The 144,179-nt window shown below is 37.5% G+C and overlaps 1 protein-coding gene across 2 annotated transcripts; it reads left to right on the forward strand.

Moving 5' to 3' along the window:
* The first annotated feature begins 45,558 nt into the window (after positions 1-45,558).
* LOC117329883 (protocadherin-9-like) lies at positions 45,559-82,953 on the forward strand. Of its 2 annotated transcripts, XM_033888095.1 has the most exons (6): positions 45,559-45,821; positions 56,523-59,558; positions 73,226-73,352; positions 79,610-80,538; positions 80,943-81,015; positions 81,326-82,953. In XM_033888095.1, exons 2-4 carry the CDS (start codon positions 57,240-57,242, stop codon positions 79,906-79,908), a joined length of 2,745 nt encoding a protein of 914 aa, XP_033743986.1. In that variant the 5' UTR covers positions 45,559-45,821; positions 56,523-57,239; the 3' UTR covers positions 79,909-80,538; positions 80,943-81,015; positions 81,326-82,953. The 2 variants fall into 2 exon arrangements, with proteins under 2 accessions (XP_033743986.1, XP_033743984.1); XM_033888093.1 differs by lacking the exon at positions 45,559-45,821 and having other exon boundaries at positions 56,208-59,558.
* Positions 82,954-144,179: the final 61,226 nt, after the last annotated feature.

Here is a 144,179-nt window from a genome sequence, read left to right on the forward strand (position 1 = left end):
CAACAAATATCAACTGACAGTATGCACACTCTGCATGCAGAATTACAGGCATTTAAACCATTGTTATGAAAAAAAGAGAAAATTACTTTGAAAATGTTGAAAAACTGTAATTTAGGTGGAAAATATAACTCAAATGGCAGAAATAAAGTTTTTAACAGATTCTGAAATAATCATAATGAAAAATTAATGATTAAAATGGAAATCAATTGAAATATTCTTGTAAATTGTAATTGATGAAATCATACAAAAATATGTAACAGACAGACAAATTTCAAATTAGTTTCGAATTTAGAAATTCTATTTAATTCAAGAAGAAATTTGAAGAATTCCATCGCAGAAATTCTGAGTATTCTTCAGCTTCAATAAAATAACTACAATAATTTGTATCTAATAATTGGTTCTCTGCAGGCATTTCAATGACAGGGCTCCGGCTAAGAAATGTCTAACATTAAAGAATGCCGTACTTCATACATACACAGGCTTTATTGATTGGCAACATGAATGATGAAATATTATATATGATGATATTAAAAAAAAAGATATTTAAAGAATATGGTAACTTAATTATGGGGAAATAATAACGATTTTTAAGATGCCAAGATTTTCCTCCAGTCATTTAGCAGGTGTGAGAATCAGTTACTTGCCACAGTTGCTTGCTAATTGATACAAATATTTGTTTAAAAGTGTTGGTGTTTTTAAGACAGTTTTAAAGGACATTTGAACGTGTTTTTTATGCTCCTTTACTGGTGATGGAAAGTACTGCTAAAGTACAGTTTTGATGGGGCATCGCCCTGTCACGACTCCTGCTGTGTTATATTGTGATTAGGGGACGGAATATGGGGGAGGGCCATGGGGAGATCAAGTCCTTTGCAGACAATCTTCAACACCATACCAGTCATTTTACCCTGATTAGATACCAGTAGGGCCAGGAAAAGGGGCCATTTGCACCTTAGTGGGCATAGCTGTTAAACAGGTAAATCTTGTTTGGGAAGACACAATGGGGAAGTGTGGCGGTGTGTAGGAATCGTAATTAATACTTAATACCTGTTTACCAATAAGGCTTTAGCAAACAATCACAGTGTAAGCTGTTAACAGGTCGTTTTAACACAGAAACAATAAAGACAACACCGGTGACATGAGTATTGTTGTTTGCCTCTGTTTAACGGTTAGTTCGCCTCTATTAACCATTGTACTGACTTAAAGCTGCTGTTAGATTTTAGCCTGATTACATAAATAGGAAGCGGTGGTGTCCAGTGGGGGTGCTTAGATTCTGTTTCCTCATATTTACAGTGCTCAGGCCAGAGTGACAGTCGCATCTCACAGCAGTTCGAGGTAGTGCCACAGTGATAGTCAATAGTGTAGCAGAGGAGCGTTTCGATCAGCAGCCGAATCCAGGGATCTTCTAACTCAGTCACATAAGGTAGGATTCAGCTCTCAAAATCAAACATCATGTGGAGATATCACAGATGTTGAAATACTTCAGCTTGGTATGTCTTTTTCTATAATGGAAATTATAGAAATGTGTATGATTTATGATCAGGGGGTTAGTTAGAAAATCTATATACAGTTTATATATTTTTTGTCAGAATTATTATAAGGATATATATTTAAGACACTGATATCTATTAAATCATATGAGGAATTGTCATTCACCAGCAGTCTTCAAGGCTTAAAAGTGTTATTTATGATCGTGGAATCTGTTTGCATGAAAAACATTTTTAGATTTCATCCTTTTGAAACTGTCTGTTAAAATGCTGTCCTTCTAATATGTATTTTTTTCAATCTTTAAAACAAAGTCAACAATTTGTTCAGAATGATTTAATGATAAACTTATTCTCACGGTCTCAGTTAATGCTACCATTGTTATATATGTGTACATGTATGAGATGATGTAAATCAAAGGGAACGGGGAGTGTGACATTTGGTGACAACAGGACCATACTTCCTACCAGACAAATGGACGAATTACAGTGAATCTACCTCTGATGTTTTGGTGGGGTTTTATGATAACGATAAATCTCTACGAAAGTTGGTTACTAATAACATCCATGTTTAATGGTGACGTTAAAACATTTGTAACGGTTGTACAAGTTACATGGATGGGCCGTGATCTATCTTAAAGCAGTAGACTGTAGGCAGACTTCATTGTGCCCGCCTGCAGATCAATCAATTTAAATACACACATTACATTGGTTTATCAAATTAACAAACTTGTGACAGTTGTGGACTGTAATGAGTTTCTTTGCAGCCCTCCAATCTCTCTTATTGATACAAAATTAAATTTCTTAGGAGTTTGAGTTAATAACAATTCATTGTAAAATTGAATAATTTCACAGGGACCCTGTGTTGAATATCAGACACATTTTCACTTTTTTTTCCCCATAACCTGACATCTTTCTTTACATCAGACCTGCCTGGTTAGAATTTATTTTGATAGAGTGTATACCCCTTCTATTAGAGACAATTCTTTATATAACTTTTACCTATGTATAGTGACCACTTTATATAAACCTGTGTATAATGACCACTTTATATCACTGCTACCTGTGTATAATGACCACTTTATATAACTGATACCTGTGTACATTGACCACTTTATATAAACCTGCATATAATGACCACTTTTATATCACTGCTACCTGTGTATAATGACCACTTTATATCATTGCTACCTGTGTATAGTGACCACCTTATATAACTGTTACCTGTGTATAATGACCACTTTATATAAACCTGTGTGTAATGACCAGTTTATATAACTTACCTGTGTATAATGACCACTTTATGTAACTGCTACATGTGTATAATGACCACTTTATATCACTTACCTGTGTATAATGACCACTTTATATAACTGCTACCTGTGTATAATGATCACTTTATATAATTGTTACCTGTGTATAATGACCACTTTATATAAACCTGTGTATAATGACCACTTTATATAAACCTGTGTATAATGACCACTTTATATAATTGTTACCTGTGTATAATGACCACTTTATATAAACCTGTGTATAATGACCACTTTATATAACTGCTACCTGTGTATAATGACCACTTTATATAACTGTTACCTGTATATAAGGACACAGATGGATACAGTAACTACCTTCCAAGGAATGACAGACAGAACACATTATAAAGATCCTCCAATGTTAAAGCTCACTACTTACACAAGCCTGTGTGACTGTATGATAGGGTTACAAAAAACATGTGAACTGCCATAACCAAGATGTTTCTCAGGGTAGGTGGTCTTTTATTACAGGTAGATTTTGTAATACAGGTGGTCTTATTTTACAGGTAGATTTTGTAATAAAGGTGATCTTATATTACAGGTAGATTTTGTAATAAAGGTGGTCTGATATTACAGGTAGATTTGTAATACAGGTGGTCTTATATTAAAGGTAGTTTTGTAGGAGAGCTGGTCTGATATTACAGGTTGTTTGTGTAGGAGAGCTGGTCTGATATTAAAGGTAGTTTTGTAGGAGAGCTGGTCTGATATTACAGGTTGTTTGTGTAGGAGAGCTGGTCTGATATTACAGGTAGTTTGTGTAGGAGAGCTGGTCTGATATTAAAGGTAGTTTTGTAGGAGAGCTGGTCTGATATTAAAGGTAGTTTGTGTAGGAGAGCTGGTCTGATATTAAAGGTAGTTTTGTAGGAGAGCTGGTCTGATATTACAGGTAGTTTGTGTAGGAGAGCTGGTCTGATATTACAGGTAGTTTTGTAGGAGAGCTGGTCTGATATTAAAGGTAGTTTTGTAGGAGAGCTGGTCTGATATTAAAGGTAGTTTGTGTAGGAGAGCTGGTCTGATATTAAAGGTAGTTTGTGTAGGAGAGCTGGTCTGATATTAAAGGTAGTTTTGTAGGAGAGCTGGTCTGATATTACAGGTAGTTTTGTAGGAGAGCTGGTCTGATATTACAGGTAGTTTGTGTAGGAGAGCTGGTCTGATATTACAGGTAGATTTGTAGGAGAGCTGGTCTGATATTAAAGGTAGTTTTGTAGGAGAGCTGGTCTGATATTAAAGGTAGTTTTGTAGGAGAGCTGGTCTGATATTACAGGTAGTTTGTGTAGGAGAGCTGGTCTGATATTAAAGGTAGTTTTGTAGGAGAGCTGGTCTGATATTACAGGTAGTTTTGTAGGAGAGCTCGTCTGATATTAAAGGTAGATTTGTAGGAGAGCTCGGTCTGATATTAAAGGTAGTTTTGTAGGAGAGCTCGTCTGATATTAAAGGTAGTTTTGTAGGAGAGCTGGTCTGATATTAAAGGTAGATTTGTAGGAGAGCTGGTCTGATATTAAAGGTAGTTTTGTAGGAGAGCTCGTCTGATATTAAAGGTAGTTTTGTAGGAGAGCTCGTCTGATATTAAAGGTAGTTTTGTAGGAGAGCTGGTCTGATATTAAAGGTAGATTTGTAGGAGAGCTCGTCTGATATTAAAGGTAGTTTTGTAGGAGAGCTCGTCTGATATTAAAGGTAGTTTTGTAGGAGAGCTGGTCTGATATTACAGGTAGTTTTGTAGGAGAGCTGGTCTGATATTAAAGGTAGTTTGTGTAGGAGAGCTGGTCTGATATTAAATGTAGTTTTGTAGGAGAGCTGGTCTGATATTACAGGTTGTTTGTGTAGGAGAGCTGGTCTGATATTACAGGTAGTTTTGTAGGAGAGCTGGTCTGATATTAAAGGTAGTTTTGTAGGAGAGCTGGTCTGATATTAAAGGTAGTTTTGTAGGAGAGCTGGTCTGATATGGCGGAGGTCTCTAAATATAAGTGATATCCCAACACAGGTGGTCTAGGAGCCTGATTGATGTAAGAGAATCCAATTTAGTAGCAATGGTTTGTATAAAATGGATGAAATGTAAAAAATGAAGATTAGAATTACAAGTTATCTAGACTTGATAAAACTGCCGAGATCGCCCTGTTTATGTCCCAAGGTCGGTGTTCGGAGCCTACAGTCATTATAAAGATCTACAGATAAAAACAGATTTTCTATCCTATAATCATAGTTTTAAAATATTGATTTTATTTTGTTCGGCCAAAAATTGTATGCTTTCCAATCTCTACAATAGGTTTATAAAAAAAATTGAGAAGTTCTAGAAACCGTAAAATTATGCCTGTATTGAATTTGAAAGAATATTACAGTATAAATACACATCAAGTTTGGGATTGCTGTATGTAATAGTGTGGCTAGTCTGTACACTGGGGCCTTTTGGCGAGTCTCTTTGACATAAAACCCAATCTAATGTGTGGATCGAATGAAGATAAAATAAAGGTAAATGAAGTTATAAAGTTTATTTTGATATAGGTACAACTATAGGTCAATTGAATCCATTTTGTGGCTATCCAATGACGCATACATTGAATTTTAACCATTTGAGCCCGTATTGGTTTTTGTTTTACATTGATACCGGACTTCATGAGGTAAATGCGCTGTAAATGCGAAGGAAAGAATTGTTTTATTTCAATAAAGATGGGTTAGAAAAAACTTGTTTGCATTCCTCCTCTTTCAAAAATATCTAAATTTTCAAAACATTCTTTATATGATGGAAAAAAGCTATTAAGACCATTGCAAAATTAACAAAATAATTGAATATATAAAAGCATATGTATTATGGGCTGGGGGGCAGCAAGTAGTCTTACTGTACCAAAGTACAATATGGATATATATGTCTGGTAGTTGTGGTTTAAAAACATTTATGTTATTTAGTTTTTGTTTTTATAAATGCTATCAAAGTGTCTGTTGGGCATTCATTCATTACAGCAATCGTTTTACTGTTACAGGAGCACATTGGTAATGATATACTGGTACTTTCTATGTTTTGTATAAGGAGTTACCTCCCTTGTTACATTTACATTATCTAAAAATGATTTATTTTTAAAAGTACTTTTAGATGTTTCATAAATTATTTTATTTAAATAGATATGTGTCATGAAAAATAAATACTTTCACTGTGGAAATCCTTTGGAAAGAAGATGCCTGCAGCTTTAAGTCAGAGAAATGTAGCATACAGCCTTAAGTCACTGAGTTGCAGTACAGCCTAAAGTTATATGTTCAAATACTGGTAAACAGGTATTGTTCTGTTAATTTGGGACTTTCAGAGAAACCCCTGAACTCCATACAGAGTGAATCACCATGCCATTTGTTGCTCAATTGGCACCTAAAGATGTCATTTTTAGACAGAATAGCACTCAAAATCCATCAAAATTTCTAGTTTTACTGTACATGTATGTTTATAAATAACTCTCATGCTTGCATTATAAGGGTAATCAGTTTTTCAGTTTGTCAGGTATAGATGTTTGAAGCAGGCCAAGGTTACATTTCCAGTAGTAAGATGGTAGTTTATATATCTCTGAGGCTAATAGACAAGCACTTGAATGGGAAGAGAAACATGATGTGTCTTTATAGGGGATTAAGTTAGAAGATATGATGTATGTAGAATGTGTAACAGAATCAAGGTTTAGTACCAGTACTTCTTGAGGTTTGTATTTCGTCCCTTTGTCAGTTCACCATCAAGGTTTAGTACTTCTGGAGGTTTGTATTTCGTCCCTTTGTCAGTTCACCATCAAGGTTTAGTACTTCTGGAGGTTTGTATTTCGTCCCTTTGTCAGTTCACCATCAAGGTTTAGTACTTCTGGAGGTTTGTATTTCGTCCCTTTGTCAGTTCACCATCAAGGTTTAGTACTTCTGGAGGTTTGTATTTCGTCCCTTTGTCAGTTCACCATCAAGGTTTAGTACTTCTAGAGGTTTGTATTTCGTCCCTTTGTCAATTCACCATCAAGGTTTAGTACTTCTGGAGGTTTATATTTCGTCCCTTTGTCAGTTCACCATCAAGGTTTAGTACTTCTGGAGGTTTGTATTTCGTCCCTTTGTCAGTTCACCATCAAGGTTTAGTACCTGAGTACTTCTGGAGGTTTGTATTTCATCCCTCTTTCAGTTCACCCATCACTCTATATATATAGCTATCTTACGTAATCTTACTGGTACAGCTACTAGATCTTAGGTGTGATGAAATGTTGGATATAGAAATTAGGTTTTACAGAGTTATTGCCCTTTGTTCACATATTACTTCAGCCATGGCATACTATAATACTTACTGAGGGAAGGAGTGTTATTTATAAGTCCCCAAATAGTTTTCCAACTTGTATGTACTGTAGATAGGTAATACCACAGTTTGTTCGTCCTCAATGGCTTCATTCCTTTAGGGATTTTGATTAAACTAAACACAATTATAAAGAACCATAATATCTCAGACAAGTTTGAGTTTCAGGGTAGTAGTTGGGTCAAGGTCATGCAAGGTTATCATTACTATTTTTAGAAAGTCCTTTATAGCACTGAGTAGCTTTATTCGTTGGGGGATTTGGATCAGTTTCAGGGCTGTTGGGTTAAGGTCAAGGTCACTGTTACTATTTTTAGAAAATCATTGTCAACTCTCTAGAGGATTTATTCCAGGAGGGAGTTGGATCAAACGTTGTACCAGTACATTTTCAAAGGACAATTATATCTGGCAGGGTGCAGTAGGGATATATATGTATTGCTTCAGCAATACTCGGCATGCTTGTTGATTTGTAATAATATATTTTGAATTGGAGCTTCTTTGGATGGCAGAATATCTTGTACAAAAGTAGATCTGCCCCACTACCAAGAGTTATGGCCCATTGTTAGACTTCACATGCAGAACTGATGAATTAATTGCTTGCCAAATATTCTGTTTTGTTTAACTCAAAGATTTGCTGTTATTAGGAAATGAAGTCTGAAGAAAAGAAACATGAAATCGCCTTTCATTGTGATAATAGTAAATTACTGGTAGGGGATTAATGAGAGACCACAGTATGAATTACCATCTTGGGATACTTACCCATCATTATGTGTTATTATATGTTGTTAACAATTATCATTATATGGTAATGAAATACTGGTTTGCATCCGGATGTATTTCATATAGAATTATTTGTTATACTGTAGGTTAGGTATATAAGTGGGTAATTTAGGCAAATAGTGAGGGGGAGGGAGTTAGTATGATGTGATGAGGGGGCAATAGTTGAATGGAGGGGGGGTGGTTGTGTGTTTGAGGTTTTCTTCCGTTTTTTTTACACAAGACATTAAAACCGCTAATATCACTACAGGGCAAATATAGCATGTAGAATAGTATTCTATATATATATATATATGTTTTGAATGAATGGCTGCCTCACAGTACCTACAGGAATGAGCCATCTTCAGTCCCCTGTCTTGTCCAGAGATGTTTACTGAAGCCTTCTAATTAAATCAAGATTAGAGGAGATATTCTCACTTATCTTCAGTCTGTGCTCCTCAAGGAGGATCCAACTTCTTATGTACCCCAAGCCAAACTTCATCCAGGCTCCGAAGCTTGTTAAAGTCTCAAATTTCAAAGTGGATTTGATTTCAACTTGGTAAAAATAAATTGCTCGATACATAAATAAATTTGTAAGCAATAGTTAGATATAGATATATAGGCCAGGGTTAGATGCACTTCTGATTACTTCTGGGGTGCGCCACAAATTCGATTTCATCAAAATTTACATTTTTAAAATTATCCAGTTCAAGGGATAACAAAGTGATCACATAGTTTTGAGTGAAATTCTGTGTATATAATATTGAACCTCATTCATATCCAGACATTTTGGTGTCCAAAGAAATTTCTCGAACTGCAATGGCTCTTCAGTCGATTCATTTAATAGCATTTTAACATTATATTTGCATGTTTAGAAAAACCACAAAGACTTCTATAATGTGAAATTTCATATTGGTTAATAGTAAAAATATGTAGCGTAAACATATGGGAGAGAGAAGAAATGATCTGCCGGCCATATTTATTTTATTATTTTATACAATGTACTTAAAAATGAATTATATGCATCATTTTCCATGTCAAGAACAAGTGAAACTGACAATAGAGATTTGATTATACGGTATACAGGAAGGGTGAAGCAGAATTTGGAGACGAGATTCTACATCGGAAAACTAAGCTATATGTAACCAATGTTATTTTTTTAACCAATTTAAGGGGATATATAGCTGTTATCAGTATATTTGAATATTCATGTGTCCTGCATTCAGAGTGGGCACTCGATCAAAAGTGCTGGCGGTATAAAACATGTATATGTAGCCTGATATTTAGAGCAGATAGAATAAAAATCAATTATGAGTGTTTATCAAAATAAACTTGATACATATACTCGTAACAAGTCTATGTAACAGTCCGTGAATTATTGTCTGCTGAAATAAAAAACCTGTGTGAGGAATATTAGACATCATTTTTTGAAGTGTTATTCTATCGGTATGACAAGTTTTATTTCCTGTACAAGTGTTGTTTCTGTCACTCAGAGATGCGTTCCAGAGACAATGGCTGTATTCGGTCCTTAGAGCTGTCCCCTTTGTAATAGTTACTGGTTAAAGTTGTCTCACTCTGCCTACGGAAGTGTTAACTTTTAGAAGAGGCATCGAGTGAGAAATGGTCCGTCGCTAATCACATCGGTGTTTTTGTTCTAAATGGCTTGTTCGCTTGTTTAGCGCCATTTGGTCATTTTACTGTACAAAAATTTTAACTGCAATAATTAGCCCAGAAGGTAGAGTTACATTATTATCAATTATCGAACACAACTCCTTAGGATAAAGGTGTTGTTTTGCCATTATCTCACCTGTACAGGTGTGACAGTGTCGTTATCTCACCTGTGACCAAGCAGTGATATAATTCACAGTCAATACTCATATGGAACCTTTTAGCACTAATTATCCTTGATCTTTTGATGTCGGCATATTTTCATTTCTCAATACTTTTTATTTTGATTAAGAAACACCTAAAGCCCTTTAATGTATTCGGTCCTGATTTGATTTTGGGGACTAAGACAAGACTAATTGATTGGATAAATGCCTTCCGGCTAATATCCCACATCCAGAGACGTATTACTGGATTCTAGACCGGAGACCTCCATAAGGGTAAACGGGGCTGAAATCTTATTACAACCGTTAAAATTTCCGTTTACATGATTAATTCGATACCGCTTAGAGATTACCGGTATGATCATCGGGTCATGTGACCTGCTGTATGATCTCATAATAATTCGTTATCTTGAAATGATTCTTTTATCTCTTAATTATTCACTTATTGGCAGTATATAGTGTTATAAGGTACATTGTATCATCTATGATCGACTATTTGTGTGAATTTTTAACAAAAATATAATTTTTCGTTAGAATTAGATGCGGGCATGGCATCCTTGTCTTTAAAAGTACATTGTACACGTACAAAATGTAGTTATATTTTATCTTAATGATATCTCCATATTAATGTGGTATTTACATCACTATCTTCTAATCAGTTGATGCAATGTATGCTGCAGTTTCATATCCCGCAGGATTAACCCTCAGGATCAGATTCAATTTGTTTTGTTATTGTGAAATTAATTCTCACTTTGTTTGACACTTCCAATACAGTTGGAGTTTCTGATCCTGAATTGCGTCGGCTGTTTTCTGTTAATTGTTATAATTGATCATTTCCCGAGATCAGACAGCAAGATTGATCTAGTTTGATGTGTCTCTATAAAAGCTGTATAGGTCTCCCTTATATAGCCTAATTGTTATCAGGCAGAATCATTATTGTTCTTTTGTGGAATTAATTATTTTTGACATTGATCTTTTATCATTCAGCGTAACATGTTATGGGAGAAACTGTTTTGTCAGATCAGCATAGGATCTTAATGTATCATTTATTGAAATTGTCGTACTTTGTGCATGATGTCATAAACCAGGTCTATGAATTTAAACCGTTGTGGATAAAAGAAAGGATGCATGTCTGTTCAGACATTAGATCTTCTGATATGACTTCACAGGAAAATGTTTACATGTACTGTACTCACCTTACAGGTTATCAAGACACTGGCTGTACTAAAAAGTACATACGGTAAGGAAAGTTTGTCAGGACAGGTTCTACAGCTCATTATGTAAGGGTGGTCAGTGAAGACAGGTTCTACTGCTCATTATGTAAGGGTGGTCTGTAAAGACAGGTTCTACTGCTCATTATGTAAGGGTGGTCTGTGAAGACAGGTTCTACTTCTCATTATGTAAGGGTGGTCTGTGAAGACAGGTTCTGCGGCTCATTATGTAAGGGTGGTCTGTGAAGACAGGTTCTACTGCTCATTATGTAAGGGTGGTCTGTGAAGACAGGTTCTACAGCTCATTATATAAGGGTGGTCAGTGAAGACAGGTTCTACTGCTCATTATGTAAGGGTGGTCTGTGAAGACAGGTTCTACTGCTCATTATATAAGGGTGGTCAGTGAAGACAGGTTCTACTGCTCATTATGTAAGGGTGGTCTGTGAAGACAGGTTCTACTGCTCATTATGTAAGGGTGGTCTGTGAAGACAGGTTCTGTGGCTCATTATGTAAGGGTGGTCTGTGAAGACAGCTTCTACTGCTCATTATGTAAGGGTGGTCTGTGAAGACAGGTTCTACGGCTCATTATGTAAGGGTGGTCTGTGAAGACAGGTTCTACGGCTCATTATGTAAGGGTGGTCTGTGAAGACAGGTTCTACTGCTCATTATGGAAGGGTGAGCTGTGAAGACAGGGTCAAATTTAAAGTTAGGAAGGGTGGTCTCTGGAGACAGGTTTTACTGTACAGTAATGAAGGATGGTCTCTGGAGACAGGTTCTACTGTACAGCATTACGAAGGTGGTCACTGGAGACAGGTTCTACTGTACAGTAATGAAGGGTGGTCTCTGGAGACAGGTTCTACTGTACAGCATTACGAAGGTGGTCTCTGGAGACAGGTTCTACTGTACAGCATTACGAAGGTGGTCACTGAAGACTGTACAGTAAGGAATGTAGGTCTGTGAAGACATTCAGCTCTTCTGTACAGAAAGGAAGCTTAAGGGTGGTATGTGGTGACATGATCTACTGTACAGTAAAAAATGGGGTCCCATGTACTAGTATAAGGGATCTTTGCAAGACAGGTTTTAATGTACAGTAAAATAGTGTGGACTCTCAAGACAGGTTCTGATGGACTGTAAGGTAGGATGGTCTCTCAAGACAGGTTCTGATGGACTGTAAGGTAGGGTGGTCTCTCAAGACAGGTTCTGATGATGATTGTAAGGAAATATGGTCTCTCAAGACAGGTTCTGATGGACTGTAAGGTAGGATGGTCTCTCAAGACAGGTTCTGATGGACTGTAAGGTAGGATGGTCTCTCAAGACAGGTTCTAATGGACTATAAGGTAGGATGGTCTCTCAAGACAGGTTCTGATGGATTGTAAGGAAATATGGTCTCTCAAGACAGGTTCTGATGATGATTTATTGTAAGGACATATGGTCTCTCAAGACAGGTTCTGATGGACTGTAAGGTAGGATGGTCTCTCAAGACAGGTTCTGATGGATTGTAAGGAAATATGGTCTCTCAAGACAGGTTCTGATGGACTGTAAGGTAGGATGTTCTCTCAGGACAGATTCTGATGGACTGTAAGGTAGGGTGGTCTCTCAAGACAGGTTCTGATGGAATGTAAGGTAGGATGGTCTCTCAAGACAGGTTCTAATGGACTGTTAGGAATATGGTCTCTCAAGACAGGTTCTGATGATGATTGTAAGGAAATATGGTCTCTCAAGACAGGTTCTGATGGACTGTAAGGTAGGGTGGTCTCTCAAGACAGGTTCTGATGGAATGTAAGGTAGGGTGGTCTCTCAAGACAGGTTCTGATGGAATGTAAAGTAGGATGGTCTCTGGAGACAGGTTCTAATGGACTGTTAGGAATATGGTCTCTCAAGACAGGTTCTGATGATGATTGTAAGGAAATATGGTCTCTCAAGACAGGTTCTGATGGACTGTAAGGTAGGATGGTCTCTCAAGACAGGTTCTAATGGACTATTAGGAATATGGTCTCTCAAGACAGGTTCTGATGGACTACAATGAAGAATGGTCTCTCAAGACAGGTTCTAATGATTGTAAGGTAGGATGGTCTCTCAAGACAGGTTCTGATAATGATTGTAAGGAAATATGGTCTCTCAAGACAGGTTCTGATGGACTGTAAGGTAGGATGGTCTCTCAAGACAGGTTCTAATGGACTGTTAGTAAGGATGGTCTCTCAAGACAGGTTCTGATGGACTGTTAGTAAGGATGGTCTCTCAAGACAGGTTCTGATGATTGTAAGGTAGGATGGTCTCTCAAGACAGGTTCTAATGGACTGTTAGTAAGGATGGTCTCTCAAGACAGGTTCTGATGGACTGTTAGTAAGGATGGTCTCTCAAGACAGGTTCTGATGATTGTAAGGTAGGATGGTCTCTCAAGACAGGTTCTAATGGACTGTTAGTAAGGATGGTCTCTCAAGACAGGTTCTGATGATTGTAAGGTAGGGTGGTCTCTCAAGACAGGTTCTGATGATTGTAAGGTAGGATGGTCTCTCAAGACAGGTTCTAATGGACTGTTAGTAAGGATGGTCTCTCAAGACAGGTTCTGATGATTGTAAGGTAGGATGGTCTCTCAAGACAGGTTTTGATGTTTGGAAGGAAATATGGTCTCTCAAGACAGGTTCTGATGTACTGTAAGGAAGGAAGGTCTCTCAAGACAGGTTCTGATGGACTATAAGGTAGGATGACCTTTCCAGACAGGTTCTGATGGACTGTAAGGAAAAATGGTCTCTCAAGACAGGTTCTGATGATGATTGTAAGGAAATATGGTCTCTCAAGACAGGTTCTGATGGACTGTAAGGTAGGGTGGTCTCTCAAGACAGGTTCTGATGATAATTGTAAGGAAATATGGTCTCTCAAGACAGGTTCTGATGATGATTGTAAGGAAATATGGTCTCTCAAGACAGGTTCAGTGGTATGAAAAAATCACTATTACAGAGGAAGGGTACACCTGTATGGTTGAGACTCTCTGATTCTGCTTAAAGCTTCTCCCTCAATAAATATTAATTAACATCATGATTCTAGGTGTCATACTTATAATTGTATGTTAAAAAAAACCTTCTCCTGAAACACTGCCCTATTTAACCCACTAATTAACCCAGCCTATCCTCCCTGATCTACCGCCAGGGAGATCATTAGTAAGTATAGCCCCACCCTTCTCACCTCCACTGGCAGCTGGATCAACTATGACGGAGACCCTCTCTCATTAGGATTCTGTAATTCTCCGATTTCTGAAGCCGACAGTATCGATGATCATTGTAACGTTAATATCTCATACCAATTCTGACTCAAGATAAGAGGTTTGAATGCCAAAATTCTGTCAAAAAAAACCACCAGCCTTGTATCAAGTTGTGTGAACCCGTAGGCACTCTAGCATTACTTTCAAGAACCTGCGAGAAAAAGTCTCGTGTAAAAGTCAAAAATATTTTTGTCAAAATACTCAAGTTATTGTTAGCAATGTTATGACAGATCTCCATCTGGCAGTGTCTGTGAATACTGTACTGTAGGGAGAAGTACAGAGACCCTAATTACCACAAAACTAGCGCCAAAAATGGCAGAGGTGGTCCTACATCATGTCTAAAGGTCCCAGGAAGGAATATATCTCACAAAATATAATAGGAAATGGACGTTATCTGAACACATGTCCGATCTGATTTATGGATGCATGTTCAATTTGCCATTTTCAATATTTACTCCGTGTTAAATGTGTCTGAGATGATGGGATATGTTGGTTTACCCCGGTTCCATACCCAACTCTCTATAACAGAAGTACATCAGACTTAATGACAACTAGAAATGGACATTTGATGGCGTCTAGTGTAGATTACAGCCGTTTTAAAATGGACATATTGGAGGAAGGTCAGTACGAACATCAGTACATACATCCAATTTGTTTTTATTGCTGTAGATTTCACAGAATAGGCACGATTGGCTAGTCTTAAGTTGTTTTAAAGGTGTTTTCCAAGATAATACTTTGGACACAAAAGACACCGTTATTTGATAGTTAGACAATGTCTTTTTAGCAGGTCTGAAAGTACACTTATCACTTAGATGTGTTGCTGGCGATTACATCACAATGTGTTTTCTCATTGTCTCCACCAAACTAAATGGATCTGGCTCCATTTAACAATCACATGATGTGTCTTGCCGATTTTATTGTCTCTCTGCTACCTTATAGCATCTTTATCACAATTAAAATGTTTGTATAACAGTGTTTATTCTGGAGTTACAGCTAGTGTTTACTGAGTGTGTATGTCCTGGTTACTGTGTACGTCCTGGTTACTGTGTATATGTCCTGGTTACCCTGTGTGTCCTGGTTTCTGTGTGTATCCTGGTTACTGTGTGTGTCCTGGTTACCGTGTGTATGTCCTGGTTACTGTGTGTGTCCTGGTTACTGTATGTGTGTCCTGGTTACTGTGTGTGTCCTGGTTACTGTGTGTGTATCCTGGTTACTGTGTGTGTCCTGGTTACTGTGTGTATGTCCTGGTTACTGTGAGTGTGTCCTGGTTACTGTGTGTATCCTGGTTACAATGTGTGTGTCCTGGTTACCGTGTGTATGTCCTGGTTACTGTGTGTGTTCTGGTTACTGTGTGTGTGTCCTGGTTACTGTGTGTGTCCTGGTTACTGTGTGTGTATCCTGGTTACTGTGTGTGTCCTGGTTACTGTGTGTATATCCTGGTTACTGTGTGTGTGTCCTGGTTACTGTGTATATATCATGGTTACTGTGTGTATATCCTAGTTACTGTGTGTATATCCTGGTTACTGTGTGTGTGTGTGTCCTGGTTACTGTGTGTATGTCCTGGTTACTGTGTGTGTGTCCTGGTTACTGTGTGCGTGTCCTGGTTACTGTGTGTGTCCTGGTTACTGTGTGTGTGTCCTGGTTACTGTGCATGTGTCCTGGTTACTGTGTGTGTGTCCTGGTTACTGTGTATGTCTCCTGGTTACTGTGTATATATCCTGGTTACTGTGTGTATATCCTAGTTACTGTGTGTATATCCTGGTTACTGTGTGTGTGTGTGTCCTGGTTACTGTGCGTGTGTCCTGGTTACTGTGTGTGTCCTGGTTACTGTGTGTGTGTCCTGGTTACTGTGTATATACTGGTTACTGTATGTGTGTCCTGGTTACTGTGTGTGTGTCCTGGTTACTGTATATATCCTGTTACTGTGTGTGTGTGTCCTGGTTACTGTGTGTGTGTCCTGGTTACTGTGTGTGTGTGTCCTGGTTACTGTGTAGATATCCTGGTTACTGTGTGTGTGTCCTGGTTACTGTGTGTGTGTCCTGGTTACTGTGTGTGTCCTGGTTACTGTGTGTGTGTCCTGGTTACTGTGCGTGTGTCCTGGTTACTGTGTGTGTGTCCTGGTTACTGTGTATGTCTCCTGGTTACTGTGTATATATCCTGGTTACTGTGTGTATATCCTAGTTACTGTGTGTATATCCTGGTTACTGTGTGTGTGTGTCCTGGTTACTGTGCGTGTGTCCTGGTTACTGTGTGTGTCCTGGTTACTGTGTATATACTGGTTACTGTGTGTGTGTGTCCTGGTTACTCTGTGTATCCTGGTTACTGTGTGTATATCCTAGTTACTGTGTGTGTCACCTGGTTACTGTGTGTGTGTGTCCTGGTTACTGTGTATATATCCTGGTTACTGTGTGTGTGTCCTGGTTACTGTGTATATATCCTGGTTACTGTGTATATCCTGGTTACTGTGTGTGTGTCCTGGTTACTGTGTATATATCCTGGTTACTGTGTGTATCCTGGTTACTGTGTATATATCCTGGTTACTATGTATATATCCTGGTTACTGTGTATATATCCTGGTTACTATGTATATATCCTGGTTACTGTGTGTGTGTCCTGGTTACTGTGTATATATCCTGGTTACTGTGTATATCCTGGTTACTGTGTGTGTGTCCTGGTTACTTTGTGTGTATCCTGGTTATCGTGTATATATCATGGTTACTGTGTGTGTGTCCTGGTTACTGTGTATATACTGGTTACTGTGTGTGTGTGTCCTGGTTACTGTGTATATATCCTGGTTACTGTGTGTGTGTATCCTGGTTACTGTGTGTAAATCCTGGCTACTGTGTGTATCCTGGTTACTGTGTATATATCCTGGTTACTGTGTATATATCCTGGTTACTGTGTGTGTGTCCTGGTTACTGTGTATATCCTGGTAACTGTATGTGTCCTGGTTACTGTGTGTGTGTCCTGGTTATTGTGTATATATCCTGGTTACTGTGTATATATCCTGGTAACTGTGTGTGTCCTGGTTACTGTGTATATATCCTGGTTACTGTGTGTGTCCTGGTTACTGTGTATATATCCTGGTAACTGTGTGTGTCCTGGTTACTGTGTGTGTGTCCTGGTTATTGTGTATATATCCTGGTTACTGTGTATATATCCTGGTAACTGTGTGTGTCCTGGTTACTGTGTATATATCCTGGTTACTGTGTGTGTCCTGGTTACTGTGTGTAAATCCTGGTTACTGTGTGTAAATCCTGGTTACTGTGTGTATCCTGGTTACTGTGTATATATCCTGGTTACTGTGTGTAAATCCTGGTTACTGTGTGTATCCTGGTTACTGTGTCCTGGTTACTGTGTGTATCCTGGTTACTGTGTGTATCCTGGTTACTGTGTGTAAATCCTGGTTACTGTGTGTAAATCCTGGTTACTGTGTATAAATCCTGGTTACTGTGTGTAAATCCTGGTTACTGTGTGTGTCCTGGTTACTGTGTGTATCCTGGTTACTGTGTGTATCCTGGTTACTGTGTATATATCCTGGTAGTTGTCTTTGATGTGATTGTTTATTATCACAGCCATTGACGGGTGTGGTACATGGAAACACAGATTTCTATTACTTTTCTCTCTAGTTTGTCTGACTCCAATCTTCAACATGAATATGTCACGCAGCCTTCAGCTGGGCTTGCCTTGCAAATCGGCATTAGTCTCCATCAAACTTCTGTTAAGTGTAGGAACTGGTGTTGTAAAATCCAAACGTCAATTTGAATCTGTTGGCATGAATTCTCAAAGATAGGTATCGTGTTGTTTGATAAATCATGAGTGTTTGTTTGTATTGAAGTGAGGTCCACTAGCCTTTCACACGCACAGCTAGAAAGTTGTATTTGGGGGGACTAGTGTAAACCTATTGATTATACTGTCTTATTAATACAACACAACAATTTCAAATTTTTAATACTGGCTTGATGTCATTATGACCAAAATATATTCAAATCAAATTCCGGATATTTGTAGGTTCTCGGTGGAAAATTGTCTCCATGTCTCAAACCCTGAACCTGGTTGTTAGAAGTTTGATTAGATTTAAAATATGGAATTGACAATTTCTCTCCATTTCTATTTCATTATGAAGATGAAATACACAGACTGTTCTCTGGAGGCAGTTTTTTTTTTCCTGCCAAACCTTTGTAAATGTTCCATAATTTGGATAATATTCATTTTACAGTAGACTTTTCAAGAGACAGAAAATTGTAATGTCTACTAAACTGTGAGGTTTAGGAATAATTTCACTATATTAAGGTTATGATAGAATGATACAGAAATTGTACTTGATGTGCATGCATGCTTTCAAAACTGAGAAAGAATTTATTTAGAAATTCCTATTGTCGCATTATCTTGTCTTATTTTCTTAGTGTTCACAGAATATGAACAGGAAAGGTTGAGCAATGGCTTAGTGGTTAGTGCATCCCTCATTCAATCCCATTTTAGTAAGCGGGGATATACAAAATATGTATCTTGTAAATGTCACTTCATATTCGGATAAATCACTTACATTTAAAATATTCATACAGAGGTATATATTTCGATGAAATACTCATAATTATTGGACAGGTATTTTATCAGAGTTTATTTAGAAGTCAGAATGGACAGGTTTCACTAGACATATTGTATTTGTTCTGACTGAGAAAACTAGCAATGAGTTGATGATAAAGGTATCATGGTTCTCTACCAATGATCGATGATTATAGAAAAATAACCCCTAAAACCACAGAATTCTAAATATAGGTTACGTTCCCTGGTCAGGTCTGTGGTTAGAGGCAGATATGACCTAGAATCCTATATAGGTGTAGAGTCTGCTGACGAAGTACAGAGACTGACCCCTAGTGACCAACAACCTAAGGTGTCACAGCATGGTGCTACAAAAACATCTTTTAAGGCTAGGAATATATGGAAGCATATTAGAATTGTCATATACTGTCAGTAAACATCAGTCTATATCCGTCTTCACAGTGTTCAACCTATACTTAGTCTGCAAAGGGTTCTTCCACTTCCTACTGTATTTTACCGGGTACATGTATAATTAAGCCCATGCTGGGGGATAAGCCCACCCCTTATTTTTCACATTTTCTCTGCAAAGGCTCATATTTCGGAAATAAGCCAACCCCTGTTTTTGAACAATTAATCCTCAATAGAAAAAAAAATATAAAGAAAAGGAAAAACATGTTGTGAAACGGTTATTTTCTGTATAAAATGATTTCTTTTTCATATTTTGATCAATCATTTTTTATTGCCCATGGATTATATTGGGTCAGTATATTACATATTGACAGTCAATTTCAAATCGAGACTACAATGATAAAAGTACACACGGGTTGACAAAGTAATTCCTTTTAATTTTAAAAGTATGTTACTCTAATATGCAAACAGGCCGAAGCCAATTTATACAAGATTTAATTCAGAAATTATTTGGTGGCAAAAAATTTCAAGCAGCGGGAGCCATTGATAACTTATACAATATGTGGACTTTATCAGTATTATCCATGAAGCCAGTTTAAGTCTACCTTAGTTTTGGTTTGGTTTGTTTTTGCTAAACGTCCTATTAACAGCCAGGGTCATTTAAGGACGTGTCAGGTTTTGGAGGTGGAGGAAAACCAGAGTACCCGGAGAAAAACCACCGGCCTACAGTCAGTACCTGGCAACTGCCCCAGGTAGGTTTCGAACTCGCAACCCAGAGGTGGAGGGCTAGTGTTAAAGTGTCGGGACACCTTAACCACTCGGCCACCGCGACCCCTCGTAGTCCCAGTCGCACTGGTATATACAGGTGTACATATACTGCAAAATATTTCTTAATTCTTAGCGCCTATATCTGTATGGAGTGGAAAAATGCACGGCCAGACCGGGGTTCAAACCGGGACCTCTGAACAAAAGCCGGATGCTCTACCAATTGAGCTACCTGGTCGCCGATGATCGACTCCGCTACGCTCTTCCCTCCCTTTTAAAGTCTTCAACCCCGAAGACTTCACAACTCAGGTTTGGGTATCCCTTTGTCAAATATCCACAACACTTGAAACAAGGTTTGGTCACAGAAACCAAATGTAATAGGAGTTGAAAAATGCATGGCCAGACCGGGGTTCGAACCCGGGACCTCCAAACACTATAGCCGGATGCTCTACCAATTGTTCGACCAAGTCCAATTTCGCAACATATCTACTTGTGTGAAAATGCAATGATAAGAAAATGGTTCATATATTTTCATTTGTCTTCACAAATTATGCGGTAAGTGAACTCAACACATTTTCCGAACCTTGTAACTTACAATTTTACCTGTCATCTGCAATTTGTTGACAAGATCCAAATGGAATAGATAATGTATTGCATGATTTTTAAAAATATTTCAGTCATAGATCATTGATGCAGCTCCCTCTACCATGCTATAATCCAAGATGGTGGCAAGTTTTTTTTCCCTCTTGTATGGGTCTTAACGGGGATATCACCCTCCCCCCAGGGCCAGTAAAATAATGTATACTTAGATATGTTTGAGGTGATGTAGATATCATCAATCTAAATCAGATACAAGTCCTGTTCAGTACTGTGCTGTCATCAAGGATGATATTTCTGTAATTGTGTGTGTAGGCAGATCCCTGTACTTTAAACACTAATCATGTTGAGGTTATAATGAAAATATAAATTCAGCATGTACTGTGTAGATCAAATTGACAACAGCTTTTGGAATTAAACAGATATATCTTCATGATTTCCTAAGGCATGTTTATTACTGTAGAGATCTTGTTTCAAGGGATAAAGGGCGTCTCATCGATTTTAATTGATTTTCAATTGTAGCTGACAATTAAGTGCCAAACAGTTTCTATGCAGGAGGTTTCAGACTTAAAGTATGCATGATGCTGCACAAAGCTAATTACACTTTATCTAATGATGATGTCATTAATATTCATAATTAAAATTCTAATAAGCTTGGTACATGTACATTTATATAAAATTTCAATAATGATTTTTTTTTCTTATTTTCTGTGCTGAACAGGAAAAGTTTAATTCAAAATGATGTTCATCAGAAAACATTAAGATATAACAGGCTCAGAGGGCCTGTATCACTCAACTGGATTTTTCAGTGATTATGTCAAAATGTTTATATGGCTATACAAATATAGCATTTAAATTTTGGTTTTAAAGATGTATCAAAGTAAATTTAGCCTAAAAATCATCACCATTCCTCAGGATCAGTTGAAATAAAACTGAATCTTTTTAATTAATTAAGATTAAAAACAATAGAATTTTAAAAAGATTAAGTAAATGTGTTATAACAATTGTATATTATCTCGGATATATATCTCGGAGGAAACACTAGAAAACTGGATCAGTATTTTGTGGTTATTTTGATAAAAATGTATCAATATTTAACACTTTGCAGGATGTTAGTGGTTTTAGCCAATTTCTCAGTTTATAGAACATCAGGACCTTTTATGGATTATAAATCGTATTTATCACCTCGACAACACACTAAAACCAGACTCTTGGCATCATCTCCGGGATCCACTTACCAAACATTTCTGAGATTATATCTTAAATTGAGACAACAACATTTAAACAAAATGATGAAAGTCATTGTGTATACTTCTGAATCAGTGTTAAAATTCTTATCCTAGTATGTATCGATAAACGAAAGCAACTTTTAATGTTTAATATGTGTTATTATTAGTTATATCAATGTTTATGGCCAAACCACAGTGACCTATATATCATTTGTACGTACATAATTGTATCCTCCACATCAGGTCATCTGTACTCTGGCCAGTGGCCAACATCTATAGAATATAATCAAACTTGGTTACAGTTTACCCTTTAGACTCGGCACCAAAACCAAATCCTGATATATTTGATAGATTTTTATTTCAATAGTGCACAGAACCTTATTAGATTTGGTGCCAAAAATCTTTTATGTTTAAAATTTTGACACTAATGTTTTGACAGTTTATACAAGAGAAAATGATTAAGGATGAGACTCTGTTAATTTGTTTAATTATTTTCTAGAAGCATAATTATGTTCCAGAGCTATAGTGTCATAATTCCTTAGGAATTTATTGGAAATGTTTATAATTTCTTCTCAACCCATTAAACAAGAATAAAACTCAAAATTTGATCTGCCAGGCATGGTGTATCGCAAGGAACAGCAGTGATAGAAATCTAGTATACATAGTTGTATAAATGGAGAATTTTTTTTTTCATTTTTAGCCCGCCATCATCAAGAGTACACTTTATACATATATATTTACATTTACACTGCAGCCCCACTATATAACTTTACCAAGCTCACTTGAAGGTTACGAGTCCATAACTTCCAAGTCTTTATTATGACGTCATTATTATAGTGACGTCATAATTGTCACATCGGCGATAACGAAAGATGGCTGTTTAAAAGGCTGTTCCATCTTGGACGATAATAATTTGTTCATTCATGGTAGGAGCAAAACTCCTGGATATAGTCTTTAAAAATCGTTGTCAAATGTAAATATAAGCATTGAACTGCTTTCAGTTGGAAGTTATGGGCTGATGAATGCCAACTGGACAAAGGCAAATTCAACATGAAGCTCTAGCACACTTCATTAAATTTGCCTTTGTCCAGTTGGCATTCATCAGCCCATAACTTCAAAATGAAAGCAGTTCAATGCTTAAATATACCACCTTAAATCTTTGCATTAGATACAACTAAGTCGATAAATCTGTAAAAAACAAAAATGGTCACCAATGTATTGTGTCATCTATCTGGCATATAGAAGTATCACAAACACTCCACTCCCTACCAGGGCAGAAGGAAACAAAAATCATAAAAAATAACAATTTTTCAAGATGAAGTACATTGTGGAGCAATTATACTCAAGTGACGGTAATTACATCGACAATTGGTTCGTAAGCATCAGAGACAAGAAGGTGGAATTTCTGTAAGGCTGGTGCTAAGTGTACTAATAAAGCACTTACAGTGTTCGTAAATCTTCTCTCTTACATGTACACAGTCAAGTTGCGAATTCTTTTCTGACAGAAAAATCAAATAAATGGAGAGAGGAATAATGTTATCTAATATGGTTGATGATTCTTGTTGTTTGGATCTTAATTCAGAGTAACCTCTTAAACTGTTAAAGCTAGATTCACCTCCTACAGTTCCAACATTGGATCTTAATTCAGAGTAACCTCTTAAACTGTTGTAGCGGGACTGGACTGGGTCGATCACCAGTGACCAGGTAGCTCAATTGGTAGAGCATCCGGCTAGTGTTCGGAGGTCCCGGGTTCGAACCCCGGTCTGGCCGCTACATTTTCTCCTCTCCTGTTACAAAATTGGCGCCCAACTAAAATACCCACGGTGGTGGTATAAGGGTCTCGTGTGTCTTCGAGGGTGAAGACTTGAAAAAAAGGAGGGAGGTGTGTAGCGGGACTGGACTGGGTCGATCATCGGTGACCAGGTAGCTCAATTGGTAGAGCATCCGGCTAGTGTTCGGAGGTCCCGGGTTCGAACCCCGGTCTGGCCGCTACATTTTCTCCTCTCCTGTTACAAAATTGGCGCCCAACTAAAATACCCACGGTGGTGGTATAAGGGTATCGTGTGTCTTCGAGGGTGAAGACTTGAAAAAAAGGAGGGAGGTGTGTAGCGGGACTGGACTGGGTCGATCATCGGTGACCAGGTAGCTCAATTGGTAGAGCATCCGGCTAGTGTTCGGAGGTCCCGGGTTCGAACCCCGGTCTGGCCGCTACATTTTCTCCTCTCCTGTTACACTGTTAAAGCTAGATTCACCTCCTACAATTCCAACATTGGATCTTAATTCAGAGTAACCTCTTAAACTGTTAAATCTAGATTACCTCCTACAATTCCAACATATGTACAATATAGAAGACAACACAAGGGAGTTGTTGATATTCTTTATGACTTACTGTTGATCACATGACCCTGTGGTCAGGTCTGCAGGGTTTGTACAGAGATATTGTGGTCGGGTGGTTTGTACAGATATGGTGTGTTCGGGTGGTTTGTACAGATATGGTGTGGTCGGGTGGGGCAGGGTTTGTACAGAGATATTGTGGTCGGGTGGTTTGTATACTACAGAGATATTGTAGTTGGGTGGGGCAGGGTTTGTACAGATATTGTGGTCGGGTGGGGCAGGGTTTGTACAGAGATATTGTGGTCGGTTGGACCAGGGTTGGTACAGAGATATTGTGGTCGGGTGGTTTGTACAGAGATATTGTGGTCGGTTGGACCAGGGTTTGTACAGAGATATTGTGGTCGGGTGGTTTGTACAGAGATATTGTGGTCGGTTGGACCAGGGTTTGTACAGAGATGGTGTGGTCGGGTGGTTTGTACAGAGATATTGTGGTCGGGTGGGGCAGGGTTTGTACAGAGATATTGTGGTTGGGTGGGGCAGGGTTTGTACAGAGATATTGTGGTCGGGTGGTTTGTACAGAGATATTGTGGTCGGGTGGGGCAGGGTTTGTACAGATATTGTGGTTGGGTGGGGCAGGGTTTGTACAGATATTGTGGTCGGGTGGGGCAGGGTTTGTACAGATATTGTGGTCGGGTGGGGCAGGGTTTGTACAGATATTGTGGTCGGGTGGGGCAGGGTTTGTACAGATATTGTGGTCGGGTGGGGCAGGGTTTGTACAGAGATATTGTGGTGGGGTGGGGCAGGGTTTGTACAGAGATATTGTGGTGGGGTGGGGCAGGGTTTGTACAGAGATATTGTAAGAATTAAATTATCCCTGACCAGTAGCGAGAATAACTTTTTTTTTTTCAAACGTAGATCATAGATCCTCCTACCCAGGGGAAAAGTCATTGAGTACTTGAAGCTCGCACCTAACGCAAAAAATAATCGTCTGCAAGGGGGATAATTTCACAGTGGCTACACAGAAAACACCTTTCTCTTGGACAACACCTCTCTCCGTGGAAAAAGATATCAAGGAACGGGAAACTTGAGAGACGAATTGTCCTTGAATAACGCCCAGGACAATCAGCCAATCCTTCCATATATTTTGACAGTTGTACTCTTCGCAATATCACATCTGTATACATATTTGATAACCATTCCTCATTAATGGTTTCTCAGCAGACATTCCGTAATGGACCAGACAAGGTGCCAAGGTCGAGCTGTATCCATCAAGGTTTTATAGAGACGTGAAATTAATCATTCTCATCTAACATGTCTGTAAACTGTACTACGAATTATTAACCTGGACAGTCTCAGCCACAGTTATATAGATTGTATGTTTTTTTCCTTTGCCTGAATTTCTTTTAAAGAGCATTTACAAGCTAAATTTTACATACATTGTGACTCTCCTAGTGAATTGAGTCAGAAAATTCCAATATAGAGCATTAAGTCCTGGTTAGTTAATTAAAATCAAAGGGAGGTAATTCTTATAACATGTAAGGTAGCATACCTCCTTAACTTTAAAACAAAACACCTGTCTGATATAATGTTAAAGGTAGCATATGTCCTTAACTCTAACGCAATTCACTTGACCTCCACCGCAGGACTATATATATTCTCAAACTACTTTTCAATCCAGAAAAATCATTCCATTTTAGAAATAACTAATAGGAAATTCAAGGCCTTTTGCCTTATGGTTTTGAATTTAAAATATTTTAAGGCGGAACATATCCTCTCTTAACTCTTGATTATTTTAAAACCTCCAGAACAGTCATCGATCAATGAAGTCTATAAATATATTTTATACCAGGAAGGACAAAGTCATGATGTTTTGAATCATCAATACCCCTCACCTCCAGCCCCTGTGCCTCCGTGACCAACACACCTGTAGTTTATTAGGCCAAATCTGTTGCATACACAGAAAATTAAAATAACACATGTAAAACATGTTCAAATTATAATCCGCCCCCTCATAATGCCATGGCCTGCGTCAGTAACAGGGCCACATGCTCCCTCCTTTTGGAGACTCCACGTGTATTTTTAACATTTAAATACATCTGAGTTCCATAGAAAATAGCCTCTTCCTGCTGCAGCTTCTTTTAAGTTACGTAGTTCAAAGACGAGACCTTTATCCTTGCAGTATGTGCATGGCCATTTATATCAATTCCGGTTTCACCACATGGTTGTTTAAAAGCCTGCAATTTATGCTTGTATTTTTGTCCCTCCGAAAATCATCATTTGATAATAATTATATAATAATTGGAAAAAAACTGCACATGTTCAACAAAAGAATGATTAAAAAGACAAGCATAAAGATACTAAGTGAGAAATTACCAATAAGTTTTCCGACCATTTTATATCGGTTAAAATACGGATATATTAAGTGGAAGGCTTTCAGAGACTGGGGAGTGTTTGAATCATCAAGTGTATTTGGTTGATAATGCACAGAGGCCTCAAGTTTGTGATAGGCAGACTTGGTGTCATCACATCGACCTACAGAATTTATAGTGTAACATCATATGTCTGCCATAACTGCCTCCCCTGTTGGTATGACATAAAAAAATCCAATTGATATACAATCCTACTACAATTAAGTAGTTTTTTGTAGACATCTTACTATCCCTGTGTGAATACATTCAAAATAGTCAGCCGCTGTAAAGACTGATTTGGTGAAGTTTGGAATATGTTGATCCTTCTTTGGAAATCAACTTGACTACAGCTGTTTACTGTGGCAGGATTTCTCTGTCTTTGTCACACCAAGTTTACCATGTACAGAGTAAAACCATGTATGGCATGAAATATCATCATCAACTATACACATAAGTACCTCTCAATTTAACTGAGGAGTTTCTCCGATGTGAATTTAAATCTAGATCTCAAGAGGTGGGAAGAATTTTGAGCAGGGTTTTAAAATAAATTTGCTATACAAAAGACAGTTGTTAATCTGAAATTCAAATAAAACTAGTGAAAAAGTTACGTTTGAAAGATTGTAGTTACTTGCAACAAGTTACAGAAACCATTTAACTTAATGACTAATTCTAAATTTTCTTGACACAAAATTACTTTTCATTTCATAGTTAAAGAGAATAGTGGAATTGAGTTGAGTCTCATGCAGTTTTACTAATTAGTGACGTGTTCCATTAAGAGGCTCTGGCGTGATTATATTAGCCTCTTACCGAGTCGCACCAACATTGTTTACCTTCGCAGACCAGGCTGTTCCAGCCTCTGATTGGTTAATAATGGATATATAATCAAATATACATGTAATGTCCTAGTGTTTGAAGAATTCATTTGGGAATGGAAAGATTCAAATTTTAATTATTGTCTCAATTTTCTGTGGTGGCTTTTGCCAATTTCACACATTGTCCATATAAACTGTTTTTGGACAGAAATAAGTAAAAAAAAAAAATGTATCCTTGAGATTTGAGGTGATCCGTCACCCCACGGAGGCTGTGCCTTGTGTAACTTAATACAAAATGCTAAAACAGAGAACAGCCGGACTACCTTTACCAAAGTTAATGGCTACCTACAGTCTGAATGGCATGTTGATCTTCTAATTTGGACAACTATCTCAGTATAACCTTTTCCTGTCAAGAATTTAGACTTTGACAAATACACCTGTATATATATCCAGAAGTTTCAAGGTTAAAATGTTCGAACACTGCTTCACATATGGCTGTGAATCTGCCTACCACACAGAGTACACCAAACACCTATATATCATTATCTGAAATAAGTGAATCAGAATTGTAGAAATTCTAATAAATCTGTTAAAGAAATGTACTAGTATTTCTTTTATCAAAATCGTAACACATCTCTTAAAAGGTGAACCGTGCTGTGGGTAAAAGATTAATGTGAAAATGTTATAGATTGGTTATTTCATTTTCTTTTTTGAGAATATACTAAGAAGACCGACCAACTAATATTTATTAGTACAGATTCACAATGGTAACAGAGAAATCTACTGCTAATAGAAATTAACACCCGACCATTAGTAAACAAATTTGCACTGTCTAGAAGCATATAGATGAACTAATGATTACTAAAAAATAATTTGTCTCTCTTAGACAACACTTTGCTGTGAGGAATCAGTACAGTAGCTCTCCTAAGCTCCTCAACATTATCTATACGTCTGCCACCAAGCGTAGAATTCAGTCACTGAGAAGGATGACTCCGGTCTATCACAATAGTACTTTCCAGCATAAGGATTTATAGCTTGGTGGACTTGAACGTTTTGAGAATAAATGTAGATGTTTAATATGATCAGCAACCATTGATGCTAAAAATTTTGAGAAAAAGAATTACTGCAGAATCTTCACGAAAACTATTTTTAAGAATCAAGAAGACATATTTTTTCAACATGTTTCTTAACTTTACCAAGTTTTGATGAATTAAAGGGATGGAATTATTTGACCAGATAAAGGGTAGGAGGCACTAAGGTCTCATGAGTAGGAAGATTTTTAGCTTAAATTTGTATACATCATTGTGAGCTGATAGAATGCAGTTAGAGCAGAATGTGTACCAAGTATGAGATGAACCCCAAAATACTGTTTGGAAAAGACTTCTCAGCATATATTCATAGAAATTCAAATTCAATGTGAGGTTTTAACATAATCTGGTCTTATATAAACGTATTTTATCAAAAACTTGTGTGGGTGATAATGTTGTATACAAATAGATAATAGACAGGTTTTCTAACCAAGTTAGATAATAGACAGGTCTTCCAACCAAGTTAATTAATAGACAGGTCTTCTAACCAAGTTAATTAATAGACAGGTCTTCTAACCAAGTTAATTAATAGACAGGTCTTCTAACCAAGTTATATAATAGACAGGTCTTCTAACCAAGTTAATTAATAGACAGGTCTTCTAACCAAGTTAATTAATGGACAGGTCTTCTAACCAAGTTAGATAATAGACAGGTCTTCTAACCAAGTTAGATAATAGACAGGTCTTCTAACCAAGTTAGATAATAGACAGGTCTTCTAACCAAGTTAGATAATAGACAGGTCTTCTAACCAAGTTAATTAATGGACAGGTCTTCTAACCAAGTTAGATAATAGACAGGTCTTCTAACCAAGTTAGATAATAGACAGGTCTTCTAACCAAGTTAATTAATAGACAGGTCTTCTAACCAAGTTAGATAATAGACAGGTCTTAATTCTTACCAAGTTAAATAATAGACAGGTCTTCTAACCAAGTTAGATAATAGACAGGTCTTCTAACCAAGTTAATTAATAGACAGGTCTTCTAACCAAGTTAGATAATAGACAGGTCTTCTAACCAAGTTAAAAATTAGACAGGTCTTCTAACCAAGTTAGATAATAGACAGGTCTTCTTACCAAGTTAGATAATAGACAGGTCTTCTAACCAAGTTAGATAATAGACAGGTCTTCTAACCAAGTTAATTAATGGACAGGTCTTCTAACCAAGTTAGATAATAGACCGGTCTTCTAACCAAGTTAGATAATAGACCGGTCTTCTAACCAAGTTAGATAACAGACAGGTCTTCTAACCAAGTTAGATAATAGACAGGTCTTCTAACCAAGTGCAGGTCTTCTAACCAAGTTAAAAATTAGACAGGTCTTCTAACCAAGTTAGATAATAGACAGGTCTTCTAACCAAGTTAATTAATGGACAGGTCTTCTTACCAAGTTAGATAATAGACAGGTCTTCTAACCAAGTTAATTAATAGACAGGTCTTCTAAACAAGTTAGATAATAGACAGGTCTTCTAACCAAGTTAATTAATGGACAGGTCTTCTTACCAAGTTAGATAATAGACAGGTCTTCTAACCAAGTTAATTAATAGACAGGTCTTCTAACCAAGTTAATTAATAGACAGGTCTTCTAACCAAGTTAGATAATAGACAGGTCTTCTAACCAAGTTAGATAATAGACAGGTCCTCTAACCAAGTTAGATAATAGACAGGTCTTCTAACCAAGTTAATTAATAGACAGGTCTTCTAACCAAGTTAGATAATAGACAGGTCTTCTAACCAAGTTAGATAATAGACAGGTCCTCTAACCAAGTTAATTAATGGACAGGTCTTCTAACCAAGTTAGATAAAAGACAGGTCTTCTAACCAAGTTAATTAATAGACAGGTCTTCTAACCAAGTTAGATAATAGACAGGTCTTCTAACCAAGTTAATTAATAGACAGGTCTTCTAACCAAGTTAGATAATAGACAGGTCTTCTAACCAAGTTAGATAATAGACAGGTCTTCTAACCAAGTCAATCTGTAGGCTGTAACAGATGCTGTAACCTTGAGTGTGTATTTTATATAAATATCCCCCACTTACAGTGGGTAGCCCTGGTGACCATCCATTACATTTGTTCAGATCGCCATTCCCACCCTTGGGGACACTCCCAATAATAGGTCTGTCGCGACCCTTCTCATGGGACCGTCATAATAATAGTTCTCATTATGATACTCAACTCTGTCGATTGGCTATTGTTTTTATCAAATTACTTGAAGACTCTAAATAATGTTTTCTTTCCGATGGAATCCGAGACGACTGCCCTGGAGCTATAAGGCTAGGACTGGCCCCAGGAATGTTTATCACTTTTACTTTAATCTATTGTGCTACTCAAGGTTTCTCCGAGGTTCTTTGTCTTGTGCATAACAATTGATTCTGATTACGATTTATCGTGTCATTCCATTGCTCTATAGATTTTTGTATGAATGCAACTTTAACTGATTGTGATCATTTTGATGTTTTGCTTGATTAAACAAATGGTTTTAATTGTCAACCCTTCTTTTCACCATTCCTTACAAAAAACATGAATACATAGAACCATATAGACATTGTCCATCATTTGTGGTTTTGTGGCTTAAAATATCATAACGAAATACTGATGTTTTTGATATTTACAAATTACTACATATAACTTTGCTTTCATTAAAAAATCAATATTCAAGGTCAGAGGGGTCAATTAGGGGACAATTAAAATCATCCTCTTCTTTAGAATGCCAACCATGATAATATATTCCATTAAGCTTGCTGGGATCAATGTTTAGATATGAGGACTCCTGAAGTATTGGTTATTCAAGGGAAAACGACAAGAAAGGTCACAGTTTTAAAATGTGTGAGGAACATCAACTTTGTAATGGTATTTTGTTTTCAACATCATATGCTGTGCAGACTGTTTGAATTTATGACCTTGTCTCACCTTCAAGGTCACAGGTGATTTTGAAATCTTGTCTCCTAATTAAAGCACAGTTAAAAAGAGAAGAAATTTTATTTATAGATTGCAGCTTGCCAAGGTTAAGATCCAAATCAATTATCTTTACACATATTGAAGGCCATGACCGGTAATTTACACTACTTCTTCAGAACCACTAAGCTTAGAATCATGCAATTTGGCTGGATGAAAAGCTGATAAATTACTCAAACCTGAATTGATATTCCCAGAGTGGATGAAATGTGTAGAAAATTGTTACAAATGTCCCTGTCATTGTCCTGACCAATCTTATTGATGTAGGTGTTTCGGTCAATAGCTCGGAATGCTGGTCTTCATCTGCTGGAGAGGACCAGACTTATAATCCATATGTCTGTCTGTCTCAGTTTTTACATGGAACATATTATACTTTTGCATAAATGTCTCTGAGATGACAGAAATGACCACACACTGAAAACCTATTGCCTTTTATCTCAATTTATAGAGTTATGGCCCTTTGTTTACTGTACCGCTCAATATATGGAGTTTTGGCCCTTTGTTTACTTTACCCAACAATATACAGAGTTATGGGCCTTTGTTTACTGAAACCAACAATGAACAGTTACTTCCCTTTGTTAACTGTTCAAAACAAGATATAGAGTTATGGCCCTTTGTTTACTGAAACCAACAATTAACAGTTACATCCCTTTGTTAACTGTTCAAAACATTATATAGAGTTATGGCCCTTGTTTACTGAAACCAACAATAAACAGTTACTTCCCTTTGTTAACTGTTCAAAACAATATATAGAGTTATGGCCCTTTGTTCATAGTGCAAGACATGAGTCCATTGATCTCTCTTCCAGTTCCTTTTATGTTTGCATGTGCATTGACATGAAATTTTTATGAGAAATAATTCTGGATATTCACAGTATATTCTGTTTTCCTTCAGTCTATTTTTTACACAGTCTACATTTGAACTATCATTACAACATCTGTGTTTTTGTCCTATGATCTTGTGTTTTTCTCTGCCTTTTTTGCCTGTCTTCATTGAAATACATATATCACCACAACACACCAGCCGATTAAGACTTAAATGTTTGACGACTTGATCTATAAATATGTTTAATCAGTCACTCTAGTTGGACATGTCCGATGTTTAATACAACGGTCTGCTGAACCCTAATCACTGTCAACTCTAACTGTTCAGACTCTCTTTTACCCTCCACTGCTCAGCTATTGCTTAAGACTGAAAGTTCCAACACATTTCTACAGTAACATAAGCCATAAAGAAGGGTATAACTGTTAAATTTACCTGTATGTTATTTCAGCTGCCTGTTAAATTAACCTGTATGTTGTTTAAGCTTCCTGTTAAATTTACCTGTATGTTGTTTTAGCTTCCTGTTAAATTTACCTGTATGTTGTTTTAGCTTCCTGTTAAATTTACCTGTATGTTATTTCAGCATCCTGTAAAATTTACCTTGCATTATTTCTTCTTCCTGTTAAATTTACCTGTATGTTGTTTTAGCTTCCTGTTAAATTTACCTGTATGTTGTTTTAGCTTCCTGTTAAATATACCTGTATGTTGTTTTAGCTTCCTGTTAAATTGACCTGTATGTGGTTTTAGCTTCCTGTTAAATTTACCTGTATGTTGTTTTAGCTTCCTGTTAAATTTACCTGTATGTTGTTTTAGCTTCCTGTTAAATTTACCTGTATGTTGTTTTAGCTTCCTGTTAAATTTACCTGTATGTTGTTTTAGTTTCCTTTTAAATTTACCTGTATGTTATTTCAGCTTCCTGTTAAATTTACCTGTATGTTGTTTTAGCTTCCTGTTAAATTTACCTGTATGTTGTTTTAGCTACCTGTATGTTGTTTTAGCTTCCTGTTAAATTTACCTGTATGTTGTTTTAGCTACCTGTTGAATTTACCTGTATGTTGTTTTAGCTACCTGTATGTTGTTTTAGCTTCCCGTTAAATTTACCTGTATGGCACTTCATCACATTTAACCTGTATGGCATATTTTTACAATTTACCTGTATTATCAATCATATTCCTGACAATTTACCTGTATTATCAATCATATTCCTGACAATTTACCTGTATGAACTTCATCACAATTTACCTGTATGGTAAATCATGTTCCTGTCCATCGACCTGTGTTGCATTTCAGGTCCATGTAAAATTTACTTCTCAGAATACTTTTAAATTTACCTGTATGGAAATTCATTTACCTGTATGGTATTATTTGATGTTCATACAAATTCAGTTAGAGCTAGAGGCTGCTAGGCTATTCAGTAAGGTTCCACATTTTAAATTGTCCCCAGTGATGTTACTGAAGTGCCATGTCCGTTACATAGTATATAAACTCCTTCTGATTGGAGGATGGGGAGCCCCAAAGGTTGAATTCCCACAGTGGAAATGTTTTTTTGTGAAAAAGGTAAATTGTAACAAATATATTTTTTCTTTTATCAACTTTTCACTATAGTACAATGTATATGGGCATGTTAGCGACCCCCAAGTCATAAAAAAAGTACTGAAAAGCTCACTCTTACATTCTTGTCACAGAAGTACATATCGAACTCAACTTGAATTGATTTGTTCTGATGTTTCGTATCCTAGATTGTTCCTAAAGGAACAGTATTGTCACAATGATAGCTTTATCTACCTCTGACCTTAAGGTAAATAGTTACCAATGAAAAGTGCCTCATCAGACATAGGTCAGTTTTTACTTTTCTCAGTTGACTTTTCTTCTTTGCATTTAACAACCAACAATAAGTTAATTTTTTACTGATCTGGAGTAACCTCCCCTGTGTAAAATGCCTTGATAACAAGCATAGATCAATTAAGTGTTATGGACTCCAGCAATGTAAACAACTGGACTAGGATTCATTCTCTTCCTTTTGTATTAAATTCATTTTTAAATGGTGATTTAGAACTCTAATTCTCTAAAATGTATTGTGAGGACTGGGGCCATGATAGCTGTCGGTTAAAATGCCGGCCACATAACCTCAGGTGAAGGGTCATGATAGCTGTCGGTTAGAGTGCTGGCCACATAACCTCAGGTGAAGGGCCATGATAGCTGTTGGTTAGAGTGCTGGCCACATAACCTCAGGTGAAGGGTCGTGATAGCTGTCGGTTAGAGTGCTGGCCACATAACCTCAGGTGAAGGGCCATGATAGCTGTCGGTTAGAGTGCTGGCCACATAACCTCAGGTGAAGGGCCATGATAGCTGTCAGTTAGAGTGCTGGCCACATAACCTCAGGTGAAGGGTCGTGATAGCTGTCGGTTAGAATGCTGGCCACATAACCTCAGGTGAAGGGCCATGATAGCTGTCGGTTAGAGTGCTGGCCACATAACCTCAGGTAGAGTGCTGGCCACATAACCTCAGATGAAGGGTCATGATAGCTGTCAGTTAGAGTGCTGGCCACATAACCTCAGGTGAAGGGTCGTGATAGCTGTCGGTTAGAGTGCTGGCCACATACCCTCAGGTGAAGGGTCGTGATAGCTGTCAGTTAGAGTGCTGGCCACATAACCTCAGGTGAAGGGCCATGATAGCTGTCAGTTAGAGTGCTGGCCACATAACCTCAGGTGAAGGGTCGTGATAGCTGTCGGTTAGAGTGCTGGCCACATAACCTCAGGTGAAGGGTCGTGATAGCTGTCGGTTAGAGTGCTGGCCACATAACCTCAGGTGAAGGGTCGTGATAGCTGTCGGTTAGAGTGCTGGCCACATAACCTCAGGTGAAGGGCCATGATAGCTGTCAGTTAGAGTGCTGGCCACATAACCTCAGATGAAGGGCCATGATAGCTGTCAGTTAGAGTGCTGGCCACATAACCTCAGATGAAGGGCCATGATAGCTGTCAGTTAGAGTGCTGGCCACATAACCTCAGATGAAGGGCCATGATAGCTGTCAGTTAGAGTGCTGGCCACATAACCTCAGATGAAGGGCCATGATAGCTGTCAGTTAGAGTGCTGGCCACATAACCTCAGATGAAGGGTCATGATAGCTGTCGGTTAGAGTGCTGGCCACATAACCTCAGGTGAAGGGCCATGATAGCTGTCAGTTAGAGTGCTGGCCACATAACCTCAGGTGAAGGGTCGTGATAGCTGTCGGTTAGAATGCTGGCCACATAACCTCAGATGAAGGGCCATGATAGCTGTCGGTTAGAGTGCTGGCCACATAACCTCAGGTGAAGGGCCATGATAGCTGTCGGTTAGAGTGCTGGCCACATAACCTCAGATGAAGGGCCATGATAGCTGTCGGTTAGAGTGCTGGCCACATAACCTCAGGTGAAGGGCCATGATAGCTGTCAGTTAGAGTGCTGGCCACATAACCTCAGGTGAAGGGTCGTGATAGCTGTCGGTTAGAGTGCTGGCCACATAACCTCAGGTGAAGGGTCGTGATAGCTGTCGGTTAGAATGCTGGCCACATAACCTCAGGTGAAGGGCCATGATAGCTGTCGGTTAGAATGCTGGCCACATAACCTCAGGTGAAGGGTCGTGATAGCTGTCGGTTAGAGTGCTGGCCACATAACCTCAGGTGAAGGGCCATGATAGCTGTCGGTTAGAGTGCTGGCCACATAACCTCAGATGAAGGGTCGTGATAGCTGTCGGTTAGAGTGCTGGCCACATAACCTCAGGTGAAGGGTCGTGATAGCTGTCAGTTAGAGTGCTGGCCACATAACCTCAGATGAAGGGTCGTGATAGCTGTCAGTTAGAGTGCTGGCCACATAACCTCAGGTGAAGGGTCGTGATAGCTGTCGGTTAGAGTGCTGGCCACATAACCTCAGATGAAGGGCCATGATAGCTGTCAGTTAGAGTGCTGGCCACATAACCTCAGGTGAAGGGTCGTGATAGCTGTCAGTTAGAGTGCTGGCCACATAACCTCAGGTGAATATCACAGGTAAATATCACAGGTGAATATCACAGGTAAATATCACAGGTAAATATCACAGGTAAATATCACAGGTAAATATCACAGGTAAATATCACAGGTAAATATCACAGGTACATAGTTTTATGCTCCCTACCCATAATGGCTTATGTTTCTTAGGAAGCTGAGAACCGGCCATTTCGTCTCTGCAGTTGTGGTTGTGTCTTTGGGCAAGACATTTACCCTAATTGTTCTGTATGACATGTGATGGGTCTCTCATAATGTTGTTCAGTTAGGTACTCACCAACTACTACATGGTGACCCAGCCTGAGCGATGGTTTCTGATCATATACTGACTATCATCATGATACCATTGTGGCATTTTTTTTTATCCCCACCTTAGACCAAATGTTTTATGCATATGTTTGACAATTTATATTTGTAATTCAATTCACATTTTGATTGTCATTTAATAAATAAACAGCCGATTTTAATTCAATCATTTGTAATACGTTATTTTTCTTCTCAGCCCAACAAGCTTATAGTGTTCAAGGCCAAATGATTAGGGATGTGATGGAAATAGTGTAAAAACCTCAGAAATGTTCATGTAATGTATAGTAATAAACCCTTCAATTTGGCTTAGACAGTTTGATAAATAATCACATTTGTTAGATAATATGAAATTTAGAAAATTGAAAAAGTAAGAAATATGACAAAATTTACAAAGGAGTTGATGATGAACAGATATAGACAGGATATATATAGGGAGATTAAGGAAATGTCCGTATGAATGTTCCATTACTGATCTGAAGTTCTCCAACACTCTGCAGCAATTATTCCACTCCAATACAAACAAACATTAGCCCAGGAGAACCTTGGTCTGTTTAGATTACATACCTCTGATCCCCCCCCCCCCCCCCTGGCCCCATCTCTTGGGAGTGTTAGCTATATTTTTAATTCTGTCAAATTTATTCCTGAGAATTCTATGAGAAAATCCCTCATTACAAATTCTAGATTCAAATTCTGTTTACTTGCTAATTTCTTCAGAAGATATGAGAGCGTATTCCAGATTCCGAGGTAAAGCTAGCTCTGTTTGAAGTAGGTATTGAAGATCCCCAAGGAATCTCAAACTATTTTACATTATGAGATGTGCTTAGAAGACCATAGGAAATAAATTAATTCCATAATTTTGTTCATCATTTATTCAAACGTAAAACATGTTTCCGAATTATCTCTGTTCCGGCAGCGACTGATCGGCTTTGTTAAATGTTCAGGAGTTTCACTTTTATGATGGAATGTTCTTAAGAGTAGTGATTTTTTACCGTCACATCGACATCGGAGAAATTACCAGGCTAACCATTCAAAGTAACATAAAATAGTCTGTAGAAAGTTAAAATAGTCCTTTTGCAGTTTTTAAGGCGGTTTAATTACCAAACGAGTTCTAGAATCCACTTTAATTACCTTACAGATTTAAGCTGTGGAAGTAATTGTGTGAAAAGCTCATGTAGTTCTCTAAATGTATTCTGTACTGTATTGTCTCAATTCTTTTTTAAGGCAAGACAAAGAACGTTCATTGTGAGTTTGAGTAGAGTGACAATTTTGCTTAGTGGGTGTTTTTTGTATGACTGCATGGTGCTGATGTTTGTATGAGTTATAATGACGCAGATGTGTTTTAAGGTTTTCAAGTGTTGATGGAATGACTGCTCAGGTATTAACAGAGAATGGTTTGTATATTTACTGTGTAACTCTATGTTAGATTAGTGTTAAGATGTTAATTTCTTCTTATAGTCCCTTGTACCCACACTTCAGATATCAGAATTGTTCATTTCGTCAAACTAAATACACCAAAATTGACATTGTTTTAAATATATGTTACAACTAGGGAACAATTAAGACTCTCTTTGTAGGATTTTATGGGCAAAATGAAACAACTGCACCTAATACAACAGAACTGTAGTAAAGTTTAAATCATTTATTTTGATTTATTCTTTTGTAAAAATATTCGTTTGTATGATTCAATGTATTGAGGTTCAATTTATTTGAATAGGTGCAAACATGAGAGAATTTCTGAACGAGTTAACTTCAATGGATCAGTATTATATAAGTAACAACACATGGATCACCTTTGACTATAGTGACAGTATTATATAGGTAACATGGATCACCTTTGACTATGGTGACAGTATTATATAAGTAACATGGATCACCTTTGACTATGGTGACAGTATTATATAAGTAACATGGATCACCTTTGACTATGGTGACAGTATTATATAAGTAACATGGATCACCTTTGACTATAGTGACAGTATAATATAGGTAACATGGATCACCTTTGACTATAGTGACAGTATTATATAGGTAACATGGATCACCTTTGACTATGGTGACAGTATTATATAAGTAACATGGATCACCTTTGACTATGGTGACAGTATTATATAGGTAACATGGATCACCTTTGACTATGGTGACAGTATTATATAGGTAACATGGATCACCTTTGACTATGGTGACAGTATTATATAGGTAACATGGATCACCTTTGACTATGGTGACAGTATTATATAAGTAACATGGATCACCTTTGACTATGGTGACAGTATTATATAAGTAACATGGATCACCTTTGACTATGGTGACAGTATTATATAGGTAACATGGATCACCTTTGACTATGGTGACAGTATTATATAAGTAACATGGATCACCTTTGACTATGGTGACAGTATTATATAAGTAACATGGATCACCTTTGACTATAGTGACAGTATTATATAAGTAACATGGACCACCTTTGACTATGGTGACAGTATTATATTAGTAACATGGATCACCTTTGACTATGGTGACAATATTATATAAGTAACATGGATCACCTTTGACTATAGTGACAGTATTATATAAGTAACACGGATCACCTTTGACTATGGTGACAGTATTATATAAGTAACATGGATCACCTTTGACTATGGTGACCGTATTATATAAGTAACAACACATGGATCACCTTTGACTATGGTGACAGTATTATATAGGTAACATGGATCACCTTTGACTATGGTGACAGTATTATATAATTAACATGGATCACCTTTGACTATAGCGACAGTATTATATAAGTAACATGGATCACCTTTGACTATAGTGACAGTATTATATAGGTAACATGGATCACCTTTGACTATAGTGACAGTATTATATAAGTAACATGGATCACCTTTGACTATGGTGACAGTATTATATAAGTAACATGGATCACCTTTGACTATGGTGACAGTATTATATAATTAACAATACACAAATCAGTTGATTTCCAGGTCTTAGGTAGCAACCTGATTATACTCTCTCCTGTCGGGAGATATGACAGATAGCTGGTATAATATACAGATCCCCCCCTGGTGTGGGTAGGTTATCTGTAAAGACAAAGGGTGAAGGAGTAGGTAGCAGTGTTAATAAGTAGGGGTCATAACAGGGGAAAGGTGTCACGGGGAGGGTAGGGGTAGTGGTAGGGTTATGGGGATGGGATGCCCCCCCCCCCCCCCCCAGTCCCAGTCAATAAGAGGGAAGAGCTAGGTTTATCAGGGTGGGGGTGTCGGCCAGGATCGGAGGGGTCAGGGCAGACAAGAACATGATATTATTGACTTCAAGTGCTTTATCTTATAATGAATGGCATGTTTACCTTGTGAATCTTATCATTAATCTTAATAATTAAAATCATTACAATTTGCCTTATCATGTACAGAAGCCATTTACAAAGCCAGCCTTGTTTTCCTTCTCAGTCAAATCCAGCTCCTAAAATTTACTTCTCTGTTTGAACAGTTAAAAATTACCTCTTAAATTACATTCTATTCAGCTATTATCAGATGTATTGGAGGGACGGACAAGTATAGAGAGATATATACAACATTCTAACTGCCAGAAGAGAGATATCTGTTGTAGCTAGGGACATCACAAGGACTAAGCTGATAATGCCTAATTCTGGCTGAAGGAGTCAATCTCTGGCCTTTTGAGCCAGAGAGGTAGCTATGATGTAAATACGGGATAATCTTGGAGTACATAACCAGCTCTCTGGATCATTGAGGCATATATATGATAACCGAATAATTAGCCGACTCTAATCGCTCCTGCTGGGAGTCTATCAACCTGACTTAGAGAATGCCACTCTCTTGTTATTTACTGGTGAAGCAATTTGAATTAGAATGCTGAAGCACAGGTTTACGAAGGAAGATCAAATATAAGATATTGGGTTCCTAAAGTATAAATATAGCACTCCACATGGTCTAGAGGATTTCTACTGACAATTTGGTTATGGAAGTTTTGAGTGGAATCTCAGTAGATGAATCTTTAATTTGACGTCAACTTCTCAAGTATTTGGAATTTATGAAAATGTGCAGGAAATGACATCATGGATAAGATCAAATTGATGGGAATACAGGTAATTATACAAGCTTGTGAGTTAATTGACAATAACAGCGATACAAACTTACTGAATCCTCGACGGTATGCTTCTAAAATGTACAGTATTCATGTTAGGTCATGATGTATTATTGCCATCAGGGTTTGTTTGTGGCCGTGTGTACCATTCATGAATTTCATACAAATATGGTGTATTTTCATTCCCATGTCCTTTTTTTCAAACTTTGACAAAGTATTTTATTTAGAGCTTATAGTTTATAGTCATTTTGCTGTAGTGACCTTCAAACTTTAATTGTATTTGACAAGGAAATGTGTAAAATTGTACTGAATATCTTGTTCCTTTTATCCCTGTACATATGTAAGCCTACACATATTTATTACGTACATTTCATGTTAACTAATGGTACTTCATTGTCTTACAATAAGGCCATATCCCCGATTTTAAGTCGTATATAGTTATGGAGGCCTGGTGGTCTAGTGGTAGGACGCAGGGCTATGTCCTGGTGCTGTGTTGTATCCTTAAACAAGATACTTTACTCTGTTGATCGTGTTCTAGTTGACTCAACTGTAAATGAGTACATACTAGGGCAGTGAAAGCAATGTCACGTGTATGTCAGTATATTGCTGAAATGGCAGCTCCGACTGCATGCTCCACAGGGAGTTAAAACAGATATATTAGCTGGTTGGTTAAGGCCCCGTAACCACAGATATTAATTTGTGAGCCACATTGAGACGACTGTGTTGTTATGATATAATGGTATATAAAACTCCAATCCACCTTCAGACAGCTATATATGTTATGATATAACAGTTTTTCTACCACAATACCCTTTGTTATTCAACTCTCAGACCATCAGTTAATCATTACAACTGTTGATTAACAATCTGTTTATACCACACGTGGTATAAACTCTGTACGCATTTTGATTGGCTAACACGGTGAACTTTGACCCAAGCTGCAATTGTTATTGACGTCATCAATAATCTAATGACGTCACATCACCGGGTCCCGGACGTCACCGGTACACTTTATTTGCATACGCGAAATTATACTTGGCCACGTTTCCCTTTGATTCAAGCCGATATTATTGTGGTAGAAACAGGTCACACGACTCGAAATTGTTGGATATGGGATTTATTTCACACTCGTAAGTTATTTTTTTAAAGTTGCAAAAAACACTCGCTAAAGCTCGTGTCCTTTGTAACTTTTAAAAAATAACTTACTCGTGTGAAATAAATTCCATATCCAACAACCACTCGTTGTGTAACCTCTATATAAAACTTCAAATTATTATTGAATTACAATTTGCCGCTGGGCATTAACTTTTACAGCTAGTGTAAATATTGTATGTTGGATTGAACAGGATGTCAGAATATTCAGGTGTCGTCCTACAAAGGTTTCATTATAAACATCCCTCACAGTAAAATACCCTGGTCTACATCCAAACTGGAGATAACCTGACAACAGATAGATGTATGACCATATATGTCCTCAAATTGTGATTGGGGCTGTATCATTTGAAAACCATTTTAATTCTGGACGGATGCTTCCACAATATTTCCATTACCCTCTCATCTTGGAGCTCTTCTCCCTCTTGCTGTTGTTCCCCTATATCAAAACGTTGCTATCACCCAGATCAGGCAAAGCTTTTCACACAATGTGCTTGCATTATCAGTGTTTAAAACAGCTCAAGTTAATAGACGAAAATCCATTATTCCGAAGTAACGTGTTATATTACTCAAGTTAAACAGATTAAACGCTCAACATAAATTTATCAGCATTTCCACATCTCCCGATTTTTCAAATATCAGATAATTTGGTAAACCTCCAGTTTTATGTTTTAAAAGTCTCCCTTGGTCTGTACAAGTTTTATAGGTGATAAGGGGATAATCTTGGGATCTGGCAGTCGGTTCCCTCGTTACATTGGGAGACAAATTTGTCCCTGTCCACTGATGGTTCGATTATCAAAATGTGTCATGTGACGGGTTAGTGACTTCCTTTATTGTACACATCTCTTTAACAACCCGAGTGATGATAGATTGCCGATACCCTCCTAAAACAATGGAAGCACCTCTTCGCGGATAAGTGTGAACATTTTTGTACAGTGACAGGGTTCCATTTCAGTTAGTCATCTTCAAATCAGAATTTGTTTCAGTTGTGAAAAAAAACAAACTTGTAAGCTTTAACGGTTTTAAAGTTTATGGGTGTTTTGTGATGAGAAAATTGTTGTTTGTCATGATGTTCTCCGATTTCTTTTGTTTTGGCTGACGTTTGTAAGACAACACGCTAGATCATTATAGATCGTTTCTGATATTGATTGTAACAGTTTTATCCAGTTCATCGCCACACACAAACTAACGGGGTTTGCGGTACGCTTCCTGCTTTTATCTGATCTCACCGGAGCTATATACCCGGGGTGTCAATGGAGGTGATAGCTTGTGTAACCTACACGAGTACACGGACTATAGGCAGACGGCCGGGTGTGACGAATATTCCGAGGCGATAGCACTGCCTTTGTTGGGGAATTTTCAGAAAACTTGATGGTCTGTTGTGCCTTGGGCTAAATTTTATATTGCTTATTATTTTTGGGAAGTGGAGATGTAGGGACAATTTCCATTGAGGAAAGGTGGATATATAACCCTTTGTAGCACCTATAATGTAGGTAAGAAACTAATATTTTATTCTTTGTTTAAGAAACATTCTAACAAACACTTCTGATAACTTTGGTGACGTAACTTTGTGTACATGTTAAAGTTATATCTGACTGACACCTTTTTCAACAATATTAATACAGAACTTGGTATCAGGCATAAATATAGTGTCCAGTAGGACTATGTACCTTCAGTAATAAACCTCGGAGGTTTTTAAGATCGGTTTTTCAACTTTTGGAAAACATGACTGTATTTGATAGGCTTCTTTATTGTTTTTTGTGAGATTTTAATTTGAATCTTTAAAGACAATTCATTGTATCTGGGAAAATAAAGTAAAAAAGCTATAGTCTTTGGTGTTAATTCACCGTATGTATGTGAGAGATTTAATGAGATAGTTCAAGTCATATATATAGAAATATGATTATGTTTCATGAAACCTTGAACTTATATATAAGTAAGGAAAAGGAAAATATTTTATTGAAGGTTAATTGTTGATGGAATATCTGAAAAGAATTTTTTTTATTTGTTGTAAAAAAAAAATAATATGAAAAAACATTATTGGTCAGTTTTTATGCAGCATGATGATATTTTTCATTTTAAAGTAGAAAAGTAAAAAGCAAAGATATTGTAGACTTTTATATTGATAATGGTGTTAGTCCCTTGTTTACCTGTATGTGTACGTAAAAACGAATGTATCAGGTATATAGTTGTAAGAGTAGAGATCCTCCATTGATAGGCAACTGATGATGGAGGCCCCTAGTGTGTATCTGTTGTGTTGTTTGTTACGGCTAAACAATGGTCAGTAGTGAGAAACATTGGTCAGTGGGGAGTACGTCTAATGGACTGACTGTATAAACAAACAGGTATTAGTGGAATGTCTGTATCTCCAAAGTCGACTGTAACATCATCATTACCAGACATTATCTCAACTGCAGTCCACATTCTGTACAGAAATTATCTCACTGTAGTCCTGTACAGAAATTATCTCACTGTAGTCCTGTACAGAAATTATCTCACTGTAGTCCTGTACAGAAATTATCTCACTGTACCCAATACAGAAATTATCTCATGTCAGTCCTGTACAGAAATTATCTCCCTTCAGTCCAATACAGAAATTATCTCACTGTAGTCCTGTACAGAAATTATCTCCCTTCAGTCCAATACAGAAATTATCTCCCTTCAGTCCAATACAGAAATTATCTCACTGTAGTCCTGTACAGAAATTATCTCACTGTACCCAATACAGAAATTATCTCATGTCAGTCCTGTACAGAAATTATCTCCCTTCAGTCCAATACAGAAATTATCTCACTGTAGTCCTGTACAGAAATTATCTCCCTTCAGTCCAATACAGAAATTATCTCCCTTCAGTCCAATACAGAAATTATCTCCCTTTAGTCCAATACAGAAATTATCTCACTGTAGTCCTGTACAGAAATTATCTCCCTTCAGTCCAATACAGAAATTATCTCACTTCAGTCCTGTACAGAAATTATCTCACTTCAGTCCTGTACAGAAATTATCTCATGTCAGTCCTGTACAGAAATTATCTCCCTTCAGTCCGACATACAATATCAGTGGGGTAATCTACTGGATGAAGACATTTAATGCTACAATAGTTTCCAATTCTTTTTAAAATGTATTCATCTCAACTATTGGAGATTACACAAGGGCTAATTGATCAGTTGTGAGCCTCATATCGAAGGATTTTAATTTTGCCGGACATATTGTATCATTTTTTAACATAATCCCCTTCAGTATCTATACACTTTTGCCAGAGGTGTTTAAGGGCCTCAATGCCACTTTTATAGAACTTCTTTTATTGGCTGTTCAGAAAGTCATCCACTGCATGTTAGTGTTAGGGTTAGGGTGCTTGAAATAGTTTTTTTCAGTTTTGGAAATAGATGAAAGTCTGATGGAGCGAGATCAGGTGAATAAGGTGGATGCTCAATCAATTTAAAGCCACAATCGTGAATGGCAGCCATGGCAATGACTTAAAACTCTTTCAACCTAACCCTAACCGATTTTGTCCATTTTGCAAAAGCTGCTTGTCTTGTTTACTTTAGAGTGCTACCTCGTCGATATAAACTAACCAAATGAGACCAGTCCTTGGGTACACGGCCCTATATAGTCAGAGAATAGTAGGACTTAAAAAGAACATCCTTGAGTACCTCCTTCAATACGAGGCTCACAACTTATCAATCAGCCTTGGTAGGTGAGGGGAACGACTGAAATCATAAAACTAGGTGACTCAGAACTCAGGATTCAGAGACAAATTCCTGGAGGTCCATTGAGTCCTGAGTTAGAAGGAAACACAATTTGGACTTGACCATGTGTGTAGGGGATGATATAACAGGCTATGATTGTAACATGTTACAGGGCCAGCTGTATTATTGATGGAGGAACACCTACAGGGGTAGAGACCACTGGCCACAGACAGATCTGTACTGACAACGTAACTGGACAATCCCATCAGGTCATTGCCACTGGTTTTGAGAAAAACATATTGGAATCTACAGTGTTACAATAAACCAATTCTCATCCGATCTGCCTCAAAAGTTGAAATCTTCGATGTAATAGTTCAGTATACAATCACAAAATAGGAAAACTTCTAGAGGAGACGATCATAAGGACTAAATACTGCTGCCAAGTTCCTTTTATCGTAAGTTGATTTCTCTTTATACAATTCATCCTGTCGATATATATTAGACTTTTTATAAGATTATATAAGTGGTTTGTGATATGCGCTACTGAAAGAGTCTAGAAACTGCTTCATTACAAAAGCATTTGTATACCTAATACAGATTTTATCTTTATTTGTTCAGAAACTTTATTGTCATTTGAGGTAGATTTAAACTTGGATAATTTCCTTTTAATCATTACAGAAGTGTTTTAATAATACATTTTGAAGTTCAGACAGTCGAGGTCTATGTTTTTGTGGTTTTGAGAATATATCTTTTTGCTTCAGAAAAAAATTGAGTCAATTGTTTCTTAAAGATGTGTATGTGTGTTAGTTGAAACAGCATGTAGTCTAGACAAATATGTGTATGTATAAAATGTAGATAGTAATAAAATATTTTAGCTCATGAACCACTGAATTTCTACTGTAGTTTTACATCGTCAATTCTCTATGGAGCTTCTTATCGGAGTTTGGGAAAGTTAAAGTTTTCTTTCATTGGAAGAAGTCATAAAAATTCTTTTTTAGAGAGGAAAAACACAACATGTTTGAGCTGTGTAATTGGTATTGACTTGACTTCTGAGATTTGAGAATTGATGACTGTTATCTAATATTGTACCAGAAAGAATATGTATTTTAGCCCCGAAAGTACAAATTGTGTATCTGTAACCCAATAACCACTCGTTGTGTGTGACATATATTATAACTGGGACATGCAGAGTTATTGTCCTTGGTTTATTATCTATCACTTTATTATGTCATTTGTAATATGTGACCTAAACTTGACAAAATGGTGGGTTTAATTATCTCTTTGGGATAGAAGTGTGTAAGTCATTCCCTTGGTAACTTTTATCTTGGTAACTCATTCCTTTGGTGACTTGTTCCCTTGGTAACTCATTCCCTTGGTAACTCATTTCCTTGGTAACTTTTATCTTGGTAACTCATTCCTTTGGTGACTTGTTCCCTTGGTAACTCATCCTCTTGGTAAGTCATTCCCTTGGTAAGTCATTCCCTTGGTAACTTTTATCTTGGTAACTCATTCCTTTGGTGACTTGTTCCCTTGGTAACTCATCCTCTTGGTAAGTCATTCCCTTGGTAACTCATCCTCTTGGTAAGTCATTCCCTTGGTAACTTTTCTCTTGATAACATTTCTTTGTTGACTTGTTCCCTTGGTAACTGGTCATCTTGGTAACTCATTCCTTTGGTGGTAACTCATTCCTTTGGTGATTTGTTCCCTTGGTAAGTCATTCCCTTGGTAACTCATCCTCTTGGTAACTCATTCCTTTGATGTTTTGTTCCCTTTTGAACTGGTCCTCATGGTAACTCATTCCTTTGATGACTTGTTCCCTTGGTAACTCATTCCCTTGGTAAGTCATTCCTTTGATGACTTGTTCCCTTGGTAAGTCATTCCTTTGATGACTTGTTCCCTTGGTAAGTCATTCCTTTGATGACTTGTTCCCTTGGTAACTCATTCCCTTGGTAACTCATTCCCTTGGTAAGTCATTCCTTTGGTGATTTGTTCCCTTGGTAACTCATTCCTTTGGTAACTTGTCCTCTTGGTAAGTCATTCCTTTGGTGATTTGTTCCCTTGGTAACTCATTCCTTTGGTAACTTGTCCTCTTGGTAAGTCATTCCTTTGGTGATTTGTTCCCTTGGTAAGTCATTCCTTTGGTAACTTGTCCTCTTGGTAAGTCATTCCTTTGGTGATTTGTTCCCTTGGTAACTCATTCCTTTGGTAACTTGTCCTCTTGGTAACTCATTCCTTTTGTGATTTGTTCCCTTGGTAAGTCATTCCCTTGGTAACACATTCTCTTAGGAGTGTCATATGATCAGCTTCTAGTAAAACAATGAAATCTGGGCGAGGTTGTCAGAGTATTTTTTCACCACAGATGTTCTACATTTCTGTTTAACCCTATTTTACCATAGGACTTAAAAAAGTCAACTTCTTATGATAAACAATTAATACACAATGTACCAGTGTCTGTTATCTCTAAACCTGTCATATTTTTTCAGTCTTCACATGACTTGATTGGTTTGCCATTCTTTACTGTGATATGTATCACCTTCCAAATAGTGTTTGTTTGTTAGATGGCCATTTATTGTTAGAATCTGGTGATTTGGTGACATAATGAAATGACACTGAAGTTCTATTAAGGAAATATCGTGTTAAATATACCCATGTCAGAAGAGAAAATAGGGACTCAAAAATGAAAGTTTCATTTTTTTCTTATATTTTTTTTTCTTTTTGTTTTCCCCCAAAGAAAGTTTTGTCCTTTTTGATGATATATGAATTTAATTGAGTTTTTCAAAAATCAGAAGGGAGATAACTCTAATTGGAATCCCTTGTTTCATATGGATACAAATATATTGATTTCTTTTTGATGGTGTCATATCCTTCAGTGCTTACAACTCTTTTTCTAAAGTCTCATTCAATTATTTAGATAATTTTTCCTTCAGCAGCGATTTACAAAAATGAACAAAAGCTGGAAAACACATTACAATTCAGTACAGAGAATTTGGAAAGTTAATTAAAACTCATTACATTTAATTACCGATGATTAGATATTTATTGTACCAAACTTTAGCAGCTTGTCAATATAGCTTACAAGGTATATTTGTAACTGTCAGAGATCTTATAGTCACAAGAAGATATTTCATTTGCTGGAATTCAAACGAACATATTCACATATAACTACAAAAGATATCTAACAATTTTTTTTTTTTTTTTCAAAGTTGAAATTTAACATACACTGTATATTGTACCACATAATTGACAAAACTTTATAGCTTCATCATGAATTTCACTTTAGATATTTCAATTTTTCAATTAATGTAAAGATAAATTTCAGATGCACAATTTTATTGTTATTAAAGATAATGACAGAACATAGGGTGATTTCAATGACGTCTTAATACCAAGAGAAAACTAAACTTTCACCATTATTCTGATGAGCATTACGTTTCAAGTTTAAAGTCAAATATTGATGGCAAATTAGATTCGGAAACACTAAAATGCTTGAGCTATGTCTTCCCTGGGACCTTCAAGGTCACAGTGACATTTCCGATTATTCTGAAAATCATTTCAATTCTTTTATTGGTTTTTGAGTAAATGTTTATATTCCTCAGATGAGGTTTTCAGGAATTTTTATTTGCAAGTTCAGATCACAAAGAGCAAAAACAGAACTCATATTGAGAGCCAACTGAGAAAAATAACTTTTTTTATTTCCTGTTGTTGTTTGGATTTTGTTGTTATTTAGAGAATATGGACTTTTCTCTGTGGGAAAATCTGTAACGCTTTTGATGTCACAGTTGTGGTTTCAATTCACTTTGAGTAAAAATATACTAATTATTTCAAGTGTTTTCATTAAATTGACACTGTATATATCTGTATAATTGAGGAATGCAATGTTTTGCTGTGAAAAGCTCAACATATTCTTGCTATGCCTATTTCAGCAAGAAAATGTCAGTATTATTACTTCTTTTGCAAAATTCTGAAAGACTTCAAATGAACTAATGGAATGATGTTTTTGATAAAGAGTTCCTGCCAAAGCAATCCTGAGGTGGCTGTTACGTTGGAAATTGAATCTCACCAGAAACATTCATCATGTATTGTCAGATGGACACACACCAATAGGGACAATTCAGGATTGTGTTTTCTGGGCGTCATTCAGAGTTTTTGAGACTCGACTCTCCCTCAGACAATCAAAAACTCTACCTTCCCTGTCAAATCAGTTTACTTCATAGCAGGAAAAATTTGGTATTTTGCAGGTTTTCTTCCATTTCTTTTTAATGATTCTGAATTTTATTCTTCAAGCATCCAATGTCATAGCAATGTAATTGAAATGAATGTCAGTTTTCCCCAAAATGTAACCATATTTTGTGACAATATTGTTGCATGGTTGGATAATTAAAAAGCAAATCACAAAAAAGCAAGAGAAAAGGAAAAGGAAATACCAATAACACTTATAAATGAAAGATTTTGTTAAATATGTAGCTGTTGCAGCAACCTGGACGACGACGACGACGACAAAGTAAAAAACTTAGATTTCATGGTGTGATGAAAAAAAAAAAAAAAAAACTTTATTTCCAATTGCAAAATTTTGCAGACATCTACCACATTGGCAAAATTCAAAAGGCAAAATGTACTGGTATTTACCACATTATGCAAAATTCCAAATGCAAAATTTGCTGATATCAGCTACCACATTGTGCAAAATAAAGTGGTAAAGTTTGGAAACTGTTTGCCCATATATCTGGGTGTGTATATCGGTTATATTGATGTTATGTAAATGTCCTTGATTGCCAGGAGATGGAACAGAAGGATGTTTCAACATGAGCTGAGAGGCTGGGGAGTTTGAGAAATGTAAAATTGAATTAGAATTGTCCTGGGGAGTTTATTGGGAAATTATAGGTCGGCCTTCACACAATTACAGAGATTAAATCGGAGTGTGTTCAGAGAATTGAATATCCTACACTTATATCAGATTACTGGTGGAGATTGTTAAATCTCAGATTGGTTAATGTTCCCTGCTTTCCTCTCATCTACAGTACCAGGTTAACCCATTGTCATTTAGGACCAGATCATTATATAGGTTATTTCTTTTGTCTACAAATATGATAAATAAACTTATAGGTATTCTCCATTTCATTTGTCTATACAAATGTGTAAATAAACTTATAGGTAATCTCCATTTCATTTGTCTATACAAATGTGTAAATAAACTTATAGGTAATCTCGATTTCTTTCGTCTATAAATTTGATGAGTTCAGTTATAGGTAATCTTGATTTCTTTCGTCTACAAATTTGATGAACTCATATCTAAAGTAAAGATACAAAGAAAACCATTATTTGTTCATAAATTGAAAATCTACAATTTTAGAGACAGCAATTTATTTTTAGTCAGATTCTGCTGCATTTATGTATCCGCCAGACTTTTTGGAATGTTTTAATGACTATGGATAGAGTGTTGTGAATATTTCCACCACAGAACTCAGATTTATTATTATGAGTCACTGGGCCATATGAACCAACCACCTGTACCTATAGGAAAATTTCCATTAAGCTCAAATATAAGGTACCATATGTGTGCTTGTCTTGGTATTGTAGTCCTGGGTTCAACTCCTGTTTTTGGGGGGACTGACCTAAATAGTGACACCCGGCCTTGTTTATATAGTGAATTCAGAAAATGCAGACAAATAATTGACCAATCAAATCAACACCGGGAATCATTGAAAATAACATTTGTCTGTTCTCTACAATACGAAAGTTGTATATGGGGTGTGTTAATTCTACCACATGCTGATACTTTGAATTGAATGCCCAATTGTTTTTAGTATTTTGGATTTTATAAGAAAAAACAGGTTGAAAATAAGGTTAGTGACACCAATGAGATTGATTAGGTCTGAACAGCAGAAATATCCTAGTACCTTGTAGACACTGTTAAATCCCAGGCTGAACCGATACAGCAATTGACTGAACCCACGTGATTCCTGTATGTCATCTCTTGGAATCTCTCAGCATAGTTGATGTGAGAATATTTCCTTTAGCTAGCTCATGATTATACCCAGGACGACTTGAAAAAAACAAGGACTTTATAGAAAAGGGGAAAATGTCACCTGGTAACTTCTTACCAACTTTCGCTTGAAGTCAATTGGTGAAACGTCCGTGATGATATGATGTCGGATTCAGGTCTTCAATAGACAATTATTGTTAATCAGGCTGTTAACATAAAAACTTCTTTTTAGAGGAGCTAGGCTGTGAAGGTCTGTTGGTAAAATCTGCAGATTTTTATTTTTTTTTTTTCACCAGGTTATTTGGCAGCTGAGATCATAAGTTTGAGACTGCCTCTTCGTCAGTTCACCTGCCAGAAGGGCAAGTGAGCTTATGATGTGGTGCAGTGTCCAAAGTCTGTCTGTCCGTGGTGCAGTCTCCAAAGTCTGTCTGTCCATGGTGCAGTGTCCAAAGTCTGTCTGTCCGTGGTGCAGTGTCCAAAGTCTGTCTGTCCATGGTGCAGTGTCCAAAGTCTGTCTGTCCATGGTGCAGTGTCCAAAGTCTGCCTGTCCATGGTGCAGTGTCCAAAGTCTGTCTGTCCATGGTGCAATGTCCACAGTCTGTCTGTCCGTGGTGCAGTGTCCAATGTCTGTCTGTCCGTGGTGCAGTGTCCAATGTCTGTCTGTCCATGGTGCAGTGTCCAAAGTCTGTCTGTCCGTGTCAACTTTTCCCTTTTAACAACTTCTTCTCAAAAACCAAGAAACTTTATATTGGGCCTGCAGCATTCAAGGCCACAAAGTTCAAATGTGTTAAGATCTTTAAAAAATAATTTCTCAATAACCAAGATACACAGGAAGCTAAAATTCAGGACCAGTGCTGATATTTGAATTAATTGGTAATCAGCTTAGTATCTGCATAACTCACTCACAGACCTTATGCACTAGATCAATTTTAAAGTTACTGTAGAAGCAGGTGAGTGACACAGGCCCGTTGGACCTCTTGTTATGTATATCTTGTTTCTTTGATTGGTTGTAATGTCCGACAGTAAAACAGTAGGATTTTTCAACAGGAAAATAAGCAATCGACAACACAGGCCACTATAAACTTGTAGACAAACGATATTGTATGTTGTGTCATACTGGCATGATTTACGGCACATGTTCATAAAAATTATCTTGCATTCACGTAATGTTTATGCAAAATGAACCTTGTTTAATTTTTTTTTATTGATGATAGATACAATTTTCCAGACAATTGGCGACTGATTCATCTTAAAGTCTACCGCATAATAGAACACATTAGGTATAAAAATGGTGGATGTATGATAAAGGCTGCTGGTAATGTGTTCTCTCATGTAAAATTGGTTCAATGAGCAAATAATAATGGTGCCGTATACATATGTAAAATTATACGCCGGTAAAAAAAACTCAACAGAAATACACCTCATTCCATCATTAATGTATTTGTTCTGGAAAAAAGAGAAAGACGAAAGTAATACAAATAAAAGTAAAGTTTTGAGGCGTCAGCAGGTTGTAAAAATGTGTGGCTTTACAGTATTTGTCTAGTTTTTGTATCTTTAAGAGTTTTGTATTATCAAAAACAAGAAAAGTAAAAAGTGAGTTTATGCCGCCCTAATGTGTACAGATCCAGCCTCAGGCATCCACTGTCGTAGAACACTACTAACTCTGTTGTTGTAAGCTTAGCAGGCAGCCTCCGTATCTTCTGATTCAATTTTTTTGTAATTATTGAAATTAGTAATGAAATCTGCATGTATCAAGATTTAACACAATTGATTTAAGAACAAAAACAATCAAATTCTTTTACAAATTCATTTAGTTGAATAACAAAATGCAGCACATTTTGAAATTTTCAAAATTAAATTGAGATGTTGCAGCTACTAGTGCTTCAAACGACCTGAGTGATATTGGGCATATAAATCAAAGGATGCATGGTAATTAGTTTAATTGACTACTTTATCAGCTATCACGAAATAACTTTTTTCTATAAAATCAGCCTTGTTATGATAAACGTTGGCCCAGATTTGAGAAAACTTTTGATTCAGTGCTTGATTCGATTCCATTATTTCTGATCAGGAATTTCAACCCTGGAAGTTTGGTTTGATGATCGAGTGCACAATCTGTTTTGGTATATCTTTTTGTACTATGGTGTAGTGGTAGAATCACCAATAACCTTCGTTAATAGTAATTCTAACACCTGGTAGGCTGGGTTCGTTCTTTAAAATCAAACAATAAACAATTAAATAAGATTGAATTTTTGCTACAGTGTCACAATATCCTATTGACGTTTCCCTTACCGTACATACAATTTACCTAGTATTGTTAATAAATTTTTAATTTGAGAAATTCAAAACATGATACGTAACACATTCACTTTACTTTTGTTAAATCGTGAGACCGCCATATCGGGTTAAAGCCTGTGTATTGTTTAAGTACGTGAAGAAATTCTTTGTGTTTTTGAAAATGTTTCATTGGTGATGATACTTTTTTAATAACATTTCACCGAATACAAAGCTTGTCAGATCAAATGTTGATCTCAAGTTTTTCTTTCCCCAGGTGTAAATCTGAAAGTAAGAAATACGATAAAGACTAACAAGGAACCTTTTGTCTGAACAAACAACCTCTTGGGGCAATTCCTCACACTCAGCTTGCACCAAAAACACAGAACAAGTTCACAAGTTCAAAGTATGGTCAACTTCAACAAAATTTTTCATTTTTACTTTTTTTTTATTCATCTTTTTTCTTCTTTTTTTTTTAATAAATCTTTGTTATTTGCTTTAAGAGGATCATGTTTGATCTTGATGTATACTGTTTAAGGCTTTGAATTTTTAAAATGTGAAAAAAAATCAAGGTTAAAAATGAATTATTTTTTAGCTATTATTTAAAAGTTATGAAGGTTGACTGGAATATAAGAAGGCCTAAGGGACTTGATTTTTACAAACATTAGTCAGTACTATGTATCATCTATGATATATCCATGTTTGTATGTTTTAATAGAATTTTCCTGTCAGACAAAACAACAAAAATAGATATGTCATCTATTTCTAATATGATTTTGATTTTATATAAAAAAAAATAATTTCTGAAAGATGATGGAATAGGGTTGAATTCTGAAATCAGCTATAAATTCTTTTTTTTTTTACCTGTATAGAGCTTATTGGCTTTTGACAATAGGAAAAGTACAGAAAAGCACTGATAATATATAAGTTCAGGAGATTACTCTGACTGATGCTAAAAGCTACATGTGAGATTTTACAGAAGGCTGTTAAGGGAGTGAAGGAAGTGTTCAAGACCACATGGTGTGAAAATTCTCCACGGACTGTGAAAAGTGACAGTGTGTCTTGCTTGTGGGCAGTGTTCTACAACACAACTGGTGGTTATAGGGTGAATCGCTGAGGCTTGTAACGACATAATCACCATATCATGATGGGTATACTCGGAGCTACAGGTCAAATATATAAATACAAATAAGAAAACAACTAAAACATGACAACGTTTTTTTCCAAAGGAAACCTAAAATTATCAAAATTTTTAATAATTCAATTTTTCTGAAAATTAAATTTAAAATAATTTTTTATTGTGCATATAAAGGAAAATAGGCAATTATTAGATTGGATCATCATGAACTTGATACATTTTGTATAGGGAGAAGAGGGGGAAAATAAAAAATTCAGATAAGGGCTGTTAGAATAGCTAGAAACTGGAAAATAGTTTTATCAAGTTAAAACAAATATAAAGAGAAATAAATGTGTTTGGGATAAAAACTTGAATTTAAAGATAAAATTTTGGAAAGAAACTTTTGTAAATTGGAGAATTAAGGGTATAAAACGTAGTTCTCAGGAAAGAAACACGACACTCGGTTATCAACAGGGAGAGCATTAATGGCCTCTTATACAGGTTTAAAGATAAAAAGCCCAGATTACAAAAAAAAGTCTATAAATACCAAAATAAATAAACAAACTGTTGACTTATTGGCCTTTTTGTTCGAGAAGTAGAATAAGTTTCACTCTTTGATTTAGTGATACATAAAAATAGGAACAAATTGGATTATTCTCTAAAAAAGGCAGATAATATTTATCTTTATAAAGACAAAAAAAACGTGATAACAATTCTACAATCATTGTAAAATCTGGTAATATGCCAAATTGGCCAAAGGCTTACATGTGTCTATATACCAGAGCCTGATCCGCAGTATTAAGAACAATTTATAATATAATGCTTGGCAGAAATCTTAACCAATTACAGAAATTGAAATGAGTAAATTGATGTGTTAAATCCTGAATCAAAATTTATTGCTGATATGAAAACTGATTATACCAAACAAGAGTTTTACATTTTGGGGATGAATGTTCATTGCAGCTATAGACATGATGAGCTTTAAATAGAACCACCAAGGCTAGCAGCTATATAGGAGATTGTTGGGTAATCACTGCGGCAGTTAAAGTGATATAGCTATGTGCTGAATATCTGGACTTAATATCACACTTTTTCCTGTTATGAATTCTAAGTATGCAAGCTCTTTAACATTTCTACAGGTGATTTTTTTTTTCTTGGTTTAACGTAAACCATATATCTTCTATAGTCAAAACTGGGATCTATTTTGTTTTGCTTGGTATGATGGACTGGAAATATAATCCCACTGCCTGGCTTCTCTTTGACTTTAATGAGGATAAAATACTTAGCACATGGTAGCTGTGTTCATTATGCTGTACTTCAGGCCCCTATCTGTATAAAACTCCCACTGTGTGGCTATCAGCCCCTGGATTGGCTGTCAGACCTTGGGGGAGGTATCTCGGCTCTCATCACCAGTGTGTGTGGGTAAATACTGCCACATGGGGCCAGGTAATTATAGTAAGGGAACTTTTCAATGGAGAGACACACCAAACTCATACACAACCGGGGACCAGTATTGTCACTTTCTACAAATATGTGAAGAGAAAATTGAATTTAATGATCTGGGAGTATTTCTCTATCTAGAGTTCGTGTGGAGTATATGAATTTTTTGAAAAGGCTGCGTGTAGTGTTTTGATATTAAAGAGAGCTGTGAAGTGCAAAGTGAAAGCAGACTTGTGGCAGTGTGTATTTTAGTGTACAAACAGAGTGTCTGACGCTGACATAGGGGACAGGTGTAAGAGAATTTGTTTATACCTAATGGTCAATATTTGTCTTACATTACAGGAATGCTACTGCAATGACCAGATAGCCCTACAATAGCCGCACTGACCAGTGAGGTGGAAAGAGAGATTTAAAACAGAGTCAAACCCCTACAGGCAAAGTGATATGGATTTTGTCAGCTAATGAAAAGTCAGAACAAGAGATCTGTGACAGATAATGCTGAACCAGGCATGGTGTAGGAAGTGTTTAAAACAAGAGACTTTGATTCATCCAACCTGTTAGGGGTGTGTGCTACCGGTCAGCGAGGACCACTGGACACAGGTGCTTATCTCTGGACGGGTCATTTAACATCTTCCGTAGGTCATCTGACACAGCCGATGTGTGAGGTGATGTAAAATCACTCCGAAAATTCTGTTGGGTTTATAATCATGGAATTTACATGTGTTTTGAAGCTTTTTGTGATGGTTTTTATGACATTGTGGTATTCGTCTGCGGTGGTTTGGGGCCAGGGTGTTGAATATTACATACCGGAGGGTGATCAAACGGACCGATTCATCGGCAACGTAGCAACGGACGCCCGCCTTCAGGAGGTGGTAGATGATACGGAATTCCATAACTTAAGATATAGTTTCCTTACGACAGGAAGTGAGTATGCTTCACTTTTCTCTATAGATGAACGTTCTAGTTTCCTTTATACAGTTGGGGCGTTAGATAGAGAGACAATATGCGAGTTCTCTCCCCCTTTGTGTTGTATATCTCGATGTAGCAGCTCAGTCCACTATGGGAAGTTTTTTCAAAAAGATAAAGGTCACCATTTTTATTGAAGACATCAATGACAATGCACCGATTTTTGACAAGCCTTCCATTAGTTTGACCATTTCTGAGGCTGTGTTAGTAGGGACATCGATCACGATCGACGGGGCCAGAGACCGCGACACAAGTGACCAATATTCTCTTCAGTCTTACAATGTTACACCAAGTTCTTCACCTTTTTCGATTAAATTTTTGAAGAATTTGGACGGTACTTCGGTTGTCCAGTTGGTGGTCAGGGAACCTTTAAATAGAGAAAAACAGGATTTTTATCAAATCACTGTCATTGCTAAGGATGGTGGCTCCCCGCCCAAATCAGGTACTCTCAAGGCAAATATATCTATCTCCGATGTTAATGACAATTCGCCGACTTTTGGCAGCTCATCATACAACATCACGGTGCGTGAGGACATCAACGTCTCTACAGTGATAATTGTAGTTTCTGCGTCAGACTTGGACCAAGGACGTAATGGCGAGATTATGTATAGGCTTAGTCCACATCAGGAAGTTACAAATCTACGACATTTCAGTATCAACAATCGGACAGGTGAGCTCTCAGTGATTCAAACAATCAAATACATACCTGGTCAAGTGTATAAAATTATCGTCGAGGCTAGCGACAGAGGGGACCAGCCCCTCACCTCACAGACATTCGTTCATGTATCTGTCACCGATGTTGGAAACAGTCGTCCAGTCATTACCACAAATCTGCTCAGTGGCCTTGACATTGCTAAGGTCTCTGAATTTGCTGACCTTGGTGCTGTTGTAGCTCACATCGCAGTGGAAGATCCGAACTCAGGACGGAATGGTGAGATTGACTGTTGGGCTGAAGCCGATGCTTTTACGTTACAGAGGCTTGACGCTAAAGAGTTCAAAATTGTGGTCAGTGACAGTCTTGATAGAGAAATGCGAGAACAACATGAGGTCAAGGTCATGTGCCAGGACAACGGTACTCCACCATTAAACGACACCGATAGTTTTATTGTGCTAGTTGAAGATGTGAACGACTCGCCGCCTGTATTTACATCGCTTTCCTACCATGAGGAAGTTTTTGAGAATAATAATTTCGGAGAAGTGTTAGTTCAGGTACATGCTTCGGACGGTGATATCGGCCACAATGCCATGGTGCTGTATTACAGTCGCACTGACAACATCTATGTGAACGTTGAGGCTTTGTCTGGGATTATCAGAGCCAATACCTCGTTTGATCGAGAGGCCACCCCCACCATCGAGTTTGAGGTGCTTGCCATCGACCAGGGTCAGCCAGCTCTGACTGGTACTGCTACTGTCACCTTGACAGTTAAAGATGTCAATGACGAGGCGCCTGTGTTTAGTAAGCCAGTATTTACATTTGAGATTTTGGAAAACAAACATGCTGGGACAAACGTTGCTCGAATTGTTGCTACAGATCGTGATGAGGGAGACAACTCTAAAATTGCTTACTCTATTGTATCCGGACAAAACCAGATGATTCCGTTTTTTCTCTTTCCTAGTGGACAAATAAAAAGTGATCGAGAGCTCGATCGGGAAGTGCAGAGTGTTTATGACTTTATCGTCCAAGCAGAAGATCTGGGACGACCGTCTAAAAATAGTTCAGCACGAGTAAAAATTGTGGTAATGGATGAAAATGATAATGTTCCTGTTATAACTGCACCAAGTACAACCAATAATAGTATCTCTCTAACCTCAAACACGGAGGTAGGGACAAGAATCACCATCATTAGAGCGTTTGATTTGGATGAGAAAGAGAATGGATTAATAAGATACTTCATAACACAAAGAAATGATTCAGACTTGTTCGAATTAAATGAAAAAACAGGATCATTGATTTTGAAGAGGAAAATTTCACAAAAAGCTGGAGAAACCCTTGTATTGGATATCATGGCTTCTGATCAAGGCAAACCAAGACTCACATCGACACGGATGTTATTTATTAAAATTATCTCCCCTACCTATTTTACAGACACGATACAACGTAATGTCATCATCGTTATAATCTTATTGGCTGTCACAGCTGTGTGTTCAGCAGCCATTATCGTAATAATTTGTGTCTTACGACGGAATGACCGTGAAAGGAAAGACAAGGAGAAGGAGATATACAAACAGGCTACCTCACTGGAGGGCGGGGTCAGTGTGTTCTCCCTCCCTGGGGAGGATTCCACCCTTGGGGAGAAGAAGAAGAAAAAGGAAGTGAGTTTCTCCCTTGATGATGAAGATATGCTTCAAATAGCCGACCCAAATCAGCTATCTGCGAAAAATAACAATCTGGCGTTGGAAAAGCCTTTTGAGGTAAGTGTTACTTTCTATTCACATTTTGAAAACACATTAATCCATCATCCTTCTGTTATAAAAACAGCGTTCCAAATTTATGTATGAAAACTGTTCTATCGACATTTTTCATACTAATTGATCAACTTCACTGGAAAACTATTTCAAGGGTTCGTGTGATGTTCAGTTTGCATTTCGAGTTATAATCCATCAATTTTTTCTGATAATGGCTGCTGTAAAGCTATTTCAGGGAAAAAAAACTCATTTCAGATAGGTCTATGTTTTTTTTTTATATAAAATCTTATCAAGGGCAGAGTGTCCATCATATCCTTCTGTTCTCTCCTAAAAACAACATTTTTTCTAAAGTATTGCTTTGGAAGATAAAAATTACCATATCACTATAATCTCAGAGTCAGTGGGGTAGATATTCTCAAATTTTGTTTTGTATACTTTCAACTTTTCTTACAAAACGAAAAGGAATAATTTGATATCCAATTGCTAAAAAGTCAGAAATTTTGAATTTTATTGATTTACTTACTGGAATTTAAAAGTTGTTCAAGAGCCAGTAAGAATGCAATATAAATATACTACAATTGGCAATTTTCTGTTTTTTCTATTTCAAAAGTTGATGGTATCTACCATACATTTTACCAATTGATATATACCTTTGGGAAAGGCCAAGAAGTCTTGTCTTTATATTCTTTAATCCATCAAAATATTATTTATTCATGACCAGCATCAATAAACCTATCCTCCCCCTCTTTGGTGTTTAGTCTTTCCTCTTTCCCGATGGACAGCCTATCATTGTTACAGAATTCATTTTTCTTCTCTTGAGAATCAAGCGACTGGTTGTGATTAGTGCAACTTATTCAAATTAAGTGTTGAATTGTCATTAAATGTATTAACTGCATAGCAATGAGAATAAATCTTTCTTTTTTTCTTTTTTCTTTTTTATAAAAAAAAGTCAAGTTCTAAAATTCTAAAAATCCCCTCATCCTCAGAATTTCAATGGGTGCATATATACAGTCTATAATACAAGGTTACCAATCCAGATTAAAACCCCTGGACTTTAAAGATGTATTCTTTTTATAGAAAATGTTATCATTGTTTGATGATTTTCAAGTCTTTAATATTGAATATTTAAATTGTTTCAAAACATTTTATAAAATCAACTGGCCCTCACAGTCACCCTGTTACATTAGTATGGTTTGTCTGACTAAATACATAATCACATTGAACAGGAAGTGTTTATTTAGATGTAAACTCAAATACAAATCAGATCACGATTTAAGATATATTTTCTGAAAACAGCTGGAAATTGAAATGTAGCTTAACCTGCACTAAAGGAAAGCTCGCCCATACATCAGGAACAGCAGTATACAGTCCCGTGCAGACACATTTGTTATGTTGCCACGGTAATGACATCGTGCGGCAAAGCAAACCACCAATAGTGTGTTATTATTTCAATAATTTTTATAAACCGCTCTTGTTTACAAGTATAAATGTAGAAACAATGAGATAAAGCTAAGTGTTTCTCAAAATGGCTCTTAATTTGCTTGTAAACATATCAATATATTTGTTCAATAAAAGAAATGGTTGTCCTTACAAGGAATTGCTATAGGGATTGAATAATCAGTAAGTATAGTCATTACAATTTCATATTTCTGGAAGATTTGATGAAAATATATTGATATATAATTGTATACATATATTGTGGTGTTATTTAGTATAGTATAAAGACCCATCACCTACCAGAGATGGTAATTATATATATTATCGTATTAAAGTCCAGAGCAATATATAAACTGACTGAAATTATGGGGTACAGCGATCAGAGCTTAACATTTTTACTTTTGACCTAGGTGGGCCTTACAATTAAGGCACATACAGTAGCTAGGTGTTATTGCTATACATAATCTATAAGCTGAGGTCAGTATTAAATTCAAACTTGATAGAAATTACAGTGAAATTTGTTTTTTAAAGAAGTCCAACTAAAAGCAGCTTTCAATAAGTAAAACTGATTAAAAAGGAACATTTTTCATAAACTTTTAAGCTGTTGAAGAAACTTCCCATCCAGTGTATCTGTATATGTATGTACTCGAATGGTGTTTCTGGAAAATGTCTGTTAATACCCTTATTTAAAATGGCTCAACTTCTGTTTTGACTGTAGAACTGGCAAGTTCAGAGATATCAAGCATAATAAAGTGCCGCTAATCAGAGTTTTCTGGTCAATATCCTGCAGCGTTTACTTCATGTTGGCAAACAAGAGATAGTTCGCGCCCAGTCGGAGGACTCAGCGTCATCCAGACCTCCCATTGGCTGGCTCAGGAGTCTAACTTTGATGGCTACTTGTGACAGTCACGATACCCTGACTTCCTAAATCTCCATTAGATCCCTCTTATCATGGTCGAGTTAATGACTCATAATTCGGTCTAAAAATCAGAATTAACCTCTAATTTATAGATCACACAGCACTTATCTCTAACTTTTTAATTCTATCACCGTTTATATATGAAAGGCTAGATCAGCGTGGCTTGTTTTCGGAGTTGATGGTGCCACGATCCTAACACCTCACCCTTATTGGTTTTAAGACTTATCATTCCACGAAAGTCAGATCCTATCAGCATTTGGTCACTTTTTGAGTGAGACTTGCTGTTTTGAATATTGACAAACTGTTTGTAAAGCTATTAATACCAGTCTACTATCAGATGGTGGGCAATGCCATTAGAATACTGATGGGACTCCGGCTGTCTGTGGAATATTATCTATGTAAAATATTTAGATGCCAGTTAGGATAGCGACATTTTGTTTGTCTCTAGCTGTTTTAATGGTGATAGGGGTTTGAAATGCAGCGGTCAATTATCCTGTCTCACGTGTCCACCTGTAATGGTCAAGCACTGCCCAGAACATTACCAGCCATGTGGCAGATGGTTTTTGCCTACCAGACAACACCCTGGTATTATGGAGATTGGTGCCCTTTAGGGAGCTCATTTTAACTGTCAAAAATGTGTCAAAAATATCCCTAATCTGACAATCTCTGGTTTCCTCACTAACCAAATCCGACTGGAACAGTAGAAGAATCTGAGCACTGATATATAGGCTGTTAACAAGAGTTTTACTGATCTACAGATATATCAGGTGACCATTTGACCTTGCTGTTAAACATCCTCTGGACACTGATTGCCTTCAGCCACTTCATGGTGTGGTGATCATCGTGCTAATCTGGGAAAGCTTATCCCAGGGCAGACCCCACCATTGGTCATACACATGGTGCTATGTAGGTCTGAAAGCTCTATGTATCGGGGTCTGGCCATTGACTTTTCATTAATCATTCTCACTGAAATTTTAACCTTTAGGCAAGATGGATAGATTGAAAAAAGTTTGCATGTGGTCTCATCTTCCAGACTTATATAGTAGTATTATTGCAGATGGAATTATAATTTGTACATATGTGAGAAGGCCTCTGGCTTTTGATTCATTGAATGTTTGCTGCTCTAAACCTTTCTTTAGCTTCAATGAAATTTTTGTTTCAACAAATGTATGCATTGTAAACAAGTGTAAAACCCTCTTAGAAAATCCTAAAATATCTTATGTAAAAAGTCCTTTTTGTAAATGCTGCCTGTCAATTTAAAGCTTGTTTTTAATGGTCATGCATATAATCTGACAACATCTCCATTTCAGTCTTACATATATATACATTAAACAATTTTAAAAAGGCTTTATTTTCATTCTTATTCAAAATGCTCTGTGTATAATTACCAGAATTTACGGGAAATCCAAACTGAAACATTTTTGTCCTTATCTATAACTTTATAACTGCCTTCCTGTTAAAATTCACAGTTATAGAATTTTGTAAAAGAAAATATGTTGCCTAGCTCATTAGATACCAAACTACTTATTTGTTTTTAAAATTCAGCTGTTTCTAGGTGAGATGTATGTTGTGTAGCTGATAAAACCTCGATAATTTGAGTTTCCTGAAGAAAGCACACAATTGAACACATAATAGGAATCATTTTAACATGCTGCAAGACCCGCTGAGGAAAACTTTCCAAATGTTAGAGAAAAAAAAAACTTCCTTCACAGCAATAAACGAGTCAAATTGTCTCACAACTACTGGGGATGGTATACTAATTCAGGTTGCAAACGACGCAAGATTTTGGGTAATGACGAAAACGCTCTGGAGATATTGACAGATAATGAGTGAGAATAGTACATGGTAGTAAAACCTGGCGATGTAGAATCAGTGGATCTGCCCAGGACTGGTCCCTAGTGGTCACTAAAGTATAAACATACGCATAGCCTCTCTCTAGCTCTACAACCTGAACTTTCAATTACAGCTGGTGAAGGGTCTCCCTAGAATCAAGTTCTCAGGGAAGGAAAGGTCAGGTAAAAATGCAAGGGACTAATAAAACTTGCTCTCTCTGTCTCCACCTCAAAGCTCATTTTTTTCTCTGGTTTGAGGTGGTCTTAGTTCTAGCCGTCAGCCACTGGGCTAGACAAATAAATCTGGTGACATATATTGGAATTTGTGAATGTCTTATGAGGGTTTGACGTTATTGTTATATGGAAATCTTCAGTGAAATGAAGGATATAAGTGTCCAACATGCAAACTGTCATTGTATCTGGATTGTACGAGTAGTTCCGCAAGAAATATTACATTTCTTGCCTTGGGTCTTATGAGTTTGAAAATATCTTGGACATTAACTCGAAATTATGTCTTATCATTCTCTCGACAATACATATGTATGTTCTAAAAGATGGCAAAAACTTACTTGAGATTATAATCTCATTCCTGTTTCCATGGAAACATCTTAAATGACTATATATGGAAGTTTGTGAATTTGTGTCAAATGACTTCATGTCAATATCAACCTTGATTGTCAGTTGTCATAGCGATGTCCTGATTGACAGTAATGCCATAGAGATACGATGATACCTTGGTGACAGCCAATTTCGGCCAGATGCCTTCCCTGGAGTGGTCAGTAAAGACATCAGTAGAAGAAATCGGAAATAAATCTGTCTACAGTTCTAGAGAATATATCTGTTTTTTCGTTGATGACCTCAAAGTGCATTAGAGCAAGGGTCAATAAAATCCAGTGGGGTATGGGGCGATCCACTGAGACTGTGGAGTCAGTGAGATACACCGAGCCCTGGCTATATAAACATGACGTGGGCAGTAAGGATCGTAGGTTTGGCCCTAATGAGGGTACCCAGATGGACACAAAGCTCCAGGGACAAATTTTTCATCAGAGATTGAAGGACATTTAGATAAATCATATTGCTGTTGTACTTGTACCATTGACAAAGTCTATAGCATGAGAGATTTCCATTACTTTCATCTTCTAGGTACAACAAAGCCCTCACAGACTCCCAAAGTGTTTTATTCTCTAAACCAAAGCCAGGAAATCAATTTCTCCGATTAAATTTTTTTTTCGCCAGTATTTTTATGGAAGAGAACTGATATCGGCCTAAGTAAATTGTTTGGTGAATGTTTCCGCAGTGTGTTGTAGTGTGTTGGGGTCATGGTAGGAAGTCTGTGAACTCATTTTTACCACATAAGGACTGGTGCTGCAATTAGAATGTAAAACATGGGACATGAAATAGTAGCATATATAGCTGTCTCAATTGTAGAAAAGTTGTTTACACCACAATATTCAAAGCCATCATTAAAAAAATGTTTAATGAAAATGTTTCGTTAACACTCATTCTAACTGAAAACAAGATAAAAATGTTATAATGCCACTATGATATTTGTCCAGGCAGTTTTTTCACTGAGGGTTCATGTGATAATCCGAAAACACTTGAGACACCTTTTGAAATACAGTTGCCTATCAGTGAATAGGTAGATGTTAAGAAGACATTTAGATCAAGTAATGTTTTATATATTATCACGAATATTTCATATCATCATAGGACATGTAGATATACAACGGTCAGTTTTTCAATTTTTTATATTGTGTATATAATGTACCTCTAATTTATACATTATGCCATAGTTACTAGGATATTTCTTTAGAAGTCACTGAAATGTAGAAACATGAAATATGGACGATGTTGATTGTTTACTTGGAATAATTAGGTGACCGACGTACATATCATTATGTTGTAGCATCGCCCATTTTTTTTTTTTATCTACACACAGGATTTTTGTAACTTTATCCCCAACAGTAATTTTCCTTGACATATCAGTATAAACAATCTTCCAACTTTTTGTTTTGATAAATTGTGGCAAATTTGAGATAACATTTTGATTCAGTAGGTTTTGCAGATGACTTAAAAAATTTGTAAGGATGAAACATATTGCATCTAATGTACTTGATAAGAAAAAATATAAATAAATGCTTCATGAAAATCAAGTACTTTTTCCTGGCAGGAATTAATGTCACATTGCCACAAATGAATGTATAATGCCGAAAATGTCTATTCTGACGATAAAAATACTATTCTAAAACCCTAAAGATAAGTAGGTCAAAGGTACCCATCCTAAATTTTTTACAGAGTAAATAGGAGTGATATGCAAAAAATCTCCATGACAATTTATCAGGTAAAATTATGGGTTGTTTGAAGTTGTGCTGTGCCCAATGATAGCAAACTATTTCTATAGACTGAATTCAAATTTAATTCTTCTCCCTCGTAAATATTGGTATGATGTCTGCATGATTCAGCTTATTGTTTTCAAAGCTGCCTCCATGATGTTATAGAGTTTTTGTAGCACTTTGCATTCTGTCGATCAGAAATGGTTCACTGGCATGAAGCGAGAAATATGAAACTTGAAGGAAGTAATGGTCTGTCGCATTTTAAGAGATAGAGAATTGCATAAATCACATTTTGCGGAGAACCACTGAATCTCTCTACAATCAACACCGAAGCACACAAGTATGCTACCTTTTTTACACCCTTCGTAACAGATCGTTTATCATACTCCGTAATTAAATTTAGAAACATCATGCAGGGTTTAGAAGAGGGAACAAATTTTTGTGTAGATAATTTAAGATGAAACTTTAAGGAAGAATGGGTTATATTTTAAAGACTTGTTTTTTATGATCTCTGAGTAATCGGCACAAGTAAAAAAAAAAATGGTATGTAAAATATTAAAATAATTCGCACCAGACGTAATACAGTTGCACATTTTTGAAATTTCCTTTTTATTATTGAAATTATACAGATGCGTATAATAATGTGCTTCTGTTTTAAATTGTGTGCCGATGTTATTTGTGTGGTTAGCCTTTCTTTAGACACATAGTAACCATTAGTAACAGCCAGAGTCAATTATTGTGGTTCTGAGTCTTACACATGTCAATTTAAACCAGTTTTATAAATGCACCCGTGTCTGCCTTCACTGGGGCCCCTAACCCTCCCACCGGGCGACTCTGCCGTACTCCGGGACGTGGTTCACTAACAATCATGGAGCCACATGCCCTGTGTGGTTCTGAACCTTAGCAACCTCATCCGTTTACATTGCCTGGCTTTTGTCATTTTTAACTCCTCTTTTTACTTAAATACAATAGTTATTTTACCATACTGACTTCCTGTGCCTAGCGTATCTGTGTTAGCCTCTAAGTCAAAAGAGGAAGCATTTTGAAATATTTGGCATCACATTTATTTTCAAGCACTTGGCTTATTTGTAGAATTGGGATTTCAGTGAAACATTAAGTTATTTGAGAAAAACAGTCTTCCTGTAGTTGGCACAAATTTTGTTTTCAATTTTTGACTCATTTGTGAATTGTTTTTGAAGAAAGGTTCCGTTATCTTGGAGACGCTGTCTGCCTTCCGTAGGGGTTTATTTACAACTTCCGTTTCCTTGTATCATTACGATAGGTTGGGAGGAAGCCAGCTTTTATCCTGGTAATAAAACAATGACAAGCTGTAGAGATCAATCTATTGGAAATTGACTTTTTTATATATATATTTTTTTTTTGCTATTGTGCTATTTTTTTTTCCGAATTGATTCCTATTTCGGGTCTGATATTCATGAGGAAAATGTGAAATGAGACTGGATACCAAACATTAACAGTATGCTGTACTGGGTATTGTTACGATTCAAGGTAATGTCCGTTCCTGTTCCAAATTCTTACACTAAAACATGAATTAACACACAAATATTTATCCACAACGAAGCAGTTTGTTTCTTTATACTCAATCAGTATATTATATATCTATATAAAAAAAGTTACACAGTCAATATTTCAAATGTTTGATAATTTTGATATGCATATATACATATACCACACCAATTTTGCTCTATTCACAAGCTCAATCTTAGGGGTGGGGAGACTGGAACATGATCCCAAACGTCTCTGCTCAGCTGTTGTTGTTTCATCTGTACCCTCCTAATACCATGTATTCATATTTTTATTTAAGGGCATATGCTACATATGAAACAAAACTTGAATGGCTCTCTGCAGTGTTAATGTGACTGTTATCCTCTGTGTTCATTTGTTAATTCTATATAAAGATATATTTATCTAGAAGGAGAAATAATTATGTATATACATGTTTATGTCATATACCCTTCTCCAAAACAATAGTTTGGTACAATGTGTTGAGTATGTTTTCATTGATGTTCAAGCCAGGTGATGAAGGCCAGGTCCGGCGAGGGCAGGTCTCCGCTCTGAACCCGATTTATTGTCCAGTTATAGTTCCCACTGGCAAATAGCGGGCTGCTCCCCGTCTGAGGGATGCACTTAAAACCCAATAAACCTTCAAGGTTTTGAGAATGAGCTGACAGAAATTGCAGGTTTACTACATCTAGCCCATGAAGACTTTCTGACAGACGGTTCTATAGACACAGAAGTTACGAGGCTTCCTCATTAACTTGTTCTTTTGTCCGTTCCATACTCATCACAGAATTCTCTTCCAAATTTTATGTTTTCCAGATTAAAATCTTAAAATTTACAAGGAAAAACAAATGTTTAGGAATTCTAAAGATATTTTACAGCTGCCACAAGAAAATGGCCAAGGGATGAAGGGATTGGAATGATCATTTTATGGCTTGACAGAAAATTCTTTATAATTATAAGAATTTCTTGACCTGAATTTCCGAGTCCATACACTCAAACTTAAGACAGGATTTGACATTAACAAATACATAGGGGCAGTGACCACTGTCTTATCAGTAATTAGGGGTACACAAGTCAGAACAAATCAACCAAAAGTAAAGGAGAGTTCTGAGAAGGGCAGTAACTGTCCAAAAACTCCTTTGAGCCTTGTTGGTCGGCTGTGCTGGTAGAAATGTTTATAGCTCACCTGTTGTCAGGGTCAGCACCAGCTGGGAACCTTGGCAAGGACCAAACATACAGAGCATAGCTGAAGGCTTGAGTTGATGTGAATCTCGGATGCTATCTGTAGTTTCCTAAATTGATCTAAATGTTAGGAGTATATTGTCAAGTAATATGGTTGGTGGATGTTGTTTTTGTCATTAACTGAGACAATTACATCTGTTTTTCCTTCATTTCTTATTTCCCAGCCCATAATCTCAGTCCATCTGATAAAGGATTATGGTGTCATAAAAAGGGACGTAACTGACTCCTAGGTCACCAGAAAAGGGCAGATATGTCAAAACATTTCTATTGACCATATATAACTACATTGTACACACAACTTGCTCAAACTTGTGTATTTCATGTCGGCCGTCCTTCAGACAGTGGTATTGATCAGTTTTCGGATATAAGAGTTTAACGGGGTGCTATAACTTCTTTTGTCTATAATACAACCGCTGTAAAGCACACAACTGACAATTCATGCCAGGGTTATATCGTTAAGAACCAAGAATTTCAAAAACCTGAAGAAAACTTAAAATCTAACAATTTTATAGGGAAAATATCTGATTATTCTTCGAAGCAACCAGTATACAGCTGAAAGTAGTGCTGAGTATCAGTGTTGTAATTCATTGGCTTTAAAATTAAACTATGCCCTCACCCATGTGGTTCATCTCAGACGGAGATAAATTGTTCTGATTCAATACCCTGGAGGAAAACATATATTGCTCATCGAACAGGTAACTGGGTGAAACTGGCACAGTTTATCATAAGGGAGTCTATGTAATTCATTTGCCCACGTTTAAATTGCTTTTACTGTGCTCCTAATTTTGTCAATCTGTTTACATACTGAATGAAGGCTTTGATATTTGACTGGAACCAGAGATTCTTCCTATGATTTGAAAATCAATTTTACTTTTACCCAAACAAAAAAAGTACATGATTCCCCGGAAATTGAACCTGGTGCCCTCATATGGGGATTTTGCAGATTGCAATTGGCCACAGTACGTGTTACCACCGGGGGTGACTAATATAAAAGTATTTACACCAAATCAACAGCTGAATTGTAACTGAAAGCACGGTTGAAAAAGTCCAATCAAACTGACAGAAGCCATCATTTCCTGGTGTGTAGGACAACATTGTTCATAGAACATCTTTTAATTGGCGCCACATTGACCTTTTGAAATTGCTACAGTATCTGCTCACAAAATAATCTGCAGCAGGAAGATCTAGCCACTCAACAACTACCAGGTATTATGCACTCTTCACCTGTCGGCAAATTATGTGATTATTTTTGACGTATATAAGATGACTACAATGATTTGGTCTGACGGCCTCTCGGAGGGGGCTTGTGTGTTGGCCCCCAGGTAACTATTAAGTGCCATTATAAACCTTGCTGGATACTTTTCAGAGGGGCTGAACAGCCAAAAGGCAGGTTTACACAAAACCTTACAGTGACAAAATGAACAATATTGAAAAGCTACCTTCTTGTTGATAACTAACTGTCGTGCAGCTTTTGAAGATGAAAATAAGCTACAAACTATTGTCAAGAAGTTTGAGGTTTTGATCTTTAGTTCCCCTACTGAAAAAGCTATTAAATGCGGATTTGAATTTGATGGAGCAGATTTAATTGGTTTTAACACAAGTGCCTTTGTGCCATGGCTCAATAAAGAAAGAAGAATGCTGCAGAAATTGGCTGAATTATCCCTTCATGTCATGGGTACCAGAAATAAATTCTTCGAAATGCTTTTTTTCTTCTTAGACATTGTTACATGTTGGAATGAGAAAAATAAAATCTTGTAATTGTCTTGAAATTTTATCTTATTTTAAAAAGACTTGATTTATCGGGAAATTATTTGAGAGCTGAACTAACTTGCGTATCTGTTATATTTGTCTTTATTTTGGCTGCCTATGTAGATGTTTTTTCAGAATGACAGAATGTTTGTAATGAAGTGTTACTAAGATGTGAATTCCAGTTACTTAATTCCAATGCTCAAATAATCCCTAAAACCTCTGGAATGTTGAAAGCCATTTGAGGAACATTTGAAACTTAAGACTTGGTTTTGGGAGTTGCTGGCTTGTTGAGTTTATAGGGGATGAGTGAGTCAAATCAGATGGTCACGGGCTTATCAAGCTCTTAACAGTGACAGTATCGGGGGATAGTGGCAATCGGTTAAATAGAAACGACTTATCTCCATATTTCTGACATTTGATTGAAATATACTGCATTTCACTCTTAACGAAAAAAGTCTCAACGGGTAACTGCCTTGAAGATTTATTATCAAGATTTTTCCTCGGTGAAAGGTTGCTTTCAACACGACCCTCTGGAGTACAAAAAATATCTGTCTAAATTTCAATATCTGAAGTGAAAGAACTTCTCAGCTGGAATTTGGAAGTCTTCAATTCTCTTCCGTAAAACCCGCCACCATCACTACATACAGTGTATTACTAGCTTACACCCCTGAATTCAGAAGTGGAATATCCCCTGTTATGATATTGGAACATACCATTGTAATATTTAGGTGAAATTGATGCCTACAGAAACAATATTAAGTCTTTTTGCTATTTATTTTACTTTAGAAAATCTATCTTATGTCTATTGCAAATATTGACGTAGTTTATATATATAGTTAGAAGCTGAGGAAAATATTGTATTGTTATAGGATTACTTTTCACACATACCAAGAATCTATTGTTATTTGTCTCTATTAATATCATTGGCAATATTTTTGAATGAATTAATAATAACTTTGAATTTGGATTGAAAAAATATTTTAAGCAATATTATCATATTTCAGGAATATACCAGTAATAAATTTTTAGGAAACTAATCTAATTATTATTGAAAAATATTTCATTATGATATTATTATAAGTTTCAAAAAAGGAAGTTATTGTCATTGAAAGAGACATTAAAATTGTAATGAAAAATGTTTGTGATGAATACTTGGTGGTATATCACATATTAAATTGACTTCTAAACCTTTAAATATTAAATTGAAAACAAAATTATTGAGTTTGATTTAGGCTAGGTCTTATTTGAATTAAACACTGTTTTGGGTGACACATGAAATTTGGCGTGAAATTTGACCATAATAGTAATAGAGTTGTCAGTCCATTAAATAACTATTGATGGGCCAACAAACCTGTTATGTATATATGTATAGGTAAACTATCGGCTACCTGTCGTCAATCCATTACAATTCATCAGTAAACGCTGCGAACAAAGGCTCGACGTGACAAACAGACATACCCAACATAAATATGATTTGTTAACGGCTGTTTGGACATTCAGAGATTGATCTATAGTTGGTGACAAAGCATTTAATTTGTTAACTTATCGCTTGATTTGAAGCAGAAAAGGTAGTCGATTTAAAGTCGAGATAGACATCGGGCTATCAGGATTTGCCCGAGGGTTCTAGGGATCTGGTTAGAATCTACAGCCGTCTGTTTGAAGGAAATGACGCACCCGGTCTTCCCTTAAGGATCTATCGCCTACGTACAACTAGGTCTAAACATGTATTGCCAAATACTGACTAATATACCACATTGTCTTGAAATCTAAAATACGATCTTGAAATGTACGAAAACAATACACGGTTTACCAAGTAGATTAAGAAAGATGTATTTTTAGGCTATTTTAGATAGTACAGAAGTGTGTGCACAATTTGTTGATTGGCGATGAGATAGAGACCTATTATTTCTGCTCTTGTGAAGTTGTTTTTTTTAAATGGATCAGAAACATAGTACATTACACAAAATGTGTGTTTATCCTTCTCTCAAATTCAAATGGCAATTTTTGGTTGTTTTCATATACATGTATCGCAAAATTAGTGTAGAAATTTCAAGTTAGAATTTTGGGTAAAATTGCCACAATTCCAAATTCTCACTGTTTGAGGATGAGAAAAATGGAGCATGATCTTAATTTGATTAAAAGATTGCTTTCTGCTGAAATATAGATTTATGAATTTGTTTTAAGTCTTTTTTGTGTTCTTCTCAGTTATAATAAATTCAGTCTGGGTAATACATCACACATAGCAATTAAATGGACATAAAAGCATAATCTGTTTGGCTGTGATTAACGATAATTGACCGTCCGTTCTACGCTTTAAAATCTTTAATTACATTACCGAACCCATCCACAGGAATCTGGATAGGCCTCATCTTGAGTTATGTGATGTATTGTTTCATATCAAATGATATTCTTCACTCCGGAGACAAATCTTAAGCTGAAAACACTTGGATGAATTATAGCATTCTGTTTGATTAAATCTTTATTTCTTCATTTCAGATCAATTAAAAAGTTTGGAATTTTCTTCTTTCAGAATAAATATTTCGCAATTTTATATGAACCTTTAATTTCTTCAATAATGATTGTTTTGTTGTTTTTTTAAGTTTATTAATGATGTTTTCCATATTTTTGTCATTGCAGAGCAAGAATTTTCCCAAGAAACAGGATGACAATCACAGTATTGTGTCCGGCGACACAAACGCCAGCGACAGTGGTCGTGGAGGCAGTGACGATGAGAACCATGCGCCCAAACCCCCGCACACCACAAGTAATTACCTTTGTCATATCTAATAACTAACTCAACAAAGGTCATTAGTCAAGCTGTTTATCTCCATTAAACTTAACCTCTCGTTAACCCCGGCTCACCTTCAAGGTGAGGCTTGTGTCCAGACGTCATTAGCTGTATCTACAAATCTTTGTCTGACAGAGACAAAGTGTCCATTCAAATATAAAATATACCAACTCTTATATAAAACATCACAACTCTTACATAAAATATCACAACTCTTATAAAAAATGTCACAACATATAATATCACAACTCTTACATAAAACATCACAACTCTTACATAACAATATTACAACTCTTACATAACAATATTACAACTCTGACATAAAATATCACAACTCTGACATAAAATATCACAACTCTGACATAAAATATCACAACTCTTATATAAACTATCACAACTCTTATATAAAATATCACAACTCTTATATAAAACATCACAACTCTGACATAAAATATCACAACTTTTATATAAAATATTACAACTCTTATATAAAACATCACAACTCTTACATAAATTATCACAACTCTTACATAAATTATCACAACTCTTATATAAAATATCACAACTCTTATATAAAATATCACAACTTTTATATAAAATATTACAACTCTTATATAAAACATCACAACTCTTACATAAATTATCACAACTCTTACATAAATTATCACAACTCTTATATAAAATATCACAACTCTTATATAAAATATCACAACTCTTATATAAATTATCACAACTCTGACATAAAATATCACAACTCTTATATCAAATATCACAACTCTTATATAAAACATCACAACTCTTACATAAATTATCACAACTCTTACATAAATTATCACAACTCTTATATAAAATATCACAACTCTGACATAAAATATCACAACTCTTATATAAAACATCACAACTCTTATATAAAACATCACAACTCTTATATAAAATATCACAACTCTTATATAAAATATCACAACTCTGACATAAAATATCACAACTCTTACATAAAATATCACAACTCTTATATAAAATATCACAACTCTTATATAAAATATCACAACTCTTATATAAAATATCACAACTCTTATATAAAACATCACAACTCTGACATAAAATATCACAACTTTTATATAAAATATCACAACTCTTATATAAAATATCACAACTCTTATATAAAATATCACAACTCTTATATAAAATATCACAACTCTTATATAAAATATCACAACTCTTATATAAAATATCACAACTCTGACATAAAATATCACAACTCTGACATAAAATATCACAACTCTTACATAAAATATCACAACTCTTATATACAATATCACAACTCTGACATAAAATATCACAACTCTTATATAAAACATCACAACTCTTATATAAAACATCACAACTCTTATATAAAATATCACAACCCTTATATAAAATATACCAACTCTTATATAAAACATCACAACTCTTATATAAAATATCACAACTCTTATATACAATATCACAACTCTTATATAAAATATCACAACTCTTATATAAAATATCACAACTCTTATATAAAATATCACAACTCTTATATAAAATATACCAACTCTTATATAAAACATCACAACTCTTATATAAAATATCACAACTCTTATATAAAATATCACAACTCTTACATAAAACATCACAACTCTTACATAAAATATCACAACTCTTATAAAAAATATCACAACTCTTATATAAAATATCACAACTCTGATATAAAATATCACAACTCTTACATAAAATATCACAACTCTTATATGAAATATCACAACTCTTATAAAAAATATCACAACTCTTATTTAAAATATCACAACACTTATATAAAAATATCACAACTTTTATATAAAATATCACAACTCTTATATGAAATATCACAACTCTTGCATACAATATCACAACTCTTACATAAATATGCGTTTATTAGCACTAATTATCATATAGAAATTTTAAACCATTCAAAAATATTTCTAGAATTGTTTTAACATGATCCTTTTTATAAAGATGATATTTTTCCAATTTTCTCTGCATTATGATTATAGAAAATAATATTGTCTTTTAATTTCTAACAGTCGTTTTTAAAACAATGTTTTCGTTTCTTACGAATAAATTGTATCCAACCCATGAGTATGGAATATACCGTCTATCACCCTTTGTAATCCAGAAAAATTATCAAGTCTGTCTCTACAAATAATCCCATCCTCCACACAAAAATGTTATCTGGAATTAATTAAAGACTGACTCTGTGACTTAAAAAACAAAACTATTTTCAAAAATGTAAAAGATAAATGTCTTCTTCAAACTTAATTAGGAATGTCTGCCAGAGCTAATACCCCTCAATCTGTACAAGTGAATTTGAAGCGAAATATAGGTATGCTGGGAATAACGGCACCTTACACATACTGGTATAGGAGCTTTCATAAGGTCTGGCTTAGAAACTTCATCTAAGTAAATAAATTTCTCTTTCTATTTCGGTACAGTTACACTATCAATGACCTCCGTGATTACTATAATACTCACAAAGTGTGTTTTTAGTACAAACATGTTTTTTGTATGAAGCACTCCAGGATTGGTTAAGTGAATCTTACCAATAACATTCTGAAACCATTGCACTTTATCAGTTTCCCTTGCTTCATATTTCTAAATGTCATAGGCACCTTTTATATGATCCTCCCCCCTACCGTACGACCTGTCCATCTGTCGGTACTCCTTAACCCATTAACCAATTTCAACAAACCTCTTTACGCATGATTGCTATACTATGCAGTTATAGATAATTGTGTTTGTAGTTTTGAGATTTATTTTTTCCAGAGTTATTGCCCCTTTCGTATTTTGTTAATTCGAAGCCAGTATTGAATACTGTACCTTAACTTAATGAATTAACAGAAAACATTGCGGGGCTGGTGTATATAGGGAGAATATACGATCCATGGGATTCATGATGGCTACCATGCATGCTTGCTTGATCTGTGATTGGCTGTAAAAATTTGAGTTATACTCTATTGAGCCAAATTCGTTGAAACAAATTTCTGTACGTAAGATGGTTGTTACAATAGTTGATCTGATGATCTGGAGTTCAGTTTTATTACATGCATCTGAATTTCATCATTTACCATGCTGCATTTCCGATTATTGAGGAAGTTCAAATGACATTCATATAGCTGTATATTTTGCAATTGATGAATTTTTCATTCTAACCATTTTCATTGTCAGCTTACATTTGTAGTTTAACTGGGATTTTCACCCCAACATATCTTTCCCGATGATGACACCGTATGATGCTATAACCTGTTCTGGTGTCATTACGGTGGGAAATAAGCTAATTTATTACAAAGTTACAAAAAGCCTCATTCGAGTTCTGGAGATCAGTTCTGTGCTGTATGTTGGTAAGAACATCAAGCATTGGAAGATCTTGGCATTGATTTCATGCCTTTGTAACGTTGATGCTTAATAAGTCTACAGAACCAGACAAATCACTAAACTACTCAAAAAAGACAGAACATATTTAGAGTTTTAATTCTTTTTTCTGCAATATTTGTCAAAATGAATCTCGCCCCGAGAGAATTGGAAAGATGAACGTTCTCTCCAAATATTTCAGCAATGGACTTATAAATGTACACGACTGTCTGCTATGATCGTAATTCTTTTAAATCAATATTTTACCATGGGAAGCCGTATTGGGTAAACAGGGACAGTGTACACACACACTTAGGACACCTGACCAAGCCTTTGACCACCTCTGACCGACACCCGCACACCTTTTTCACAGCTAACTGCTTACATCACACTGTTAGCTCTGGTATTTCGCTATTTACACCCGCGATCTGTTAATTGATTTAGATGTTTACAAATATGTTTGGCCTTCTGTCCTCAAAATTTAAAGTAATTAAATCTTGACATTCCAAACAAAAGCATTCTGACCTTGTTGATGCTATAAGCACTAGTTCTGTGGTTTGCTGAAGCTTGTTATAGCATCTGATACACTTGGGCCTGTTATTAATTTGATGTTCCAGTCTCATTTTCGTGGTAATTTGGGGTATTTTCTACATCATTAAAGGTTTGATGTACTAAAAAATGGCCAAGGGTAGTTATTACAAATATCTTCACACAGGTGAGAACTGGGTCTAAACTCAGGTGTTTGTAGGGAGTTTCGATGCATTGTTGCAGCTCAGCTAAATAGAGGAGGGGTCTGATGTAGGGTTTTGTCCGCCACCCCATGAGGCAGATGTTCAAGTTTTGTAAACTTGATATGGAAACACTTCACTGAACAATGGCAGGGCTAATCCTGTCTCACTGGACACTGGTCTGATCGGTCACTCATTGTCCATCTCAGGGGCTGGTCTTTGATGCTGGACATGTTTCCTTTTTGTTTGTTTGTCCTTTTGACCAGTGGAAGCACAACAAACAGATCATTACAACTTGTATCAAACCCTCTTGGTCACACTTAATTGTCCACTTGTAGACCTGGATCCCCTGGTATACTGCTATAACTAGTTCATTTCACAAATCTCTTTTCCCTTGTTGCTCAGCTAACAAGCCTTCGGTCTCATTCTTAATTGTTCATTTGCAGACTGGATCTTTCTTCTAACTAGTTTGGGCATGAAATCAAGTTCTCTAACTGAGTAATGAACATTGAAATAGATTAGGGTGTCCAAAGATGATTGAAGTCACTGTCTCCGACATCAGGGGCCTGTGACCCAATGTCAGGCTGTTGGGAAAACATTGTCAGAACCTAACATGTCTGTGATGTATGTAGGCCCCTGGAGGACAGCATTTCTCTAGAAAACTTCAGACATTTTTCAAATGAGTTTTTTTTTAATCTGTCATATGTAAAATTCCGTCTGAGCTCCTGTGACCTAGCTCACATATGGCTTGATTTTGGAGATGAATGTCACACATCCATGAAGTTGTTAAATACATGTACTCAAATCTGATAGACAAGTGTTGTGACATTGAAGTAATTTATGAATATGTTTTGAACATTATTTTTTCATATTTTCAATTGAATTTGAAAATTTTCGATGAATTTATGCTCAATTTAAAAACAGAAATACAAGAAAAGGTATAAATCTTGACAGTTAGATTACTTGCAGCATTTCAAGTAATCCTCACCTTTCTGATTTGTCACTTTGGGCTAGGTTAAAAGAAACCTGTTTAAATTGACCCTTGAGTATTCTGACATCTTCTCTTATTTGACCCTTGAGTATTCTGACTTCCTCTGTAACCTTAACTGTTTAAATAGATTAAAACCAAGTCTTTTACAATTCTTTTCTAGACCAAATCTGCAGGTATCACACCACAGCTATAAAGTGATGTGTGCAGGTTGTAACATTTAGGAAATATCTCAAATAATATTCTCTAATGATTCTATCCGAACTATCACCGTACCTGGTGCCCTTAGCATTAAGTAAGGTTAAAAGTACTTTCTCAACAATGCTTTAATGTCTCTCGTTATGTTTTAATGGCTAACGAAGAAATGCTTCATTATGATTGTCAATGGTAGAGTCAATTATGAGATATAATTAAGAAACATTAAACATCAAAAGTTTTTTGTTCAGATTTTGTTTTTACATTACAATATTTGATAAGAATTGAGTTATAGCTTCTAGCATATTTTGCATCACCTGACAAGATGCTATGAAGCTTACACCAAATGGTTCACCAAATTTAACGAGCAATTCAGAAACAACAGAATTCTAGAAGGTGTCATCAGATTTGCAGGCTTGCAATAATTTTTTTTTGTTTGATATGGGACCGTTTTCTTCCATTATTAATGCTCCAAGGCCGTGGGGATTAATGCAGAAAATATTTAATCGTGTTTGATTTTCACAACATGCTGTGCAGTGCCAATGCTGTTCACAATCGCCCACTCTCAATCCTGTCTCCAATTCCTTATCAACATTTTCCTGTTTTAAATAACAAGTACTTCACCATTAACACCTTGTATAACATGCCGAAAACAGATTCAGGGCCCAAATCTGGAAATTTTCTTGTAAATCATCCATAGCTGGAGGGACCATTAGCCAGAAAAACGACACCTATTTTTAGAGTGGAAATAAGCTGTAGTTTAAAAAGGCAGCCAATTAAATGCCTTACAGTTGTTTTTCTTCAAAAATCAATTATTCAAATTTAAGTTGATATTTGCTTTAGGTGATAATTACATAAATTAGTAGTAATCAGATTTGAAAAGAGATTCTAAAGTTGTATTTTTTCATTCATTTTAGGTACATTCCACGACCCAATTCCTCAGAAATCATGGTTCGAGTTCCAGAGACCACAGAATCGGGAGATGCAAACATTTTCATTACATCGCCCTGGGCCAGGATCTCCTTCAACGAGCTCCAAACCCAACAGTTATCGTGACTTTTTGTCTAATTCTGTCTCAAATGTCCAGATACATGTGACGGCTGAGAAAACTCATCGGCCAAAAAATGGCCTCAATAACATTTCGTTTGACTCGGGAAAGTTCTCACCCGCTCCAACGATTGACATTTCGCAGGACTACAGGGATTGTGTAGTATGACGTTGGTGCGAGTGTAAAGAATTTTTTTATATATTACCTGAAGAAATTATATTGGCTTTATTGTGTTCATGTGCTTGTTTGCTGGAATCTCCTAGGATCCTAAATTTTTACGATTGGACGACATCTCGATGTTCATTATCTGTATCATATTACTACAGGACTACACAGAACTGTCAGGGCTTTTCACCTGGATTCTGGGGATGTAGGTTACCCTGAACCATAAAGAAGGTCAAGGTCACAGAAAAGCTGTGCAAAAATGTCAAAAGTTCATGAACTTATAAAGAAAGAAAGATGAACTTATGAAGCTGATCCCACGTCACATGACACAGTGTGTTACCCTGAAGGCTGAGTCACATGACACAGTGTGTTACCCTGAAGGCTGAGTCACATGACACAGTGTGTTACCCTGAAGGCTGATCCCAAGTCACATGACACAGTGTGTTACCCTGAAGGCTGATCCCAAGTCACATGACACAGTGTGTTACCCTGAAGGCTGATCCCAAGTCACATGACACTCTGTCACCGTAGGCAGATGCTATTCTGGAAAGGATGAAGGAGGATGGCATAATGGAAATAGAACAAAAAAACCTTCAAAAGCCTCTTTTTATCCCATTTTTCTGACTGCTGCTGGTGAGTTGTGCTATTAAGAGTACATGCATGCTAGTTCCCATCGTGTTCATTAAGAAAATGATATTGACATTAATGAATGAAGGTTTCCAATTATTTTCGGAAAGAAAGCCTAAGCGTTGTTAAAGTCGCCGGATTCATGATCAGAACAATATTTGTCTGTAGGGAATAGAAAAAAATGAAATTTGACAAGATGCGAAATGGATCATAGACCAAATCTGCTAGTTAAAGATAATGTAAAATTTCTCGCACCACATACCGTCTGTCATCTGCCGTAAAATGTTTGACACAGTATTACGGACTGAACAGTGCAATGTTAGCTTCGGCAGGCTGTGTTTATTTCTTATGTCTGCCGATATTTGATAACTTGTGATGTACTGAGTAATATAATATCATGTTTTCTCTAGGCTGATGATCTTGCCTTACGCAATAATAGCCATGCAGCATGCTCAACGTTCGCTTCCCTGTGACACAATGAAGGTAATTACACGACATGTAAATCATCTTCGGTCTTATTCCTGTAATAACCATCCACCTCTATCTTATATATACATAACAACTCTGTGAAGGTGTCAAACTTCAATCCCAATTCAATAACAAGATTTTGAAGCTATGAATTTTAAAATAATGTGACACAAAAATTTCTAAGAATTGATGTTGAGGTAATGATAGTATGATGCGATAATTAGGTGTCTGGGTAATATATATTATTTATATATGTCATTTTGTATTCTGAAAAATGGTTATGGATTTCTCCTTATTGTTACAGTTTGATTTCTTATCTCTTCAGAGATCTGCAAATGACAAAGAGCATTTGGTGATTTACTGCTTCAAGAGACCGTAATGGAGCAGTCCTTGTTTGGTGTGTAAATAACACAACACCAAATGCCACGGAAGATGGAAACAGCCGTGTTTTAAATGGCAAGACAGTGGAGATTTGGTGTGATAGGAATTAGAAGAGCTATTATCCAGTATTTGGGAGAGGCTGACAGAACATTAGTCGTTTGGACCTAGGACTTATGGGTAATCGCTTGTCTACATCTTCAGATCATAAATCATATCTATTGTTCTGGTATCTCCACCACACGATCTAACCTCTTACCCATTCTTACACCAGAATCACCGAAATTGTTCTACGCTCGCCGTATCCATTTGTTTGAGATATTACTGGTGTTTTGCCTCCCTACAGATCAATATACAGATAAGCATGGTTTTATATTAAACGTTCCCGTACCTATTTGGAAGCCATACATTTCCCCGCAATATTACATAGTAAATTGTTAGAGTAATCGGACAGAAGTAATGTGCGGTCTCCCAAAGGGGCGCGGGCCTGGGGGGAGTCGTCGAGGCACTGGGCTGATAGTGCAAATTACATGTCACATTGGTGACATATGGAGGGAAAGATTCGATGGATTCCAGCATTCCTCATTCAACGTGTATAAGAGAAAACCGTTGCATGTGAATACCAACAATTACACAACTATGGAGCAGGATTGTTTGGAATGGTAACTGACTCCTTAGAGGTGTTTATCATATAAAATATCCTACATAGGGACAAATTATGTTATTATGAAAGGTCGATGTGAACATGAGTATAAAATTAGGAAATTGTGCATGAGTTATGTGCCAAATGTGTAAATATTTTTGTATGTTTGATGATCTACAAGACCATGCTCCCAGTATTGTAGTATGAGCCTTAGAGAGGCATGACAGCTCATGTATTCTGGGGATGTTGTAGACGACCTCGTCTGTCAGGGATGGTCACACTCTCCCTTGCATCACTAGCTTCTAACACAGTTTTGTTTTGTGTAATTTAAAGCTTAGTGTTACGTTAGCGAATGCTTGACTGGTTCCTGATGGGAGAACTAAAGTGTGGGAGTATTTAGGGCCAGTTTTGTTCTCCAAGGAATTAGTGATGAGGTTAGGAGTGGGCTCCAGCTAGCTACATTATATGCATGGTACTATTTCAGCTGTACCATTTAATCCAGAATAGGATTTCTTTCCTCACTGTATCTTCTTTTTTGAATTCTTAATCTCCACCCATTTTTGAACATCTTGAGGAAGAAAGTGACTTAAGTTTTTATTAGGAGTTTAACAACATAATTCCATAACCCTTGTTCCTCCCATCAACCCCCCAAATAGCTTTGATTTTGTTTCATTAGAGAAATCTGTTGTACAGACTGGTGAAAGGTACGTTACCTTCGTAGGATACAATCATGTCATTATCACATTCATTTGGTCCCCTTGGCTGCTACTAATTTAGGGAATTGAAATTGGCTGCAAATTTTTCAAAAATTATATTAAGAAAATTAGACATTTTAAATAAGTCAGGAAATTATTAAGTAGCAGTTATAGCTGGGGTATACAGATATACAACTTTGTACATTGTACATGTATTGGTACATGGGGGGGGGGGGGGGGGGGTCAGGTATACCTACATAAAAAGAGAAAAAAAACATATAATAATCGTGGAGAAATATATTGTAAGATATTAATGCCCTTAAAAGCCTTTGATTGATTTGACTCCAGTCTGGAAACTGCTGGTATGACCTATTTAATACCTATCCAAGTTGTAGAAAATATAGGTCATGTTTTAACCAGTTACGGGCATGTGTACCTATGTTGTCAAATTCCCAAGACAATTTTTTTGTTTTTGAAAAAAAAAAAGGGAAAGCAATTGTAGCCAATTTGGAATGGATATAAGTCTTTCACAAGTAAGACGCTTTCTATCGCTGGGTGTTTTTTATATGTCTATCGGCAAAAAATTCATGAATTTTCAAAGAGGCCTAATCTCGATAAATGGCATTCTGCCATTTTATATTGGTACATTGACTGTTTGGTTAACTTCCTCAGTTAAATTACTGGATCGTCTTTTAAAACAATGGAATTGATCACTCCCGGGTACTTCTCCATTTTTTGAATTCACTCAAATTTATGTACTTTTCATTTGAGTTTTCATGCATTCAAGATCGTCCTCTAAAGACCAAATGAATGATGATGTTTATTTTGTGGGGTTTTTTTATTATAGGACAGAAAAACCTTGTAAATTCATGTTTGATATTATTGATTATTAAACATTTTTATATGCTGTTTAGCTCATATGAGCTTATGCCATAACACAGGGTCCTTAATCCATCAAATATTTCTTCTTAAAACACAACTTCTCTGGTAACTCTGGATGAATTTTGATCATTTAGGGTCTGGAGCATCCATTGGTGATAGGGGTTCTTGTACTTACGGTCAGCCGGCCCCCTCAGAGGCACAGGTCCAATAAGAGAAATAGAGGTTAAATTTTTAAACTGAATTTGATGTCAATCCTCTTTGGAATCATGAAAGCAAATGTTCTATTTATATAATTCTACCATAGATGAGAATGGTTTGCTATGATTGCTGAAAAATGCAGGACATCTGAAAAAGCCACATTAAAAGCTTGTATATGATATTTTGATTAAAACTTTATCAAAAGAAGCCAAATGCGACCTTTTAACTTATATAAAAGCAAAGTTGAAAATTTAAGTCATTAGTTTGCAGATTTAGTGAGAAAGAGTTATGTACTCGAAGCTTTGAGATCCAGTCTGGGGGAGGGGGAAGAGGATTCAGTCAGTTGTCATAGGAATATCTTCATCTCTCTCTCTGTGTAATTTAGATATAATTGAAAACACAAAGCTTACATGTACTTCTAAATTGAAATAAAAAAATTAACAACTATCCTGGAACATAAATACAGTTCCTGAGTGTTATTTCAAACTATACATATTTTGGCAGCCATCTTGGCTTTGAAGTTTAAAAAAAATGTTAAAAGAGTTTTCCTTGTACATCTAATTTATTTCAAACAGGAAGGGTGTCTATCAGATGATACTCCAGCAACGAGTTGACATTCTTCCGGAAACGTTTGTGAGAATTTGTGTTTTGTTTTTAGAAGATGTATTCCTCCTGAATTAAAATGGTGTAAAAAAAAATTACTTCAAAACGTAGCTTAAATTCCTGGGGAACAAACAAGTGAACATTTCTAAAATCATTTCCTTCTCAAAACAGGCATACAACAGAATCGCTGACAGGGTTTCAAGGAATATTCCTAGTGGGATTATGTTATTGGTAAAACGTGTTAATTTGATTGAATTTTTAGCGTCGACACAGCGCCCTCTTCAGTGACAATTTTCAAGTGAGACATGGATTAAAAATGAAAAATTCATTTCTTATTAAAATAATTAGATTCATTTGTCAAAATTGATTTGAAAAGGTCTATATTTAGAATTTCTATGATATGGGTGCATTTTTGTGGAGTCTCTGAGATAACACAAGTATGTGTTGTAAAAATGAATAATATGCTGTTTAAACTTGTGTGGAATGGATATAAACTTGTAACTGGTGATGTTTAACTATATACTTCCTGTACTTTAAAAGTTTCAAAAATCAATATCAGGATATGGGAGAAATGTAAGTTTCCTCTGTCCACATGTGACTCTGGCTGTTACTACAACATTAAATTTGGAAAAAAAACTGAGATTGTAACCAGCAGTCTTATAGCCCTTCATTGTACAATGTGAAATCTTGGCCATAATTCTGGTTCTTTGTACTGAACGTGTACAGTATACTTCTATGACCTTACATTGTTCCCACCCTACACTAATTATAGCTGTCCTCTTTATTTGAAAAATGTTGTTATAACAGATTTTATGATGTATCAAATGAAATAGTTGGTGACAAAATTTGCTTTGTGCATTTAAAACCAAAGATTTTTGTTATCAAAATAGAAATATTGCTAAAAAGCAGAATTATTTTAATGCATTGAGTGTTATTATAAATGGATGCTTAATTTTACATCAGATTTATAACTTTGTGCTTGATTTTTGTTTTTGTTTTTGTTTTTTTCCCCATGTTTTACAAAACTCTGATGATAGCCGTATAAAGATATATTTTACCACTGCCATGTGATGAGTGCAATATTTGTTTGTATCAGAGTGTTTAATGCTTGTGTGACTCTGCCATTGTATCTGTCAGAAACGTTGTTTGATCTGACAGAATCATCAGATATTGTAATCATAGGGTCAAAGGTCACAATGGTCAAAATTTGTTCATTCCATGTTTAGAGATAGCATTCCGAAGTCTATGTAATAATAGGTAAATCAGAGAAAAAAATTAGTATGTAATATATATATATCACTCAAACAGTTGTCATCATATTGTCATATACATCAAGCCCTAAATATTTGTCACATGCAGCAAGATGATTGTCTTAATCATCAAGATAATTGTAATGTGTGAGAATGTTATCTCTGACTCAGACTGTTTTGCATATTGGACAAACCCTTGTGCTTAAGTGAATATATACAAAGTGTTGCCCTATGTCCTGGTACAAATCTGTCTGTCAAAATACCTGTGTCACATGAGAATGCCTCTTTTGTAAATTTATATGTGTCAGCTCAAAGATCAAAATAAATATTTATTTTCATTGCTTTTCTTTTTTCTTTTTTTCATTTTTGAAAAAAATTCCACTGAACACTATAAAGACAGATGATTGTTACCCTGTCTCCACTGAACACTATAAAGACAGATGATCGTTACCCTGTCTCCACTGAACACTATAAAGACCGATGATCGTTACCCTGTCTCCACTGAACACTATAAAGGCAGATGATCGTTACCCTGTCTCCACTGAACACTACAAAGACAGATGGTCGTTACCCTGTCTCCACTGAACACTACAAAGACAGATGGTCGTTACCCTGTCTCCACTGAACACTACAAAGACAGATGGTCGTTACCCTGTCTCCACTGAACACTATAAAGACCGATGATCGTTACCCTGTCTCCACTGAACACTATAAAGACCGATGATCGTTACCCTGTCTCCACTGAACACTATAAAGACCGATGATCGTTACCCTGTCTCCACTGAACACTATAAAGACAGATGATCGTTACCCCTGTCTCCACTGAACACTATAAAGACCGATGATCGTTACCCTGTCTCCACTGAACACTATAAAGACCGATGATCGTTACCCTGTCTCCACTGAACACTATAAAGACAGATGATCGTTACCCTGTCTCCACTGAACACTATAAAGACAGATGATCGTTACCCTGTCTCCACTGAACACTATAAAGACTGGTGATCGTTACCCTGTCTCCACTGAACACTATAAAGACTGGTGATCGTTACCCTGTCTCCACTGAACACTATAAAGACTGGTGATCGTTACCCTGTCTCCACGGAACACTATAAAGACCGATGATCGTTACCCTGTCTCCACTGAACACTATAAAGACAGATGATCGTTACCCTGTCTCCACTGAACACTATAAAGACAGATGTCTCCACTGAACACTATAAAGACAGGTGTCTCCACTGAACACTATAAAGACAGATGATCGTTACCTTGTCTCCACTGAACACTATAAAGACAGATGTCTCCACTGAACACTATAAAGACAGGTGTCTCCACTGAACCCTATAAAGACAGATGATCGTTACCCTGTCTCTACTGAACACTACAACGACAGATGATCGTTACCCTGTCTCCACTGAACACTATAAAGACAGATGATCGTTATCTTGTCTCCACTGAACACTATAAAGACAGATGTCTCCACTGAACACTATAAAGACAGATGTCTCCACTGAACACTATAAAGACAGATGTCTCCACTGAACTCTATAAAGACTGATGATCGTTACCTTGTCTCCACTGAACACTATAAAGACAGATGTCTCCACTGAACACTATAAAGACAGATGTCTCCACTGAACACTATAAAGACAGGTGTCTCCACTGAACACTATAAAGACAGATGTCTCCACTGAACACTATAAAGACAGATGATCGTTACCCTGTCTCCACTGAACACTATAAAGACTGGTGATCGTTACCCTGTCTCCACTGAACACTATAAAGACAGATGTCTCCACTGAACACTATAAAGACAGATGATCGTTACCCTGTCTCCACTGAACACTATAAAGACAGATGATCGTTACCCTGTCTCCACTGAACACTATAAAGACTTATGTCTCCACTGAACACTATAAAGACCGGTGATCGTTACCCTGTCTCCACTGAACACTATAAAGACCGATGATCGTTACCCTGTCTCCACTGAACACTACAAAGACAGATGGTCGTTACCCTGTCTCCACTGTACACTACAAAGACAGATGGTCGTTACCCTGTCTCCACTGAACACTATAAAGACCTATGATCGTTACCCTGTCTCCACTGAACACTATAAAGACAGATGATCGTTACCCTGTCTCCACTGAACACTATAAAGACAGATGATCGTTACCCTGTCTCCACTGAACACTATAAAGACAGATGATCGTTACCCTGTCTCCACTGAACACTATAAAGACAGATGATCGTTACCCTGTCTCCACTGAACACTATAACGACAGATGATCGTTACCCTGTCTCCAGTGAACACTATAAAGACAGATGATCGTTACCCTGTCTCCACTGAACACTATAAAGACAGATGATCGTTACTTTGTCTCCACTGAACACTACAAAGACAGATGATCGTTACTTTGTCTCCACTGAACACTATAAAGACCGATGATAGTTACCTCGTCTCCACTGAACACTATAAAGACAGATGTCTCCACTGAACACTATAAAGACCGATGATCGTTACCCTGTCTCCACTGAACACTATAAAGACTGGTGATCGTTATCCTGTCTCCACTGAACACTATAAAGACTTATGTCTCCACTGAACACTATAAAGACAGATGATCGTTACCCTGTCTCCACTGAACACTACAAAGACAGATGATTATAGGTTTATAGAATAGACAGGTTTATATATAGACAGGTTTATATATAGACAGGGTTTATATATAGACAGGTTTATATATAGACAGGTTTATATATAGACAGGTTTATATATAGACAGGTTTATAGAATAGACAGGTTTATATATAGACAGATTTATATATAGACAGGTTTATATATAGACAGGTTTATATATAGACAGGTTTATATATAGACAGGTTTATAGAATAGACTGGTTTACAGATAGACAGGTTTATAGATAGACAGGTTTATATAAAGACAGGTTTACAGACAGACAGGTTTATATATAGACAGGTTTATAGAATAGACAGGTTTACAGATAGACAGGTTTACAGACAGACAGGTTTATATATAGACAGGTTTATATATAGACAGGTTTACAGACAGGTTTATATATAGACAGGTTTATATATAGACAGGTTTATATATAGACAGGTTTACAGACAGACAGGTTTATATATAGACAGGTTTATATATAGACAGGTTTATATATAGACAGGTTTACAGACAGGTTTATAGATAGACAGGTTTATATATAGACAGGTTTATATATAGACAGGTTTATAGAATTGATAGGTTTATATATAGACAGGTTTATATATAGACAGGTTTATATATAGACAGGTTTATAGAATTGATAGGTTTATATATGGACAGGTTTATATATAGACAGGTTTATATATAGACAGGTTTATAGAATTGATAGGTTTACAGATAGACAGGTTTATAGATAGACAGGTTTATAGGTTTATATATAGACAGGTTTATATATAGACAGGTTTATATATAGACAGGTTTATATATAGACAGGTTTATAGATAGACAGGTTTATATATAGACAGGTTTATAGACAGACAGGTTTACAGATAGACAGGTTTATATATAGACAGGTTTATATATAGACAGGTTTATAGAATTGACAGGTTTATATATAGACAGGTTTATATATAGACAGGTTTATATATAGACAGGTTGACAGGTAGACAGGTTTATAGATAGACAGGTTTATAGATAGACAGGTTTATAGATAGACAGGTTTACAGATAGACAGGTTTATATATAGACAGGTTTATAGATAGACAGGTTTATATATAGACAGGTTTATATATAGACAGGTTTACAGATAGACAGGTTTATAGATAGACAGGTTTACAGACAGACAGGTTTATATATAGACAGGTTTATAGATAGACAGGTTTATATATAGACAGGTTTACAGATAGACAGGTTTATATATAGACAGGTTTACAGAATAGACAGGTTTATAGATAGACAGGTTTACAGAATAGACAGGTTTATAGATAGACAGGTTTATATATAGACAGGTTTATATATAGACAGGTTTATATATAGACAGGTTTATAGATAGACAGGTTTATAGATAGACAGGTTTATATACAGACAGGTTTATAGAATAGACAGGTTTATAGAATAGACAGGTTTATATATAGACAAGTTTATAGATAGACAGGTTGACAGGTAGATAGGTTTATATATAGACAGGTCTATATATAGACAGGTTTATAGATAGACAGGTTTACAGGTAGACAGGTTTATATATAGACAGGTTTATAGATAGACAGGTTTATATATAGACAGGTTTATATATAGACAGGTTTACAGATAGACAGGTTTATATAATAGACAGGTTTACAGAATAGACAGGTTTATATATAGACAGGTTTATAGATAGACAGGTTTACAGGTAGACAGGTTTATAGATAGACAGGTTTATAGATAGACAGGTTTACAGATAGACAGGTTTATATATAGACAGGTTTATATATAGACAGGTTTACAGAATAGACAGGTTTATATATAGACAGGTTTATATATAGACAGGCTTATAGATAGACAGGTTTACAGATAGACAGGTTTATAGAATAGACAGGTTTATAGATAGACAGGTTTATATATAGACAGGTTGACAGGTAGACAGGTTTATATATAGACAGGTTGACAGGTAGACAGGTTTATATATAGACAGGTTTACAGATAGACAGGTTTATATATAGACAGGTTTATATATAGACAGGTTTATATATAGACAGGTTTATATATAGACAGGTTTACAGACAGGTTTATAGATAGACAGGTTTATATATAGACAGGTTTATATATAGACAGGTTTATAGAATTGATAGGTTTATATATAGACAGGTTTATATATAGACAGGTTTATATATAGACAGGTTTATAGAATTGATAGGTTTATATATAGACAGGTTTATATATAGACAGGTTTATATATAGACAGGTTTATAGAATTGATAGGTTTACAGATAGACAGGTTTATATATAGACAGGTTTATATATAGACAGGTTTACAGATAGACAGGTTTATATATAGACAGGTTTATATATAGACAGGTTTACAGATAGACAGGTTTATATATAGACAGGTTTATAGACAGACAGGTTTACAGATAGACAGGTTTATATATAGACAGGTTTATATATAGACAGGTTTATAGAATTGACAGGTTTATATATAGACAGGTTTATATATAGACAGGTTTATATATAGACAGGTTGACAGGTAGACAGGTTTATAGATAGACAGGTTTATAGATAGACAGGTTTATAGATAGACAGGTTTACAGATAGACAGGTTTATATATAGACAGGTTTATAGATAGACAGGTTTATATATAGACAGGTTTATATATAGACAGGTTTACAGATAGACAGGTTTATAGATAGACAGGTTTACAGATAGACAGGTTTATATATAGACAGGTTTATAGATAGACAGGTTTATATATAGACAGGTTTACAGATAGACAGGTTTATATATAGACAGGTTTACAGAATAGACAGGTTTATAGATAGACAGGTTTACAGAATAGACAGGTTTATAGATAGACAGGTTTATATATAGACAGGTTTATATATAGACAGGTTTATATATAGACAGGTTTATAGATAGACAGGTTTATAGATAGACAGGTTTATATACAGACAGGTTTATAGAATAGACAGGTTTATAGAATAGACAGGTTTATATATAGACAAGTTTATAGATAGACAGGTTGACAGGTAGACAGGTTTATATATAGACAGGTCTATATATAGACAGGTTTATAGATAGACAGGTTTACAGGTAGACAGGTTTATATATAGACAGGTTTATAGATAGACAGGTTTATATATAGACAGGTTTATATATAGACAGGTTTATATATAGACAGGTTTACAGATAGACAGGTTTATATAATAGACAGGTTTACAGAATAGACAGGTTTATATATAGACAGGTTTATAGATAGACAGGTTTACAGGTAGACAGGTTTATAGATAGACAGGTTTATAGATAGACAGGTTTACAGATAGACAGGTTTATATATAGACAGGTTTATATATAGACAGGTTTACAGAATAGACAGGTTTATATATAGACAGGTTTATATATAGACAGGCTTATAGATAGACAGGTTTACAGATAGACAGGTTTATAGAATAGACAGGTTTATAGATAGACAGGTTTATATATAGACAGGTTGACAGGTAGACAGGTTTATATATAGACAGGTTGACAGGTAGACAGGTTTATATATAGACAGGTTTACAGATAGACAGGTTTATATATAGACAGGTTTATATATAGACAGGTTTATATATAGACAGGTTTATATATAGACAGGTTTACAGAATAGACAGGTTTATAGATAGACAGGTTTACAGATAGACAGGTTTATATATAGACAGGTCTATATATAGACAGGTTTACAGATAGACAGGTTTATAGAATAGACAGGTTTACAGAATAGACAGGTTTATAGATAGACAGGTTTATATATAGACAGGTTTTACAGATAGACAGGTTTATATATAGACAGGTTTATATATAGACAGGTTTATATATAGACAGGTTTATAGATAGACAGGTTTATATATAGACAGGTTTATAGACAGACAGGTTGACAGGTAGACAGGTTTATATATAGACAGGTTGACAGATAGACAGGTTTATATATAGACAGGTTTATATATAGACAGGTTTACAGATAGACAGGTTTATAGATAGACAGGTTTATATATAGACAGGTTTATATATAGACAGGTTTATAGATAGACAGGTTTACAGAATAGACAGGTTTATATATAGACAGGTTTATAGATAGACAGGTTTATAGATAGACAGGTTTACAGAATAGACAGGTTTACGGAATAGACAGGGGGAAGTGGTAACAATCCCATTTCAAATAGAAATTGAAAGCAAGTCAGTTAACACAACATCTCCACCTTCACAGTGGACCAATATCATTTTAAACTAAGTTGATACCTGGAGCAGAGCACACTTGATCTTAGTACAATACTTAACTTCAAACGTGTGCTATTGGTCCAAGCAAACTTGACCTTGTAAGCACTGGTCAAATAAATACCAAATAAGGACCGTGGATTCTTCATCATTCAGAACTTGTTGCATATTTGATATCAGCTCTTGTATTTTACTGGTAGGAAGGAATTTAACGATTTGTGACTAAAAGGTTACTTGAATTTATTTTGAAAGTCTCATAAATATCAATTAAGTTTAAATGCTTTCATCAATAGTTTATCAAGAACTGATACAAATGAGTTTTTATGGAGTTACATGGATAACAGTAGCCCGAGTTTCCTCTGGCCCTGACACCATGTCTGGTGTACATGGTGTCACAGGGCCAGAGGATACTCGGGTTAGGAAAACAGGTGTACAATACAGGCCGGTTTGACATCTTTTAAAAAAGGTTCTTGGAGACTCAAGAACTGGACTTACACCATGAACACCCGACCTTGTCTGCCAATAAACGGATGTAATTGTAAAATCGGTTAAAGTTTTTGAGCTCTCGAAACACCTTATTATGAATAAAATACGAAACAAAGTATCTCCTGAGCTCTGCTCTAAGTAATTTCAAAATATTGACTCTTGAGTGAAATATTAAAGTTTTTGATGGAGAGCGGGGCGTGGTCAGCTATAAGTTAAAGTACCGCGTCAAAGTTCGAAATCATTTATGTGTAACGAAACGTACGTTTTATACGAAAGCCTATTAGGGTCATTTTGAAATATAAACTAAAAAATATATATCTCGTTAAAACGCGATATATATATCATTAAAACGCGTGAGTATGGTTTTATCTTGTTATAACGCGATAATTATCTCGTTAAAACTAGTTAGTTATTATGTTAAATCACAGATATAGATTCCATAGATATCATATATAATTAGCGCGTTTTAACGAGATAACTAACTCGTTTTAACGAGATACATAATTTTTTTTCTTTTTTTTTTTTCTTCTTTTTTTTCTTTTCAAAATGAACCGAGTAGGCTTATGTAGTTTTACGTCATATAACACTGTGTATTCCAGATGTCAGCGACACCTTCAAAACAGCAGATAATATTTGTCGTGGAAATTATGACGATCACGACATTTGGGGAAATGTCCCTCAAGCGTGTAAGTTCCGAAAACAATGACACATTCAAAGATACAATTTACACAGCAGAAAGTCGTAGAAATATGTGCTCAGGATTTTTTTATTGAATAAAAGAACCAGTCCAAGTCGTACTTGATGAAGATACGGGAATGTCAGGTATTTAATAAGGATAATAACGCCTTTATTGTACGCTATTGGTGATGACAGCCCCCGGTAATTACTAACTAACAGTATTTGACAACGTGGAGAAGGCATACTTAACACTCGAGGGATTAGTTCGCTGTAGTACGTACAAAGATAGGATAAGCTTAGTCTTCAGAGCAGATAGCAATCACACGTTATACCTGTAAAGGAGAATTAAATGATAGTGCTCGTGACAACGAACTTACTACAAATGTAGTTTCTTCGCCAATTCTTTGAATTTGAATTTATAAAATATACGCATAGTATCAATTCTATACAATCCGGTTTGCCCTTGCTTAGAGACAGAATCCGTTTCCTTCCGGGCGCGTCATAACGTTTTTGATTTTTTGATAGATATGACCCCGTAAGCCATTTCCACGCTGCTCAAGGTCGTATATTTTAGGAAACTTAGGTAGCTAATGACATCACACACTAACAGATGTCATATTCTCTTGAAGTGGTATAATATTTCAAATACGTTTAACCAAAATACCTTTAGTTTATTAGAATACGTTACGTACATTATTTTCAAAAGAATTGAAATCTTATAGACATTTAGAAGTGTCATTCACCCACATTGTTTCTAAACAATGCCCTGTCATCTTGTCTACCGATTCTCCGTCTGAATGTACTTAAGGCTGTGGTGGTTGATACATGAGATTGCTTGGTGATAAAACTTTGTATGTGAACGGAGGAACACCGACGAACTTATCCTACAGAGACATGGACCCGTTCGAATAGTTTGATTGACACAACTATCGAGAAATACAACAAGATTCCATTCCCACTAATTATTACCATGAGGGTTAAACTGTCTTTTCGTCTACATAGAACTTAAATGGTCGTGTACACTTCGTATTAATTAATCTATTATAAACTTTCTTAACAAGCCTGGTGATACATTTTGAATCGAAGAGAGAGAAAAAAAAGTTTGAAAATCAGACTTGATTAAACCATTTCAATTATTCGACCTGTGGTAGTACTCATTTTACATGTCATTGGCGATTTGTGAACTGTTTCTGATTTAAGAGTTTCCATTGAATATTATTTTAGCTCCTCTCTCGTCAGTGACAGTTTGTGTGTACACTCTATATTGACTCTCTCTCTCTCGTCAGTGACAGTTTGTGTACACTCTATATTGATTCCCCTCTCGTCAGTGACAGTTTGTGTGTACACTCTATATTGACTCTCTCGTCAGTGACAGTTTGTGTGTACACTCTATATTGATTCCCCTCTCTCGTCAGTGACAGTTTGTGTGTACACTCTATATTGACTCCCCTCTCGTCAGTGAAAGTTTGTGTGTACACTCTATATTGACTCCCCTCTCGTCAGTGACAGTTTGTGTGTACACTCTATATTGACTCCTCTCTCGTCAGTGACAGCTTGTGTGTACACTCTATATTGACTCCCCTCTCGTCAGTGACAGTTTGTGTGTACACTCTATATTGACTCCCCTCTCGTCAGTGACAGTTTGTGTGTACACTCTATATTGACTCTCTCTCTCTCTCGTCAGTGACAGTTTGTGTGTACACTCTATATTGACTCCCCTCTCGTCAGTAACAGTTTGTGTGTACACTCTATATTGACTCCTCTCTCGTCAGTGACAGCTTGTGTGTACACTCTATATTGACTCCCCTCTCGTCAGTGACAGTTTGTGTGTACACTCTATATTGACTCCCCTCTCGTCAGTGACAGTTTGTGTGTACACTCTATATTGACTCCCCTCTCGTCAGTGACAGTTTGTGTGTACACTCTATATTGACTCCCCTCTCGTCAGTGACAGTTTGTGTGTACACTCTATATTGACTCCCCTCTCTCGTCAGTGACAGTTTGTGTGTACACTTTATATTGACTCCCCTCTCGTCAGTGACAGTTTGTGTGTACACTCTATATTGACTCTCTCTCTCTCTCGTCAGTGACAGTTTGTGTGTACACTCTATATTGACTCCCCTCTCGTCAGTAACAGTTTGTGTGTACACTCTATATTGACTCCCTCTCTCGTCAGTGACAGTTTGTGTGTACACTCTATATTGACTCCCCTCTCGTCAGTGACAGTTTGTGTGTACACTCTATATTGACTCCCCTCTCGTCAGTGACAGTTTGTGTGTACACTCTATATTGACTCCCCTCTCGTCAGTGACAGTTTGTGTGTACACTCTATATTGACTCCCCTCACGTCAGTGACAGTTTGTGTGTACACTCTATATTGACTCCCCTCTCGTCAGTGACAGTTTGTGTGTACACTCTATATTGACTCCCCTCTCGTCAGTGACAGTTTGTGTGTACACTCTATATTGACTCCCCTCTCTCGTCAGTGACAGTTTGTGTGTACACTCTATATTGACTCCCCCTCTCGTCAGTGACAGTTTGTGTGTACACTCTATATTGACTCCCCTCTCGTCAGTGACAGTTTGTGTGTACACTCTATATTGACTCCCCTCTCTCGTCAGTGACAGTTTGTGTGTACACTCTATATTGACTCCCCTCTCGTCAGTGACAGTTTGTGTGTACACTCTATATTGACTCCCCTCTCGTCAGTGACAGTTTGTGTGTACACTCTATATTGACTCCCCTCTCGTCAGTGACAGTTTGTGTGTACACTCTATATTGACTCCCCTCTCTCGTCAGTGACAGTTTGTGTGTACACTCTATATTGACTCCCCTCTCGTCAGTGACAGTTTGTGTGTACACTCTATATTGACTCCCCTCTCGTCAGTGACAGTTTGTGTGTACACTCTATATTGACTCCCCTCTCGTCAGTGACAGTTTGTGTGTACACTCTATATTGACTCCCCTCTCGTCAGTGACAGTTTGTGTGTACACTCTATATTGACTCCCCCTCTCGTCAGTGACAGTTTGTGTGTACACTCTATATTGACTCCCCTCTCGTCAGTGACAGTTTGTGTGTACACTCTATATTGACTCCCCTCTCGTCAGTGACAGTTTGTGTGTACACTCTATATTGACTCCCCTCTCTCGTCAGTGACAGTTTGTGTGTACACTCTATATTGACTCCCCTCTCGTCAGTGACAGTTTGTGTGTACACTCTATATTGACTCCCCTCTCTCGTCAGTGACAGTTTGTGTGTACACTCTATATTGACTCCCCTCTCGTCAGTGACAGTTTGTGTGTACACTCTATATTGACTCCCCTCTCGTCAGTGACAGTTTGTGTGTACACTCTATATTGACTCCCCTCTCGTCAGTGACAGTTTGTGTGTACACTCTATATTGACTCCCCTCTCGTCAGTGACAGTTTGTGTGTACACTCTATATTGACTCCCCTCTCGTCAGTGACAGTTTGTGTGTACACTCTATATTGACTCCCCTCTCGTCAGTGACAGTTTGTGTGTACACTCTATATTGACTCCCCTCTCTCGTCAGTGACAGTTTGTGTGTACACTCTATATTGACTCCCCTCTCGTCAGTGACAGTTTGTGTGTACACTCTATATTGACTCCCCTCTCTCGTCAGTGACAGTTTGTGTGTACACTCTATATTGACTCCCCTCTCGTCAGTGACAGTTTGTGTGTACACTCTATATTGACTCTCTCTCTCGTCAGTGACAGTTTGTGTGTACACTCTATATTGACTCTCTCTCTCTCGTCAGTGACAGTTTGTGTGTACACTCTATATTGACTCCCCTCTCGTCAGTGACAGTTTGTGTGTACACTCTATATTGACTCCCCTCTCTCGTCAGTGACAGTTTGTGTGTACACTCTATATTGACTCCCCTCTCGTCAGTGACAGTTTGTGTGTACACTCTATATTGACTCCCCTCTCTCGTCAGTGACAGTTTGTGTGTACACTCTATATTGACTCCCCTCTCGTCAGTGACAGTTTGTGTGTACACTCTATATTGACTCCCCTCTCGTCAGTGACAGTTTGTGTGTACACTCTATATTGACTCCCCTCTCGTCAGTGACAGTTTGTGTGTACACTCTATATTGACTCCCCTCTCGTCAGTGACAGTTTGTGTGTACACTCTATATTGACTCCCCCCTCTCGTCAGTGACAGTTTGTGTGTACACTCTATATTGACTCCCCTCTCGTCAGTGACAGTTTGTGTGTACACTCTATATTGACTCCCCTCTCTCGTCAGTGACAGTTTGTGTGTACACTCTATATTGACTCCCCTCTCGTCAGTGACAGTTTGTGTGTACACTCTATATTGACTCCCCTCTCGTCAGTGACAGTTTGTGTGTACACTCTATATTGACTCTCTCTCTCGTCAGTGACAGTTTGTGTGTACACTCTATATTGACTCCCCTCTCGTCAGTGACAGTTTGTGTGTACACTCTATATTGACTCCCCTCTCTCGTCAGTGACAGTTTGTGTGTACACTCTATATTGACTCCCCTCTCGTCAGTGACAGTTTGTGTGTACACTCTATATTGACTCCCCTCTCGTCAGTGACAGTTTGTGTGTACACTCTATATTGACTCCCCTCTCGTCAGTGACAGTTTGTGTACACTCTATATTGACTCCCCTCTCGTCAGTGACAGTTTGTGTGTACACTCTATATTGACTCCCCTCTCGTCAGTGACAGTTTGTGTGTACACTCTATATTGACTCTCTCTCTCGTCAGTGACAGTTTGTGTGTACACTCTATATTGACTCCCCTCTCGTCAGTGACAGTTTGTGTGTACACTCTATATTGACTCTCTCTCTCGTCAGTGACAGTTTGTGTGTACACTCTATATTGACTCCCCTCTCGTCAGTGACAGTTTGTGTGTACACTCTATATTGACTTCCCCTCTCGTCAGTGACAGTTTGTGTGTACACTCTATATTGACTCCCCTCTCGTCAGTGACAGTTTGTGTGTACACTCTATATTGACTCCCCTCTCGTCAGTGACAGTTTGTGTGTACACTCTATATTGACTCCCCTCTCGTCAGTGACAGTTTGTGTGTACACTCTATATTGACTCCCCTCTCGTCAGTGACAGTTTGTGTGTACACTCTATATTGACTCCCCTCTCTCGTCAGTGACAGTTTGTGTGTACACTCTATATTGACTCCCCTCTCGTCAGTGACAGTTTGTGTGTACACTCTATATTGACTCCCCTCTCGTCAGTGACAGTTTGTGTGTACACTCTATATTGACTCCCCTCTCGTCAGTGACAGTTTGTGTGTACACTCTATATTGACTCCCCTCTCTCGTCAGTGACAGTTTGTGTGTACACTCTATATTGACTCCCCTCTCGTCAGTGACAGTTTGTGTGTACACTCTATATTGATTCCCCCCTCTCGTCAGTGACAGTTTGTGTGTACACTCTATATTGACTCCCCTCTCTCGTCAGTGACAGTTTGTGTGTACACTCTATATTGACTCCCCTCTCTCGTCAGTGACAGTTTGTGTGTACACTCTATATTGATTCCCCCCTCTCGTCAGTGACAGTTTGTGTGTACACTCTATATTGACTCCCCTCTCGTCAGTGACAGTTTGTGTGTACACTCTATATTGACTCCCCCTCTCGTCAGTGACAGTTTGTGTGTACACTCTATATTGACTCCCCTCTCGTCAGTGACAGTTTGTGTGTACACTCTATATTGACTCCCCTCTCTCGTCAGTGACAGTTTGTGTGTACACTCTATATTGACTCCCCTCTTGTCAGTGACAGTTTGTGTGTACACTCTATATTGACTCCCCTCTCGTCAGTGACAGTTTGTGTGTACACTCTATATTGACTCTCTCTCTCTCTCTCGTCAGTGACAGTTTGTGTGTACACTCTATATTGACTCCCCTCTCGTCAGTGACAGTTTGTGTGTACACTCTATATTGACTCCCCTCTCGTCAGTGACAGTTTGTGTGTACACTCTATATTGACTCCCCTCTCGTCAGTGACAGTTTGTGTGTACACTCTATATTGACTCCCCTCTCTCGTCAGTGACAGTTTGTGTGTACACTCTATATTGACTCCCCTCTCGTCAGTGACAGTTTGTGTGTACACTCTATATTGACTCCCCTCTCTCGTCAGTGACAGTTTGTGTGTACACTCTATATTGACTCCCCTCTCGTCAGTGACAGTTTGTGTGTACACTCTATATTGACTCCCCTCTCGTCAGTGACAGTTTGTGTGTACACTCTATATTGACTCCCCTCTCTCGTCAGTGACAGTTTGTGTGTACACTCAATATTGACTCCCCTCTCTCGTCAGTGTCAGTTTGTGTGTACACTCTATATTGACTCCCCTCTCGTCAGTGACAGTTTGTGTGTACACTCTATATTGACTCCCCTCTCTCGTCAGTGACAGTTTGTGTGTACACTCTATATTGACTCCTCTCTCGTCAGTGACAGTTTGTGTGTACACTCTATATTGACTCCCCTCTCGTCAGTGACAGTTTGTGTGTACACTCTATATTGACTCCCCTCTCGTCAGTGACAGTTTGTGTGTACACTCTATATTGACTCCCCTCTCGTCAGTGACAGTTTGTGTGTACACTCTATATTGACTCCCCTCTCGTCAGTGACAGTTTGTGTGTACACTCTATATTGACTCCCCTCTCTCGTCAGTGACAGTTTGTGTGTACACTCTATATTGACTCCTCTCTCGTCAGTGACAGTTTGTGTGTACACTCTATATTGACTCCCCTCTCTCGTCAGTGACAGTTTGTGTGTACACTCTATATTGACTCCCCTCTCGTCAGTGACAGTTTGTGTGTACACTCTATATTGACTCCCCTCTCTCGTCAGTGACAGTTTGTGTGTACCCTCTATATTGACTCCCCTCTCGTCAGTGACAGTTTGTGTGTACACTCTATGTTGACTCCCCTCTCGTCAGTGACAGTTTGTGTGTATATTCTATATTGAGTCTCCCCTCTCGTCAGTGACAGTTTGTGTGTACACTCTATATTGACTCCCCTCTCGTCAGTGACAGTTTGTGTGTACACTCTATATTGACTCCCCTCTCGTCAGTGACAGTTTGTGTGTACACTCTATATTGACTCCCCTCTCGTCAGTGACAGTTTGTGTGTACACTCTATATTGACTCCCCTCTCTCGTCAGTGACAGTTTGTGTGTACACTCTATATTGACTCTCTCTCGTCAGTGACAGTTTGTGTGTACACTCTATATTGACTCCCCTCTCGTCAGTGACAGTTTGTGTGTACACTCTATATTGACTCCCCTCTCGTCAGTGACAGTTTGTGTGTACACTCTATATTGACTCCCCTCTCGTCAGTGACAGTTTGTGTGTACACTCTATATTGACTCCCCTCTCGTCAGTGACAGTTTGTGTGTACACTTTATATTGACTCCTCTCTCGTCAGTGACAGTTTGTGTGTACACTCTATATTGACTCTCTCTCGTCAGTGACAGTTTGTGTGTACACTCTATATTGACTCCCCTCTCGTCAGTGACAGTTTGTGTGTACACTCTATATTGACTCCCCTCTCGTCAGTGACAGTTTGTGTGAGCCATGATAACCTAAGGACTTTGTAAAAAAAAATAGTCCATCCCAAGGACAGCTCTGCTGACGGGTACAAATCGGAGCTGTCGCGCGTTCTTTTCCCGCCATCTGTCACGGTTTCAGGTGGCTGTCGTCTGCTTGGCGAGGACATACCCATTACATGATATATCTATCATTCTGATCAAACACAGTTTTCGATTATATTCTAAGGTTGTTTTTTTTCTCTGTCTCAGATCCCTGAACAGAAAATTCTTATTTTTCCTTAAAAAACTAGTCCTTGAATCCAACCACGCGTCATTTAACACAGAATGGAGACCGAGGACGAGAGATATTGAATTCAAAAATCCCAAGGCTTATTGTAACAAACCAAAATGAGAGATTTGCAGTTTTAATCAAATTTACCTAGCCTTATTTTAATTTCTCTATTTGATTTACTTTTAATGATCTCCCCTATATGTTAATATCGCCGTGGTTCCGCTTCGCTCTGAAACACAAACTGGCGTCAGGGAAAGCTATGATACTGCCAAATTTGTGCAGGTGAATTCTAACACGGGCATAACCATGGCAACGGAGGATATGGCGTCATCTCGTTTGATATATGTAAACTATTATATCGTGGTATGAACATAGAAGTTATGGCCAGAACTTCATATGATCGAATGCAGCATGAACGATAATTAGAAATATGGAAAACGTGCTTTCCGCTCTGTTTTTATCTCCGAAAATTATTAGCAATTTATGTCTGTTTTGTACCGATGTTTATCCGGCGAGGAACAGAAGTTGATCAAAAGAAATGAATTCTTTATGCAGATACGAAAATCAAATATTTTTACCCTGGCCCCAAAAAACTGTTTAATTTTTTTGGGGTTAGTTAACACCAAAATTTGCGGTTCTCCCCCAATTTAAAAATTTTAATTTTTCTGCCTTTTAAATTCTCTATTGTGCCCTCTCTTTCAAAATTTTTTTTGGTCCCTAATTTTTTTTAACCTTTTTTTTTCCTAAACTTTTCTTTCGAAAATTTGTTTTTTTTTTTAAAATTTAGGTTAATTTTTTTAATTTTTTTAAAAAAAAATTTTTTTTTTTTCCCCTTTTTTCAGGCATTTTTGTAAAATTTTTTACAAAATGTTCCTATTTTTTATTTAAATATAACCCCGGAATAAACTGCCTTTTAAAAAGGGTTATTCCCAAAAAAAAAAACCCCCGTTGGGAAAATTCTTTTCTTCTCAGGGGTTTTCTTTTTTAAAAAAATTAAAACGTTGTTCATTTTCCAAAATTTAAACGTCTCTTTTCTTTAATTAATTCGTTTGGGATATAAAAAAAATTTTTTCCAAAATTATTCCCCCAATTTTTTTTCCCCTTTAAATTTACAAAAATTTTTCGTTCTTTTTTTTTTTTTCGTTTTTAAACAAAGGTTTTATTTTTGCCCCTTGGTTTGTTTTCCTTTTTTTTTACCCTCTTCTGTCCTATTCCCTCTTTTCCCCAAATCTGGGGCCCTCATTTTTTTTTTCCCCCTTTTTCTTCCCTTTTCCCTCTCATTCTGTTGTCCAAATTCCCCCATTTCACTTTTGGGTTTTCCCTCATTAAACACCCCCTTTCTTTTGCCATTCCCCCCATTACACTTAAATCTGGGGTTTCCCAACCCCCTTTTAAACCCGCTTTTTTTGGGTTTCATTCCCTAATTTAAACTCTCATTTTTGCCCTCATTCCCTTTCCCTTTTTCTCTTTCCTTTCATTCCCTCTTTCTTTTCTTTCTCATTTTTTCCCCCTTAAATTTTCCCGTCCCATTCCCTTTTTTTAACTTCATTTTTTTTCTTCCCCTTTTTTCCCCCCTTTGGGCCCCCCATTCCCCCTATTACACTCTCATTGTTTGTCTATTCCCTTTTACATCTTTTGTGGTCCTTTTCCCCTATTTTAAAATTCCTGTTTTTCTCTTTTTTTTTAAAAACCTATCTGTTTCTTTTTTCCCTTTTTTACACCTAATTTTTCCCCCCTATTTAATCTCAACGTTTTTTTTTCCCCCTCTTTAAAAATTCTTTTTTTCCCCCCTTTTTAAATTTTTTATTTTTTTTTTTTAACTCTCATTTTCTGTCTCATCCCTTTTTTTTCCCCCTTCTGTTGGTTCATTCCCCTTTTCCCTTTCCCTTCTTTTTTTTCCCCTTTAAAACCCCCATTTTTTTCATTCCCTCTTTTAAACTCTCTTTTTCCCCCTTTAACCCCTCATTTACATTATTTTGGGCTTTTCCTCTTTTCGCTCTATTTTTTGGTCCTCTTTCCCCTCTTTTTCCCTCTTTTGTCTGTCATCTTCCTCTATTAAACCTTCAATCTGTTGGGTCCCCTTCCCTTTTTTCCTTCATCTTCTCTCACCCTTTTTCCCCCCCCTTTCCCCCTTTCCCCTCTTTTCCACCTCTTCTTTTGGGTTTCTCATCCCTCTTTTTACCCCCTTCTGTGGGCCCTCTTCCCTCATTTACGCTCTCTTCTGGGGCCCATCCCTCTTTTTACCCCTCATTTTTTGTTTTTCCCCTTTTATTTAAATTTTCTTTTTTTTTCCCCTTTTTACAATTCCATTTGGTTCCTTCCCTCTTTTAATTTCATTTTTTTGGGCTCTTCCCCCAATTTTCACTTAAATCTGTTTTTCTCATTCCCTCTATTAACTCCATTTCTTTTCCCTTCCCCCATTTTAATCTGCCTCCCACCTCATTCCTTTTCCCTTTTTTCTTTTCTTTTTTTTTAAAAAAATTTCCCTTTTTTTCCCCTTTTTACCTCTCTTGGTCCCCCCCTTATTTACACTCTAAATCTTTTTTTCTTCCCTTTTTTCCCCCTCATTCCCGTTTTCTTCCCTCTATTTACCCCCAATTGGCCCTGTCCCTCATTTCCCTCATTTCTTCAACCCCCTTTTTCCTCATTTTCTCTCACCCCTTTTCCTCATTTTTTTCCCATTCCTTCGTTTGGGTTTTCTCTTTTTCCCTTTTATTTTTTCTTTTCCCCCCTCTTTTCACTCTCTCTCCCGCCCTTCCCCCCCTTTTCATCTTCTGTTTCCCACCCTTTTTCCTTCCCCTTTTTATTCACCCCTTTTTCCCTCCCCGTCTTATTCCCCCCCTTTCTAAATTGGTCTCATTCCCTTTTTTTTAAACCTTTTTTGGGGGGCCCCCCCCTTAAAACCCTCTCTGGTCTCTTTCCCTTTTTCCTTCTTTGGGCCATTCCCTCTTTACCTTTTTGGGGCCCTCTTCCCTTTTTAACCTCTCTTTCTTTTGGGTCTCATTCCCTCTTTAAACCCCTTCCCCAAAAATTCTTTTAACTTCTTTTTCTCTTCGGGGTTTTCATTTTTTCCTCATTTCCCTCATTCTTTCTTTTCCCCCAAAAAAACCCTTTTTTTCCCCTTTCATTTTTTTTGGTTCTCATTCCCTCTTTCCTTATTTTGCTGCTCTTCCCCCTTTACCTAAATCTTCCTTCCCTTCCCCCTATTTACACTTTTTATTTGTCATCCCCCTTTTTTTCTTTTTTCCCCTCTCATCCTTTTCTTTTCCCTCTCATTCTTTCCCTTTTTTCATTTTTTCCCCCTTTTTGTCCTTTCCCTTTTTTTCTCTCAATTTTTTTTCATTCCCTTTTTCCCCATTCTTCCCCTTTTTTTTTTTTTCCCCGTTTTCCCTTTATTTCCCCTTTTTTTCCCTTTTTCACTCTCATTCTGTTTTTTCCCCTTTTTTTCCTTTTTTTGTCTCATTCCCTCTTTTTACAAATCTCCCGTCCTTTCCCCTCTATTAACTCTCATTGCCGTCCTCATTCCCCCCCTTTCACTCTCATTCTGTTGGCCTATTCCCCGATTTACCTTCTTTTTTTTGGTCTTTTCCCCTCAATTTAAACTTTTTCTGTTTTCCCCCCTTTAAAATTTTGGTTTTCCCCCTTTTTTAATTCATTTTTTTTTTTCCCCTCTTTTAAACCCCCTTTTTTTCTTCCCCCATTTTTAACTCTAAATTTTGTTGGTCCTCATTCCCTCTATTTACACTCTCATTCTGTCCGTCCTCATTCCCCCTATTTACACTCTCATTCTGTTGGTCCTCATTCCCTCTATTTACACTCTCATTCTGTTGGTCATCATTCCCTCTATTTACGCTCTCATTCTGTCGGTCCTCATTCCCTCTATTTACACTCTCATTCTGTCTGTTCTCCTTCCCTCTATTTACACTCTCAATCTGTTGGTCCTCATTCCCTCTATTTACACTCTCATTCTGTCCGTCCTCATTCCCCCTATTTACACTCTCAATCTGTTGGTCCTCATTCCCTCTATTTGCACTCTCATTCTGTTGGTCATCATTCCCTCTATTTGCACTCTCATTCTGTTGGTCCTCATTCTCTCTATTTACACTCTCATTCTGCCGGTCCTAATTCCCTCTATTTACACTCTCATTCTGTTGGTCCTAATTCCCTCTATTTACGCTCTCATTCTGTCGGTCCTCATTCCCTCGATTTACGCTCTCATTCTGTTGGTCATCATTCCCTCTATTTACACTCTCATTCTGTTGGTCATCATTCCCTCTATTTACACTCTCATTCTGTTGGTCCTAATTCCCTCTATTTACACTCTCATTCTGTTGGTCCTCATTCCCTCTATTTACACTCTCATTCTGTTGGTCCTCATTCCCTCTATTTACACTCTCATTCTGTCGGTCCTCATTCCCTCTATTTACACTCTCATTCTGTTGGTCCTCATTCCCTCTATTTACACTCTCATTCTGTTTGTTCTCATTCCCTCTATTTACACTCTCATTCTGCCCGTCATCATTCCCTCTATTTACACTCTCATTCTGTTGGTTCTCATTCCCTCTATTTACACTCTCATTCTGTCCCGTCATCATTCCCTCTATTTACACTCTCATTCTGTCTGTCATCATTCCCTCTATTTACACTCTCATTCTGTCTGTCATCATTCCCTCTATTTACACTCTCATTCTGTCTGTTCTCATTCCCTCTATTTACACTCTCATTCTGTCTGTTCTCATTCCCTCTATTTACACTCTCATTCTGTTGGTCCTCATTCCCTCTATTTACACTCTCATTCTGTCTGTCCTCATTCCCTCTATTTACACTCTCATTCTGTCTGTTCTCATTCTATCGTTGAATAGCATTATCGACCCCGTGTGCGTGATAAGCAGCATTTGACTATATATATGGCTTAACTTTCTAACATAAATGAGAAAGTATCTTCTTATCTTTTGTTTAAAACGTTTTGATCCAGTACATCATTCTTCATGTTTGCTTGTTTATTATACCTTGGGAATCTTAACATAGACTATTTTTCAAGTTTATCTGAATAGAACTTTTCTCAAAAGTATCTACACCCATCTTTTAGCCCAAAGACAAAAGGTTCAAATATGCCGCCTTCTCTACCGTCACGTAATTCATACATTGACGATAAAGCAGGTATACACTGTATACATTTCGGTTATATGACGATACTGATAGCTGACGGCCTGTCATTTGTTGTGATTCCCTACATCGTACTTGGATGTTAGGTTTGACTATTTGACCAATTGTTGGCACCGTTAACGTGTTTTTGCCATTTCCCTTTATATTGTTTGGTGCATTTTTCGTTATTTATTTGAACCTTTCCCGCCGTTTTGTTTACTTTCCATGTATCCGAGTGGTGCAACACGTGATCTGCCATTTCATAGTTCACTGTCGGCTCTTTGTACCGGTTTCTGCTCACGGGTGTTCCTATTTCCACGGAGAACGGGATCCTTATAATTCGTCTTCCGGTAGAAGAGGACAACAAGTAGTTGGAGTCGATTGGTAGCTCCTTAGTTCCTCTCCCTGGAGCTCTCGTCTCCGCGAATCCTTCTCGTGATCAAGGAGTCGACCTTACTGTCCATGAACTCCCTGGAGTATGGGAGGGACAGTCCGAAACTACCTTGGCACAGTCCACGGTCGAATTGGCCGGTAACTCCTTCCGACTAGTTACCGAATATGCCAGTGATTCTTGCATTTCAAGTGGTACTGTTGATGGGGCCAGTCTTGGTGCCGAGTCTGCTTTTAGGTTCCTGGGCTACTGACTTTCTCATGTTTCCACGTGACTTAGTCACAGCAGGTCCCTAATTCTGGTATCAATACAACTATAGGTCAAGCCTGGAGTGTTTTGTCTCGGCGGAGAGGGTGGTGGTTGATTATGGTCAGCAACCTTTGTTCGACCTCCTTTTCCCCTTGGCTTAGTATGTACGGGTGCCTGCGGGCAAATTTTCTTTTGTATTTTGGATTTTGTGAGAATTGATTTGGTTGTATAACTAAATCCTTACAGCCAGTGTTTATGATTTCAACAGCATCCCGGGAGTCACGGGTTTTCGTCTTTCGGTCAGGGTGGCCAGCCCTAGTCTCAACCAGCCCCTTGTCTGAGAGACCCTGCCTATATCTGAAGGGATACAAGTTTAACCCCGTAGATTTCCAGTTTGGGACACTTGAGCTTTGGTTTCTCATCCTTACGGAGACGAGTTAGCAGTTGTGTTGATCCCTCTTTTCTGTCTCTCGTGCAGACTCTTTTGTCTCCGGGTCCAAGAGTAGAACTGTTGCTTCTATGCCTACAACCTCGGTCAATAGACACTCTCCTCCTAAACACAGTAAAACTTTTGCCAGGTTTCTGGGCTCTTAGGGCGGATGCTTTGACGAATTGTTGTTGTTGTTGTTGTTGTTGTTGTTGTTGTTGGGAGGGGGGTATTGGCCACCGCCGGCGTAATGTATCTCGGACGCAACCAGCCTTTAGGGTTCCTTAGTGGCTCCTCGAGCGTCCGTTTAACCGGATCTTTCTCCGCCAGAAAGCACTAGCACTATCGTGCCACTGGCAAGTCTCGGATTCTAGAGAACAATTTCTCAACCAGCAGTCCTTGGTTTGCCGGGTCGCAGCTGAGTGTTGGTGACTTGTCAGAGTATGCTATTAATGCTTATCTATTGGCATATAAACCAGTTAAGCTGGAATCGTGTGAGTTTGAGTCTTGGCCTTTCAAGTCACCGGATTAGGAGATATTCGGTTCTAAAAAGCAACACAAGATAAAGAGACTACTGTGTCACTCCATACAAATTCAGTCCGATGGTTTACCTATGTAAGGTATCCGATTTGCCTGTGAGTTCGGATTACGAAACATCACATGCTGACATCCAGGAAAAGATTACCTCCTCACTGAATGGGTCATTGAGAGCAGTACTTTCAGTATTTCTTTTCCTGTGGGACCGTTTCAATAAGGTTCTTCTTATGGAGAAGTAATCTTGCCCTGATGTTCATCGGCTGGTCTCAAGTCCAGATGCGTTAGTTCTTCGGTTTTCTGGGTTTTCTCAACTGCCTGGCAGGTGTTGTCCCCTCTTCACATCAGTCCTTTCCACAAGTTTCTCATTGCCAACTGGGTCACTTCTTTAAGGAGCTGGGAAACTTGGCTTCCTCGGAACAAGTCGGTCAATGAGTTTGCTCGTTGGTAGACTCTTCAGTCTTTTTGGAAGATCCCGTATTCCAAGGTGGTTTGTGTGGCTACGGACAACTCATCATTTCTCGTGTATCTGATGTTACAGTGGGTACCAGGTCTCACATCTTACGTGCCCTCGATATCTTCTTCGTTGCAGTACACATACAGCTGCCAATTATTTGAAGCATCTTTCGGGCATATTTGAACGTCTTGGCGAATACTCTTTCCAGGCGCCGACAGTCGGTGTTGACAGGGTGGCAACTGACGGGGAAATTGTCAGGTGTGGAACAGGCCTCATATAGATATGTTCGCCACGTCTCTGAATAATTTGATACCAAATATTGTCTTCGGTTCCCGATCCGAGCGCTTGGGTCATAAACGCGCGGGCTCTGGACTGGGAGGGGGAACTGTGCATGCTTCTATATTAACTTCCTTCGACCTAGTGGGAAGGGTGCTACAGGAGTTTCAGGAGCATCATTTCCCTCTACTCATAATAGGTCATTGGGCCGAGACAGTCTTGGATTCCTGAGCTTTTGTCGTTTCTGTTGGAATATCTCTGTCTCTCTCCTCAGAACGCATCACTTTTGCCAGCCTTGCACATGGAAAATGCGTTCTCGACCGGATATCCTCCACCTCCAGGCGTGTTGGCTATCTCAGGAGGCTTGCTCAGATGGACTTTTCGTTTGGGCTCATATACTCGAACGATTAGGTCTTCTTCTGTCGTCTACCAATCGCGATGGAAGATCTTCTGTTGTGGTGCAGGAAGGTCAATTAACTAAGGGTAATTGTCCTTGTGATGAGGGAGCACAATCTCGCCCCTGGCACAATTACTGGCTATCGTACAGCTATTGCCAGCGTGCTTTCTTTTTGTGGTAGACCGGGGGTTGGTTCTTCCTCCTCTCATTCATTAGGCAGGGGGATGATCTTGACAGACAAAGGGAACGGCAATTGACTCCTTACTGGAATCTGGCTCTGGTGCTCGAATAGCTTAAACGGGCACCTTGTGAGCCTATACAATCTACTTCCTGAAGTTCATTACTTTCAAGGCAGTTATCTTTGTTGCTCTGGCCTTAGGTCGTAGAGGCGAGGTTTATGATTTGTCCTCTCACCCCTCCTGCCTTCATTGGTGCAAGATTTTTTTCTGTCGTGACCCTTCGAACTGTTCCTGCCTTTATAGCTTGAAATCAGGTTCCTGGCTTCTAGCCCAACCCTATTAAGATTCCATCTTTGACAGACTGGGTGGGCTTTAGGGAGAGGGATAGACTGCCCTGTCCTTGTTGGGCGCTCAGGTTTTATATTGATAAAACCAATGGATGAATAGGTGGTGGAGGATAGAGATCGGGGTGGGGTACTCGATCTCGGTCAGCGGGATATCTCCGCCAAATTCATTTCCAGATGTATTTGGCAGGTCATCAAATTTTGCTAGTGACTATTCTGATGATCAGGTTTGTGAGAACTCATGAGGTCTAGGTCCTTGCTGCTGCATGACCCCTCCTCAGTGGCCTCTCCTCAGTGGCCCCTCCTCGGTGGACTCTCCTCAATGGACCCCTTCTCAGTGGCCCCTCCTCGGTGGCCCCTCCTCAGTGGACCCTCCTCGGTGGACCCTCCTCTGTGGCCCCTCCTCGGTGGCCCCTCCTCAGTGGCCCCTCCTCGGTGGCCCCTCCTCGGTGGCCCCTCCTCAGTGGACCCTCCTAAGTGGACCCTCCTCAGTGGACCCCTCCTCAGTGGCCCCTCCTTTCAGGATGCCATGTACGCAGCTTTCTGGCGGGGACAAAATACCATCACGGATATTATCTCCGGTCCATGGTATCTCATTTGGATGTTTTGTACTCCCTGTTGGTGGTTACACAGTTTGTGGTTGTGCCTCCACAGGAATCTGGTGTTGTTTGTAATTGTTGTTTCACATGCAATCTGGCATTACAGTGGTACACCTGTTCCTTTCACGGAGAATCTGTTGCCATTGTTTCCCTTTCTTTCTTGACTGTCTAACTTCTAGTCTTCACTGTGGTAAGACGAATTTACACGTTATAGTTATTATTTGAATGAAAGTGAGGTTTTTATTAGTGAAACCAGTTTTCATGATGTAATACTTACCATAACTTTGTGAAATCCCAACATTTAACCTCCCCTTAAGTTTTCATGCTGGCTGCCATGTTGGCGTCAGAATGTTTTTGGAAGAAGGGTTTCTTGAGATATGAGTGACGTCACTGTAGGTAGAGCGGGACATTTGAATTTTGTGTGTGTTTTGGACTACAAAGAATGTCGTAGGTATTGCATTTGCATACTAAAGTAATTGTAAGTACTACATCATGAAAATTGTTTTTATTAATAAAACATTTGTCAGTTTAATACAACATGGTAATATCTGTGGTATTAAAGGTTGTCAATAACATTGCCATTTCCAAACCTGGTTGCTTCTTCGACTTCGTTTCCCTTTGTTTGGGTTTCCTGAGTCGAACCCCAGGTATCAACACTTTAGACCCTTAACTAACAGCTGTATGATGGAGATGAATTCAGTATTGTAGTGGAAGATGTTATCATCTTGTATGCCTTTTGTGTAATCTTTCTCATAATGTCTAAATAGGAAAAAAGGAAAATAGTGCAAATGATGCAGATGCAAATGTGTTCATTGTCCTATGAATGTAACTTCTTCTAGGGTTCATATAGGGTCTATTTGCTTATACATCGTATAAAAACATACCAACGTCATAAATAATATGTCCATTCAAACGTTGCCCATTTGCTTTAACTCAAGTTGTACTGCTAATCCTCGTGGGCCGTGCTGGATAACTACTCCTAACCTCCTTAAGAAATCCTAGAAGAGTCCTTTCAAGAGGTTCGTGGATGCTATCTATTTCATAAAAGCTATTGATTTCTTAGATTCTATAATCTTTCCCATAAACGTCGTATATATCGTGTTGTGAATTGTCATGTTGCATAATACCATTTCGTAAATGTCTTGCTTTCTAACTCGTTGCACAAATTCGAGATCTCTAAATCAGCGAAGCCGATCTATAGAATTACATAAACAGATGCGTTTAGTTGCTCAAACTTTCAGAATGTATCCGTAGAGAAAAACTATTTGTGTAACCTATAGATTTCCAGGAAGCCTCTCTCGGCCGCATTTGTCAAATATGTCCTCGACAGCTGTGTGCAAAGGGCTATTTGTACAACTTAACTCGTCCATCATGTAGGTAATGTTTATGTTTTCTTCTGAATATCTTGAAATGTCAGATATGAAAAATGTTGCATGCATTTCGAATATACGTACATTAGAATCATTAAGGGGAATCGCACGTTGAAAAGAGTAATGTTTCATTTTGCAAAGTAAATGGCTTTTCTGATATTTAATGAGCTTAAGTCACGCTGAACCGATCCGTATACATGTTAAGTTTCAGGGAAAATTTAGTCGCGATGCTATAAAATCTGTGCGCAGGGACGACTAATCGTGTTTGATATCGTATGTTTTTTGCTCAAATGACAGGCGCGTGATGATAAATGGAATGTCCTTGTTTAGGTAATATACGGGATAATGTATATATATAGAGTCGGTATGATCCCGCGCCAATACGTATATACATCTTGTAGGTCTCGTCTGCTGCAGAATCCTTTTCTCGGCCAATGTGGCACGTGACTTTAAATACTCATGATAGTTTTAAATCATCACTTCGACGGGTAAATACACATTATAGTGTCACTCTTTAATCCGACTCCCTCTTTAATCCGACGGATAACTACACATTATTAGTGGTCCCTCTTTAATCCGACGAAAAAATACATATTATAGTGGTCCCTCTTTATTCCGACTTCATCTTTAATCCGACGGATAACTACACATTATTAGTGGTCCCTCTTTAATCCGACTCCCCCTTTATTCCGACGAGCAAATAAATATTATAATGGTCCATTTTCAATCTGACGGGGAGATAATTATGATAGTTGTCCCTCTTTTATCCGACAGAGGTAATACCACGGTAAATCCTACTGTGAGAAATATCCATTTTAGCAGTTACTCATTAATCCGCAAGAAAATAGACTGATTTGAATAAGAACCTTGTACCCCCGACCCAGTCTTCATCGACCAATTAAAACCTTGTTCCGCAACCCAGTTTTCATCGGCCAATTAAAACCTTGTTCCGCAACCCAGTTTTCATCGGCCAATTAAAACCTTGTTCCGCAACCCAATTTTTATCGGCCAGTTAGAAACTTTTCCTTCTTATGGACTAAATATCAACATTTTGTTCGCCCTCTTGGATACCAGGCTGATCCACTGATACAGGACACATTACCCAGATTACCGCCACGTGGATTTGTTTTGTTTTTATATCTGTGTATCTCTATAAGACATGCATTTAATACTGATTAGGGTATATAACCTTACCAGTAGCTCTTGATTGTCATTTAAATTCATTTTTCTCGCTAAGTTGACAACCGAAATAAACAACAATAAAAAACCCAAAGAATTCGATAACCGAGAACATTTGGACAATACATTATAAATAGCGCTTTGGGTACAAAAACGTTGATATCACCTTCCCACGAAGTACATCAATGTATACATTAACTCGTTTCATTCTAGAGACGATCAAACGGTGAAAAGAATGACAAATAATTTAAAATTAAAAAAAATCACAACAGTGCATACTAATTATATCAAGGGAAACGAAATAGCATTTCACAGAAGCTATCTTGGAAATAAATGGATAAAGACGTTACCAAGTCCATAAATCATTCCGTGTAAGAGTATTAAACCAGGAGACAATCCGTGCTCAACAGCATAACGATGGATTCGTTAGAGTCAAATTTAAATTTTTAAAAGTTTGATTTATTGTTTAATGTGATACACGAAACAACTTCATGAAATTCGGGCATGTTGATACAATGACCTATGTAGACTGTGGTCTCGTTGTGATCTCGTAAGGCTCTGATTTTGTTATAAAACATTGCCATTTGATTACTCTCGTGGTAGCGAATTATCGACCTAAGGATGAGGGGGGTATATTTTTGTATAATCCCTCATTACAACACCCTCTTACAAAGTTCGGTGCCCTGTGCCTCATTAAGCACTAAAATATTGCTCTTTGTTAATTTTACATGAATTTCCTTGACAGAATTACAGATTTTTTTCAACAGAACTTTTCCATATGTTATCCATCTCTCTAAAAACCTCTCATGTCATACCCAGTGCTTCAGTAAAGTCTCCCTCTGTTTGATGAGCCTTGCCTCCTTGATAGATGAATTATTGTGAATGTCGTATGCACAGTGCGCAGAAAATAGGTCATTGTGGCTCTAACCTCAAGGCTAAAGTTGCAATTTGCAGGAATAAATTACACAATATCCCTCCACACCAAGACCATATGTTAGATGATCACTACATTAACTTCGACCATGTCTACTCCATATGTTTAACATTTAGAAGATATGAAAATTGACCTTGACCTTTGACCCAATGACCTTCAGCTTTTTTCAGACGACTTTTAGTTTGACTATAGCCATTTTTTCTTCATATGCCATAATAAACAGTTTTTCGTTTAGAAATAACCAATTTGACCTTTGATTTTTAACTCAATGACCTCCCGCTTTGATCATGTTTACTTTGTAATGCATTAAAACTTTTTTTTTTTAAATTACCAGATCAATCTATCTTTGTCGTCGTGTTCCTGTATATCTGACTTAATTAATGATACTTTACCTAATGAATTGAGACAGTCAAAGGTATATCAACAATACCAACAAACAGTTTTATTTGTTAATAATTACATATATATTGTCTTCTTTAAATATTTTTTTTTTTAATTATTTTGACAAGTTATATCTTTTAAAATTAATCATGCTTGTTGACACGAGGGGTCTTATTGTGGGAGGAAACAGGAATCCCGGGGAAAACCAACATCTTCAGTAGCTCCATGCAACATTGAAAAAGTTCGCAAATCAAGCCACGTTTGTGACATTAAGATATGATATTGACATTTGTCTCCTGATTTCGTTGTTTCCCTCGCTTCCTGTATGATCTTAAGAGCGAACAATACTACCACTAAGTTTTTTTGGTTTTATGTTTTTGTTTCTTGTTTTTTTAAATTTTGTTTGTTGTTGAGTTTTTTTTGTTTTTGTTTTTGTTTTTGGTTGCCATCATCACTGGTTCATATCGTCTGTCAGTGTCGGAAGGTGATGGTCCTGGGGTCTCTGTTTGGTAGACAGTAAGGTTAGGATATCGCCGGTCCTGTTCCCAACTAAAGTTAAGATATTGTCACACGCGTGCTGCGTCACACAGTACCAATTTCCCAATTCCTGTCTTTCCACCAGTTCGCCGCGACTGTCAAGATAAATCGATCGTCTCTCGGCTTGATCATCCGACATTAAAACTTAATACTTTTTCCTGGTAACAGCGGGAAATGACACGAGAAGATATTTAAAAAATGAAGAATTATCGATTCTTAATCCCAGTATCCTAGAATATGCCACGTTTTAATCTCAATTGTATCTACAACAGAGCCTTCCTATGAATTTTACCAACCGTGGGAAAATAATTTGATATTTTCCGCAATACATCACCGTGGATATATGATATTTCCTTTGTCTTCTTTGTTGTCCAAAAAATGGCGCCAGAGACAAAGTGAAAAACCGCCAAAGCAAATTCACGAAAAGACAATCACCTAATCTATATGAGGAATAAAGTAACCACGATATAGTGAAAAAAATACACTAAACTAAAATCTTTAAAAAAAAAAACAAAAAAAAAAAAAAAAACGTTTCCGGCAATAAGACTTATTACATGCATAATTAAGGTCACGAGTCAACCAAAAACCATGTACCCGAAGAAAAAAACACCGACCTACGATCAGTTCCAGGCAACTACCCCACGTGGGTTTCGAACACGCAACCCAGAGGTGGAGGGCTAGTGTTAAAGTGTCGGGACACCTTTTTTTCATTGATGTGTTTTATTTTTGTCTACATGAATTGTTTAACACACTTATAGTTGGTTAAGTATGTAAGTTATCCCATAGTATTCTGTGCATTAAATGATAATTCAGGTTTAAAATAAATAAGCGAACAGTCAGTTTAATTGATTATAATCTCCTTTATCCATTGAATTACCCAAATTAAAATTGAAATAAAATGCTGTTTGGAATTAAGTCCAACTTATGCTATCAAGGTTCGAATACTGTCATCCATTGGCCCAAACTTTTTTCCAATCTTTTAAAAACATGTCTAGGTTTCGGCCACCGCAACATCACACACAAGTATCCCTTATATTACTCTATTGCGTTACATTCATACCATCATAACTCAATATAATGCCGTTCAAACCCTCAAATATAATCAATGGATAAATGGATTGCTTTAATACCAAACACGTCGGAAACACGCATTCATTATCATCCATGTTTTTATCCCATCATGATAAAATCTTTATACAAAACATTTAGTTGTTTCAATATGTAAAAATAAATTGCTTTTAAAACAAAGCAGTGGGATTTCGTTGGCTATCTCGGAGTTAGGAGTGGTCGGTACCCGAGAGACGTGCTGATCTGTCCGTTCGGAACACGTCTGCTCCCTCATTAACGGAATCCTTACCTAATGACAAAGACTCGCTATTTTGATGCCGAACCTCATTGAGTGTTATCAGTAGAACAATGGATATATAGATGACGATGGATTTGTCCTCGTTCGTACACGTCTATAACTACATGCACCATTGTGACACCAGCCTTGATCCACGCATATCAGGCAGTCAATATACGCCCGCTCTAGAACGGATCGTTGCATGCTCGTTGGTGTTGGAAACACCGCAGATTGTATCCAGTCTGTTTTTACAGACAATACGAGGCAGACTGCCTGCTGGATCACATTCTCCTATTTGTATACAAGTTATTTATTTAGATAGGGAAGAATATGAAATGAAGACAATATACTCTTTCTTGCAGGGGACGCTGTTTCATTGACCTTGGCGAGCTTCCAGTGCGTTTTATTGACAATGTTACGTCTGTTCTGGGGAGACTAGGGTACACGTATGGCCATCTATTTATCATTCCCTCAAATTGTTTGTTTATTTTGAAATATCACACGGGAGTTCACTAACACTTGTATCAGACCTTAGTTTTTTTCCTATTTTTTTTTCTGCGAATTGTGAATCTTTATATTACTAAGTTTATGAACTTAGTAATATAAAGATTCACAATTGGAAAGTAAAAATTGATTGGAGAGACAAATGATGTAAAGAGGGTGAAATAGAGGGAACGTTTTGATAATTATCCTTAATATTTATAGTTTAATCAATGATTTAACTAGATAATAAAAATTGTTTTCCAATACAGCTGGGTGATCAATAAACTATCTATGAAATACTACTTTAAGTGCGTTTATCCAAAAATATTCGAAATACCTAATTGTCAAAATTTCGTTAAGACAACTAAAGACACCCGAAATGACGATACGTCGACAACATATCCAAATTAATCGTATCATCATATCATGTAATGGTAGCTTTGATGAGTTTTAATGCAAATCCTTCTTAATGGTTTACTTAACAACTTTTCAGTATATATAGTTGTTTATTTAAACAGCGATTTCCTGTACCAAGGCTTGTTTGCTGTCTGGCTCGTTATCTCAATAATATGATAGGGTATTGCTACGTATCTGAACGTCATAGTGTTGCGTTGTGTCATATTTAAAACATTGATGTATTATGAATCTCTGTATATCTACTTACATGTACATGTAGCGAGGATTTGGATTACACAGAAGCTACAACCATCTTTTCGCATTAGTCCAGTTATTCTTTGATGAGATGGAATTGATCTCATTTAAAACCGACCTACATGTCGGGTCTCGTTAATAAAAGCATATTTCAACGTTGACAGGCATTGCAATGGAACATAACGATATTATGGAGTAGAGACGAGACTGCTCTGGTCCTGATGCTGACAACGCGGTCTGTGGAATGCCACAATCCAGTAATGCTCCTTTAAATAAATTTTGAAGCAACACATTCACAGCAACCGTTACCAAGACAACTTTAGTTTAAACAATATTTGTGTCTACATAGAGAATGCATAAGTCGATCTCGTATCCACTCTCCTTACTTCTTACCAATAATCTCGATATTTTATATATCTGGTGAATTCCTCTCAATGTGTGGGTCTACATATAAAAACAAAAGTCAATCTCGTATCCACTTTCATTTCTTACATACATACTCTGAACATTTCGGTTATCACATGAACGGGAACGAGCAAAAAAGTCCAGTTTGAAATAACCAAATTTCTAAAAGTATTTAAACAATTTGTAGTCGTTATCTTTGTGGCAATGTAACGACAGTTTTAATGGACAGTTTTGTTTCTACTATTCAAGAAGCGTTACTCAAAATGTCCATACCAACAGATTTTGGATAAAATAATAAAATAGACTTCGTCAGAAATGTTTCCCAAATAAGTATATCAATGCCTGAGATAATCACATAAAATATACAGTCTTTATAGCTGTGCGCATGCCGATCGCTTTGATAATTTGACATGACTGGGTGATATGCATTTTCATCCGCGTGCAGATATAATTTGCCGTGCCAGATGCTGCTTGTAAAACTATTAAACGGTATTCCCCGTTCATCTTTGTTAAGATGTTTGTTTGTGCAGATGAAACGTGCATATCGATAGAAATAGTTTTATATTTGTAAACAAGATCTGTTATCAATAAAAGAATAACGATGAGAAACTCAGATCGCACGCCTTCGTCTCAGATTTAACCGACCTTAATTCGTTAACAGCCAATCAAGGAACCAGAAAATCAAAGCCCGAGACTTAAATACCGGAAGTGTTCAACAAATATTTCCTTTCTTTGATTACGTCTCGCTTTCACATAGCTATCTGTATTAAGTAGTTTTTAATCCTCGTTCTGGTTTAAATACTCATAATCGACTGTCGTACCTCGTGCAAGAATTTCAAAAATTCTTATGGGGCTTTATTAACACTGAGCAAAAGTTCATTTGGGGTCAGTCAATAAAAACGGCCCGGCTGATATTTACATCTGAAGATTTTTAGGGGTTTCTTCTTAATCTTTGATGCAATTGGTCCAGACAAGAGTTCTGGGGTCAGAGATTTTTTATTAATGTGATTTAAGACTCCCCAGTCCCACGGCGCATGTCAATCATGACATCATAACAACATCGTGATAGTTATCCATAGTGCTAGGGAATTAATGCTAGGTTGATTTATTTTGTATGGAAACACTATCACTCAAGAGAGTGGGGAGGAAGTACAGCGAAATGTAATGGATTATACGGGCGATAGGGCAAGACAGGCGGGAAAGAGTATACTACTGAATATCATCCCGCGAAGAGTTCTTGGGGTCGGGCAGAAAGTCAGACGAGAGATTCAAGGGGGAGGACGAGGCTGTAGGCGGGCGAGGGAAGGTCAGGAAAGTTGGATATGGGATAGAGAAACGTATGTAATAGAAAAACTGTATCTATAAAGGGACGAACAGACAGACGAGGGTGATAGTCGACTCCAAATAAAGGGCTAATTGTATGTCCCAGACTTTGACATTTCTTTGAACCTTTTTTGAGTTTCATCCATGCACCCCTAGGTATCAAACTTTCAGCCCTTAGCCTTAATTATGGGCCTGGAATGACGAAACAGCGGTATAGTGTAACACAATTCACGTTTGGCTATGCTGTATCCTAATTTGTATTGAGAGTTGCTGTATCCTAATTTGTATTGAGAGTTGCTGCATCGAGATTTGCTGTATCGAGAGTTGCTGTATTGAGAGTTGCTGTATCGAGATTTGCTGTATCGAGAGTTGCTGTATTGAGGGTTGCTGTATTTAGAGTTGCTGTATCGAGATTTGCTGTATTGAGAGTTGCTGTATTGAGAGTTGGTGTATTGAGAGTTGCTGTATTGAGAGTTGCTGTATTGAGGGTTGCTGTATCGAGAGTTGCTGTATCGAGAGTTGCTGTATCGAGAGTTGCTGTATCGAGAGTTGCTGTATTGAGAGTTGCTGTAATGAGAGTTGCTGTATTGAGAGTTGCTGTATCGAGAGTTGCTGTATTGAGAGTTGCTGTATTGAGAGTTGCTGTATCGAGAGTTGGTGTATTGAGGGTTGCTGTATTTAGAGTTGGTGTATTCAGAGTTGCTGTATTGAGAGTTGGTGTATTGAGAGTTGCTATATCGAGATTTGCTGTAATTAGAGTTGCTGTATTGAGAGTTACGGTATTGAGAGTTGCTGTATCGAGAGTTGGTGTATTGAGGGTTGCTGTATTTAGAGTTGGTGTATTGAGAGTTGCTGTATTGAGAGTTGCTGTATTGAGAGTTGCTGTATCGAGAGTTGCTGTATCGAGAGTTGTTGTATTGGGAGTTGCTGTGTCGAGAGTTGCTGTATTGAGATTTACTGTATTGATATTTGCTGTATTAAGAGTTGCTGTATCGAGAGGTGCTGTATTGAGAGTTGCTTTATTGAGAGTTGCTGTATTGAGAGTTGCTGTATTAAGAGTTGCTGTATCGAGAGGTGCTGTATTGAGAGTTGCTGTATTGAGAGTTGCTGTATTAAGAGTTGCTGTATCGAGAGGTGCTGTATTGAGAGTTGCTGTATCGAGAGGTGCTGTATTGAGAGTTGCTGTATCGAGAGGTGCTGTATTGAGAGTTGCTGTATTGAGAGTTGGTGTATTGAGAGTTGCTGTATTGAGAGTTGGTGTATTGAGAGTTGCTGTATCGAGAGTTGCTGTATTGAGAGTTGCTGTATCGAGAGGTGCTGTATTGAGAGTTGGTGTATTGAGAGTTGTTAATATCTCGTCCCTTGTACGATCCATGACTATCCCGATTGTGTAGATAAGACCTTATCTCCGACAGAATTAAAAATTTGTCACATGCAAAGTAATAGAACAAAATTAACGAGTGAAATCTAAAAGATAATGATATAACATGTTATAACGTCACAAATGGGTAACATAACATTTATATGGTGAGTTCTTGGTGAATGACGAAACCCTGCCGTTTAGATTGACATTTTCATGAGATCAGCGAATCAGTGAAATACTTCCTGGGAAACAGGAAGCGGCGGCCATGACAGATCACGGTTCATTATGGCGTGATGCTATCTCAAATTCAACTTACTTTATGACAGCGCGAACGTTAAAGACTCTTTCATATCCGTTCAGCAGAAATACAAAATAATCGTATCTGTCCAAAAAATGATGATATGACCAAACAAGATGTCATTCCAATGTGCCGATGACACGTTAGTTCTGTGAAATAGCGCTGTTAAGCGGTCCTGAAGCTGGCCCAATCGTACTGAATGATCTCGTACTATCGATAGATGATAAACAATACCAAAACAATCCCTTTAGCACAGCATTACATAAACTACGGCCAATTTATTCCTCGCTCGAATTTAACCGTCATCCCGCAGCAAAGCTCATTTGCATTTATTTTGAATTCGTATATGGAAATTGACCTTTGAATATACAGCAAATATGGCGGCATGCTCGTTCTTTGCTCGGTGCAGACCTGTGCATTTACTCTGTAGGAAACAACGTTGAAAATTGGTCACGGTTTTTAGATGTCTTGTAAAATGCTGCAAAGCGCGTTCCAACAGACCGAAAATACTTGGTCTAGCAAAGACTGACATGCTTCAAATATATTAAGTTATGAAACGTGGACAACCTAGACGACAACAACAACAACAACGACGACGACGATGACAACAACCCACTAAAAGGAAAACAAATAATTCAAGTGATCAACCAGAGGACACTCACAGAAACAGATCAAACACAATTTACAGAAAAACAAACAAAATTTTCTTATTAGTGACCTTGTCATCCAACCATAAATTTCCTTATCGGAAAACGTTATATCGACTACATCCACTCCTTTAAAGCTTCACTGGATAAATTCTTGAAAATCACTTCAGCCATCTTTTCCAACCAGAGACCATCCTCATCCCGAAATATGGGAAATAATTGCATATTCCCCGAGGAGTTCCGGATGGAATCATATTTATATTGAAATGTACAACTTCTGGAAATGTATCCACTCAAATCAAATAATCATAATGGCTTCCATAGCATTGGAATTGTTTTTTTTGTTTTTTGTTTTTGTGTGTTTGTCTTTGTTTTTGTTTGTTTATTTGTTGTTGTTGGGTTTTTTTTTGGGGGGGGGGGGGGGGGGGGGGGGGCGGTGGTTGTGGAAATATTCCTCGATATCTAAGGGGTGAGTTCACATGCTATCAATGTACAAACTAGATAACTTATCGTAACCCTTGAATTTCGAAACTGGGAAGTCCATTGAGTCGCGTGATGGCCTCCTTCATTAGGTGTATGGGACAATGGAGTAAGAGAGGGAGGGACATACTGTTTTAAGTAGGAAAATAGGGCTATTGTACTGGTAGGATTTACAGACAGGAGACTCGAGGAAATATATGCTGGAAACTTTATCCAAGCTATCGATAACCTATGGAAGTCGTACCGCTAATCTGCATATGTATTCTAAATTTGTGAATTAGATGTATACTTTATGTATAATTTTAAGTTCCCGACTCGCGAACATAATCCAGACTAATGCCGTATTACCTACACATGCGGTATACTACCCGCGTGCGGACGTGCGTGCCACGCGACTGTATATTTATGGAGGGGAAAACCATCCCGGGGGACACAAGAATTGTTTCCGATGCTTTCTAAGAGTAATTTATTTATTCAATGATGCAGCTAGAAATCACTGGAGATCTGCGCCACCAGTGAGTATGATAATTTGCCACGTAATTTCCTATGTATTTTCCAGTTATAGTTTCATCAGCATGGATCTGTTTTTCCTCAGAGTGTCATTGTGGTGATGTTATCGCTGTATTCAAATAAACCTGTTCTATCAATTTCCTTCTCAGTTTTCCCCGAATTCTCCTTCTGACAAGGGTCGAGTGAGGAGATTACATCAACACACAACTGTCTCTAACATCAAGTATGGCCATTCAGACTTTCATAGACATCCGACTCTCCCCTGAAGTCTTTGATAGACATCGTTCAACATTAAACTCTCCTCTGAAATCTTTGAGAGAAAACGTTCAACATCCGACTCTCCCCTACACACTTTGACATACAACGCTAAACATTCGACTCTCCTTTACACACTCTGACACACAACGCTAAACATTCGACTCTCCTTTACACACTTTGACACACAACGCTAAATATTCGACTCTCCCCTACACACTTTGACACACAACGCTAAACATTCGACTCTCCTTTACACACTTTGACACACAACGCTAAACATTCGACTCTCCTTTACAGACTTTGATACACAACGCTAAACATTCGACTCTCCTTTACACACTTTGATACACAACGCTTAACATTCGACTTTCCTTTACACACTTTGACACACAACGCTAAACATTCGACTCTCCTTTACACACTTTGACACACAACGCTAAACATTCGACTCTCCTTTACAGACTTTGATACACAACGCTAAACATTCGACTCTCCTTTACACACTTTGATACACAACGCTTAACATTCGACTTTCCTTTACACACTTTGACACACAACGCTAAACATTCGACTCTCCTTTACACACTTTGACACACAACGCTAAACATTCGACTCTCCTTTACACACTTTGACACACAACGCTAAACATTCGACTCTCCTTTACACACTTTGACACACAACGCTAAACATTCGACTCTCCTTTACACACTTTGACACACAACGCTAAACATTCGACTCTCCTTTACACACTTTGACACACAACACTAAACATTCGACTCTCCTTTACACACTTTGACACACAACGCTTAACATTCGACTCTTCCCTACACACTTTGACACACAACGCTAAACATTCGACTCTCCTTTACACACTTTGACACAAAACGCTAAATATTCGACTCTCCTTTACACACTTTGACACACAACGCTAAACATTCGACTCTCCCCTACGGATTCGATCTCTCCCATCTAACCGAGATCATTTTTAGCTGTTTAACGACAAATGGTTATGTCCCCTTAATAGTTATCGGATAATGGATTTGTACATGATTATTAATTCAACAAGTCATTATCAGTTAGAAATGTCTGTCATACTCGTGGGATAAACCTGTATATATGACATTCAGAGAGAAACTATTAAGTAGTTCGGTTTATCATACGAACCATGAAGCATGCCTTCATCAGCTAGAACTGGGAATAATATGGTCTAATTTGGGTATCTGTGCTGTACATAGCGATATAGTGCTGTACATAGCGATATAGTGCTGTACATAGCGATATAGTGCTGTACATAGTGATATAGTGCTGTACATAGCGATATAGTGCTGTACATAGCGATATAGTGCTGTGCATAGCGATATAGTGCTGTACATAGCGATATAGTGCTGTACATAGCGATATAGTGCTGTACATAGCGATATAGTGCTGTACATAGCGATATAGTGCTGTACATAGCGATATAGGGCTGTACATAGCGATATAGGGCTGTAGAGTGACGTTCGAAACATGGACACACAAACTGTAAAACAAAGCTACAAGTTTAGAACCACAACCCTTAATGATAGCCCCAAACTTTGGGATGGTATGCGGAATCAGAAGAGACGACCTTGAAGATTTAACAAAAGTAGGTCAATACCTAGAACCTAGAAAAGGTCTACCATAGAAAAGTAGGTCAATACGTTACCCAGAAAAGGCCTACCACATCGATTGGAACGTCTTTTTCCTCAGAAAGGCCTGTCCATACAAAGCAATTGTTGTATTAATCTGTTTTAATTTGGCTGTTTTTAATTTTTCCAGACCCAATAATGAGAGTACCGTGTAATGATGTCGAATGTCCTTGACCTTACAGAGAATCGCGATGTTTGATTATACCCTAAGTGTCGTTGTTGCCATTGTATAAAGTTTGCTGTTCTTTGTTACCGAGCTGAGATATTTTATTTCGATTGTACCTTCTCATAATTGAACATTATCAATTTAATAATTTATGTCAACCCAGTCTTAAATTAAATCTTTGACAGTTAAATGAATATGTTAAATTTGGAACCGAAATATAGCTGCACTTTACATACCAAGCAGTAAGTCACATGCGTATTTTATATGTTTTAAAACATATTTTTATATCAGAAGAGCATCAAACCAATCATATTCAGTATTGCTAAAGTGACATTTGTTTGGACGTTACTACATTTTGTTAATATACGGAGGGATATTGTCGTTTATGGCTGGCGTAGGAATTCTACATTTCGTGCAATGATGGAGATGTTAAGAACCCATGTCTGTCAAGCGCCCATAAAACGTGGATGATGATATCGCTTGGCTGAGCATGGAAGCCATGAGAAGCTTCAGGACGGCCATTTGTGAACAAAACATATATTTATTAATATGGTGTAGCTGACCTTTTAGTCTAGACAAAATAACTCCATCAGGGGTTAACATATTTAGTAATATATTAATAAGTGTACACTTCGTGGAACACTTGGAACATCCACAAAGACGCCACCCTGCCGACTCGATAAACGCATTAGAAACTGTACCACTACAAACTAAGCAATAAATAAATACATTTTTTGTATACTAAATTTGGAATCAAAGTATCAGTTTTCTTCCTCTTTAAATTTTAAATTTGATGGAGATTTCTTACCGTCTTCATGTCTAAGTAGTTTGTTAATTTAATTTTTCGCAAACCTTAATACAGCAAGAAAAAAAACTTAATATGTGCAGTCTTTTCAAACCGGAGCACAAGATTAGAAACAAATTTTTATTACAGTGTATTTCAAACGAAGATTGAAACTAGGCACGTCATGAAACTACTCTCTCAATACAATAAACCATCAACAATCTAAAAATCAACTGCCTTAAAAGTTACACTGTTTCGTCATAGTGACAGTGACGTCATCTCGTGCTTTTTTTATGTTGACATCATTTTGAGATTTAATTCAAACCTTCATTTAGATGTCTATTAAACTTATTTTACACTCTACAATCTGGAACCGATTGAGACGTTTTTTTTTTATACCTGCATGGTGGCTTCGTCATCATTATCTTAGTCCTCTGAGCGGTACATTACAATGCTTTGATTTAGATTTTAAAGGCGGGCATCATTGATCAAGCTAAAGACGCTTTCTATTCTGGGATATCTGGTCGTATTCTTCCTGTATTCTTGTCAAGTCTATCATTCGTTTATATTTTGCCTTCGCCTAATTGTATTACGGCTTCGTTATCGCGCCGTTATACCTGTTCTTTATTTCTTTCTTTCTTTCTTTCTTGTCGTTATACCTGTTCTTTCTTTCTTTCTTGTCGTTATACCTGTTCTTTCTTTCTTTCTTTCTTGTCGTTATACATGTTCTTTCTTTCTTTCTTTCTTGTCGTTTATACCTGTTCTTTCTTTCTTCTTGTCGTTATACCTGTTCTTTCTTTCTTTCTTTCTTGTCGTTATACCTGTTCGTTCTTTCTTTCTTGTCGTTATACCTGTTCTTTCTTTCTTCCTTGTCGTTATACCTGTTCTTTCTTTCTTTCTTTCTTTCTTTCTTTCTTGTCGTTATACCTGTTCTTTCTTTCTTTCTTGTCGTTTTACCTGTTCTTTCTTTCTTTCTTTCTTGTCGTTATATCTGTTCTTTCTTTTTTTCTTGTCGTTATACCTGTTCTTTCTTTCTTTCTTCTTGTCGTTATACCTGTTCTTTCTTTTTTTCTTGTCGTTTTACCTGTTCTTTCTGTCTGTCTTTCTTTCTTTCTTTCTTGTCGTTATACATTTTCTTTCTTTCTTTCTGTCTTTCTTTCTTTCTTTCTTTCTTTCTGTCTTTCTTGTCGTTATGCCTGTTCTTTCTTTCTTTCTTTCTTGTCGTTATACATGTTCTTTCTTTCTTTCTGTCTTTCTTTCTTTCTTTCTTGTCGTTATACATTTTCTTTCTTTCTTTCTGTCTGTCTTTCTTTCTTTCTTTCTTTCTTTCTTTCTTTCTTGTCGTTATACATGTTCTTTTTTTCTTTCTGTCTTTCTTTCTTTCTTTCTTGTCGTTATACCTGTTCTTTCTTTCTTTCTCTCTTGTCGTTATACATGTTCTTTCTTTCTTTCTTTCTTTCTGTCTTTCTTGTCGTTATACCTGTTCTTTCTTTCTTTCTTTCTTGTCGTTATACATGTTCTTTCTGTCTGTCTTTCTTTCTTTCTTTCTTGTCGTTATACATTTTCTTTCTTTCTTTTTTTCTTGTCGTTATACCTGTTCTTTCTTTCTTTCTTTCTTGTCGTTATACATGTTCTTTCTGTCTGTCTTTCTTCTTTCTTTCTTGTCGTTATACATTTTCTTTCTTTCTTTCTGTCTGTCTTTCTTTCTTTCTTTCTTTCTTGTCGTTATACCTGTTCTTTCTTTCTTTCTATCTTTCTTTCTTTCTTGTCGTTATACCTGTTTTTTCTTTCCTTCCTTCTTTCTTTCTTTCTTTCTTTTCTAATTGTTCAGTACACCATATTTACGGGAAGAACCAGTCTATCCATGAATATCCCCAGTCTATCTGATTATATTCGTACACCCATTTTCAGATTTAAATTCTTTCTAAAAAGTATAATTCCGAGATTTATCATGAAACGGAGGAATGAATGCTATGAGATAAAAACTCAGACACAATCTTTAAGTGATTAAATATATTGTTTGATAGCAGAACAATTAACATGGGAATGAAACCATGGGTACCACTCACAATATAAATATGCTATGGATTACTGCTATGTAAAATATTCAATACAGTTTTCATTTTCTAAGATAATTTCGTAATGCGTTGGGATTTTCTAAATCGTCCAAATTGGAGAAACTCGACGGAAATGTAAACGTTGTATCAACAGCCAATTGTCTGTTTCAGTCTTTGTTTTAAAAAAAAAACCTTAACGACAACCATATGTTAAGTCACGTGACGCCCGACGTAATAATAGACGGCACACGAGTTGCTGGTAATTAACTCGTACATAAAGCTGTTGTCACGACTGTACATAAAGCATACTGGTTTTATTGTTTCTGTTGTGTTGTCAAGATAAGACGTTCGGGTTTTCATCCGGTAAATGAAAAAAATAACAAATCAACGTTTTCCTTGTCAGGTCGGGAAATATCTTGTGAGATGTGCCAATCAAGCTTGTGTTAATGTAAGTTGTATCTACCATGCCGGAACTACAAGTCAAATGACGCAAATATTGATAAATTATATTGACGCTACACGTCACACCATGACGTCACGAACACAACACAGTGGGCAATTATCTTAGACAGGGAGTCTAATTAAAACCTAGAGTTCAAGGAAAACCATTCACTTCACTTTAGGGTGAAGACATAGAAATAGAAACAATTTGCCCTATTTGAGTGATAGGATCAAGAAATCTGCGAACAGCAGCTTGATAGTTTTAAAGTTGTCAACAAAAATCAGAATAGCATTTCCTGTCGGAATATTACAGAACGTTTACAACTATCATCTGATCTACTTAGGTGGGAAATATCACATTCATGATTATTTTTATTTGTTTATTGCCACTTTTTCGGCATAGCCGTATAATATTCTTTTGGCCCCGGATATGACTCGACAGGTGGCGTTACTGGTCAAGATGAAGTATGTTATTGGTCAATGTAGCGGTAAATGCAAAATGCAGATATTCAGTTAAAAACGAAACAAAGTTAAGATTGAATGTAAGCTAAATAAGTGGATTTTTTTTTTTCAAATGACACATTAAACTTATATTTCTAATTGAAATGCAGTCTTATTATCACCAAAAATGATTCAAACTGATTTGTTATCATTGCTGAAACGCATTAGTTCGTTAATTCATTTCACCACCAGAATTAAAACTATGCCGTTATCTTTTTTTTAAAGATATTTCTTGTTTATCAAGTTTTACGACCTATCGAAATTCAAAATCCGTTTATACCAATGATGGTCAACAACCGTGGTGACCAGCGGTGTGACGTACATTTGACATCAACAGTCAATCAGACTTGGAAAAGGACGGATGGGTTCGTCCTATAATTCATTAGATACGATCCTAACAAAGTGCCAGTAATATGGCAATCTTTAACACGACCTGACACTCTATGTAGGGGTCCGTCGTAACACCATAGAATTAGTCCCAAAGATGAAAACACAACTACAGTATTCCATGCCTTATCATTGGCACACTCGACTGACAATTTCTATTCCTGTATGCCAGTCTTTTTATCTGTTCACAGCGTTCCCACACGAACTAGAGGAACTTGGTTGATTTATTTAGGATCAGTGCTATCTAGAGTGTAAGTTCTACATAAGGGCAGTGGATAGTTCCACCCCTCGAGACCAATCTGCGCGCGCGGAGCTTTGTGTAATATCGTTACGCCGTCATCGACAGTAATGGCGGCTTCCATAACGCAGTAAGGGAAATCAGCACCTCTGATCACGTTAGCGAGTCACGTGTCAACACGAGAGAACGCGAAACGTAATGGATTCATTGTAGTTCAGGTGTGGGTCGTTGTGGTTTTTTTTTTTTAGAGTCTGGGAACCAGCGAGATGACAGTGGAAACCCGGGGTGTGTATCGGTGACGTTATCAAGACAGTACACACGTCCCCTTAAATGCCTGAACCGTTCGACTCAAAATGTCTCCGGTTTCAGCTCATCAAAATTTACACTGATGGTGGATAAGTAGTTTCAAAATGAAATGAAATTGTTTCGGAATTTATATTTCTTTAAATAAAATAAGAAGACTGGGGTTACTGGAGCTGCCTGGATTACAGTCCACCCTAGTTCTGCTCTTAACGAACTGAACGTCATCCCCACACCAGCGAGTGATTGATGGCGATGGTAATAAACTACCGGAATGGCGCATTCGGTTAAGGAGGTATGATACATTATCGTGATGTGTGTCTACAATACAGTTCCACACAAACAAAGATGGTGTATAAAAAGCATTCATATGGCCAGAAACCACACACTGCTACGGCTTGTGTGCAGTCTGATCCAACAAGTATATTGACCAAAAGAAGCATAGTTATTTTTTTCTTAAATCCATCATCGGAATTTTTTTTTTAATCCATCATTAAGCTGTGTCTTTTATAAGATTCTATTTAATATGTGGAATGATTATCAACATTTATTTCAGATTCTCGTCATAAAACACAAGTGTTGCTGACATGAAGAAACTCGTTTGCCGTATTGACTAGCTCGTACAGACTCCGGCCTCGTTAGAATCGAACTGCTGACCACTAATACAGACCTTCAGACCGAGACGTTAATAGTCGTTACGTTATGGCGCCAAGCCTCGAGACGGTTTATGTCCTCAGCCGAATCTCAGACATTACACCTCTTTCTGATCCTGGCACGGAAACCTGACAACCCACGATCGATAGGTTTTATGACATGCAAGGAAAATGATAAATACTGCGTATGTCTTCGTCTTGCCGAGATGTTCCTGTAAGTCTATGTTCACTATATATATAATACAATTAGAATGTACGTATAACCCTATTTTTCTACATCCCACGCGTTCTGCGTTGTTATTCAGAATTTTAGGACTGCTACAACGTAAAGTGAAGGTCAGAGGTGTCTGATGCCTACCCGGGAGGGTTTGAGTTTCTCGGGAAGTTGAGATCATAAGCCGTGCTATCGTTCCCTAATATGCTCTAAATAAATACGATACAACGTGTATGTCCCGTGTGATGTTAAGTGAGGTAATCACCAGCTACTACCCGCTTTACAATGGCCCTGGTTGTTCATGGGGCGATGAACCAAACATACACACAGACAGCGACCCAGTTTAACCAGGACCGTATGTGTAGACAAAGGTCAAGTCCCTTTAGAAATACTAGTATTCCATTTACCGTTTGTTCGCTCAAAAACTGTGAGAGCAATTCATCGTCTCCCTAATTAAGTGATTGCTTATAGCCACATAATTATGATATTATTTATCTGTGTAGCTATAATGAATATTTATGACATCAGCGGCCTGATATACCATGGATAGTTTTTCATTGGCTGCGCCAGTCGGAAATCTACTGTGAGGTCATAATACAGACAATGACGTAACGTCATGAACTTAAAACAACCAAGCTTACATCAATATTTGAAAATCGTTCGACATAAAAAATGAAGATATTATTTCCTTAATTTATTCATTACGCGATTGATAAGTGGATATCTTACTTACATATTGAAATGCATTTTGACGTCATACCCTGATAAATGACGTCATACAGTTTTTTTTTAGAATTAGACTTACGCGGGTAGATTTTATTTTTCCTGTGAGTTTTATTCGGTAATCTAGTTCAACGTACGAGGATTGTTTCTCTTTCAAAACATTTTGTTCATTATGGTATAATTTACGTTGTTATGATATCGAGATCCATTATACATCATTTCGTACTATAGACTGGATTTATAGAGCTAAGGTTCAGGGCCAAGTTGTTCAAAAGGTGATTAGGCTAATTTTTCAAATCCTGATATAAAAATTTCTGGTAGAACTAGCTTGACAAAACTTTATAAACATATGTAATTATTAGTTCTTTTCCAACTGGCATTATTTAAAGATGATATACTCACAGGTTTTGCAACAAATGAGAAATGAAATGTTCACTAATCAAGTGATTAAGCTGGTCACCTTTTGAACAACTGGGCCAAGATGGAAAGTATAATGTCACGTTTGATTTTAAGTATTTCATGTGTATTCATGTGTATATATATATTTAGTGTTGATGAAGATAATCAAATTTAGATCCTGTATTGGAAAACAAAACAGGAAAGAATTCTAACATTCCAATAGTACGGTGGCTGATTAAGGATACGTAAAGATTTGTTTCTATGTTAGGGCCCTAACATAGTAACCTAGGGCCCTAACTTAGTAACCTAGGGCCCTAACATAGTAACCTAGGGCCCTAACTTAGTAACCTAGGGCCCTAACTTAGTAACCTAGGGCCCTAACTTAGTAACCTAGGGCCCTAACTTAGTAACCTAGGGCCCTAACATAGTAACCTAGGGCCCTAACATAGTAATCTAGGGCCCTAACATAGTAACCTAGAGCCCTTACATAGTAACCTAGGGCCCTAACATAGTAACCTAGGGCCCTAACATAGTAACCTAGGGCCCTAACATAGTAACCTAGGGCCCTAACATAGTAACCTAGGGCTCTAACATAGTAACCTAGGGCCCTAACATAGTAACCTAGGGCCCTAACATAGTAACCCAGGGACCTAACATAGTAACCTAGGGCCCTAACATAGTAACCTAGGGCCCTAACATAGTAACCTAGGGCTCTAACAAAGCTATCTTAGGGCCCTAACATAGTAACCTAGGGCTCTAACATAGCTATCTTAGGGCCCTAATTATGTTATGGCCCTAGCATAGTAACCTAGGGCCCTAACATAGTAACCCAGGGACCTAACATAGTAACCTAGGGCCCTAACATAGTAACCTAGGGCCCTAACATAGTAACCTAGGGCCCTAACATAGTAACCTAGGGCCCTAACATAGTAACCCAGGGACCTAACATAGTAACCTAGGGCCCTAACATAGTAACCCAGGGACCTAACATAGTAACCTAGGGCCCTAACATAGTAACCTAGGGCCCTAACATAGTAACCTAGGGCCCTAACATAGTAACCTAGGGCCCTAACTTAGTAACCTAGGGCCCTAACATAGTAACCTATAGGGCCCTAACATAGTAACCTAGGGCCCTAACTTAGTAACCTAGGGCCCTAACATAGTAACCTAGGGACCTAACATAGTAACCTAGGGCCCTAACATAGTAACCTAGGGCCCTAACTTAGTAACCTAGGGCCCTAACATAGTAACCTAGGGTCCTAACATAGTAACCTAGGGCCCTGACATAGTAACCTAGGGCCCTAACTTAGTAACCTAGGGCCCTAACATAGTAACCTAGGGACCTAACATAGTAACCTAGGGACCTAACATAGTAACCTAGGGCCCTAACTTAGTAACCTAGGGCCCTAACATAGTAACCTAGGGTCCTAACATAGTAACCTAGGGCCCTGACATAGTAACCTAGGACCCTAACATAGTAACCTAGGGCCCTAACATAGCTATCTTAGGGCCCTAACTTAGTAACCTAGGGCCCTAACATAGTAACCTAGGGTCCTAACATAGCTATTTTAGGGCCCTAACATAACATTGTCTTATCACGGTACATGTACATATGTATGTTAACCTGTAGATTCAAATACTGTCATTCAATTTTAACTCAATCGCCTTTTGGAAGTGAAAATATGTAGGGGTCACTGTTGATCATTACACAGGACGTTGGAACCTTTTCAGGATTTCGTTTTTTTTTTTATATTGGGAAATGCCAAGCGGTAAGAAGAGCTACAATGTATGAACTTCAGATCAGGGTATTATTTTTACTATATCTTAAAGATGTTGGCCTGTTTGTCTTTTTTGATTAGTTGTAATTAACATGATAACATTAATGAATGATATGTTAAAAGAATAGGAGTTATCATCGACTGCTAGTGGTGGTTCATCACAGATTACCTGGACGGTAGGTATGTCCGGCGGAGATAATTGCCGGGATTAGTGTATAGAGGAATTGACTTGGGTAGGGATTAGTAACTGTACTGGGGAGGGGTGAACTGTACTTAGTCTACCTCGGGGACAAATCAAGAGTTACCTCCTTCATACTTACATGGGAACAAATTAAAATTTAATATTATACTAGTACTTTATTGTAAACTTTTGAAACAAAATTTATATGTAAATGTTTAGAATACTTTGAAACGATTTTAGATCAAAACTGATGAAAAAGTAACGTTTGCAAGTATAGATAACTTGAATAAAAAATATGAAAACTTTGGAAAATCTTTTTTCTTTTGTATAAAGGGTTAGGTTTTTGCAAGAAGAATGTGTTTTTCCTTTTCAAACACAGGTGCGAATAGGTACCACCGTGTAATCAAAGGTCCCCCTAAGCCCCAATTGGCCTTCCCGTATGTTTGCCCTGATGTGAATGTAGGTTGATACAGTGTACTAATACTACACTTTCATCTACATTTGCAATACTCCTTTGGATGAGCACTACTGCTGTAGCAATTGTATTCCATCATAGGAGGTACCTACTTTGGTAAGATTGCACTCTCTGACTGGAGGTACCTACTTTGGTAGGATTGCACTCTCCGACCGGAGGTTCCTACTTTGATAGGAATGCTCCCTCTAGTTGGAGGTCCCTGCTTTGGTAGGAATGTGTCCTCTGTCTGGATACTCTTTGCTGATAGCAGTTATGCTTTTATTTCATTGGAGATGCCCAAAGACATATTAGGAGTGAGAGGGAGAGTTGAGTGTGACAGTGGAAAGAGAGGATGTGAAAGAAGGGTGGAATAGATAGAGAGAGAGTGTGTGTGAGAGAGAGAGAGAGAGAGAGATAGAGAGAGGGTGTGTGTGTGTGAGAGAGAGTGTGTGAGAGAGATAGAGAGAGGGGTGTGTGAGTGAGAGATAGAGAGAGGGTGTGAGAGATAGAGAGAGGGTGTGTGTGTGAGAGAGGGGTGTGTGAGAGAGGGGGTGTGAGAGAGAGGGAGGGGTGTGTGTGTGAGAGAGAGGGAGTGGAGAGAGAGTGTGTGTGTGAGATAGAGAGAGGGTGTGTGTGTGAGAGAGGGGGTGGAGAGAGGAGAGAGGGTGTGTGTGTGTGAGAGAGAGAGAGAGGGTGTGAGAGAGAGAGAGGGGTGTGTGTGAGAGAGAGACAGGGTGTGTGAGAGAGAGAGAGACAGGGTGTGTGAGAGAGAGACAGGGTGTGTGAGAGATAGAGAGAGGGTGTGAGAGATAGAGAGAGGGTGTGTGTGAGAGAGAGAGAGGTGTGTGTGAGAGAGGGGGGGTGTGAGAGAGAGAGAGAGAGGGGTGTGAGAGAGAGAGAGGGTGTGTGTGAGAGAGACAGGGTGTGTGTGAGAGAGAGAGAGACAGGGTGTGAGAGATAGAGAGAGGGTGTGTGTGAGAGAGAGAGAGACAGGGTGTGTGTGAGAGAGAGAGAGAGACAGGGTGTGTGTGAGAGAGAGAGGGTGTGAGAGATAGAGAGAGGGTGTGTGTGAGAGAGGGGGTGTGAGAGAGAGGGAGGGGTGTGAGTGTGAGAGAGAGACAGGGTGTGTGAGAGAGAGAGACAGGGTGTGTGTGAGAGAGAGACAGGGGTGTGAGAGAGAGAGAGAGGGTGTGAGAGATAGAGAGAGGGTGTGTGAGAGAGAGAGGGGTGTGTGAGAGAGGGGGTGTGAGAGAGAGAGAGAGAGAGGGTGTGTGAGAGAGAGAGAGGGTGTGGTGGTGAGAGAGACAGGGGTGTGTGTGAGAGAGAGACGAGAAAGGGTGCTTTGAGAGAGATAGAGAGAGGGTGCTGTGTGTGAGAGGAGACGAGAGACAGGGCTGTGTATGTGAGAGAGAGAGAGAGACAGGGTGTGTTGATTGAGAGAGAGAGGGTGTGAGAGCTAGCGATGAGGGGTGTGTGTGAGAGAGGGGTGTGTTGAGAGAGAGGAGTGTGTGGAGTGTGAGAGAGAGAGAGAGACAGGGTGTGTGTGAGAGAGAGAGGGTGTGAGAGATAGGCGGTGAGAGAGAGATGTGTAGAGAGAGGGTGTGTGTGATGAGAGAGGGAGGGTTGTGGGGTGAGAGAGAGGGCTCTAGTGTGAGAGAGAGTGTAGTGGAGATAGAGAGGTGGTGTGTGAGATAGAGAGAGTGGTAGTGAGAGACGATGATGTGTGTGAGAGAGGGTGTGTGAGAGAGAGAGTGAGAGAGAGGGAGGGTGTGTGTGAGAGAGGAGAGGGGGTGTGTGTGTGTGTGTAGAGAGAGAGGGAGGGTGGGTGTGAGAGAGAGAGAGGGTGTGTGTGAGAGAGAGAGAGAGAGAGAGGGTGTGTGTGAGAGAGAGAGAGACAGGGTGTGTGTGAGAGAGAGAGGGGTGTGTGTGAGAGAGAGAGAGAGACAGGGTGTGTGAGAGAGAGAGAGAGGGTGTGAGAGAGAGGTGTGTGTGTGAGAGAGAGGGTGTGTGTGAGAGAGGGGGTGTGAGAGGGAGGGTGTGAGAGAGAGAGAGAGAGAGAGAGAGAGGGTGTGTTAGGGAGAGAAAAGCTGTTTTATGCTTTTATAGGTCTATTTTATGTTATGGAACAGAATATTCGCCCGGGCCTGGTCGCCGAGTTCGTAAAGGGTGATAGCTAGGGCAGATCTGTTTCATTATCCTATATTTTATGAAAAATAAACATATTGTATGTACATGCATTTCGATGTGATTTATTTTTATTTATTTTTTACTTCAAGTAAAATATCCCCTGACTACCATCTTGTTTATTATTATGAATGAGTCGATCGCGATGTTTATCCTTCTAGTTAATGATCATTGTTTTGTTGTTTTTATCAATGATCTATTTTGACAATACAACACTATAATACAAATAATGACGTCAAAAAGCACCAGCGTAAAGGCTACCTTTGTTAGAAGTCACAAGACGACGTCATAGTTATGACACTACATGGCACCTTTTAAATTCGGCGTGGCAGCATAAGGAAGCGTTTGTTCTCTTTTTTGCCTTATAAATGGTACAAATATGGACCAATTTCCCCGGAAATGTTGTGTAAGGACTGGAGGTAAACACTTCTAAAAATAGACTGGATAAGAATTGGGAGAACCAGGAATCCTTGTTAAATATATATCAGATCAGTTCATGATTCAAGTATGTCACTTTCATCTATCATTAAGTATTTGAACGTTAAGATGTTGAGTCCAATGAAAAAGTATCCATATAGGTCCTATGTACTGTGTATAACGTCAATAGGCTGATACTGACAGTATAACGAGGTTACATTTTGGCAAACTTCACTCTATAAAGCCAATAAACTCAGGAGCGCCAAGGAATCAAACACCTGGTGTGAAAGTATTCAACTGAAAGTCTCAATTTCAAAAATAGCCACCTGAATGATCAATCATAATCCATAAGCATGGTATTTCAAACGCTTTCACGATTTGATTTATTTACATTTTTTTGCGCGGCAAAACGCACCTGTACATGCTTCGTTCCATGTCGGCAAACTCATGCCTGCCGAGGTACCGTGGGTCTTAAATGTTGTCGATAATTGACAATTCAAACGATGTTTCCCCTCCTGATGTAAAAACAGTTTCCGTGTTTTTGTAATCATTTCAACAAAAGGAAACAACCTACCTGCTCCTGCAGACGTTCTATGCTTACTAAGGCGAATAGACAACTCGAAAAACACGCCGAAATCGAGTGTAACTTTCCATGTAATTACCATCCTTCATTACCTACCCGGCTAGTGTAGGAGGATCTGAGGCCAGGTTTTTGTATTAAACAGTAAGGTTTACTCCGGGTTGCTTCATATATAAAACATCGACAAACCCCAGCGAAGACAGACATGCTTGCCAAAACATGGCGGACATCTGTTATTTTACTCCGTTGACACTCGTTTTCATACTTAGCCTTGTTATCGAGCGCGAGATCGTCCAAATATTCCCACTACATGCGGGTCAAATAACAACGCTTCCTTACCCACGAGTTTCTGTTTGACATTTCTCCACTGAAAAACTGAGAAACTTTAGCATTCCGGTATTTGATTGTGAAGAACACAAGTACACACCTCCACGGACCATTTGAAAAGCGACGAGTGTTTCGTGTTTTTTCAGCTTGGTACAAAGATGGTTTCACGTGAGAGCGCGAAAGCGAAGCAAATATATAGCATACCTCGACGATTTGCAATATTAGTACATCTTTAAATGATTGCCGATGCTAAATCTCTGTTAATTGCACCAAAAATAAATAGCAGGAGTTCCCGAATATTCCCCGTAAATTGTCAGTAGAACGAATGGTAATGGGCATGTACACGTCGACCTCGTGGGCCTTACGACGTAACACTATACACAGGATCGCGCGCACTATCGCAAATAAATAAACAAAATTCAGGGAGCTGTATTGTTCGACAAGTTCATAGCAGAAATGCTCGCCCCGTTTATACTTACTTTCTTGGAGACAATTAAGACACACAACGGATATCGATAAGAGTGTTTATTCCCTTTGGTTTTTGGTACTGTTTTAGAACTTTTCAGTCGAGTTGTCTCTGATGAGTACGAGAGAATAAAGGGCGTACTTGGTCACACTGATAAACGTACGAGAGAAATCGATGCAGGTTAGCCATGTGAGGTGGTGGGCGTGTTCGATCGGGGATACACGTCAAATTTGTATTCGGTAGCGTGTCAATGTCCCCATGAGGTTTCTTAGACAACACTTTTGACAATTTAAATAATCGAACTCATTTTGACATGTTAGAGTTTATGATTAAAGCGAATTGATACGGGGATGATTTAAGTTGAATGTGACCAGTAAATTTTATTTCGAATTTTGATATTTGGCACCAAGTTACGCAAACTGCCAAACAACTAAACAGGAACTGTCGACCTGTAAAAATAACTGTTATTACCAGAACGGCAATTTTTGCCGGAAATTATTAAATTGTAAAACTGCAATTTGATCGCCGGAAATAAATGATTTACAAGACCAGGAATTCTAGCATGCCTGTAAATCTCGGAAACCGGAAACCATTGCAGTAATCGTTGACAGAAAAAAGAAATTAAACAAAAAGAGAGATGGTCGACCTATTGAATTTTCACAAATAACAAAATCATATACTAGTACAAGTGGACGTTGAACACTGTTGGAAAATAATTGAAACCAAGAATTTTCGGAAACTGTTCATTTAAAGAGATAAACAATTCAATTACTACCGTTTGATTTCTATTTAACGAACACTGCGTTTTTTAAGTCGAGGAACTTTGAAACTGAGACGAAACTTGCCTAAAAATATTATTTTTATTCCCTTTCATTTAAATGCTATACACATATATACAGAACATATTTAGTCTTTTCTGTTATAGTTTATACTTCACAGTAAAACGTTAAACTCATATTTAAACAGAAATACAAGATAACTATATACTCTATCTATTATATCAGTGGAATCACGTAGGCGGTAATCCAATAACTAATTAAAGTCAACAGAACACTGACTGTAGTCGGTGAGACTAAAGGGTAGGCGGAGTCATGTAGGCGGTAAACCAGTAACTAACCTCAGTCAACATAACAATGACTATAGTCGGTGAGACTAAAGGGTAGGCGGAGTAATGTAGGCGGTAAATCAGTGACTAACTAAAGTCAACAGAACACTGACTGTAGTCGGTGAGACTAAAGGGTAGGCGGAGTCATGTAGGCGGTAAACCAGTAACTAACCTCAGTCAACATAACAATGACTATAGTCGGTGAGACTAAAGGGTAGGCGGAGTAATGTAGGCGGTAAATCAGTGACTAACTAAAGTCAACAGAACACTGACTGTAGTCGGTGAGACTAAAGGGTACGCGGGGTCATGTAGGCGGTAAATTAGTAACTTACTATAGTCAACAGAACACTGACTATAGTCGGTGAGACTAAAGGGTAGGCGGAGTCATGTAGGCGATAAACCAGTAACTAATTAAAGTCAACAGAACACTGACTATAGTCGGTGAGACTAAAGGGTAGGGGGAGTAATGTAGGCGGTAACCCAGTAACTTACTGAAAGTTCAATATTGTTGTTTTCCTAACAATATTACCACTTATGGTATTTTATCGTCGTTTTGCCTTATTCATGATCAGTTCTTTATACTGCTACACGGGAAAAGTCGAATGGAGTCACGTGAGTTTGAGTAGCGAGTCCGCGTTTCTCACAGGACCTACAAGTACCACATTGTAATGCTATTGTTTTACACTGATATAGGTACACTGTATTTCCAAAACAAGGCTGTGGACGCTTTAATTTTCCTGGTTAAGGGGAAGTTTTCTGAGAAACTCTTAGTTGTATGATATACATGTATATCTTTTGAAAATATTACGCATGGTGATATTTCTCAAAAGTGATTTTTACAGTTATAGTCGCTTTTATTTATATTGTCAATTATGAAATTATAACGATTATAGTAGAAATAATTTTACATACTTTAAAATGTACACCTTACTAGCACAAATCGGTAAAAGTATTCAAATGGCGCTCTGAACGACATTCCGAAGAGAAAGGAACATTGTAGATACCCTGTTACCCAGCAAACTCAGAACACATCAAAAATTCAATGACGTCACCTCAGCAACGTCTTACATTTACCCAACGTCAATACTACATATTGTACATAGGAAATCCGGTACGGAAAGTGTCCATATCCTTGCTGGAGAGACAGGAATTTCTCAGCCTCCAGGAAAAGATTTTAAATCTGAAAACACCCGGCAAAGCCTCGTGTTTGTCAGCTCAAAATCCCCAACTCGACTTGAGATCCACTGTCGCACCCAAAGGGGCTGAAAGATTCTATCAATCTCACACAATCTAGAGGAAGACAGCTGTGCAAGATTTTGTCGAAAATGTATTTTACGCGTCAGTCAAGTATTCTGATAACATGTACGCCCTTGAAATAGCTACATATGCAATCTCTTTGTTCGATCAGTCAGCTGTGTAAAAGATATTTCTGGCGGTAATTATTTCAGCCGATCAAATTTGTCGATATATATGTATATATATATTCTAAATAATACGAATCCTCTGTCACAGACATGTGGAAATGTTTCTTCCAATGGGCTCTCTCCGGAGATAAGAAGATAGGAACCTAAATATGAGAGTATAGCACATCGATAACTGTCAATGGGACTCATCCGGTTTTGTTCGCGAGAGCCTCGATTTCATCGTCTCCTAAATCCGGAACATTGTTTCCAGATTTGATTAACCAGCGGTCGACGGACGCCTTCATTTCTCTCCTACCCAAACACGGCTAGCATATCTCAACATCAGCGATAAATTGCGGCTTTTGTTTTCAAATTTTAGAATGATTGCGGTATAACTATTTTAATGTGTGTGTCTTATCTGTGGTCGGAATTGAAAGCTCGCGAATTGTTCGATTTTCTCTTGTCTACAGTTCTAGCGAAGTTTTATCATCAAGTTTGTTAGTCCCTGTATTTCAAAGTGAGTTGTTTTACTGATAACTCGCTACAGATTTATACTGCTAAAACAATTTGGTATATGTCAAGGACGAATTTGCCCGTTAGCGTGGAAAAGGATGGAGCCGTAATATCAACAAAGCATGCAATGTATTCATTATTTTACGTACAAATCCATATTTAGAAATCAACGCACCTGACCTCTGATTTCCATAGCTCCCTCCTCCAGGGCCCCACGAAAGAAACGCAATTAATCAAAATGAGTGAATCCTGATGGCGGCGTGTCATTTTTTAACGACAGACATCACCACACGAAAATGAAAATGTATTGCTTTTAAATTAAGGCTAAATATATGTTTATTAGCGGAATTGAGGGTAATTTTGCTCTAGTTTGCGTAGTTAGCCACGCCCCTTTGTCGCGTGCAATATGTTTCTCAAGCATATTGATCTGTTTGGTGTGTGGAATATGGCAAATAATGTAATATATATTACACCGCTAAGGGACACTGGAGAGTTTAAACTTTACTTAAGTGACACTGGTTTGCTCAGAGTGTTTATCTGTTAAGCTGTTAAGCAGTTACGTTATAATTTGTTGAAGAAAAATGTCTTTCTTTTCAAAATTCATTTCCAAGGTCGCACGCGTATCCTCCGGTCCTTCGTCTGAGTGTTTGCACGTGGGGTGTCTGTCACAAAAGACTTGGTACCCCAGGCTGTCATTCTGAAACCACTTAAATATTAACTACGCGGACTTGACGACCCTTTAAAAGATGACTAATTTCCACCATTGATTTTAATTTTTCAGACAGACAAATAATTGGAACCCAACACAACCGTATTTTCCGGAGTAACGAATTTCCGGATGATAGTAGCGTTCCTTTTATCTGGAGGGTTACTTATACCATCGAAATGCTGCCAGGATACACAGGGGTTTGTCACGTTCCTAAGACCCAGAATGAAAATAATTAATCGTAGGATACAACACGAAGATAACTTCTGACACTTCGTTTCACTCTGTAAGCGTGACTAAGTGAAAAATAAATAAATCTTGAAGTTTTGAAAATCTTGAAATTATTAAAGTGATTTGCCGCCTTGGGATAATACATCCACGATGGAAAGATTCAAACAATACCGTTTGTAGTAATGATTTTCTTGTGGAATAAGCCTTTTAAGTGAAAAGAAATACAACACGAAAAACCTAAAAGGAACGATTTAATTGTTGTTGTTGTTGTTGTTGTTGTTGCTGCTGCTGCTGCTGCTGCCAGGGTTGTTTTCTTGTAATCGCTTGAAATGGCGCAATAAATTCTATAGAATTAAATTTAAAAAGAGCTATGAATGAAACGCAGTTTATATCAAGTAGGTACAACGCTTCTAAGAATACAGGACCCATGGGCCTCGTACGTGAGCCTGTATCATACTGACATGGATTCCAAAAATGAATGGCAAAACAGTTTCTCCCTGTTGTTGATGGGAGCAGAGGGACCACATCAAAGTTGGTTGAGTAGCGCGGATGTAGGTACGCCACACCGCCATCATCTCCTCGTACGTGTAAAGCCGGGAGTAATGTTGTTCCGGGAAAGACCGGTCCTCCTTTCCATCTCGGAGGCAGATGCTGGATATAACTCAATAAGATTTTCTCGGACCCAGGAGAAACACATTAAATGTTGGAACCTGACCTACAGAAACACATATTGTTAAACTTAAGATGTGGACCTTATCATGCCCAGAGATTTCACACAGGTTTCTAAGTTCAACTTGCCGTTTTAAATCGTTTTATTAAATACCATAAAGTTCACAAATCATTCTAGATGATTGAGAAATATTTAAAAGCTGAGTTATTTTCATGAAAAGTATGATGATGAAAATGGCACCCAAATAATCTAGCGAATGTTGTGATAAGGTTGAAACACAATATGAAAAGTGAATGTGTACAGTATCTTTATTTTGATCTAGAATTCAATTTATTTCAATTGTAGTTTTATGTGTTCAAATTATTTGATGTGTTAAAATAAAAATAAATATTACAAACAATTAATCACGAGAATCTATGCCACATTCTGAATTCTCACATAACATGTTCATATATTCGGCAGTTTTTCTAATACGATTTTATTATCTTATATAGTCAATTAGATCAAAATTTAAAATACATCTCATGATGTGAACAAATAAATCATAAACTTTATTATTAATTTGATTTACAATTAAATAACAGAAATCACGCCTCGGAAAAAAATTCAATTGACTTTGGAGAGGTGGTCACATATTGCTTCGGGTCAGTGTAGTAATTGGATGTCAGCAGCTATCTAATGTCATTCTTGTGCGTTCTCATAATTTGACTATAAACAGGTGGTCGCTGAGACAGGTTTTGTCTGTAGTTATAGACAGGTGGTCACTGAGACATGTTTGGTCTGTAGTTATAGACAGGTGGTCACTGAGACAGGTTTGGTCTGTAGTCACTGACACATGTTTGGTCTGTAGTTATAGACAGGTGGTCGCTGAGACAGGTTTTGTCTGAAGTTATAGACAGGTGGTCACTGAGACAGGTTTGGTCTGTAGTTATAGACAGGTGGTCACTGAGACAGGTTTTGTCTGTAGTTATAGACAGGTGGTCGCTGAGAAAGGTTTGGTCTGTAGTTATAGACAGGTGGTCACTGAGACAGGTTTGGTCTGTAGTTATAGACACGTGATATCAGAGACAGGTTTGGTCTGTAGTTATAGACAGGTGGTCACTGAGACAGGTTTTGTCTGTAGTTATAGACAGGTGGTCGCTGAGATAGGTTTTGTCTGTAGTTATAGACAGGTGGTCGCTGAGACAGGTTTGGTCTGTAGTTATAGACAGGTGGTCGCTGAGATAGGTTTTGTCTGTAGTTATAGACAGGTGGTCGCTGAGATAGGTTTTGTCTGTAGTTATAGACAGGTGGTCGCTGAGATAGGTTTTGTCTGTAGTTATAGACAGGTGGTCGCTGAGACAGGTTTGGTCTGTAGTTATAGACAGGTGGTCGCTGAGACAGGTTTGACTGTAGTTATAGACAGGTGGTCACTGAGACAGGTTTGGTCTGTAGTTATAGACAGGTGGTCACTGAGACAGGTTTGACTGTAGTTATAGACAGGTGGTCACTGAGACAGGTTTTGTCTGTAGTTATAGACAGGTGGTCGCTGAGACAGGTTTGACTGTAGTTATAGACAGGTGGTCACTGAGACAGGTTTGGTCTGTAGTTATAGACAGGTGGTCGCTGAGACAGGTTTGGTCTGTAGTTATAGACAGGTGGTCACTGAGACAGGTTTTGGTCTGTAGTTATAGACAGGTGGTCACTGAGACAGGTTTGGTCTGTAGTTATAGACAGGTGGTCACTGAGACAGGTTTGGTCTGTAGTTATAGACGGGTGGTCACTGAGACAGGTTTGACTGTAGTTATAGACAGGTGGTCACTGAGACAGGTTTGACTGTAGTTATAGACAGGTGGTCGCTGAGACAGGTTTGACTGTAGTTATAGACGGGTGGTCAC

This window comes from Pecten maximus, chromosome 6, assembly GCF_902652985.1.
Source record: "Pecten maximus chromosome 6, xPecMax1.1, whole genome shotgun sequence".
Classification (NCBI taxonomy): domain Eukaryota; kingdom Metazoa; phylum Mollusca; class Bivalvia; order Pectinida; family Pectinidae; genus Pecten; species Pecten maximus.

What these genes read in the sequence shown, in the direction of transcription:
- LOC117329883 (XM_033888095.1), top strand. Translation starts at nt 57,240, where the DNA reads ATGGGAAGTTTTTTCAAAAAGATAAAGGTCACCATTTTTATTGAAGAC. An exon ending in CGTTGGAAAAGCCTTTTGAG is followed by an intron (nt 59,559 to 73,225) that starts GTAAGTGTTACT and finishes TTGTCATTGCAG; the next exon opens with AGCAAGAATTTTCCCAAGAA. An exon ending in CAAACCCCCGCACACCACAA is followed by an intron (nt 73,353 to 79,609) that starts GTAATTACCTTT and finishes CATTCATTTTAG; the next exon opens with GTACATTCCACGACCCAATT.